A 144179-nucleotide genomic window follows, 5' to 3' on the forward strand; every position below is an offset into this window, starting at 1 on the left:
TGAACTTTGGTAAGAATTTTATTCAAGCTATACAAATGATATATCATAAGGAAACAGCTAAGATAATGATAAATAGAGAACTGACAGATCCCATTGAAATAAAAAGAGGCACGAGAAAAGACTGTCCGCTATCACCGCTACTTTTTGTCTTAACATTAGAAGTTCTAAATGGAAGGATTAGAGAAGAGGAAGAAATAAAGGGAATGGCTATTCAAAAAGAAGAATACATGTTGCAAGCATTTGCAGATGATTTAGTTTTTATTCTTGAGGAGCCACTTGAATCTGCACTTAAATTGATAGGAAAAATTGAGGCGTATGGAAAAGTCGCAGGCTTGAAAATAAATAAAGACAAAACAAAGATTTTGACAAAAAATATACCACTAAAACAAAAAGAAGAATTGGTGGAAATTTTGGAAATGCAAATAATAAATAAAGTTAAATATTTGGGGATCTCTCTAACAGCTAGATGCAGTACCCTTAAAGAAGATAATTATCTTAGATTGAAGCAACAAATTGCAACAGATCTGGTGAAAGGGAGAACCTTCAACTATCAATGATTGGGAGAATCTCAACAATTAAAATGAACATTCTACCTAGAATCCTATACTTGTTTCAGACTATCCCAATTAGGTTGGGAAAAGACTATTTTGAAGATTTAAATAAAATGGTGTTGAAATTCATATGGCAGGGGAAAAAAGCAAGAATAAAACGTAAATTGTTGCAAGATGCTAAATCAAGAGGAGGGTTGGGCCTACCTGACTGGGAGCTGTATTATCAGGCAGCTAGTCTGATGTGGGTCAAGGAATGGATAATGCTAAGAAATGCTAGGCTTTTAAACTTAGAGAGTCACGACTTGTTGTTGGGATGGCATGCATTTTTATGGTATAAGGGAACTAAAGCACATGGTTATTTTAGAAGGCATTATATAAGAGAGACTTTGTTATTAAATTGGGAGAAGGTTAAGATATTGCATTACTTAAAAATTCCAGTCTGGATATCAACCATTGAAGCTTTTTCATATTCAATAATATATAAAAAGGAAGACAACAAGATTGTACAAGTAACTATGATCATAACCAGAGTTTCTTCATAGGACAAATAGCTAATGACCTTACATTCTCTGGAAGAATTTGTATAGGAACCCTATGAGGAAGGGAATGTATTTCAGATTAAGTTCACTGGTATTCATGCCATTAAGGTCGGTGGGGGGGGGGCGAATCAAATAGCTGAACTCCTTCCACTCATGATAATAAGATATTACTTATCTGATTAAATCCATGATGTCATACAATCTCCTCTTCCTTAATGATAAGTTAATTGTGTGAAGGTGCCCATGGATCCATCCTTCCAACTTTCAATCCAATAAAAGATTCATTTGGGAATGTAATCCAATTAATGATGTCAATTCCGGCAAGTAGAGAGCCCTCCTGATCAAAGGAAATTTTTTCTCCAGCACTGTTATTAAATGATAATGTTTTTAGAAGATTAGAAAGCTGAAATGGGAAATAAAAAGGCAAAAGTGATTGAGGTTTTGCTGGATCCAGTTCTAGATTCAGAGGCAATGTAAAGGAAGATCACATGACATCAAAATTGTCATTTCAGCATCACATAGGATCCCTTTATTTGCTAAATTTTCTTTCATTATTATTTTTCTGATCAATTTTTAAATTGCTTTTCCTTGAGATTCATTAACTTTGGGTTTCAAACCAAAGCATCAGAATTTTCAGAAAACATCAAATAAGAGTGAAATACTATGGTGTTTAAATTCATGGTCACCATATAACTTTTTATGATTATTATGACTATTGCATTGCACAGATTTGTGTTTTTCGTTCTTTCTTAACTGCAATTTCAACAATTTTATGGAAATGAATTCATGATGGCAATGAAACATGAACCAACAAGAATACAATATTAATTACCTGTAAAACAAACTATAGGTTCTCAATGACTATACTGGCTGGGAGGAAATGATACTGCAACTCTGCCAAATTTAAAGTACCACTTATCATTCTTTTTTTATAATTTTTGTGTCATTAGCTGCCAGACCTGTTGATTTAGATGTTTCCTTCTCTCCCTTTCACCCATTGCCTTGTGTCTGGGTATTGATGCATAGATGACATGTAAGGTATTCCTATTCTTTGGATGGAACCCAGAGTTCTGGAATGGACAGTCAAATTCCGAGCCCAGAAATCTCTGATGAAACCATTCCATTCTGAATTCAAAGGGTTTCTGTTCTGGAGAAATTGCTGGAAACCCTGGATTTCATCAGAATGTAGTGTAAAGGAAAATGAACCATGGAATTTGAGTATTGACCTCTCAGTGGGTGCAATGATGTTTTTGAGCTCCATCCCAATGGTTAGAAGCCAAACATGGCCTTTAGTTTTTTTCTACAATTTGCCCCGATTTAAAACATAGCAACAATCTCAACAGCATCATGGAACTCATGTCTCCACTGAAAATCAACACTTTGGCTTTGCTCTTCATGAGTTCATAGTAAAAGTTTTCACCATGACACAAAATGAATGTATATATCTTTGCAGTACAGATACTTTTTTTTTTTTTTGCAAATTCTGGAAAGATGACATTCATAACAGTCTCTAAATGCATCCTATTGGCAATAAAGAATGTGATCCAATTCCATTTGAAATGCTACAATGAAGGGATTGGGGTGGGGAAGAGAAGGAGAAAAACTCTCAAAAATAGACCGCTGGAGGATTTAGAATGTGGAAGTAAAAAAAGTTGAAGCATTCCACTGTGCAGCCTGGAGGCCATGCTTGTGCTTATGATATGGAGGGCAATTGGGGGAGGGAGACAAGGAAGGAAAGACATTGGAAAAAATGTAGGTGGAGGTGCTGAAATGTGCAAACAGGGCAGGAGGGAGGGAAGGTTCACCCAATTCTGGCTTGGGACAAGTGGGGGAGAGAAGGAACTGGCTGCAACCCCCCAAAACACCTCCGGGTGCTGAAGGGGCCATGGGAAATGACAGACCGTGGATTACATGTATGGGCTTGTGCTCTGTGGTTGTATTACTGTGGACCAAAGGAACATAGAAAGACTATTCTGGATTGTATCAACAGATCCTGTACCAACCCAAACAACCCAAAGTACTAAATATTTCTTTATTAGATTTGTATTATGTCTTTCTTCCAGAAGTTCAAGGTAGATTCCATTATGCCCCAGCCGATTCAACCACCACTTCTCCATTTCGGTCAGGTACTTCTTTCTATTGTTCACCTTGACCTGGCTGAGCTCTTGCTGGCTTTTGCTGCTGCTCACTGTCTCTGCTTTTGGCTTGAAATGCTCTCTTTGCTTCTCCTCAACTCGCCTCACCTCTCCACAGTGTGTCTAAGTTGAGGGGTCACAAATGGGCAGATGCAGCATGGCGAGGGAGGGGGAAAGCTGTGGGGCTCATACCCTGGCTTCCAACAGCTCCCCTGAGATGCATACAGAGGGTTCTGGCACCCCCAGTCCACCCGGGGTTCCCCCTTTTGCATTCTGTTTTTGTGCCGTCAGGTGAAGCAGAGGAGCCACTCGGCTTCATCAAATTCATGCAATGGGTAAGTTGAATATTGGGAGGTGCCCAGCCAAGCAGAGCCCGGGTAGGCTGTGGAGCCTAGAGCCAGGATGACCCACAGGACTGGCTTCCCTCCACTGGAAGGCATGAAAATGGAACACAAAAGGGGTGTTGTTGTGGTTTCAGCTAGTTCCTCCTCCCGCCCTGTCCAGAGCCAGAATTGCTTGACCTTTCCTCCCTCCCTCCTGCCCTGCTTGCACAGTCCAGTGCCCTCACCTGCATTTTTTCCTATCTCCCACCCTTTCCTTCCCGTTGTTCTCTCCCCCACCCCACTGGCCCACCTGATTTATAAACACAGGCATGGCCTCTGAGCTGCAAAGTTGAATGCTTCAATTCCTTCTAGGAAACGTATGGCTTTTTCTAGCTCTGCACTCCACAGCCTGCCTAGGCCTTGCTGGCTAGGCACCTCTCATTGCCACCTCTCAACTTACCAATTTCAGGAATTTGATGATGCCGAGCAGCTCCTTGGCGGGTCCTAAATCCAAACTAAACCTGGACATTTCCCATTGCCACTGCCCTCTCCTACTGCCACCCTCTCCTGCTGCCACCACTTCCCTCTCCTGCCGCTGCCACCCTTTCTGTCATGCTGCCCCTGTCCCCACTGCGGCTGCAATGGTGGAAGGTTTCAGAGACACTCCCAGGGGGAATAGGCTAGCACAAATAGTTACCTGTGTGTAGGCAGGAGGAGGCATGTCTATGGATGCATGTGGCAAAGGCAAGGCAGGGCAAGCAACTACCGGTTTGACAAAACCAGTCCGAACCGAGAGCAGTCTATGTCTGACTGAGGGTGGAGCTGAAATTGATTGATCTTTGAAGTTGTACTGTTTGTACTTTTTTAAAAAAAACAATTTTTTTTATTGTTTTTACAGAAAATTCTAGGAAAGGGGATAATGGGTGAAATTACAAATTTTGACAGCTACATTAGGCAGGAAATGGCACTCCCCCCAATTCTCACAACTTTTACTTATTAATACATTATATAATTACTACTTAGCAATATTTTGACAGCATATTTTTACCTTACATCTTCAAGTAATTTCAATCTATTTTACATCAAACAGAAAAAATTCCCTGTGTTAGCAATTGCATTATTTTTCTAATTCACTTTTGTGATCTAAGTTTTCTCAGTGTTGTCTCTTCTCCCCCCACTGGCAAGGCTCCGGCACCTCCCGTATCTTGTGTATCCCATGTGATGTCATCAGTTTTATCTAGGAGCACTTTATTCCATGAAGGCCTCAGCCTCCATAGTTGTATTAATTCTAACTCTAGTGTCCTCCCAGAATATCAGCATACCTTCTGGGAGAAGCCATCTAAACCAAATCCCTTTCTGGTATAATTTCTTCGCTAAAAGTGATTTTTTTTCTTTTATCTCTAACTTTCTTTGGGATTTGTTTCAGGGTGACTATCTCTCTATCCTTGTATTTTAACACTTGCCCCCTTTGTGCACTCAGAATCTCATCTCTTGTAGTCTTTCTAAGAAATTTAATGTGAACCTCCCTTGGAACATTGTGTGTTCTAGCGTAAGCTGAATTTACTCTATAGGCCAGGTCAATATCCCATCCCATCTGTTGTCTGTCTTTTTTAATATATTCAGCCAATAGCTTTGTCATAATTTCCCTCAAATCTTCATCATCAGCCTCAATTACATTTTGAAATCTAAGAAAAAAAGACATCCTTTCAAACTCCATTTTTATCTGATGGTTCTCAAGTTCTTGGTTTCCTCTCTGGACCTCCCTCACCTCCCCCCTCATCCCGGCTCAGAGATGTCTGTGTCCATACAGTAAGAAGGCAGCTGACAAAGTGGATAGCCAAGAGAGATCACGAGGCACGCAGTTCAGACAGATAAAGACTTTTTCTATAGATCAAATCCAAACAATAAAGTCCATTGATCCAAGTCCAGGATATAGAATATCGATATTTCTGGGTGTCACAGAGACAAAGAGAAAATGCCAGAAATTTCTGTGGGTGGAGTCAAATTTCAAAGTACATGAAGACAACGGAAGTGTGCCATCTTGCCTTGCCAGCAACGGGATCAGAAGGGAACAAACCAAAAGTTTATAAAGTTTTCAAAAAAGTCAGATCATCACCTCATTTCCACAATTGCAGCAAAGTATTTTTCTGCTGTTTGCTATGAGTGTGATTTCATTCCAAAGCTCCCCCCTCCTCCTCCGGGGGCAGAGAGCAGTTTAAAGCCTCATTTCCAGGGGGGGGGAATCCCCCTCCCTCCAGTCACACATCCCAGGAGCAGATTGAGTGCTTTAAAAAGCTGGCAATCCTTTTTTTTGCAGTTAGAAGAGGGAACGGGGGGAATTTCACCTCACCACATTGCAGCTGCAGCCTTCCAATCGTCGATTTCATCCAGCTGCCTCGACGCGAAAGCGCGAAGGAGCATAGGAGCTCCTCATGCCTCCCCTTTTGCCTCCTGATGCGTAGAGCACCGCCACCAACACAGGGGACCCCCCGCTAGCCACCCCTTCAGCAGGGGCCCCTACGACACTCCCTGTGCCCCCCCGATCAGGGGGGAGTCCACCAAGAGTGCGCGGGGCGAGTGAAGCATGCCTGTCACGATCCACAGCTGGAACCGGAAGCCCTGTTTAACAAACTGAAAAGATTCTATGTTGGAACAAGAAAAAAATAAAACACAAACCTGTGGCCCAATAAACCAGATTATTTTTTCAGTTGAGTATATCTCAATTACAGCACAACTAGAAATGCTGACCTAGTAGAAAGCAATAAATAATAAATACTAAAGGATTTGAACACCACAATGTAGTTTCCAATAAATCTTTATTTATTTATTTTTATTTTCTAGCACTAAACAAACATAGTTGGTGGACATTGCAATGACTGGGTCAAATCTTTCTTGGACAACCTCAACAATAATAATACAAAGAGTATGAGAAATTCTTATCTTCTAACTTGAACAATATTTATCTCATTTCATATTCCGTTTATATTTCCCCATTAATTCATTTAAACATAAATAACATATCTTTGTGCCCGATGTTTATTATCCCTTCCTAGGTATTGTCCTTCAATATTATGAAAATCGTTCATTATTCCACCATAGTTTCAATGTTCCAAATGTGTGGAATTACTAATATCACCAATTATTAACAATATTCAATCCATCATGGGATTACAATATATTTTAACACACTATTAAAATTAATTACATTTACTTTACCTAATATTAGATTACCATCTACTAATCTGCATTTATTGGGATTATGGTATTTTCTCATTTGATTACTATAGTTTCTCATTATCCATCATCCCTTAATCTTTCTAGAATTCAATCATTTATTTATTTTTTGTTCAACCTTATATGTTTCACTCTTGAGTTCTTATATCTCTTTTAATTTTCTTTGTGTCTACTAATTTTCCCCTCCTGAGTGCCTTTTATCTCTTTTTGTTGCATTATTTAAACACCCATCTCATTTTGTTGTTTGTTTAGCAAGGTTTTTATCTTTTCTCTCTGTACTGTAGTAAACTGGGGGCCTTCTTGCTTCTCATTCCTATTTTCACTGTTTTCAAATTAATTATTATATAACTCTTAAAAAGGAAAAAGAAAGACCATTAAATGTTCTCAGGTTTTCCCAGTCTTCTTCTCACAATAGAGTCAAGATCAGGCCATTCTCCAGATGTTGCTGCTTCTATTTTGTATATTAATCTTTGTATATATAAGGTTAACTTCCTTTGAATATTTCTACAGTAGTGTGGCAATAGGTCTCTTTCACCCATAGATGACTCTGTTTTTTTTCAATCCCAATATTAAACAGTCTGTTTAAGACAGCTGGTTGTAAGTCTAAAAAATTTAAAAATGCAAATAAGCAAATAAAAAAATAATTTCTCCTTGAAGTCACTTTCAAAATATATGAGTTTTTGCCCCATTTTTCCTGTATTTTATACTTTCCTTTGGGGTTTTTCCACTTTTTCTCTTCTGGTTCTTTTTTTTTTAATCTGGATGTTTGGTATGCAGCTAATTTAATCTTAGGAATGTTCTTTTCGTATTCTTTTTGTTACTGCAAGCCATTAGGGTAAAAGTTCATAATTATCTCATCCAGTTTCAATGCTCTGTCCTTACACTGCTTCTGCACAATCTTGGTTCCCCGTTGTCTCGGCTTTCTGACTGCCAGCAATGGCGGTTGTGCCTGCTGCCATTCTGTTAAACTTGCTTAAGACCAAATGAGAAATTTGCAGATTTCTCATGGTCAGAAAAGTCCTCATCGTCCTGGCGGCAGTTACCAGCTGAATTTTGTGGGGCTCATTCAAGACTGCCATTTTCAAGCTGTAACTCTAAGCAACACAAACACACACACAGATAGGTTGAGAGAGAGAGAGAGAGAGAGAGAGAGAGAGAGAGAGAGAGAGAGAGAGAGAGAGAGAGAGAGAGAGAGAGAGAGAGAGAAAGAAAGAAAGAAAGAAAGAAAGAAAGAAAGAAAGAAAGAAAGAAAGAAACAACTTAATTCATGAATATACAAAGCTATGTCACTAAAATGTCATTCCAACCCTCTTCTGGTACTATTGAGGATTCTGCCACTGCAAAATTGACATCTTTAGGCTTTTTTGCTTATTAAATGCTCTCTTTTGTTCAGCTCAGGTCTCAACAGAATAATGTAGCATTTGGGAGCAAAGATGCACCCCAGCAATCCGGCACTGGAAGTTAAGATAGCGAAGATCTCCACAGTGACCATATATTTTCCTTTGGTACTCAGGTAAGTTGGAACAAAAGTCAGCCACACACTGCAAAACACCAACATGCTAAAAGTGATGAATTTGGCTTCATTAAAAGTGTCTGGCAACTTCCGGGCAAAGAAAGCGAGAGTGAAGCTGGCAATGGCCAGTAATCCCAGGTAGCTCAAAACAAGAAAGAACATGATGGGTGATGACTCATTACACTGAAGGACAACTTCTTCACTTATCGAAAGCATATCACTATCTGGGAAAGGGGGGAATGTTGCAAGCCACACAACACAGATGCTTACTTGAGGAAAAGTGCAAGAAACAAAAATGAAGCTCACCAGTCTTTTCCCTGTCAACTTCTTCATCTGGGATCCTGGCTTTGTGGCCATGAAAGCCAGAACTACAATAAGGGTTTTTGCCAACACACAAGAAATTGCCATGATGAAAATGACCCCAAAGGTAATTTGGCGGAGGAGACATGTTATTGTTAGTGGTCTGCCAAGGAAGAGCAATGAGCAAAGAAAACAGAGCAGAAGTGAGATGAGAAGAATGTAGGAAAGATCACGATTTTTTGCTTTCACTATATAACTATTGTGATGCTTCCTAAATGTCTTCAAAATCTGAACAGTAGTACCAGACAACAAGACTGTACAAGTAGCTATGCTCATAACCAGTGGTTCTTCATAGGACAAATAGCTAATGACCTTTGGAATGCATCCATTCTGTTGCTTGTTCGCATACTGATCTTGTGGGCATTTGAAACAATTGTCCATATCTGCAAAAGTTCACAAAATTAAAAGGGAAAAATTGTGTGAGTTTTTAATTCTTTCTGTTAGTTGTCTAGTAGCAGTGGAATGACATTTTTAAAAATATGGGCTAGTTGGAAAAGATGTAATGGTTCATTTGTTACTGAACATTCTCAGGACCTGTTGAAACTATAATTCATCACGTATTTGAGGTCTGACCTGATTCTACTGCGGGAGTCCCCGCTCTCGCAGGCATGGCCCTCCGCCCTTTCTAGGGCCCACCTTGATGACGGATTTATTAATCCAGAGAGGTGGAGGAAGCGGAGACTCAGGGGGTTTTTATGTAAATGTTTTTTAACTGTTTTAGGGGGTTCCTGGGTGGGGGGAAGGGTTAACCAGGCCAGGAATGGGGGTATGGCCAGGCGAAGAGGTGGGGCCGGGAGGGAAGTGAGCGGAGTGGGGGAGGGGAAGGAGAACGACATTCCTGTAGGGGGTGCTTTTATTCCAACGGTCGTAGGAAGGGGCGGATGTGATAACAGACGGAGATCCTGTAGTCGGTTGGGAGACGGTGGCCGCTGGACACGCCCGGTCATCTGTACCAACCCCCGCATTCTAGGTGGCCAGGACTTACAGAGCCAGGGCCTGAGGCTGATGGTGTGCAACGCAAGGTCCGTCGTCAATAAGGCCCCCCTCATCTACGATTTGATCTCGGAGGGGGAGCCGGACCTTGCAAGGATTACGGAGACCTGGTTGGGCCACGAGGGGGGCTTACCCCTCGTGGAAATGTGCCCACCAGGATACCGTGCATTCCATCAGCCCCGGGCCCGGGGTAGGGGTGGTGGGGTAGCAGAAATTATACGAGAAGGTCTGGAACCGCGAGAATTTACTGTGCCACAGATATCCGGATGTGAGTCTCTTGGTGTGAAATGGGGCCCAGGGAGTCAGTTGGGCCAGCTGATTGTATACTTGGCTCCTCGCTATACATCAGCAGCCCTGCCAGAGCTCCTCGAGATGATCGCAGGGATGGCGGTTGAGACCCCCAAGCTACTAGTTATGGGGGATTTCAACCTGCCGTCGGCGGGCGAATCATCCGAGGTGGCTCGGGAGTTCATGGCTTCCATGACAGCCATGGACCTGACCCAAATAATTCAGGGCCCCACAAATGAGGGAGGCCACATGCTGGACCTTATCTTTGTCTCTGGCCAGTGGAAGAGTGATCTGGGAATAGGGGGTTTAGTTATTGCACCCCTGTCATGGTCAGATCACTCGCTTCTCTGGCTCGACTTCCCAGGCGCTACCCCCCATCGCGGGGAGGCGGAACCAGAAGGTCCTAGATGGTTCCGCCCCAGGTGACTGATGGAACCTGATAGGTTCCAGACAGATTTTGGGCCACTTCCTGTAGCCCTGACCCGCTCCCGGATGGAGGACTTGGTGGCCGCATGGAACAATGCGGTGGCCGGGGCCTTGGACCGGGTTGCGCCTTTGTGGCCTCTCCGGTGGCAGCGAACCACCCTGGCCCCTTGGTTTACCGAGGAGCAAAGGACGATGAAACACAAGAGATGCCTAGAGAGCAGATGGAGATCCTCTCGCTCCGAATCTGACCGAACACAGGTAAGAGCCTACTTACGGGCCTGCCTTGTGGCATTAAGGGTGGCCAAGCGTCGATACTGTGCCACCCTTATTGCGTCCGCAGAAAACCGCCCTGCCGCCCTGTTCCGGGTGACCCGCTCCCTCCTTTCACAGAGGTAGCGGGAAGCCCCCTTGCAGGGTAGAGCAGAGGAATTTGGGGAATATCTGCAGGACAAAATTGCTCAGATCCAGAGTGAATGGGTCTCCCTCAGTGATCAAGGGGAGACGTCAGAGGCGAGCCTTGAGGGTCCATTCTGGGAGGAGTTTGACTCTGTTGCTGCCGAAGATATGGACAGGTTACATGGGCGACTGCGGGCCACCACATGTTTATTGGACCCGTGCCCCTCCTGGCTTATACTGGCAGCCTGGGAGGTCACACGAGGCTAGCTCCAGGGACTAGTGAATGCTTCATTGAGCGAGGGGTCCTTGCCGGCCGTCTTGAAAGAGGCGGTGGTGAGGCCCCTACTTAAGAAGCCTTCTCTGGACCCAGCAGAGTTAGCCAATTATCATCCTGTCTCCAACCTTCCCTTCCTAGCGAAGGTTGTAGAGAGTGTGGTGGTGCAACAGTTCCCTCGCCACCTGGAGGAAATTGATTATCTAGACCCGCGCCAGTCCGGTTTCCGGCCCGGCCACAGCACGGAGACGGCTTTGGTCGTGTTGGTGGATGATCTCTGGAGGGCGAAGGGTGGGGGCTGTTCCTCCATCCTAGTCCTGTTAGACCTCTCAGCGGCTTTTGATACCATCGACCATGGTATCCTATTGCGTCAGCTGGAGGGGCTGGGGGTGAGAGGCACCGTACTGCGGTGGTTCTCTTCCTACCTCTCCGGTCAGACGCAATGTGTGTTCGCAGGGGAGCAGAGGTCGTCCTTGAGGCCACTCACGTGTGGCGTTCCACAGGAGTCGGTCCTCTGACCTCTCCTGTTCAACACATACATGAAACCGCTGGGCGAGATCATTCGAGGGTTCGGGGTTGAGTATCATCTGTATGCCGATGATACTCAGTTATACATCTCTACCCCGAACCACCCCAACAAAGCCATCGAGGTGATGTCCCGGTGCCTGGAGGCCGTACGGGTCTGGATGGGTGACAACAGACTCAAGCTTAACCCTTCCAAGACGGAGTGGCTGTGGCTACCGGCGCCCCGCTTCAGCCAGTGTGTTCCATCTCTGGCCATTGGGGACAAACAACTGCCCCCCATGGACAGGGCGCACAATTTGGGCGTCCTCCTAGATACCCAGCTGTCACTGGATGACCACGTGACGGCCGTGGCTAGGGGGGCGTTCCACCAGGTTCGCCTGGTGCACCAATTGCCCCCCCTGCTGGAGCGGGACGCCCTGCGCACAGTCACCCATGTTCTGGTGACGTCTTGCCTGGACTACTGCAATGCTCTCTACATGGGGCTCCCCTTGAGATGCACCCGAAGGCTGCAGCTGGTCCAGAATGCAGCCGCAAGCAATTTTGGGGAGTTCTAGATACTCCCATGTAACACCGCTCTTGCGCGAACTGCACTGGCTACCTGTGGCTTTTCGGGTGCGTTTCAAGGTGTTGATTATCACCTTTAAAGCGCTCCATGGCTCAGGACCAAGTTATCTGCGGGATCACATCCTACCCCATATATCCCTGCGACCAATCCGCTCACACAGAGAGGGACTCCTCCAGGTACCATCCGCTAAGCAATGCCGGCGGGCAGTGCCCAGGAGTAGGGCCTTCTCTGTGATGGGCCCAACCCTCTGGAACGACCTCCCCCCCCAATATTAGAATCATTGCTGATCTCCGCTCCTTCCGTAAGAAACTCAAGACCCACCTGTTCCAATCATCTGGCCTGGCCCAATTACAATCACAATCATAATCATAACTTAATCCCCGACCTTCCTGGCCGGTATTTTATATTTCAAATTTTAAATTCTGGGGCATTTTAATTGGTTTCAATTACTAGCTAATTTCATGTTCATTGTACAGACTTTGTTTAATTTGTTTCTCTGTGATTTTGTACTTCCGTTGTTTATAGTGCACTTTATTCCTGTCTGTACACCGCCCTGAGTCCCCTTGGGGAGAGGGGGCGGTTTATAAATCGAATAAATGAAATGAATGAAATGAAATGAATGAATTACCTTAGAATAACAAAGAATAACAAAGAACTTTTTTATGTGACAAGTTGTATCTGGTTGCTCTGACTTAACATTAAAGCCTATAAGTTGTGGCATGCACTGCTGAGTCACTTTTTCTTTTTTAAAAAGAATCTATTCTAAAGTACACGGACAACAAAACAAATCATAATATTCATGAATAATATTGTGAATGATATCAAGTGGCCAAGCAGAATGAAAAGAATGAGTGTTGCATCCTGGTCAGTATGGTTCCAGTAGATGCAAACCTGAGATACAAACTGAAAGTGGATGAAAGTTTGCTGACCAAAGCTTCCCCATTTTGCTTCAATGTAGGTGGAGAAAACATCTTTGGAACTAATATTACCAATTAATATAAAACCTCCTCCAGTATTCGTAATTTAGAAATGGGACAAACATGTTAAACAACTCTTTGGCATTGTCATTTCTGCCATATTTGTCTTCACACCTTGTGGGCATCCTAGGTAGAGGAGTCACTGGGGGGGGGAATGAACAATAAACATATGCAGTGATGACACGGGAAAGGTGGAGGGGTGATGACAACTTGATGAAGGCCAGGGAATGATGGAACTACACTTTGTGCCAATACACAAAGGCCATGTAATCTGAGAATGGAAGGTGGATTGCCCCAAACATCTCACTAATTCTCAAAATGATTCTTTGTGGCTCTTTATTGGCTGAAGACAAACTGGTCTTGGTGAGAGGACTGGAATAAGGGACAAAGCATATAATATTTCATGTGGAAAACTTAATTCTAGCCTAACTTTTCTGCAATCAGCAACCCTTGGTATTACAGTGATGTGTGGTCAGGGGAGGCAGGGGAGGCAGAGCCTCACCACTGTCAATCATGAAAAGGAAAAAAATGTAAATGTGAAAAGGCGAGTGCTGAATTGAGGTTAGCTAGCTTCTGCCTCACCGTGAATGACTGACTGCCTGTTTAAAAAAGCCTCTAAAGCTCTGAGCTGTGCCGCGAGGGAAAGAAAGCACTTTAGTCAGTGGGGTGTCGGGGGAGAGGAGAGAATGCTCAGCCATTCTCTTCTCCTCTCCCCCACACCCCGCTGACTAAAGCACTTTCTTTCGCCCACCTGAGCTCTTCCGCGGGCGAAAGAAAGTGCTTTAGTCAGTGAGGTGTCAGGGGAGAGGATAGAATCTCTCCTCCTCTCCCCCGACACCCCACTGACTAAAGCGCTTTCTTTCGCCCACGGCACAGCTCAGGCAGGTGGACGCTCAGAGCCCCTGGAGCCCTTCCGCCAAGCAAGGTGCTCCCTCACAGCTCCTGTTGTCCTGTCTGGCCGGCGCCAGCCACCCAGGAAGCAGCTGAGCTGGGAAGTCCCGGCCGGCAGTTTGGCTTCCAGAGTGGGCGGTGCATATGCCGGTGGGCTCCTCTGGGCTCCTGCCTTCCCAAAGCGCGTCCCTGTTTTTGCGGAAAGCAAAAGAATGGAGAAGAAATGGGGAAGCTTCGAGTAGGAAATGAGGACATGGAAGAGAGTTTTGTCCTTTGCTGGTGAACATGGATCAGTCTTGCGTCCATCCTGGAGAGATCTCACCCTGGGCTGGCTTTCAGAGACGTAAAAGGCTCTTTCCTCAGGCGGGCATTTTTTCCAATGAAATAGATTGCGACAGGAAGATCATTTTATCACATTTGAACGTTTTGACTAAAACGGATTCTCTCATTCAAGGAGGGAACCCAAAGACCATCTTTCCGTCCCTTTTATCAAAGAAAATGCCATTGGACAGGGCAAAAATAACTCCTCCTTTGCCCTGGAAATCAGCTACATGGAATTAAACACTATAATCCAACTTCTGTTTGTGTGTGTGCATGCGTGTGTGTGTGTTTGTGTGTTTGAGAGGGGGAGGGGGGAGAGAGGGAGGAAGTAGGGGAAGGTAAAAGAAAAAGAAAAAGAAGGAAGAAAACTTATTTAAATAAGTTAAAAGCTGTTGCTTTAAATCAGAACTGAGCATGCCTGGCTGTGGAATTCTGGGAGTTGAAGTCCACAAGTCTAAAAAAATTGCTGCCTCACTAGCCATAAACCTCACCGCACGTCACTGCTTAGTAAAATCATGGAGTCAAGGGTCGTTCTTTCCTAAGTAACCTTACAGGAACAACTCTGACAGGTTTTACATCTCATTTCCTCAACAAACATGTAGGACCCTTTATAAACAGTGGTTATTCATATGATAAGAAAGGTAGAAAACAACTATAGAAAAACATGTTACAGCCATTTGTTGTAGTTGTTGTTTGATCTTTGATTTTAGCTACCATCTCACCTGTTTTGTTCGATATCCACCCTTTCGGACAGGGCACACAATTGTAACAACAAAATGGTTCTCCCTCCTTTGTTTCTTTCTGATAGCCAGGCTGACATTTGGCATTACACACAGAGATAGGTAGTGTCTGTTAGCAAGATAAGATGAAGAGAATCATCCTCAAAGATTTGGTCTCAAACATATTAATGCTTGAGTATAGAATAGTGACATTTTCAAGTTGTTAGTAGAATGAATCTTACCAAAACATTATTTCACATAAAATAACAAAATATTCCTTAACATTTAATAAATTGATTTAGCTGTGATTACTACAACTCAGGAAAAAGTGTCAATCTTGTGAGAGAAACATAATCTTTTTGCAGAACACCCAGTACAATAATATTAGCATTTCCAACTTGTGTTAGTATTGTATAATATATAATATTATTTATGGCCAATACTGTCCAAAGAAAAATTTAAGGAAACTTGATTAAATTTTAGAAGCCTTTTCTTGGGTTTCCTCAACAGGCTGCACCTTGAGGGAAATCCAGAGAACTATGATCAAGAACACAAGACATTATCTGGAAGAATTGATGTTGGAACCCTGCAAGGAAGAGAATGCTTTTCAAACTAAGTTCACTGATATTAATGGCATGAGGATCAGTGAAAAAAATAATTAAGTAGCTGAAGTCATTCCATGTGTGATAATAAGATGTTATTTACATGGTTAAATCCAGGATGCCATACAATATCCTCTTCCTTAATGATAAGTTGTTTGTGTGAAGGTGCCCATGGATCCACCCTTCCAAACTTCAGACCAATAAAGGATTCATTTGGGAATGTAATCCAATTAATGATGTCAATTCCTGCAAGTAGAGAGCCCTCCCGATCAAAGGAAATTTTATCTCCAGCACTGTTATTAAATGATAATGTTTTTAGCAGTTTAGAAAGCTGAAATGGGAAACAAAAAGGCAAAAATTATTGAGGTTTTGCTGGATCCAGTTCTAGATTCAGAGGCAATGTAAAGAAAGGTCACCTGACATCAAAATGGTCATTTTAGCAACAAATAGGATCCCTTTATTTGTTAAAATTTCTTTCATTATTATATTTTGATCAAATTTTAAATTGCTTTATCTTGAGATTCATTAACTTTGGGTTTGAAACCAAAACAACAGAATTTTCAGAAAACATCAAATAAGAGTGAAATACTATGGTTTTTAAATTCATGGTCAAACTCTAGTAGTCTTTATATCTTATATGACTATTACATTGCACAGATTGGGGTTCTTCATTCTTTGTTAACTGCAATTTCACTTCTTTTGTGGAAATGAATTCATGAAACACTAACCAACAAGAATACAATATTGATTGCATGTAATGTGAACTGTAGATTCTCTTTAGCTATACTAACTTGGACAAAAAGATGCTGCAACTCTGCCAAATCAAAAGTACCACATATCACTTTTTAAAAATAATTTTGGGTCGTTACCTGCCAGAGTTGCTGATTTAGATGTTTCCTTTTTTCCCTTTCATCCATTGCCTTGTGCCTGGATATTGATGCATAGATTACATGTAAGGCATGAGCTGCAGCATAAACAGCATTGTAGCTGCTATAGCTTTGGCCTGTGATTCTCATGGGAAAGACATGCTCAGGAAGATTCTCCAGTCTTTCCATCCCTGTGCAGACATCCCTATTCTTAGGATGGAACCCAGAATCCTGGAATGGACAGTCAAATGTCCGAGCCCAGAAATTTTTGATGAAACCATCCCCTTCTGAATTCAAAGGGTTTCTGTTCTGGAGAAATTGCTGGAATCCCTGGATTTCATCAGAATGTACTGTAAAGGAAAATGAACCATGGAATTCGAGTATTGGCCTCTCAGCGGGTGCAATGACGTTTTTCAGCTCCATCCCAATGGTTAGAAGCCAAACATGGCCTTTAGTTTTTTCTATAATTTGCCCAAATTTAAAAGATAGCAACCATCTCAAAAGCATCATGGAACTCAGGTCTCCACTGAAAATCAGCACCTTGGCTTTGCTTTTCATAACTTCATAGTAACATTTTTCTATACATTTCATGCGGTTTTCACCATGACACAAAACGAATGTATATACCTTTGCAGTACAGATACCATTTTTCGCAAATTCTGGAATGATGACATTCATAACAGTCTCTAAATGCATCCCGTTGGCAATAAAGAACGTGATCCAATTCCAGTTGAAATGCTGCAGTAATTTCCTAATCCCTCTATATTGATGAAGTAGATTTGGAGTCATCTGATAGTAGTAAAGAAGATGGTCATTTTCTGTCACCTCCATTCCAGAGCCATAGATGAACTGAAACGGCATTCAATAAGAAATACTGTTTTTCAAAAGGTTATGAAGGTACACTATTTCAATAAGGCATAGAAAGTGGGATTTATTCAGTAGTATAATTTTTCATTAATTTTTTTTGTATTTATTACAATCAGGGAACTTCAATAATAAATGAGCCCCTAAATGAAACCTAATGCCTTTAGGATATCTTTATCTTTGCACTAAAAAATTTTGTTGTCCAATTTCCAAATTTTAACAAATCAGTTTTTAAGTGGAAAAAATGAAATTCATCTCTATTTTTAAGTAAAATAGCAGATAGTGAAATACAATTTTGAGCAAAATATCTTTCTGTTAGAGTAGAGGTATCCTAGATAAAGAAATGCAAAGTAAAATAAAGCAAAGTGAAACATCTATTTCTAGGATTAAAAATCACTGCAATTTTCAATTTAAAGAAGTTATTATTGATTATTATGAATGCAGTTTAAAATCATTAAAATATATTTGAATCCACATGTTATTTCATCTCCATCTCTTCTGTTATTTCAATGTGACATAGATGTCCTGCAACTGGTAGTAAAATTAAATTAAAACTAAGCACTACCTTTTTGAACATTTTGAAATGCTGAGATTATGGCTTTGATAAGGCCATACAAAATATACAGATAGAACTGTAGTAGACTTTAAACTCTTAGGGATCACTTTGATTGCCCAATGAATACAACCATTTCCCTATAATTCTCTTCCATTCCACCCTCCTCTTCTTTCTTCTTCTTTCAATAGCAGCCATGATGAATATTTGTTGGCATATAGAAGCTCTCATGCATTATCTATCTGTGATAAATATCCTACCTGTGGAATCTTGTAGATGCCCAAAATATTGGGTTTCTGATAGGAGCGTTCAGAAGTCAGATCTTCAGTTACTGCCAAGAGAGTATCGTGGATGCCACATTTGTAGTTGGGCACAAGGTTATTTTTCGAAGAGATAAATTGTATTGCAGCATGATAGGTCCATTTGGAACTTAAATAGCTGTCATAAATATTGAATCCCAGTGTAATATTTAGTAACATGCTAGGGTTTTCATTGATTTCCTTTACAGCAAAGGCCAAAGCTAAGATTTGCTGGTAATTCTCTGTCACTATTCTGGAAAAAATCAATAAAAATGTTTTTAGCATTTGAGAGTTCATTATTGTATTTTCTGTTTTTTTATTAGTATTTTTCATTCTAACATTTTCTGGTTCATTAAAAAATTATTGGACATAGATTAAAAAGAAAATTGTTCTTCAATATGCAGTAGATTTGAGAATAACATTTCCAAATGTGTTGGCATTTGAACTTTCTGAGCTTGCTTGCTTTTTGTAGATATTTCATTACTCAGACTAGATGACATCATCAATGCTTTGGTAATGAAATGTCTGCCAGAAAACAAGCAAGTTCAGACGGTACCAAGGAACCCATATTTCAACTCTGAGCTACAAATATTCTCTTTTATTTCCTAATGTTTGACCAACTATCTCTCCTAGTAAGCATAGTGGGGTAGCCCATGTTTGTTTAAATGACATTTTTTCTTTATTACCACTCTTCAAATTATAAGGATAAAAGATGCAAAAGTATAATCTTGGGAACGTAAGTGAAACTTTGACAGACTGCCTTACTAAGCTTGTCTAAGGAAACTGTATTTGGCAAGTGATTTTTAACTTTGAGTTGAATAAATCACTTTTTAATGATGGTAGGCAGATGCTTTCATTCTTTATAATAAGAAAAAACTAAAAGAGAATTAAAACTATTTGGACAATAGCTATAAAGTTATGGAGATTTTAAATGAAAACAATGCAAGCAGCCAATTTCTTACAATATTGTCAAAATATATTTCATAAATGCATAATGTTCATTAACACACATCAAGGCATATCATCCCGTTGGAAATGTTGTGAATAGCAATAGAATCATGACAAGATCTATATCTAAATATGTTTGTTCACAAGTCCACAATTTAAAACCATTTCATAAAAAAATAATCATTTAATTTCAAAACAGACATTGCAAATATAATAAAACATTGTCATCAGTGGGGAAAATAGGAGGGGGCAGAGTATATATTCACTTCCTTCAGAAGGCAAATAAATAGACAGTAATCTCAAGCATATATATTCAGAGAGCCAGTTTGATGTGGTGTTTGCAGAACTTTGAAATAGGGAGACCATGATTTTAGTGTATTATTAGGCATGAATCAAGTAGTTGACTTTGAGCTAGTCATACTCTTTAGGTACTAGCAAGAATACAGTGGGAAGCAACTAGTGAAAATATTGCTAAGAAAATTTCAATGATTTATGTAGGCAGTCAACTGGACTCAAAGTTCCATTCCGGGAAAAAAAAAGTCACTGCTTGTATTAACTAACTGCTTCTCACAGAAGACAAGTATTCCAGACTGTTCCCCTTTGCCTGGCTGAATGGAATTATTGTGTAAGAAGTTTGTTTTACCAAGTATGAAATATAAATAGGGAAGAGTAAAAATAATGAAGGAATACCAACACCTCAGATAAGGCAGGTTCGAGTGGAAGTTGGTTGAAGTCCATTTTCTTGCCACTGACAATAGACAAGGAAATGATACCCCCATAGATGAAATCTCCTGACTGTGAATATCTGTGAACTCTTGGTGGGGAATGCCATACCCTACATTTAGCAACCTGAGTTTGGCTTACTAAGTGAGGAAAACGAAGCAACAGAAACATTAATGTCAATATTGTGAATTCAAATATGTCCTGCAAAGCTAGATTCCTATCTTCTCCCATTCTTGAATTATTGTGAGAGTCTCTTACATCAGTTTTAATATTATCTAGAGATGATTTTGCATGTAGAATTATTCTGGTCATTTTGGAATTGAAACTTTAATTCCTTGTGGCACAACTGAATAGCAGGTATCAGTAATAACAGTATAGAAGCCTGATATCTATTTTAACTATTCATAACATCCCAATTTCCCTTTTCTACTTTATTTATCTTTGATATATAATTAGTGGCGAGGAAAAGTACCATATTTGTGTCAATGTAGTATAGGGATTTTAGTATAAAATGATGGAGAACTTTTGCATGCCCAAGAATTCCAGTGTCACCAGCATCTTTTTAAATCATTAACCTGCCTCCCTAGTGAATACTCTCGCTACCTACTTGCCTGCTTCCTTGCTTCCTTACCTGCTGCCTTCTGCCTCATTGCCTCCTATAGTAAAATTAAACATATATTTCCTCCCAAACTGTTAATGATACTTGTCCATTTTACTAAAGAATTATGCACTTCCTGATTGAATGTTTGTAAACTGACCATATAAAAGAAGGAAAATGGACTAGGGATAGGCAATGGATTAAAAGAATTTGAAAAAAATAATTAGGGAGCACATTCCTTCTAAATCAGTGGTTCCCAAACTTTTTCAATCCACCACCCCCTTGGGGCTACAAACTGATCCTCAGTGCCCCCCACCCAGTGGTGGAATTCAACTTTTTTTACTACTGGCTATGTGGGCGTGGCTTGGTGGGAGTGGTCATGTAACGGCATGGTTTGTAACAGGAAAATTCAAAACTATAACAATTAATTGCACATTTATTCAAAATCCAATTTAAAAACTTTTTTTAGTTAAAGTTAATTCAACAAAATTGTTGAACATGATCCAGTGATACCAGGTTTTCAAAGTCTGATAGTCATTTATCAAGAACCTTAGAAACTAGTAATTTAGTAAACTCAGTAAAATTTAGTAACTACTTCACTGTTCAGCAAATTCTTAATGTGATGGATGGGCTTGATGAAGTGATACCAGTTTCCCAATGTCTGGTTTTAAGTCACTTAGCAGAGGGCAATGTTTCCCAACCTTGGAAACTTTAATACTAGATACTAATACTAAACATGTCTGGACTTCAACTCCCAGAACTCCCCAGCCAGGGAATACTGGCTGGGGAATTCTGGGAGTTGAAGTCCAGACATCTTCAAGTTGTCAAGGTTGAGAGACACTGCTCTAAAAGCATCAGAACTGTTTTCCTCTCCTCTTCTATTACGGTATCAGAGGAGCATTTTCAGTGGCATTAACTCCTGGCTCTAGTTTCCAGTAGTTTTGGATGATGGTTTGTCTTAAAAGACACTTAAAAAGAACAGCCCATTTTCTACCAGTTTGCCCATGGAGTTCATGCAAAACTTGCTTCGTCATCACCCATGTCAAAATTGCCTTTGGCCAATGCCCTGCTGCCCCCTTCCCACCCAAGGAACACCACCCACCACCCCCTGTTTGGTGTCGCTGGAGGATTTTAGTTGCCACACACACATATGGGGATCCCCGGTCCTGGGATTGCCCTTTGCATGCCTGAAGAAAAGAGGGCTCCCTGCCTGCGGAACGCAATACTGCCATTCTTGGTGCACAGTGCACGGCTCTGCAGAGGGTGCACCATCTGACTGGCTACCCCGAGGAATGTGTGGTATGCAAGAGGCCAGAAGCAACCATTCGATGGGATGGGGAGGGGGGAGGATGGGAGTGGCCCATGTCTGCAGCAGGCTCTGGGAGCATGCACGTTCCAAGGCATGGTGCTCGGTCTGGAGAGGGGAGAGGAAAAAAGCCTGAGCAGCGTGTGCATAGCCACCGCATGGGAGTGGCTTGGTGTTTTCCGATTTAGTTGTCTCGACTCCCTCCCCTCCTCTGTTCGGTTGCACGCTTTCTGTATACACTCTCCCCCCCTCTCTTTTGCTGGGTTGTGATTGAGGCCATTGATAGTTCGGATCGATTGTGCTGTTGCTTAAGTTGCTGTGGTGGACAGTAGGAGCGAAAAGCAGCAGTGGTAGTATTGAGTAGATCAACGAAGAAAGGGCATTTATGGCAGGCTGGCCAGCTGAAGCTGTAGGCTCAGTGCAGCTCTTTCCCTGCCACCTGCTGCCCCCCTTGCCTCTTAGCGCACCCCTAAGTCATCCCCCTTTGGGAACCACTGTTCTAAATCAACTACTCTATCAGTCAATGAAAATCAAATATGTTCCTCCAACATCATTATGATTTTTATGCTACTATGTAAAATGTAGTGATTTAAAGTGGAAGCTAAGTTATATTTTGAAAACATTCTGAATAAACATGACCATAACAAAGAAATCGTGTAGATGACAGAACAGTTTGTTTCATAAATCATTCCATTGGCAATAATTAATTTGATATGTTTTGAAAATATGAACTTGGACTATATGAAAGGGGAGATGATGTTTTTCTGGTTTAATGCTTGTGTCCCAGAATACAAACATTGTCTTGAATGATAATTGTTGGTGCTTGAGATGCATATAACAGAGGTGTAGAAATACTTTTTCATTTAAATCTCCAAAGTTAGGAGATGAAATATAGTGCGCAAATATTTTTAAAAGAAATTTTGGGGAATTGATTAAAAAACAAGATGACCGATAGTGTGCAAATATTGTCTATTTGAAGAGAGATCAAAGGAAATGGAAAGTTTGGCTTGATTAAGCAAACATGGAAAGCTAGTTAGACTTTTTGTTTAGGTATCAGATTAAAATCCAGGAAACTATACATTCTAATTCTTCTTTAGTCATAAAATCAGCACCATTCCCTTACCATATAAGGGCACAATATCTGATGAACCAATTTGGTATGATTATTGTAAAGACTCCATAACAAAAATTGTACAAATTAAACCATAGAGATTAATATAGGGCATGAAACTAAAAGAATTATTGTATTAGAAAAGTCACTTTGGTATAATTTCTAAGGCATAATATTAGAAACCAGGAGAATGTGAGATGTAATTCTTCCTTGGGCATGAAATCAACTGGTTGACCTTGGACCACTCTGTCTCATCTCTCACACTCTCATTCATTCCTAGAAGGAGCCAAAGACTTATTTACAATGATTCAAAGATACAAAAAATAAAAGAGAAAAACAAGAAAAACAATCAAGGGCATATATTATCAAATTGCAAACTGCATATTTACCTCTAACTTCTAGATGCCAATTTTTGGAACATTTTACTGTTGTAAATTACCATATTAATTTTGGGTATCCTTGGTACTCTCTCTACTTCATGGTTTCCTTGCAGGGTGTTCCATGTTTTGTTATCCAAGTAGGTAATTCAAAGATGCTGAAATTCAAGCCTGAGATAGAAATAATTTCTTCTATTAATACTATGGTGATTTTCAACATAATATAAAAAATGTTAACGGTAACTCCATCACTCCCCATTAATTCTTTGCTCCTGAAAACAGAATCAGCTAAAATAAACAGATGTAATGTATATCTAGAACAGGGGTGTCAAACTTGATTACATTGAGGACCACATCAGGGCTATGTCTGACCTGGGGGACAAGTTTGATCTGGGAGGGCATGGGGGCTGAGGTGGAATGGTGTGTGGCCAGGTGTGTGGCCATGGCTGTGGCCAGGTGTGTGGTCTGGCTGTGGGCATGGCAATGACACAGGTCTCATGTCAGGGGCACCTGAGGTGGCCTAGGGCTAAGACAGGACTTCCCTCAGACATCCCTCACTCTCATTATAATCTCCTTCCTTCCTTCCTTCCTTCCTTCCTTCCTTCCTTCCTTCCTTCCTTCCTTCCTTCCTTTCCCCCCTTCTTTCCTTCCCTTTTCATTCTCCCTTCTTCTTCCTTCCCTTCTTTCCTTATTTTTTCCTTCCTCGCTCTCTTCCCATCATACTTTCTTTTTCTTTGTCTTTCCTCTTTTCCTTTCTCCTTTCCTGTCCCTTTTTGCATACTCAAATGCAAAAGGGAAAACATTTTAGCCCTCTGGCAGCAAACACAGAACCAAGGCGGCCATGTGTGGCTCCCCCAAGCCCCATTTTTGGCCTGGATTGCCTCCTACAGCCCTCTGCCAGTGAGTCCAGGGAGGCAACACATGCCCCTCCGAGCTCTGTTTTTGCTGGCAGAGGGTTGCAGGAGGCCATCATGGCTGAAAACAGGGCCCAGGGGGCCAAGTTCAATTTTTGCTAGCAGAGGCACCATGGGTCACTCCTTTGCTGTTTCCAGCTTGGCCCTTTGGGCCAGATCTAAGCACCTTGCTATCTGGATCTGGCCCATGGGCCTTGAGTTTGACCCCTCTGATCTAGAACAATGCAAAAAAGCAAGGAGAACTGATAGAGATTCAGCAGCCCTTTAACCCATAAGAAGCACAGACACATTTTCACAGCCTTTTTGAAAAGCTGCAGATTTAGAATTGTACAGATCTTTCAGGGGAAACTCTTCTCTCTGTCAGCTGCTTTAGCAGAGGAGAATTCCTAGGTCCCACTGGATGACATTCTTAAATTGAAAAGAATTTATGCATGCTTATGCTGCCCAATGTTATATTCTGAATTAATCTCTTGGAAGAGTCATATAAATTGGATCAATCATTCTCTAAATCTTTATGTATTTGTCTTTTCTTTAAATTTCTCTTCCTTATATAATCTATTATTTGTCCTCTTGTAACAGCCTTCATTGTGTCCCAAAGATTCTGCATTGATGTATCTTCTTTTCTATTTTCTTAGAAGAAAAAGGCCAATTCTTTTTCCATTTTCTGTACAAAGTCTTTCTCTTTCAATATAGTATTATTTAATGTCCATCTGGCCCTTCTTTTGGCCCTTCCATTTGATTATAATTGGATTATGTTCCGTCCAGGTGCTTGCTTCAATCTCGATTTCTTCTACATTACAAATCAGTTCCGTTGAGGCCCATATCATATTGATTCTGGAAAATGATGAATGTCTATTTGAATAAAAAGTATACTGTTCTTCTGTAGGGTTTCTTTGTCTCCAAATATCTTTCAAATTTGTTTCCTCTATCATCCCGAAAAAGGATTTCGGAAGCAATTTTCTGTTTAACTTTGTTGTTTTGTGTGTTTTGTAGTCCATGTTCTGGTTTACAATGCCACTGAAGTCTCCCATCATACAAATATCAGCATAGTCCAAATCAACACTTTTTTGTGGAGGGTTTTTTTTTTTTTTTTTTGTAAAATTCATCTTGATTTTCACTGGGAGCATAAATTGCAATTAAAAGTATTTTTTTAGTATTATCCATAATTTCCACCATCAGATTTCTTCCCTCTTTGTCTGTATAAATCAATTTCACTGGGATATTATCGTTAATATAAAGGTCACTCCTCTTTTTTTACAGCCCGCCAATGTAGTGAACATTTTTCCAAGCTTTGGTTGTACTAATAAATATTCATATCTCTTTTGAATAAGTACTTCTGTGTACAAGTACTTCTTGTAAGCAAATTATATCAAATTTTAGCTTTTCTAATTTGTGAAATATTTTCCTTCTTTTATTTGCTGAATTAAATCTGTTTATATTGATTGTGACCATTTTTCTTTCTTCCATGTTTATACTTTATATACAAGGTTTATAGCTCTAGTTGATCTGAGTTCTCATTGTTTTCTGAGATTTACTCCACCCACCGCACCTTCTTTATCAATTCCACCTACAGCACCTTCTATTTTTTCAATCTCAACTATAGGTGCCTCCAGTAGTTGCACTGATGATTCTTTTTTCCAGTTTTCTCAACTGTTTCTCTGAAATGTTCCATATTGAAAGCTTCTGCCTTATCAATTGTATCTATTCTGTATCTTTGTCCTTGCCATAATAGGTCTTCTGGTATGAGCCATCTATAATTAACACCTTTTTTAATCAGAGCCTTTGTCAAAAATTGATACTCTCTTCTCTTCTCTTTCATTCTTCTCGGATTTTGTTTCAGAACTACAATCTCCTTACCTTTATATTCTAATTTTCTATCTCTTGTTTTCTGTAGTATTTGTAATTTAGTTGCTTTCTTAGTAAATCTTACATGGACTTTCCTTGGAAGAGCATTTCTCATTGCATATCTTGTATATACTCGGAACGCTTCATCTATACTATCCATCATCTTCTCTCTGGATATCTCTAATACATTTATCACAATTCCAGATATTATTTGTACGAGGTTCTCTCCTCTTTCTTCTTCTATGTTTTGAAATCTTAAAAAAATTCAGATCTATCCATCTCCCACACTAATATTCTACTACTCTCCCTTTCCACCTCGCTCAATCTGCTATCAAACTCCTCAACCTTCTTCTCTTCTTTTTGAACTTTTTCTTCAATTTTTTTTATTCTGTCCTCACATTTTATCATTCATTTTTGCATATCTTCCATTTTTCCTCCCATTTTAGCTACTTTTTGTTCTATGCTTTCATTTCATTTCTCTATTGTTTCAATTCTTCTTTCTATACTCTCAGTCTTTTTTACAATGGTATCTAATTTTTCATTCTTACAGTCATCTCCTGTTTGTAATTTCTATATCACTTGCATGATTGCATCTAAAGTTACTCCCTTCTCTTTTTCTTGTTGAAGCATCAACTGTATTGATCTTTGTCCTACTGTAGGTGATGAGGTAGGGGTTGTTGTTGTAGAACAGGTGTTACCTTTCTGCTCATCTTCTAAGTTTTTTTGTGTTTTAGTCCAATTAGTCTAATTAGTATCACAAGAATTTCAGCTATAATTCAGCTTATGGTAGATAGAATAAAAGGATGAATGAAAGGAGAAAAAAGAGAGAAAAGAGAAATAGTGATCTCTTACTTGAAAGAGAAAAATGGAAGAGAGAAAGGAAGGAAAGGAAGAAAAATAAAAATAAATTTAAAAATATTCAATCCAATTTACTCAAATTTAAAAGTAAACTATCTATTTATGGCAGTATCTTCAAAGTAGAAAAGAGAGCAGAGAAAAATCAAAAATCAATACTTCAAAAGCTTCTAAAAAAAAAGAATTCAAGGAACCTTACCTTTACCTTTATTTCGATTTTTATACCGCCCCCTCTCCCCAAAGGGACCAAGGAAGGAGCCAAGGAAGTAAAAAAAAATAACCACAGCCCCAGCAAAATAATATATGCACTGCCACAAAGTTGGGAAAAAATGAATTCAAAGTCTGTTCTTTTTTTTTTAAGATGAAAATCTTTCCAAGGTCACTCTGAGCTTTCCCTTAAAGCTTAAAGTAGGTTTCCAGATACTGAAAGTTCCACAGGAAACAGCTGTGTAAACAACTGTCCTGCCCCTATCAATTCTTAACCAGATAGCCTTCAAGAGAACAGCTTCTTTCTAAACAGTTCAAATAGTAACATTTAGAAATAATGTTTCAAGTCCAAATGTGGCCATGAGGGCAGACGTAGATCTTGTTGCCGGTTGGGAGACCGTGGTCATTGGACACGACCGGTCATGTGTCCCAACCCCCGCGCCCTAGGTGGCCAGGACTTACAGAGCTAGGGCCTGAGGCTGATGTTGTGCAATGCAAGGTCCGTTGTCAATAAGGCCCCCCTCATTTATGATTTAGTTTTGGAGGGGGAGCCGGACCTTGCAGGGATTATGGACACATGGTTGGGCCACGAGGGGGGTCTCCCCCTCATGGAAATGTGCCCAGCGGGGTACCATGCATTTCACCAGCCTCAGACCCTGGGTAGGGTTGGCGGGGTAGCAGTTATTGTAAAGGAAGGGCTGTAGCCGAGAGAGTTCACTGTGCCACAGATATCCGAGTGTGAATCTCTATGCATGAAGTGGGGCCCAGGGAAACAGTTGGGCTTGCTGATTGCATATTTGGCTCCTCGCTATGCATCAGCGGCCGTGCCAGAGCTCCTCGAGGTGATCGCCGAGATGGCGGTTGAGACCCCCAAGCTATTGATTATGGGGGATTTCAACCTGCCGTCGACAGGGGGATCATCCGATGTAGCTCGGGAGTTCATGGCTTCCATGACAGCCATGGACCTGACCCAAATAATTCAGGGCCCCACACATGAGGGAGGCCACACCCTGGACCTTATTTTCATCTCTGACCAGTGGAGGAGTGATCTGGGAGTAGGGGAACTAGCTATTTCACCCCTGTCATGGTCAGATCACTCACTTCTCCGGCTCGACTTCCTAAGCGCTACCCCCCATCGTGGGGAGGCGGAACCGGAATGTCCTAGATGGTTCCGCCCCAGGCGCCTGATAGAACCTGATAGGTTTCAGACGGAGCTTGGGCCACTTCCTGTAGTCCTGACCCGCTCCCGGATGGAGGACCTGGTGGCCGCATGGAACAGTGCGGCTGCCGGGGCATTAGACTGGGTTGCCCCTTTGCGGCCTCTCCTGCGGCAGCGATCCACCCAGGCCCCTTGGTTTTCCGAGGAGCTGAGGGTGATGAAGCGCCACAAGAGATGCCCAGAGAGCAGATGGAGATCTTCACGCTCTGAATCTGACCGAACACAGGTAAGAGCCTATTTACGGACCTACCTTGTGGTATTAAGAGTGGCCAAGCGTCGATATTGTGCCGCTCTTATTGAGTCCGCAGACAACCGCCCTGCCGCCCTATTTCGGGTGACCCGCTCCCTCCTTTCACAGAGGCCGCGGGAAGCCCCTTTGCAGGGTAGAGCAGAGGAATTTGGGGAATATCTGCAGGACAAAATTGCTCAGATCCGCAGCGAGTGGGTCCCCTGCAGTGGCCTAGGAGGGACACCAATGACGAGTCTTGAGGGACCATCTTGGGAGGAGTTTGACCCTGTTACTGCCAAAGATATGGACAGGTTGCATGGTCGACTGCGAGCCACCACATGTTTACTGGACCCGTGTCCCTCCTGGCTTGTACTGGCATCCTGGGAGGTCACACGAGGCTGGCTCCAGGAGTTAGTCAACGCCTCCTTGAGAGAGGGGTTCTTGCCAGCCGTCTTAAAAGAGGCGGTGGTGAGGCCCGTACTCAAGAAGCCTTCCCTGGATCCAGCTATATTAGCTAACTACCGTCCTGTCTCCAACCTTTGCTTTTTGGCAAAGGTTGTAGAGAGTGTGGTGGCACAACAGTTCCCATGCCACTTGGATGAAATTGATTATCTAGACCCACGCCTGTCCGGTTTCCGGCACGGTTACAGCACGGAGACGGCTTTGGTCATCTAGAGGGCCAGAGATGGGGGTTGCTCCTCCATCCTGGTCCGATTAGATCTCTCGGCTGCTTTTGATACCATCGACCATGGTATCCTATTGCGCCATCTAGAGGGGTTGGGGGTGAGGGGTACCGTTCTGTGGTGGTTCTCCTCCTACCTCTCTGGCCGAGAGCAATGTGTGCTGACGGGAGGGCAGAGGTCAACCCTGAGGCCGCTCACTTGTGGGGTGCCGCAGGGGTCAGTCCTCTCGCCTCTCCTGTTCAACACATATATGAAGCCGCTGAGTGAGATCATCTGCGGTCTTGGGGTTGAGTACCACCTGTACGCTGACGATACTCAACTGTACATATCTACCCTGAACCACCCCAACGAGGCCGTAGAAATGATGTCCCGGTGCCTCGAGGCCGTACGGGTCTGGATGGGCAGTAACAGACTCAAACGCAACCCCTCCAAAACGGAGTGGCTGTGGTTACCGGTTGAACCAGTAGGTTCCATCACTGGCCATCGGGGGCGAACAGCTGGCCCCCCTGGAGCGGGCGCGCAATTTGGGCATCCTCCTGGATGCCCAGCTGCCGATGGATGACCATGTGACGGCCGTGGCAAGGGGGGCGTTCCACCAGGTTCACTTGGTGCGCCAATTGCGCCCCCTATTGAACCGGGGCGCCCTGCGCAAAGTCACCCATGCACTGGCGACATCCCGACTGGACTATTGCAATGCTCTCTACATGGGGCTTCCCTTGAGATGCACCCGAAGGCTGCAGTTGGTCCAGAACGCGGCCGTGCGGGCAATTATGGGAGGTACCAGATACTCCCATGTAACACCTCTCCTGTGCGGGCTGCACTCGCTACCTGTGGTTTTTTGGGTGCGTTTCAAGGTGTTGACTATCATCTTTAAAGCGCTCCATGGCACAGGACCTAGCTACCTGCGGGATCGCATCCTGCCCCATACATCCCTGTGGCCGATTCGCTCTCACAGCGAGGGACTCCTCTGGGTGCCATCCACTAGGCAGTGCCTGTGGGCGACGCCCAGGAGTAGGGCCCTCTCTATGATGGGCCCGACCCTCTGGAATTACCTCCGCCCAGACATTAGAATAACGACCGATCTCCGCTCCTTCCGGAAAAAACTTAAGACCCACCTGTTTAACTTAGCTGGCCTGGCCTAACTGTAGCTTTTGTGTCCCTCTAGCCTGTATTTTAAATTTAAAATTTTAAATGTTTAGGGATAGATTTTTAGGTTGTTTTAATTTTTAACTATAACTATACAGCCTGTCATATAATTTGTTTTAATGGGTATTTATAATTATCTAAGTTTGTATATTGTTTTATTGTGGTCTGTACACCGCCCCGAGTCCCTTTGGGGAGAGGGGGCGGTCTATTAATTTAATAAATATATATAAACCAAGGCAGTGTTAATCGTATCCACCCTCAATGCTTATTTTTCCCGGCTCCATTTTTAACTTTTTTACCTTCAAAAAGCAAGAATTCAGAAATACAAAGAGAAAAGCCAAAAAAAAAAAAAAAAAAAAAAAAAAAACGAGCTTCAATGCAGTTAAAATTTAAATTCAGTATCCCCACAAAGTCCAGAATTAAAACAAAAAACAAAACACAAAACACAATAAGCCAATCCACATTAAGTTACAATTGAAAGTCCAGTCTGGTTTCCAAGAATAAAAAGGGAAAAAATACAACTGTAATTGGCCATCTTAGATCCTCCGTTTTCTTTCTAGTCAGCCTTTATTTTAACTTAAGTTTCCAACTTTAGGATGTTCTCTCTCCAATAGAAAAAAGATTTAAAAACTCTCACCAAAACAACATGCTTCTCTCCTGCGTTTGCTTGTGGGAGCTGTCAGCAGTTTCATCAGCCTTTTAGGTTGACTTGCGGTTGCTGGCAAAGGGGGCTTTTTCCGGGTCACCAGAGATTTTGCGGGTGTCGCTGGGACCGCAGGATCTCCCCCTACCTTTCACCGTCTCTATGGAACAGTTTAGGTCCAGATTGGACCGTCCAGATGACCCAAATTCAATGGCTGTCTGGAGAGCCTGGAAAATCATTGTGGCACCACAATGTGAAGCTCCACCCATCACTCCAATTCAATACTTGAAAAGAGTTACAGAGATCTCCACAAAAAAAGATGTTAAAATAAAATAAAAAATAAATTGGATCAATCAATAAATAATTCCTTGTCTCCGCAGAAGTCCATTTAGATCATTATGGGCATCACATAGAGCCATGGTGAATTCCATAGCCATGGGATTAGAGGGAGAAGCAAATGAATGGCTAGCAGCCCTCCATAGGAGGAGAGCCTCCCTGCTGTTAATGAATTCATGCAAGAGCTAGAAACCAGATTCGAGAACATGGAGGAGGATCAATATGTAGAGGATGAGTTTTAGAATTTAAAGCATTAAAGAACACATCCTTGAGTTCAGAAGAATCATGGGAAAGCTGCCACCCTGGCTGGAGCAACTCCTAGTCCAAACCTGTACTGTAACATCCCAACCCTGAATAACTCTTCATCATCCAAGCTGATGCCAGCAGTGTGGTGATAGGAGCCATTTTACTCCAAAGAAATTGCCAGGGAAAACTACAGCCTTGTGCCTATACCTCCTGCAAACTCAATGACATGGAAAGACAGTGGGCAGTGTGGGAAAAGAAGGCTTTTGTGGTAAGATGGGTGCTACTAAACTATCACCATCTTTTGGAAGGGGGGAGAAACTATCACCCAAACAAGTCTGTTGGGCTCAATACTTCAACCAATTCAAATGTGAGCAGGAGCAGGTAGTGTCAGGCATGGAATCCATAATTTGCATTTGGCTTTCGGGCCTGGCACATTTATTGTAGGAAACTGGGAATGGGGATTTTATGGAACAGGGTAGATATAGTCAAAATAACTTTCCTTTCTCAGAGAGTCAAGGACATCTTGCCCTGCACCTGGAGTGGCATGACTGGGAGACATCTCCAGTTGGTATGGTTCTTGATTGGACCATGTGATGGACATGTGGGTGCTGGTCATGGACTTTGTTTGGGTGAGGAGAACCTGGAAACTTTCAGATTTAGTTTTTCCCAGATGTGCCAATATGACATATCTAATAAAATGGAACTTTGAGGAAACTCAACTTCAGAGTCTTCTTTTGTTAGGAGTATTATGTGGAACCCTGACAGCTAGTAGATGCCATCATCCCCTTTACCCAACCACAGTCCAAATGTTCACCCACCAAAATGCTGCAACTGGCAAGACTGACATGCAAGTGATTTAACTGTGAAACTCAAACCGAACTGAAGCAGACACCTGGTTCCATGACAACCAACAAATGTTGACAAAATGGAGAACCTAGCATGGAAAGGAGTGAAACTCTCCATCCCTGAGTCCCTATGCACCTCAACCCTCTGGAGAAGCCATGATATCAATTGACAGGCCACTTTGTTTTCCTAAAAAACTTACACCTAGTGAGGAGACAATTCTGGTAGTCCAACATGAAAAAAGAGATAATGTAGACAGTTATGTAAAAAGCTGCACCATCAGTGCCACTATGAAAAAGAGGCCAGGAGAGATGGCAGGGCTGACATCACAGTGACACAACATGTCTCATAAGGCTCCATGGGATTATGCCAAAATCCAAACTACCAGGCCTAAATCACCTCAAAAGGGTGATGAATGAAGAGCGCACACCACTGATCTCAGGGAGCCTGCAATCTCCCTTATTGATCTGGTGAAGGCTTTCAAACTTGACAGGAAGATAAAGACAATCATTACATGCCAGACCAAACCTGAAACAGCTGACTGGAAAAAAAGCATGGAAAATTGAAGAATAGTGTGGTTTATTTGGGTGAGAGATGTTTAAACTTTTTAAACTTTCACAGGAGAAAGAGCACCCATGGAAAACATCTGGGTGAAAGTGGGACCTAAAAAAGAAGAGGTGGAGCTATTTTTATTCCACCTCCCAAGAAAAGCAGCAAGGAAAGCCTAAGAGCCATTTTTAGAACAGGTAATAAAATCAAATAACTTTTTTTAAAAAAAAAGTGGAAAAAAACTTTGCAACTAGGAAGCTGGACTGGGGGCAACCCTTGTACTGTAAGTAGAAAGACACAGTGATTTTCTATTTTTAAACAGTGCAGTTCTTGGGACTCAAGTTATAAAGCAAAATAGAAATGGAGAACAACAAAATGCTTTCCCTTTTCTTGGTTTTTGTTTTGAATTCTCTATCTGTGGATATAGAACAATTGATGGTTGAATTCTGGGCTTTGGTGAATCTATAAGGATTTTAATTTACCAATTTATCATTTATTTTATAATAAGAATAGATAAGGGTTTGAAGAACCTGAAAAATACAACAAGAAGGTTTGGACCAAAATTCTGCCAACCTTTGGATTACAATTTACATTTTTGTCTTTCCCTTGGATTACAATTAATAACTTTACCCTCCACTTTTTGTGGATTATTAATATCAATGTACTTCAAAATGAGGAAAACACCATCTGCACCATCTTGAGCAACAGAAGCAGCAACATCTAGTTCCATCAGGTCAGAGGACATTGGATGTCATGTTACAGCAAGAGAAAATGAGTATGATGCAGGCAGAGATGAAATCCAAGCCCTGCATGATGATTTGAAGGAAACAATGGGGAAAGAAGAGGATAAAATAGAGAATTTTCAACAAATGATATGAGAATTATTTTATCAATGGTTGGAGAATAAAAATGGAAGTTAGAAATAAAAGGAGGTCAGTGAAATATAGAAAATTGTCTAAAAGAGAGATGTAAACAAGATGATGATGATGATGATGATGATGATGATGATGATGATGACGACTATTAGGATTATTATGTTTAATATTACTATTATATTCTAATGGGAAGATATGTTAAGAGGGAGAGTGGATTTGCCGGGCGGCTGCTCGTAAATGTGTTTACCTCGTGGCTGCTTCGCCCCTGAGGCTGTGCCCGGCTCTTCGGGAGTCTGCTCTCAAGGGTGCAGCCACCCGGCAACCCCAAAACAATATGCCCTCCCTGATAATAAGCCCAAGGCCATATTTCGTGGGTCAAAATAAAATAAAACCCTGTCGTATTTTGGGGAAAACACGGTATTGTAAGATTAGATAATTAATATCAATGTAATGAATATTGTTATAAAGGTTGATTATTACTGCACAAAGATATCTGTGCCCAGTTGATACACTGTTTCATGGAAAATGGAATTACTACATTAAAAAAATAAAAGAAAAAGAAAGAAAGAAAAAAAAAGGGACCAGGAAGAGCTGCCAATGTTTCTGCAACAGATCCAGAACAATGAGACCATTGGAGGAAATTGCAATGGACTTTATACTTGAGCTGCCAAAGAGTAGAGGAACACAGTGATTTGGACTGTGATTGACTTATTCTCCAAGTAGGCACAATTTATACCCAGATTATACTCAGCCACTAGCTTGCAAAGTCTACCCTACTCACGAGGGAGGCCACACGCTGGACCTTGTCTTTGTCTCTGGCCAGTGGACGAGTGATCTGGGAATAGGGGATCTAGCCATTATTCCCCTGTCATGGTCGGATCACTCACTTCTCCGGCTTGACTTCCCTGGTGCTACCCCCCACCGCGAGGAGGCGGAACCGGAAGGCATTAGATGGTTCCGCCCCAAGCGCCTGATGGAACCAGATAGGTTCCAGACGGAGCTTGGGCCACCTCCTGTGGATCTGACCCGCCCTCGAGTAGAGGACCTGGTGGACGCATGGAATAGTGCGACTACCGGGGCCCTAGACCGGGTGGCGCCTTTGCGGCCTCTCCTGCGGCGACGAACCACCCTGGCCCCTTGGTTTACTGAGGAGCTAAGGGTGATGAAACGCCACAAGAGACGCATAGAGAGTCGTTGGAGATCCTCCCGTTCCGAATTTGACCGAGCACAGGCACGAGCCTATTTGAGGACGTACCTTGTGGCACTAAGAGCGGCCAAACGTCAATATTGTGCCGCTCTTATTGCGTCCGCAGATAACCGCCCTGCCGCCCTGTTTCGGGTGACTCGCTCCCTCTTGTTTGAGAGACTGCGGGAAGCCCCTTTACAGGGCAGAGCAGAGGAGTTTGGGAAATATCTACAGGACAAAGTCGCTCAAATCCGGATGGGATGGGCCCCTTTCAGTGGTCCAGTAGAGACGCCCGTGGCGAGTCTTGAGGGACCGCTTTGGGAGGAGTTTGACTCGGTTGCCATCGAGGATTTGGACAGGTTGCGTGGACGTCTGCGACCCACCACATGTTTATTGGACCCGTGTCCCTCCTGGCTTGTACTGGCATCCTGGGAGGTTACGCGCGACTGGCTCCTGGGCCTAGTGAACGCCTCGTTGGGTGAGGGATCTCTACCGGCCGCCTTGAAAGAGGCGGTGGTGAGGCCCCTGCTCAAGAAGCCTTCCCTGGACCCAACGGACCTAGCCAATTATCGTCCTGTCTCCAACATTCCTTTTTTAGCGAAGGTTGTAGAGAATGTGGTGGTACAGCAGTTCCCACGTCACCTGGAGGAAAATGATTATCTAGACCCGCGCCAGTCCGGCTTCCGACCCGGGCACAGCACGGAGACGGCCTTGGTCGCATTGGTTGATGATCTCTGGAGGGCCAGAGATAGGGGTTGTTCCTCTATCCTGGTCCTATTAGATCTCTCGGCGGCGTTCAATACCATCGACCATGGTATCCTGTTGCACCGGCTAGAGGGGTTGGGAGTCAGGGGCACCGTTTTACGGTGGTTTGGCTCCTACCTCTCTGACCGGACGCAACGTGTGTTGGCAGGGGAGCAGAGTTCGACCCGGAGGTCACTCACATGTGGAGTGCCACAGGGATCGGTGCTCTCGCCTCTCCTGTTCAACACATACATGAAACCGCTGGGCGAGATCATCCGTGGCTTTGGGGTGGGATATCATCTGTATGCTGATGATACTCAGCTATACATTTCCACCCCGAACCACCCCAATGAGGCCGTCGAAATGATGTCCCGGTGTTTGGAGGCCGTACGGGTCTGGATGGATGGCAACCGACTAAAACTCAACCCTTCCAAGATGGAGTGGCTGTGGCTTCCGGCCCCCCGGTTCAACCAGGTGCTTCCATCTCTGGCCATTGGGGGCGTGCAACTAGCCCCCATGGAACAGGTGCGCAATTTGGGCGTCCTCCTAGATGCCCGGCTGTCCATGGATGACCATGTAACAGCTGTGGCAAGGGGGGCGTTCCATCAGGTCCGCCTGATGCGCCAATTGCGCCCCTTATTGGACCGGGATGCCCTACGCACAGTCACCCATGCGCTAGTGACGTCTCGCCTGGACTACTGCAATGCTCTCTACATGGGGCTTCCCTTGAGATGCACTCGGAGACTACAGTTGGTCCAGAACGCGGCCGCGCGGGTGATTATGGGGAGGTCTAGATACTCCCCTGTAACACCTCTCCTGCGCGAGCTGCACTGGCTTCCTGTGGTCTACCGAGTGCGTTTCAAGGTCTTGATTATGATCTTTAAAGCGCTTCATGGCATAGGACCTAGTTACATGCAGGATCGCATCCTGCCGCACACATCCCTACGACCAATTCGCTCACACAGAGAGGGACTTCTCCGTGTGCCGTCCGCCAAACAGTGTCGGGGGGCGACATCCAGGAGCAGAGCCTTCTCTGTGATGGGCCCAGCCCTGTGGAATGACCTCCCCCGTGACATCAGGATTATTTCCGATCTCCGCTCCTTCCGTGTACAGTTGAAGACCCACCTCTTTCAATTATCCAGCCTGGCTCAACCATAATTTTTTCATATTCCTCCTGACTGTCTTTTTTAAATTTTACATTTTTATTGTATATTGGGTTTTTATTAAACGGGGCATGTTAATGGTTTTAATTTGTCTAAATGTTTTAATCTATTACCTCCTCCGTGCATGTATGTTTGTGTATATATGTATGTTTATATATGTCTTAGTGTACGCCGCCCCGAGTCCTGCCCGGAAAGGGAGCGGCTAATAAATCCAAATTTATTATTATTATTATTACCACTTGCATGGAGTACTGTACAGAATCATCTTGGACAGAGGAATCCAATTCATGGCTAAGTTCTGGAGGGAATTATTGTGGTCCATTTGGTCTTCCTGAGGCCTTATCTCAGCTTTTCATCTGAGCACCAATAGCAGGGCAGAGAGATTAAATGGCATGGTAGAACAGTACCTAAGGTGCTATGTGAACTACCAACAGTCCAATTGGGCGGACCTTCTGCCATTCACAGAGGTTGCTTACAATAATGCAGTTCATAGTAGTATGGGGTTAACCCCTTTCAAGGTACTAAGCAGTCTGGACTTCATTCCAATGCTGGAATATCCAAGGGAATCCCCCTCCTAAGTCAGTTTGACTTACTGGCTGTCAACGCTAAAAGTGGCATGGGAAAATTTCAAGAAAATGCTTGCTGGCTTTTGCTGCTGCTCATTGTCTCTGCATTTGGCTTGAAATGCTCTCTTTGCTTCTCCTCACCTCACCTCACCTCTCCACAGTGTGTCTAAGTTGAGGGGTCACAAATGGGCAGATGCAGCATGGCGAGGGAGGGGGAAAGCTGTGGGGCTCATACCCTGGCTTCCAACAGCTCCCCTGAGATGCATGCAGAGGGTTCTGGCACCCCCAGTCCACCCGGGGTTCCCCCTTTTGCATTCTGTTTTTGTGCCGTCAGGTGAAGCAGAGGAGCCACTCGGCTTCATCAAATTCATGCAATGGGTAAGTTGAATATTGGGAGGTGCCCAGCCAAGCAGAGCCCGGGTAGGCTGTGGAGCCTAGAGCCAGGATGACCCACAGGACTGGCTTCCCTCCACTGGAAGGCATGAAAATGGAACACAAAAGGGGTGTTGTTGTGGTTTCAGCTAGTTCCTCCTCCCGCCCTGTCCAGAGCCAGAATTGCTTGACCTTTCCTCCCTCCCTCCTGCCCTGCTTGCACAGTCCAGTGCCCTCACCTGCATTTTTTCCTATCTCCCACCCTTTCCTTCCCGTTGTTCTCTCCCCCACCCCACTGGCCCACCTGATTTATAAACACAGGCATGGCCTCTGGGCTGCAAAGTTGAATGCTTCAATTCCTTCTAGGAAACGTATGGCTTTTTCTAGCTCTGCACTCCACAGCCTGCCTAGGCCTTGCTGGCTAGGCACCTCTCATTGCCACCTCTCAACTTACCAATTGCAGGAATTTGATGATGCCGAGCAGCTCCTTGGCGGGTCCTAAATCCAAACTAAACCTGGACATTTCCCATTGCCACTGCCCTCTCCTACTGCCACCCTCTCCTGCTGCCACCACTTCCCTCTCCTGCCGCTGCTACCCTTTCCGTCATGCTGCCCCTGTCCCCACTGCGGCTGCAATGGTGGAAGGTTTCAGAGACACTCCCAGGGGGAATAGGCTAGCACAAATAGTTACCTGTGTGTAGGCAGGAGGAGGCAGGTCTATGGATGCATGTGGCAAAGGCAAGGCAGGGCAAGCAACTACCGGTTTGACCAAACCAGTCCGAACTGAGAGCAGTCCATGTCTGACTGAGGGTGGAGCTGAAATTGATTGATCTTTGAAGTTGTACTGTTTGTACTTTTTTAAAAAAAACAATTTTTTTTATTGTTTTTACAGAAAATTCTAGGAAAGGGGATAATGGGTGAAATTACAAATTTTGACAGCTACATTATGCAGGAAATGGCACTCCCCCCAATTCTCACAACTTTTACTTATTAATACATTATATAATTACTACTTAGCAATATTTTGACAGCACATTTTTACCTTATATCTTCAAGTAATTTCAATCTATTTTACATCAAACAGAAAAAATTCCCTGTGTTAGCAATTGCATTATTTTTCTAATTCACTTTTGTGATCTAAGTTTTCTCAGTGTTGCCTCTTCTCCCCCCACTGGCAAGGCTCCGGCACCTCCCGTATCTTGTGTATCCCATGTGATGTCATTGGTTTTATCTAGGAGCACTTTGTTTTATTCCATGAAGGCCTCAGCCTCCATAGTTGTATTAATTCTAACTCTAGTGTCCTCCCAGAATATAAGCATACCTTCTGGGAGAAGCCATCTAAACCAAATCCCTTTCTGGTATAATTTCTTCGCTAAAAGTGATTTTTTTTCTTTTATCTCTAACTTTCTTTGGGATTTGTTTCAGGGTGACTATCTCTCTATCCTTGTATTTTAACACTTGCCCCCTTTGAGAATCTCATCTCTTGTAGTCTTTCTAAGAAATTTAATGTGAACCTCCCTTGGAACATTGTGTGTTCTAGCATAAGCTGAATTTACTCTATAGGCCAGGTCAATATCCCATCCCATCTGTTGTCTGTCTTTTTTAATATATTCAGCCAATAGCTTTGTCATAATTTTCCTCAAATCTTCCTCATCAACCTCAATTACATTTTGAAATCTAAGAAAAAAAGACATCCTTTCAAACTCCATTTTTATCGATGGTTCTCAAGTTCTTGGTTTCCTCTCTGGACCTCCCTCACCTTCCCCCTCATCCCAGCCATCCCCTCCTCCAAAACTTCCAGTCTTTGTGTATTTTGAGCTGATCGGTTTTGATTTTCTCTGAGCTGTTCGTTCATTTCTTTCAGTTGGTTCTTCAGTTCCTCCTGCCCCTTTAAGATCCTTTGGAGCATCTGTTGAGTTAAGTCCTCCTTTGGGGCCTTGGGCTGCAACAGGGATGTTAATGTCTGTTGCCCACTTGGGCTGAATGTTGAAGATGTAGGAGCAGAACCAGCAAAGCCTGGGTTCCCAGGTGGTGGTCTTTTCGGTTCCATTTTAATAGAAAAAGCTCAGAGATATTTGTGTCCACACAGTAAGAAGGCAGCTGACAAAGTGGATAGCCAAGAGAGATCACGAGGCACGCAGTCCAGACAGATAAAGACTTTTTCTATAGATCAAATCCAAACAATAAAGTCCATTGATCCAAGTCCAGGATATAGTATAACAAGAGATATTTCTGGGTGTCACGGAGACAAAGAGAAAATGCCAGCAGTTTCTGTGGGTGGAGTCAAATTTCAAAGTACATGAAGACAACAGAAGTGTGCCATCTTGCCTTGCCACCACCGGGATCAGAAGGCAACAAACCAAAAGTTTTTAAAGTTTTCAAAAAAGTCAGATCGTCACCTCATTTCCACAATTGCAGCAAAGTATTTATCTGCTGTTTGCTATGAGTGTGATTTCATTCCAAAGCTCCCCCCTCCTCCTCCAGAGAGCAGTTTAAAGCCGCATTTCCAAGGGGGGGGGAATCCCCCTCCCTCCAGTCACACATCCCAGGAGCAGATTGAGTGCTTTAAAAAGCTGGCAATCCTTTTTTTTTGCAGTTAGAAGAGGGAACGGGGGGGAATTTCACCTCACCACATTGCAGCTGCAGCCTTCCAATTGTCGATTTCATCCAGCTGCCTCGACGCGAAAGCACGAAGGAGCATAGGAGCTCCTTTTGCCTCCTGATGCCTAGGGCAATGCAGGGAGCCCCCTGCAGCTGCCACTGACACAGAGGACCACCTGCTAGCCACCCCCTTGGCAGGGGCCCCTACAATGCTCCCTGTGCACCCCCGATCAGGGGGGAGCCCACCAATAGTGCGCGGGGTGAGCGAAGCACGCCCGTCGCGATCCACAGCCGGAACCGGAAGTCCTGTTTAACAAACTGAAAAGATTCTATGTTGCAACAAGAAAAAAATAAAACACAAACCTGTGGCCCAATAAACCAGATTATTTTTTCAGTTGAGTATATCTCAATTACAGCACAACTAGAAATGCTGACCTAGTAGAAAGCAATAAATAATAAATACTAAAGGATTTCAACACCACAATGTAGTTTCCAATAAATCTTTATTTATTTATTTTTATTTTCTAGCACTAAACAAACATAGTTTGTGGACATTGCAATGACTGGGTCAAATCTTTCTTGGACAACCTCAACAATAATAATACAAATAGTATGTGAAATTCTTATCTTCTAACTTGAACAATATTTATCTCATTTCATATTCCGTTTATATTTCCCCATTAATTCATTTAAACATAAATAACATATCTTTGTGCCCGATGTTTATTATCCCTTCCTAGGTATTGTCCTTCAATATTATGAAAATCGTTCATTATTCCACCATAGTTTCAATGTTCCAAATGTGTGGAATTACTAATATCACCAATTATTAACAATATTCAATCCATCATGGGATTACAATATATTTTAACACACTATTAAAATTAATTACATTTACTTTACCTAATATTAGATTACCATCTACTAATCTGCATTTATTGGGATTATGGTATTTTCTCATTTGATTACTATAGTTTCTCATTATCCATCATCCCTTAATCTTTCTAGAATTCAATCATTTATTGATTTTTTGTTCAATCTTATATCTTTCTCTCTTGAGTTCTTATATCTCTTTTAATTTTCTTTATGTCTACTAATCTTCCCCTCCTGAGTGCCTTTTATCTCTTTTTGTTGCATTATTTAAACACCCATCTCCTTTTGTTGTTTGTTTAGTAAGGTTTTTATCTTTTCTCTCTGTACTGTAGTAAACTGGGGGGGGGGGTGTTTCTTGCTTCTCATTCCTATTTTCACTGTTTTCAAATTAATTATTATATAACTCTTAAAAAGGAAAAAGAAAGACCATTAAATGTTCTCAGATTTTCCCAGTCTTCTTCTCACAATAGAGTCAAGATCAGGCCATTCTCCAGATGTTGCTGCTTCTATTTTGTATATTAATCTTTGTATATATAAGGTTAACTTCCTTTGAATATTTCTACAGTAGTGTGGCAATACGTCTCTTTCACCCATAGATGGCTCTCTTATTTTCAATCCCAATATTAAACAGTCTGTTTAAGACAGCTGGTTGTCTGTAAGTCTAAACAATTTAAAAATGCAAATAAGCAAATAAAAAATAATTTCTCCTTGAAGTCACTTTCAAAATATATGAGTTTTTGCCCCATTTTTCCTGTATTTTATAGTTTCCTTTGGGGTTTTTCCACTTTTTCTCTTCTGGTTCTTTTTTTTTTTTATCTGGATGTTTGGTATGCAGCTAATTTAATCTTAGGAATGTTCTTTTCGTATTCTTTTTGTTACTGCAAGCCATTAGGGTAAAAGTTCATAATTATCTCATCCAGTTTCAATGCTCTGTCCTTACATTGCTTCTGCACAATCTTGGTTCCCCGTTGTCTCGGCTTTCTGACTGCCAGCAATGGCGGTTGTGCCTGCTGCCATTCTCTTAAACTTGCTTAAGACCAAATGAGAAATTTGCAGATTTCTCATGGTCAGAAAAGTCCTCATCTTTCTTCACCTCCCCTGCTGGGAGGCTATGACCAAGAAGGGTTTCCTGGCGGCAGTAACCAGCTGAATTTTGTGGGGCTCATTCAAGACTGCCATTTTCAAGCTGTAACTCTAAGCCTTTATATCTTTATTTTTTAATCATTATTTATTTTTTCAGCTCATGTCTTTCATATATAGCAGGGCAAATGTATATGTACTGTGCCTCTGCTTTTTTTCCAGGGATGCTCCACTTTGTTAGACATCCAGTATATTTTAATAAAATATTGTTACATTTTGAAAGTGATTTGGTTGATTTAGATGTCAGATTATGGCCACTATATGTGGGTTCCAGAAAATGAGCAGTGCATATAAAATACAAAACTTATAAAATTGAAAGAAGGAAGGAAGGAGGGAGGGAAGGAAGGAAGGAAGGAAGGAAGGAAGGAAGGATAGAAGGAATAGGGAGAAAGAAAGATAGAGAAACACAAACACACACACAGAGGGAGAGAGATAGGCTGAGAGAGAGAAAGAGAGAGAGAGAGAAAGAAAGAAAGAAACAACTTAATTCATGAATATACAAAGCTATGTCACTAAAATGTTATTTCAACCCTCTTCTGCTACTATTGAGGATGCTGCCACTGCAAAATTGACATCTTTAGGCTTTTTTGCTGATTAAATGCTCTCTTTTGTTCAGCTCAGGTCTCAACAGAATAATATAGCATTTGGGAACAAAGATGCACCCCAGCAATCCCGCACTAGAGGTTAAGATGGAGAAGATCTCCACAGTGACCATATATTTTCCTTTGGTGCTCAGGTAAGTTGGAACAAAAGTCAGCCACACACTGCAAAACACCAACATGCTAAAAGTGATGAATTTGGCTTCATTAAAAGTGTCTGGCAACTTCCGGGCAAAGAAAGCGACAGTGAAGCTGGCAATGGCCAGTAATCCCAGGTAGCTCAAAACAAGATAGAACATGATGGGTGATGACTCATTACACTGAAGGACAACTTCTTCACTTATTGAAAGCATATCACTATCTGGAAAAGGGGGGGATGTTGCAAGCCACACAACACAGATGCTTATTTGAGGAAAAGTGCAAGAAACAACAATGAAGCTCGCCAGTCTTTTCCCTGTCCACATCTTCATCTGGGATCCTGGCTTTGTGGCCATGAAAGCCAGAACTACAATAAGGGTTTTTGCCAACACACAAGAAACTGCCATGGTGAAAATGATCCCAAAGGTAGTTTGGCGGAGGAGACATGTTATTGTTAGTGGTCTGCCAAGGAAGAGCAATGAGCAAAGGAAACAGAGCAGAAGTGAGATGAGAAGAATGTAGGAAAGATCATGATTGTTTGCTTTCACTATATAACTATTGTGATGCTTCCTAAATGTCTTCAAAATCTGAACAGTAGTACCAGACAACAAGACTGTACAAGTAGCTATGCTCATAACCAGTGGTTCTTCATAAGACAAATAGCTAATGACCTTTGGAATGCATCCATTCTGTTGCTTGTTCGCATACTGGTCTTGTGGGCATTTGAAACAATTGTCCATATCTGCAAAAGTTCACAAAATTAAAAGGGAAAAATTGTGTAAATTGTTAATTCTTTTTGTTAGTTGTCTAGTAGCAGTGGAATCTTTAATGACATTTTTAAAAATATAGGCAAATTGGAAAAGATGTAATGGTTCATTTGTTACTGAATGAATTACCTTAGAATAACAAAGAATAACAAAGAACTTTTTTTTGTGACAAGTTGGCTCTGGTTGCTCTGACTTAACATTAAAGCCTATAAGTTGTGGCACTACTGAGTCACTTTTTCTTTTTTGAAAAGAAACTATTCTAAAGTGCACGGACAACACAGCAAATCATAATATTCATGAATAATATTGTGAACGATATCAAGTGGCCAAGCAGAATGAAAAGAATGTGTGTTGCATCCTGGGCAGTATGGTTCCAGTAGATGCAAACCTGGGATACAAAGTGAAGGTGGATGAAAGTTTGCTCACCAAAGCTCCCCCATTTTGCTTCAATGTAGGTGGAGAAAACATCTCTGGAACTAATAGTACCAATTAATATAAATCCTCCTCCAGTATTCGTAATTTAGAAATGGGCCAAACATGTTAAACAACTCTTTGGCATTGTCATTTCTTCCATATTTGTCTTCACACCTTGTGGGCATCCTAGGTAGAGGAGTCACTGGGGTGGGGGGGGGAAATGATCAATAAACATATGCAGTGATGACACGGGAAAGGTGGAGGGGTGATGACAACTTGATGAAGGCCAGGGAATGATGGAACCACACTTTGTGCCAATACACAAAGGCCATGAAATCTGAGAATGGAAGGTGGATTGCCCCAAACATCTCACTAATTCTCAAAATGGTTCTTTGTGGCTCTTTATTGGCTGAAGACAAACTGGTCTTGGTGAGAGGACTGGAATAATGGACAAAGCATATAATCTTTCATGTGGAAAACTTAAGCTTCCGGGAGATGGCGGCTGACTTCTGAGCTCCAAAAATGCTCCGGAGCTCTTTGACAAAGGAGGGGTTGCTTTCGGCCCTTTTTCCACCTTTTGGGCCGGGATTGAGCCTCAACGACCACCCTGGCTTTCTTTGAGACCTAATTTGGTCCGTCAGGGGTGGCGAATAGCCAGAGGGAGATCAAGAAAGCACTGGCTGACATGGGGATTGCAGTTGGAAGCGGAGACCGATTATTGCGGCGGCAGCGGTGGCGATGGCGGTAACGGAGCTGAGCCACCGGAGGGCAGCGCGAGGACGGAGGGAGGCCCGTGACGCAGGATGCCGACGGAAGGCCTTTGAGAGGGCCGTAAGTCGGCTGGAACGGCGCCCGGACCAGGAAGGGAGGCAGGTTGAAGCCAGGACTAGCTGCTGGAAGCTGTGCTGTGTCCTGGAACCAGGCAGAAAGGGGAAGAGGGGCAGAACAGGGCTTCTGCATTAGGGGCAGAACAGGGCCTGTCCTGGAGACAGGCAGGAGCCCCCCCCACCTGGCAGACTAAGATCTATTGCCCCCCCCACCTGGCAGACTAAGATCTATTGTCCTATTGCAAACTACCAGCCATGGCTTGTGCCCAGGTGCCCCTGATGACTATAATCTGCCTGTTTAACATCTGGTATCCTGCTGACTTCCTGCTATTTATGACTTATGGCGTTTCACCTGCCGGGCTACTCCTACTACCTCTCCCCCTCTCCCCCTCGCCATCTGCTATTTTATAACAACTAGCTACTACAAACTATCTACCCTCTTCCGCCCACAATGGACCGCACCCAGGCCTCCATCTATTTATTTACCATCCATCTTCCAACCGATCACCTGGCCAACATAAGATCTTCCCACCTAGTTGTGATCGTGGACATTGCTTTCCTCCCATTAGATCCTGGCTTACTGACTGATTTTAACATCAACAGCACCCTGACTTTGTCATAGCTTTTTACCATTATGTACTCGAGGTCGGACTTGCTCCTGCTGTGGGAGTCCCCCCTCTCGCAGGCATGGCCCTTTGCCCCCTCCGGGGCCCACCTTGATGACGGGTTTGTGAACCCAGAGAGGTGGAGGAAGTGCAAACTTAGGGGGTTTTTAATGAAATGTTTTTTATCCTTTTTAGGGGGCTCCAGGGTGGGGGGGCGGGTTAATCAGGCCAGGAGAAGGACCAGTGCCAGGCGAACAGGTGAGTCCAGGAGGGAAGTGAGTGTAGTAGGGGGGGGGAGAATGGCACTTCAACAGAGGGTTGCCCAATTACAACGATCGTAGGGAGGGGTGGGTGCGAGGATAGAAGAAGATCTCGTAGTCGGTTGGGAGACCGTGGCTGTTGGACACACCCGGTCGGCTGTACCAACCCCCGCAGCCTAGGTGGCCAGGAACTACAGAGCCAGGGCCTGAGGCTGATGCTTTGCAATGCAAGGTCCGTGATCAACAAGGCCCCCCTCATTAATGAGTTGATCTCAGAGGGGAGGCTGGACCTTGCAGGGATAACGGAGACCTGGTTGGGCCACGAGGGTGGCTTACCCCTCGTGGAGATGTGCCCACCGGGTTTCCGTGCATTCCATCAGCCCCAGGCCCTGGATAAGGGTGGTGGGATGGCGGTAGTTATACGGGAGGATCTGGAGCCAAGAGAGTTCACTGAACCTCAGATATCCGGGTGTGAGTCCCTTGGTGTGAAATGGGGCCCAGGGAGGCAGTGGGGTCTGCTGATTGTATACTTGGCTCCTCACTATGCATCAGCTCCATGAGCTGATCTCAGAAACGGCAGTTGAGACCCCCAAACTTATGGTTATGGGGGATTTCAACCTGCTGTCGATGGGGAAAGCGTCCGAGGTAGCTCAGGAGTTCATGGCTTCCATGACAGCCATGGACCTGACCCAATTAATTCAGGGCCCCACACACGAGGGTGGTCACATGCTGGACCTTGTTTTTGTATCTGAAGAGTGGACGAGTGACCTGGGAATAGGGGATGTAGCTATTACCCCCTGTCATGGTCAGATCACTCATCTCTCCGGCTCGACTTCCCTGGCGCTACCCCCACCGTGGGGAGGCGGAACCAGACTTTCCAAGCTGCTACCGCCCCAGGCGCCTGATGGAACCGGATAGATTCCAGACGGAGCTTCGGCCACTTACTGTAGACCTGACCTGCTCTCGGTCAGAGGACCTAGTGACCGCCTCGAATAGGGCGGCTGCTGGGGCCTTGGACTGGTTTGAGCCTGTGCGGCCTCTCCTACGGCAACAAACCACCCTGGCTCCTTGGTTCACCAAGGACCTGAGGGTGATGAAACGCCATAGGAGACGCCTAGAGAGCAGGTGGAGGTCCTCGCGCTCCGAATCTGATCGAACACAGGTAAGAGCCTATTCACGGACTTACCTTGTGGCATTAAGAGCGGCCAAATGTAGATATTGCGCCGTTCTTATTGCATCTGCCGATAACCACCCTGCTGCCCTGTTTCGGGTAACCCGCTCCATCTTATCACAGAGGCCGCAGGAAGTGCCTTTACAGGGCAGAGCAGAGGAGTTTGGAGAATATCTGCAGGAAAAAATCGCTCAGATCCGGAGTGGATGGGCCCTTTCAGTGGACCAGAGGAGTCATCAACAGCGAGTCTTGAGAGACTATTCTGGGAGGAGTTTGATTCTGTTGCCCCCAAGGATTTGGACAGGTTGCGTGGACGGCTGCGACCCACTACATGTTTATTGGACCCGGGCCCCTCCTGGCTGGTACTGGCTTCCTGGGAAGTGACACGAGGCTGGCTCCTGGGCCTAGTGAATGCCTCATTGGGTGAGGGGTCTCTACCGGCTGCCTTGAAAGAGGCGGTGGTGAGGCCCTTACTCAAGAGGCCTTCCCTGGACCTGACGGAACTAGCTAATTATCATCCTGTCTCCAACCTTCCCTTTTTAGCGAAGGTTGTAGAGAATGTGGTTGCACAGCAGTTTCCGCAACACCTGGAAGAAACCGAATATCTAGACCCGCGCCAGTCCGGTTTCCGACCCTGTCACAGCACGGAGACGGCCTTGGTCGCATTGGTTAATGATCTCTGGAGGGCCAGGGATAGGGGTTGTTCCTCTATCCTGGTCCTATTAGATCTATCAGCGGCTTTTGATACCATCGACCATGGTATCCTACTGTGCCGGCTGGACGGGATGGGGTTGGGGGCACCGTTTTGCGGTGGTTCGGCTCCTACCTCTCCGACCGGACGCAGTGTGTGTTGGCAGGGGGGCAGAGGTCAACCCTAAGGTCACTCACTTGTGGGGTGCCGCAGGGGTCGGTCCTCTCGCCCCTTCTGTTCAACGCATATGTGAAGCCGCTGGGTGAGATCATCTGTGGTTTTGGGGTTGGATACCATCTGTACGCTGATGACACTCAGCTGTACATTTCCACCCCAAACCACCCCAACAAGGCTGTCGAAATGATGACCCGGTGCTTGGAAGCCATCCGGGTCTGGATGGGGGACAACAGACTCAAGCTTAACCTCTCCAAGACTGAGTGGCTGTGGCTACCGGCACCTCGGTTCAACCAGTTGATTTCAACACTGGCCATAGGGGGCGAACAACTACCCCCTGTGGAATGGGCGCGCAATTTGGGCGTCCTCCTAGATGCCCGGGTGTCGATGGATGACCATGTGGCAGCTGTGGCAAGGGGGGCGTTCCACCATGTTCGCCTGGTGCGCCAATAGCGCCCTCTACTCATGTGCTGGTGATGTCTCGTCTGGACTACTGCAATGCTCTCTACATGGGGCTCCCCTTGAGATGTACCCGAAGACTACAGCTAGTTCAGAATGCGGCCGCGCGGGCCATCATGGGGAGTACTAGGTACTCCCACATAACACCTTTCCTGCACGAGCTGCACTGGCTGCATGTGGTTTTTTGGGTGCGTTTCAAGGTGCTGATTACCATCTTCAAAGCGCTCCATAGCACAGGGCCTAGTTACCTGCGGGATCACATTCTGCCACATACATCCCTGCAACCAATTCGCTCACACAGGGAGGGACTCCTCCGGGTGCCGTCCACCAAGCAATGCCAATGGTCGGCACCTAGGAGTACAGCCTTTTCTGTGATGGGCCCAACCCTCTGGAATGACCTCCCCCCCGATATTAGAATTTCTACCGACTTCCGCTCCTTCCGACAAAAATTAAGACTCACCTGTTCCGACTAGCCGGCCTGGCCCACTTATAGTTCTACTCTTCTCCTGGCGGATATTTTATTTGGGATAGCTTTTAAGGTTAATGTTTTTAACTTTTTTAAATTTTCTAAAAATTTTAATCTAACTTAACTAAATTGTACAGGGAATTTCTAATACCTCCTCCTATGTTTAATTTATTTATTGTATACTTATAACATGTATATTTACTGTCTAACTATTTTAATGTGTCTGTACACCGCCCCGAGTCTCTTTTGAGAGAGGGACGGTCTAGAAATCCAATAAAGTTAAGTTAAGTCTAGCCTGACTTTTCTACAATCAGCAACCCTTAGTATTACAGTGACATGTGGTCAGGGGAGGCAGGGGAGGCAGATCCTCACCACTGTCAATCATGAAAAGGAAAAAAAATGTATATGGGAAAAGGCGAGTGCTGAAGTGAGGTTAGCTAGCTGCTGCCTCACTGTGAATGACTGCCTGTTTAAAAAAGCCTCTAAAGCTCTGAGCTCTGCCGCGAGAGAAAGAAAGCACTTTAGTCAGTGGGGTGTCGGGGGAGAGGAGAGAATGCTCAGGCATTCTCTTCTCCTCTCCCCCACACCCTGCTGACTAAAGCACTTTCTTTCGCCCGCCTGAGCTCTTCCGTGGGCGAAAGAAAGTGCTTTAGTCAGTGAGGTGTCAGGGGAGAGGACAGAATCTCTCCCCATCTCCCCTGACACCACACTGACTAAAGCGCTTTCTTTCGCCTATGGCACAGCTCAGGCAGGTGGATGCTCAGAGCCCCTGGAGCCCTTCCGCCAAGCAGGGTGCTCCCTCATAGGTCCTGTCGTTCTGTCTGGCCGGCGCCAGCCGCCCAGGAAGCAGCTGAGCTGGGAAGTCCCGGCCGGCAGTTTGGCTTCCAGAGCGGGTGGTGCGGGCGCCAGTGGGCTCCTCTGGGCTCCCGCCTTCCCAAAGTGCGTCCCTGTTTTTGCGGAAAGCAAAAGAATGGAGAAGAAATGGGGAAGCTTCAGGTGGGAAATGAGGCCATGGAACAGAGTTTTGCCCTTTGCTTGTGAACATGGATCGGTCTTGCATCCATCCTGGAGAGATCCCACACTGGGCTGGCTTTCAGAGACGTGAAAGGCTCTTTCCTCAGGCGGGCATCTTTTCCAATGAACTAGATTGAGACAGGAAGATCATTTAATCACATTTGAATGTTTTGACTAAAACGGATTCTCTCATTCAAGGAGGGAACCCAAGGACCATTTTTCCATCCCTTTTATCAAAGAAAATGCCATTGGACAGGGCAAAAATAACTCCTCCTTTGCCCTGGAAATCAGCTACGTGGAATTAAACACTATAATCCAACTTCTGTGTGTGTGTGTGTGTGTGTGTGTGTGTGTTTGAGAGGGGGGAGGGGGGGAGAGAGGGAGGAAGGAGGGGAAGGTAAAAGAAAAAGAAAAAGAAAGAAGAAAACTTATTTAAATAAGTTTAAAGCTGTTGCTTTAAATCAGAACTGAGCATGCCTGGCTGTGGAATTCTGGGAGTTGAAGTCCACAAGTCTAAAAAAATTGCTGCCTCACTAGCCATAAACCTCACCGCACGTCACTGCTTAGTAAAATAATGGAGTCAAGGGTCGTTCTTTCCTAAGTAACCTTACAGGAACAACTCTGACAGGTTTTACATCTCATTTCCTCAACAAACATGTAGGACCCTTTATAGACAGTGGTTATTCATATGATAAGAAAGGTAGAAAACAGCTATAGAAAAACATGTTGCAGCCATTTGTTGTAGTTGTTGTTTGATCTTTTATTTTAGCTACCATCTCACCTGCTTTGTTCGATATCCACCCTTTCGGACAAGGCACACAATTGTAACAACAAAATGGTTCTCCCTCCTTTGTTTCTTTCTGATAGCCAGGCTGACATTTGGCATTACACACAGAGAATCATCCTCAAAGATTTGGTCTCAAACATATTAATGCTTGAGTATAGAATAGTGACATTTTCAAGTTGTTAGTAGAATGAATCTTACTAAAACATTATTTCACATAAAATAACAAAATATTCCTTAACATTTAATATTTGATTTAGCTGTGATTACTAGGAAAAAGTGTCAATCTTGTGAGAGAAAGATAATCTTTTTTCAGAACACCCAGTACAATATTATTAGCATTTCCAACTTGTGTTAGTATTGTATAATATATAATATTATTTATGGCCAATATTGACCAAAGAAAAATTTAAGGAAACTTGATTAAATTTTAGAAGCCTTTTCTTGGGTTTCCTCAACAGGCTGCACCTTGAGGGAAATCCAGAGAACTATTATCAAGAACACAAGACATTATCTGGAAGAATTGATGTTGGAACCCTGCAAGGAAGAGAATGCTTTTCAAACTAAGTTCACTGATATTAATGGCATGAGGATCAGTGAAAAAAAAATCAAATAGCTGAAGTCATTCCATATGTGATAATAAGATGTTATTTACCTGGTTAAATCCAGGATGCCATACAATATCCTCTTCCTTAATGATAAGTTGTTTATGTGAAGGTGCCCATGGATCCACCCTTCCAACCTTCAGACCAATAAAAGATTCATTTGGGAATGTAATCCAATTAATGATGTCAATTCCTGCAAGGAGAGAGCCTTCCCGATCAAAGGAAATTTTTTCTCCAGCACTGTTATTAAATGATAATGTTTTTAGCAGATTAGAAAGCTGAAATGGGAAATAAAAAGGCAAAAGTTAATGAGGTTTTGCTGGGCCCAGTTCTGGAATTAGAGATAATGTAAAGGAAGGTCACCTGAAATCCAAATTGTCATTTCAGCGTCAAATAGGATTCCCTTATTTTTTAAACTTTCTTTCATCATTATTTTTCTGGTCACATTTTAAATTGTTTTATCTTGAAATTCGTTATCTTTTTGTAAGAAACCAAAACATCAGAATTTTCAGTAAACATCAAATAAGAGTGAAATACTATGGTTTTTAAATTCATGGTCATCATATAACTTTTAAACTCTAGTAGTCTTTATATCTTATATGACTATTGCATTCTTTGTTAACTGCAATTTCACCTCTTTTGTGGAAATGAATTCATGAAACACTAACCAACAAGAATACAATATTGATTACATGTAAAATGAACTGTAGATTCTCATTAACTATACTGGCTGGGACAAAAAGATGCTGCAACTCTGCCAAGTCAAAAGTACCACATATCATTCTTTTTTACAATTTTGGGTCGTTACCTGCCAGAGTTGCTGATTTAGATGTTTCCTTTTTTCCCTTTCATCCATTGCCTTGTGTCTGGATATTGATGCATAGATGACATGTAAGGCATGAGCTGCAGCATAAACAGCATTGTAGTTGCTATAGCTTTGGCCTGTGATTCTCATGGGAAAAACATGCTCAGGAAGATTCTCCAGTCTTTCCATCCCTGTGCAGGCATCCCTATTCTTAGGATGGAACCCAGAATCCTGGAATGGACAGTCAAATGTCCGAGCCCAGAAATTTCTGATAAAACCATCCCCTTCTGAATTGAAAGGGTTTCTGTCCTGGAGAAATTGCTGGAATCCCTGGATTTCATCAGAATGGACTGTAAAGGAAAATGAACCATGGAATTCGAGTATTGGCCTCTCAGCGGGTGCAATGACGTTTTTCAGCTCCATCCCAATGGTTAGAAGCCAAACATGACCTTTAGTTTTTTCCATAATTTGCCCAAATTTAAAAGATAGCAACCATCTCAAAAGCATCATGGAACTCAGGTCTCCACTGAAAATCAGCACCTTGGCTTTGCTTTTCATAACTTCATAGTAACATTTTTCTATACATTTCATGTGGTTTTCACCATGACACAAAACGAATGTATATACCTTTGCAGTACAGATACCATTTTTGGCAAATTCTGGAATGATGACATTCATAACAGTCTCTAAATGCATCCCATTGGCAATAAAGAATGTGATCCAATTCCAGTTGAAATGCTGCAGTAATTTCCTAATCCCTCTATACTGATGAAGTGGATTTGGAGTCATCTGATAGTAGTAAAGAAGATGGTCCTTTTCTGTCACCACCATTCCAGAGCCATAGATGAACTGAAACGACATTCAATAAGAAATAGTGTTTTTCAAAAGGTTATGAAGGTCCACTATTTCAATAAGGCATAGAAAGTGGGATTTATTCAGTTATATAATTTTTCATTGATTTTTTTTTGTATTTATTACAATCAGGGAACTTCAATAATAAATGAAACCAAATGACTTTAGGATATCTTTATCTTTTCACTAAAAAATCTTTTTTTGTTGTCCAATTTCCAAATTTTAACAAATCAGTTTTTAAGTGGAAAAAATGAAATTCATCTCGATTTTTAAGTAAAATAGAAGACAGTGAAATACAATTTTGAGCAAAATATCTTTCTGTTTGAGTCGAAGTATCTTAGATAAAGAAATGCAAAGTAAAATAAAGCAAAGTAAAACATCTATTTCTAGGATTAAAAATCACTGCAATTTTCAATTTAAAGAAGTTATTATTGATTATTATGAATGCAGTTTAAAATCATTAAAATATATTTGAATCCACATGTTATTTCATCTCCATCTCTTCTGATATTTCAATGTGACATAGATGTCCTGCAACTGGTAGTAAAATTAAATAAAAACTAAGCACTACCTTTTTCAACATTTTGAAATGCTGAGAATATGGCTTTGATAGGGCCATACAAAATATACAGATAGAACTGTAGTAGACTTTAAACTCTTAGGGATCACTTTGATTGCCCAATGATTACAACTATTTCCCTATCCTTCGCTTCCATTCCGCCCTCCTCTTCTTTCTTCTTCTTTCAATAGCAGCCATGATGAATATTTGTTGGCATGTAAAAGCTCTCATGCATTATATATCTGTGATAAATATCCTACCTGTGGAATCTTGTAGACGCCCAAAATATTGGGTTTGCGATAGGAGCGTTCAGAAGTCAGATCTTCAGTAACTGCCAAGAGAGTATCCTGGATACCACATTTGTAGTTGGGCACAAGGTTATTTTTTGAAGAGATAAATTGTATTGCAGCATGATAGGTCCATTTGGAACGTAAATAGCTGTCATAAATATTGAATCCCAGTGTAATATTTAGTAACATGCTAGGGTTTTCATTTATTTCCTTTACAGCAAAGGCCAAAGCTAAGATTTGCTGGTAATTCTCTGTCACTATTCTGGAAAAAAAATCATTAAATGTTTTTAGCATTTGAGAGTTCATTATTGTATTGTCTTTTTAAAATATTTTTCATTCTAACATTTTCTTGTTCATTGAAAATTGTTGGACATTGATTATTAAAGAAAATTGTTCTTAAATATGCAGTGTATTTAAGAATAGAATTTCCAAATGTGTTGGCATTTGAACTTTCTGAGCTTGCTTGTTTTTTTGTAGACATTTCATTACTCAGACTAGATGACATCATCAATGCTTTGGTAATGAAATGTCTGCCAGAAAACAAGCAAGTTCAGCCGGCACCAAGCAACCCACATTTCAACTTTGAGCTTCAAATATTCTCTTTTATTTCCTAATGTTTGACCAACTATCTCTCCTAGTAAGCGTAGTGGGGTAGCCCATGTTTGCTTAAATGACATTATTTCTTTATTACCACTCTTCAAATTATAAGGATAAAAGATGCAAAAGTAAAATCTTGGGAATGTAAGTGAAACTTTGACGGACTGCCTTACTAAGCTTGTCTAAGGAAACTGTATTTGGAGAATGATTTTTAACTTTGAGTTATTCAAATCACTTTTTAATGATGGTAGGCAGATGCTTTCATTCTTTATAATAAGAAAAAACTAAAAGAGAATTAAATCTATTTGGGAGATAGCTATAAAGTTATGGAGATTTTAAATGAAAACAATACAAGCAGCCAATTTCTTACAATATTGTCAAAATATATTTCATAAATGCATAATGTTCATTAACACACATCAAGGCATATCATCCCGTTGGAAATGTTGTGAATAGCAATAGAATCATGACAAGATCTATATCTAAATATGTTTGTTCACAAGTCCACAATTTAAAACCATTTCATACAAAATTAATCATTTAATTTCAAAACAGACATTGTAAATATAATAAAACATTGTCATCAGTGAGGAAAATAGGAGGGGGCAGAGTATATATTCACTTCCTTCAGAAGGCAAATAAATGGACAGTAATCTCAAGTATATATATTCAGAGAGCCAGTTTGATGTGGTGTTTGCAGAACTTTGAAATAGGGAGACCATGAATTTAGTGTATTATTAGGCATGAATCAAGTAGTTGACTTTGAGCTAGTCATACTCTTTAGGTACTGGCAAGAATACAGTGGGAAGCAACTAGTGAAAATCTTGCTAAGAAAATTTCAAGGATTTATGTAGGTAGTCAACTGGACTCAAAGTTCCATTCCGGAAAAAAAAAAGTCACTGCTTGTATTAACTAACTGCTTCTCACAGAAGACAAGTATTCCAGACTGTTCCCCTTTGCCTGGCTGAATGGAATTATTGTGTAAGAAGTTTGTTTTACCAAGTATGAAATATAATTAGGGAAGAGTAAAAATAATGAAGGAATACCAACACCTCAGATAAGGCAGGTTCGAGTGGAAGTTGGTTGAAGTCCATTTTCTTGCCACTGACAATAGACAAGGAAATTATACCTCCATAGATGAAATCTCCTGACTGTGAATATCTGTGAACTCTTGGTGGGGAATGCCATACCCTACATTTAGCAACCTGAGTTTGGCTTACTAAGTGAGGAAAACGAAGCAACAGAAACATTAATGTCAATATAGTGAATTCAAATATGTCCTGCAAAGCTAGATTCCTATCTTCTCCCATTCTTGAATTATTGTGAGAGTCTCTTACATCAGTTTTAATATTATCTAGAGATGATTTTGCATGTAGAATTATTCTGGTCATTTTGGAATTGAAACTTTAATTCCTTGTGGCACAACTGAATAGCAGGTATCAGTAATAACAGTATAGAAGCCTGATATCTATTTTAACTATTCATAACATCCCAATTTCCCTTTTCTACTTTATTTATCTTTGATATATAATTAGTGGCGAGGAAAAGTACCATATTTGTGTCAATGTAGTATAGGGATTTCAGTATAAAATGATGGAGAACTTTTGCATGCCCAAGAATTCCAGTGTCACCAGCATCTTTTTAAATCATTAACCTGCCTCCCTAGTGAATACTCTCGCTACCTACTTGCCTGCTTCTTTGCTTCCTTACCTGCTGCCTTCTGCCTCATTGCCTCCTATAGTAAAATTAAACATATATTTCCTCCCAAACTGTTAATGATACTTGTCCATTTTACTAAAGAATTATTGACTGCACTTCCTGATTGAATGTTTGTAAACTGACCATATAAAAGAAGGAAAATGGACTAGGGATAGGCAATGGATTGAAAGAATTTGAACAAAATAATTAGGGAGCACATTCCTTCTAAATCAGTGGTTCCCAAACTTTTTCAATCCACCACCCCCTTGGGGCTACAAACTGATCCTCAGTGCCCCCCACCCAGTGGTGGAATTCAACTTTTTTTACTACTGGCTATGTGGGCGTGGCTTGGTGGGAGTGGTCATGTAACGGCATGGTTTGTAACAGGAAAATTCAAAACTATAACAATTAATTGCACATTTATTCAAAATCCAATTTAAAAACTTTTTTTAGTTAAAGTTAATTCAACAAAATTGTTGAACATGATCCAGTGATACCAGGTTTTCAAAGTCTGATAGTCATTTATCAAGAACCTTAGAAACTAGTAACTTAGTAAACTCAGTAAAATTTAGTAACTACTTCACTGTTCAGCAAATTCTTAATGTGATGGATGGGCTTGATGAAGTGATACCAGTTTCCCAATGTCTGGTTTTAAGTCACTTAGCAGAGTGCAATGTTTCCCAACCTTGGAAACTTTAATACTAGATACTAATACTAAACATGTCTGGACTTCAACTCCCAGAACTCCCCAGCCAGGGAATACTGGCTGGGGAATTCTGGGAGTTGAAGTCCAGACATCTTCAAGTTGTCAAGGTTGAGAGACACTGCTCTAAAAGCATCAGAACTGTTTTCCTCTCCTCTTCTATTACGGTATCAGAGGAGCCTTTTCAGTGGCATTAACTCCTGGCTCTAGTTTCCAGTAGTTTTGGATGATGGTTTGTCTTAAAAGACACTTAAAAAGAGCAGCCCATTTTCTAACAGTTTGCCCATGGAGTTCATGCAAAACTTGCTTCGTCATCACCCATGTCAAAATTGCCTTTGGCCAATGCCCTGCTGCCCCCTTCCCACCCAAGGAACACCACCCACCACCCCCTGTTTGGTGTCGCTGGAGGATTTTAGTTGCCACACACACATATGGGGATCCCTGGTCCTGGGATTGCCCTTTGCATGCCTGAAGAAAAGAGGGCTCCCTGCCTGCGGAACGCAATACTGCCATTCTTGGTGCACAGTGCACGGATCGGCAGAGGGTGCACCATCTGACTGGCTACCCCGAGGAATGTGTGGTATGCAAGAGGCCAGAAGCAACCATTCGATGGGATGGGGAGGGGGGAGGATGGGAGTGGCCCATATCTGCAGCGAGCTCTGGGAGCATGCACGTTCCAAGGCATGGTGCTCGGTCTGGAGAGGGGAGAGGAAAAAAGCCTGAGCAGCGTGTGCATAGCCACCGCATGGGAGTGGCTTGGTGTTTTCCGATTTAGTTGTCTCGACTCCCTCCCCTCCTCTGTTCGGTTGCACGCTTTCTGTATACACTCTCCCCCCCTCTCTTTTGCTGGGTTGTGATTGAGGCCATTGATAGTTCGGATCGATTGTGCTGTTGCTTAAGTTGCTGTGGTGGACAGTAGCAGCGAAAAGCAGCAGTGGTAGTATTGAGTAGATCAACGAAGAAAGGGCATTTATGGCAGGCTGGCCAGCTGAAGCTGTAGGCTCAGCGCAGCTCTTTCCCTGCCACCTGCTGCCCCCCTTGCCTCTTAGCACCCCCCTAAGTCATCCCCCTTTGGGAACCACTGTTCTAAATCAACTTCTCTATCAGTCAATGAAAATGAAATATGTTCCTCCAACATCATTATGATTTTTATGCTACTATGTAAAATGTAGTGATTTAAAGTGGAAGCTAAGTTATATTTTGAAAACATTCTGAATAAACATGACCATAACAAAGAAATCTTGTAGATGACAGAGCAGTTTGTTTCATAAATCATTCCATTGGCAATAATTAATTAGATATGTTTTGAAAATGTGAACTTGGACTATATGAAAGGGGAGATGATGTTTTTCTGGTTTAATGCTTGTGTCCCAGAGTACAAACATTGTCTTGAATGATAATTGTTGGTGCTTGAGATGCATATAACAGAGGTGTAGAAATACTTTTTCATTTAAATCTCCAAAGTTAGGAGATGAAATATAGTGCGCAAATGTTTTTTAAAAGAAATTTTGGGGAATTGATAAAAAAACAAGATGACCGATAGTGTGCAAATATTGTCTCTTTGAAGAGAGATCAAAGGAAATGGAAAGTTTGGCTTGATTAAGCAAACATGGAAAGCTAGTTAGACTTTTTGGTTAGGCATCAGATTAAAATCCAGGAAACTATACATTCTAATTCTTCTTTAGTCATAAAATCAGCACCATTCCCTTACCATAAAAGGGCACCATATCTGATGAATCACTTTGGTATGATTATTGTAAAGACTCCATAACAAAAATAGTACATATTAAACCATAGAGATTAATATAGGGCATGAAACCAAAAGAATTATTCTATTAGAAAAGCCACTTTGGTATAATTTCTAAGGCATAACATTAGAAACTAGGAGAATGTGAGATCTAATTCTTCCTTGGGCATGAAACCAACTGGTTGACCTTGGACCACTCTGTCTCATTCTCTCACACTCTCACTCATTCCTAGAATGAGCCAAAGGCTTATTTGCAATGATTCAAAGATACAAAAAATAAAAGAGAAAAAAGAAGAAAAACAAGCAAGGGCATATATTATCAAATTGCAAACTGGATATTTACCTCTAACTTCTAGATGCCAATTTTTGGAACATTTTACTGTTGTAAATTACCATATTAATTTTGGGTATCCTTGGAACTCTCTCAACTTCATGGTTTCCTTGCAGGGTGTTCCGTGTTTTGTTATCCAAGTAGGTAATTCAAAGATGCTGAAATTCAAGCCTGAGATAGAAATAATTTCTTCTATTAATACTATGGTGATTTTCAGCATAATATAAAAAAATGTTAACGGTAACTCCATCACTCCCCATTAATTCTTTGCTCCTGAAAACAGAATCAGCTAAAATAAACACATGTAAGGTATATCTAGAACAGAGGTGTCAAACTTGATTTCATTGAGGACCACATCAGGGCTATGTCTGACCTGGGGGACAAGTTTGATCTGGGAGGGCAAGGGGGCTGAGGTGGAATGGTGTGTGGCCAGGTGTGTAGCCATGGTGGGTCTGGCTGTGGGCATGGCAATGACACAGGTCTCATGTCAGGGGCACCTGAGGTGGCCTAGGGCTAAGACAGGACTTCCCTCAGATATCCCTCACTCTCATTATAATCTCCTTCCTTCCTTCCTTCCTTTTTTCTTTCCCCCCTTCTTTTTCCTTCCCTTTTCATTCTCCTTTCTTCCTTCCCTTCTTTCCTTATTTTTTCCTTCCTCACTCTCTTCCCATCATACTTTCTTTTTCTTTGTCTTTCCTCATTCCCTTTCTTCTTTCCTGTCTTTTTTTTTGCATACTCAAATGCAAAAGGAAAAACATTTTAGCCCTCTGGCAGCAAACACAGAACCAAGGCAGCCATGTGTGGCTCCCCCAAGCCCCATTTTTGGCCTGGATTGCCTCCTACAGCCCTCTGCCAGTGAGTCCAGGGAGGCAACACATGCCCCTCCGAGCTCTGTTTTTGCTGGCAGAGGGTTGCAGGAGGCCATCATGGCTGAAAACAGGGCCCAGGGGGCCAAGTTCAATTTTTGCTAGCAGAGGCACCATGGGTCAGTCCTTTGCTGTTTCCAGCTTGGCCCTTTGGGCCAGATCTAAGCACCTTGCTATCTGGATCTGGCCCATGGGCCTTGGGTTTGACCCCTCTGATCTAGAACAATGTAAAAAAGCAAGGAGAACTGATAGAGATTTTAACCCATAAGAAGCACAGTCACATTTTCACAGCCTTTTTGAAAAGCTGCAGATTTAGAATTGTACAGATCTTTCAGGGGAAACTCTTCTCTCTTTCAGTTGCTTTAGCAGAGGAATATTCCTAGGTCCCACTGGATGACATTCTTAAATTGAAAAGAATTTATGCATGCTTATGCTGCCCAATGTTATATTCTGAATTAATCTCTTGGAAGAGTCATATAAATTGGATCAATCGTTCTCTAAATCTTTATGTATTTGTCTTTTCTTTAAGTTTCTCTTCCTTATATAATCTATTATTAGTCCTCTAGTAACAGCCTTCATTGTGTCCCAAAGATTCTGCTGTTGATGTATCTTCTTTTCTATTTTCTTAGAAGAAAAAGGCCAATTCTTTTTTCCATTTTCTGTACAAAGTCTTTTCTTTCAATATAGTTTTATTTAATGTCCATCTGGATCTTGTCCTTTGGCCCTTCCATTTGATTATAATTGGATTATGTTCTTTCCAGGTGCTTGTTTCAATCTCGATTTCTTCTACATTACAAATCAGTTCCGTTGAGGCCCATATCATATTGATTCTGGAAAATGAGAATGTCTATTTGAATAAAATGTATATTGTTCTTCTGTAGGGTTTCTTTGTCTCCAAATATCTTTCAAATTTGTTTCCTCTATCATCCTGAAAAAGGATTTCAGAAGCAATTTTCTATTTAACTTTGTTGTTTTGTGTGTTTTGTAGTCCATGTTCTGGTTTATCAGCATAGTCCAAATGAACACCTTTTTGTGGAGTTTTTTTTTTTTTTGTAAAATTCATCTTGTTTTTCACTGGGAGCATAAATTGCAATTAAAAGTATTTTTTTAGTATTATCCATAATTTCCACCATCAGAGTTCTTCCCTCTTCATCTGTATAAATCAATTTCGCTGGGATATTATCTTTAATAAAGAAGGTCACTCCTCTTTTTTTACAGCCCGCCAATGTAGTAAACATTTTTCCAAGCTTTGGTTGTACCAATAAATATTCATATCTCTTTTGAATAAGTAATTCTTGTAAGCAAATTATATCAAATTTTAGCTTTTCTAATTTGTGAAATATTTTCCTTCTTTTATTTGCTGAATTAAATCTGTTTATATTGATTGTGACCATTTTTCTTTCTTCCATGTTTATACTTTATATACAGGATTTATAGCTCTAGTTGATCTGAGTTCTTGTTGTTCTCTGAGATTTACTCCACCCACCGCACCTTCTTTATCAATTCCACCTACAGCACCTTCAATTTTTTCAATCTCAACTATAGGTGCCTCCAGTAGTTGCGCTGATGATTCTTCTTTTCCAGTTTTCTCAGCTGTTTCTCTGAAATGTTCTGTATAGAAAGCTTCTGCCTTATCAATTCTAATTTTCTATCTCTTGCTTTCTGTAGTATTTGTAATTTAGTTGTTTTCTTACTAAATCTTACATGGACTTCCCTTGGAAGAGCATTTCTCATCGCATATCTTGTATATACTCAGAATGCTTCATCTATACTATCCATCATCTTCTCTCTGGATATCTCTAATACATTTATCAAAATTCCATATATTATTTGTACTCTTTCTTCTTCTATGTTTTGAAATCTTAAAAAAATTCAGATCTATCCATCTCCCACCCTAATATTCTACTACTCTCCCTTTCCACCTCGCTCAATCTGCTATCAAACTCCTCAACCTTCTTCTCTTCTTGTTGAACTTTTTCTTCAATTTTTTTGGATTCTGTCCTCGTATTTCATCATTCATTTTTGCATATCTTCTATTGTTCCTCCCATTTTAGCTACTTTTTGTTCATTTCATTGCTCTATTGTTTCAATTCTTCTTTCTATACTCTCAGTCTTTTTACAATGGTATCTAATTTTTCATTCTTACAGTCATCTCCTGTTTGTAATTTCTATATCGCTTGAATGATTGCATCTAAAGTTACTCCCTTTTCTTTTTCTTGTTGAAGCATCAACTGTATTCATCTTTGTCCTCCTGTAGGTGATGAGGTAGGGGTTGTTGTTGTAGAACAGGTGTTACCTTTCTGCTCATCTTCTAAGTTTTTTGTGTGTGTTTTAGTCCAATTAGTCTAATTAGTATCAAAAGAATTTCAGCTATAATTCAGCTTATTGTAGATAGAATAAAAGGATGAATGAAAGGAGAAAAAAGAAAGAAAAGAGAAATAGTGATCTCTTACTTGAAAGAGAAAAATGAAAGAGAGAAAGGAAGGAGAGGGAATGGAAATAGAGGGAAAGGAAGAAAAATAAAAATAAATTTAAAAATATTCAATCCAATTTACTCAAATTTTAAAGCAAACTGTCTATTTATGGCAAGTATCTTCAAAGTAGAAAAGAGAGCAGAGAAAAATAAAAAATCAATACTTCAAAAGCTTCCAAAAAAAAAAAGAATTCAAGGAACCAAGGAAGGAGCCAAGGAAGGAAGAGAAAAAAAAATCACCACCTCCCCAGCAAAATAATATATGCACTGCCACAAAGTTAGGAAAAAAAGAATTCAAACTCTGTTCTTCTTTTTTTTAAAGATGAAAATCTTTCCAAGGTCACTCTGAGCTTTCCCTTAAAGCTTCTGTTTAGTCTGAAGTAGGTTTCCAGATACTGAAAGTTCCACAGGAAACAGCTGTGTAAACAACTGTCCTGCCCCTATCAATTCTTAACCAGATAGCCTTCAAGAGAACAGCTTCTTTCTAAACAGTTCAAATAGTAACATTTAGAAACAATGTTTCAAGTCCAAACCAAGGCAATGTTAATTGTATCTACCTTCAATGCTTATTTTTCCCCGGCTCCATTTTTAACTTTTTTACCTTCAGAAAACAAGAATTCAGAAATACAAAGAGAAAAGTAAAAAAAAAAGATCTTCAATGCAGTTAAAATTTAAATTCAGTATCCCCACAAAGTCCAGAATTAAAACAAAAAACAAAACAAAAAACACAATAAGCCAATCCACATTAAGTTACAATTGAAAGTCCAGTCTGGTTTCCAAGAATAAAAAGGGAAAAAAAAAACTGTAATTGGCCATCTTAGATCCACCGCTTTCTTTCTAGTCAGCCTTTATTTTAACTTAAGTTTCCAACTTTAGGGTGTTCTCTCCCCAATAGAAAAAAGATTGAAAACTATCACCAAAACAACATGCTTCTCTCCTGCGCTTGCGTGTGGGAGCTGTCAGCAGTTTCATCAGCTTTTTTGGCTGACTTGCGGTCGCTGGCAAGGGGGCTTTTTCCGGGTCACCAGAGACTTTGCGGGTGTCCCTGGGACCACAGGATCTCCCCCTACCTTTCACCATCTCTATGGGACAGTTTAGGTCCAGATTGGACCATCCAGATGACCCAAATTCAATGGCTCTCTGGAAAGCCGGGAAAATCGTTGTGGCACCACAATGTGAAGCTCCACCCATCACTCCAATTCAATACTTGAAAAGAGTTACAGAGATCTCCACAAAAAAAGATGTTAAAATAAAATAAAAAATAAATTGGATCAATAAATAAATAATTCCTTGTCTCCGCAGAAGTCCATTTAGATCATTATGGGCATCACATAGAGCCATGGTGAATTCCATAGCCATGGGATTAGAGGGAGAAGCAAATGAATGGCTAGCAGCCCTCCATAGGAGGAGAGCCTCCCTGCTGTTAATGAATTCATGCAAGAGCTAGAAACCAGATTCAAGAACATGGAGGAGGATCAATATGTAGAGGATGAGTTTTAGAATTTAAAGCATTAAAGAACACATCCTTGAGTTCAGAAGAATCATGGGAAAGCTACAAACCTGGCTGGAGCAGCTCCTAGTCCAAACCTGTACTGAAACATCCCAACCCTGAATAACCCATCATCATCCAAGCTGATGCCAGCAGTGTGGTGATAGGAGCCATTTTACTCCAAAGAAATTGCCAGGGAAAACTACAGCCTTGTGCCTATACCTCCTGCAAACTCAATGACATGGAAAGACAGTGGGCAGTGTGGGAAAAGAAGGCTTTTGTGGTAAGATGGGCACTACTAAACTATCACCATCTTTTGGAAGGGGGGAGAAACTATCTGTTAGATCTGGGCAACGAGAGAACAGACTGCGGACACGAAGTGACTTAACAGCTCTTTATTAGTAGTAGTAGTGATCCAGCTTGCTCTGTGGCCGGAGGGTTCCCCTTTTATAGTACTCGGGTACGCCTCTCGACCAATCAGAGCGATACCTGTTTCCCGCTGTAGCAGCGGACCAGAGAGGAGACTTCTTCCGATATATGCTAATATCTAACACCCCTCCCCTCCTAGACGAAACGTTGCGGTTAGTAACATAGTCTTTTAGGTATGTTGGAGTTTGCCTTACTCGGGAGGAGTGTCGCAGTTCGGGTTGGTTAGAAGTGGTTGCAGGATCGGATGCTTTTTCTGCTTCGCGTTCGGAGGTTTTCGTGCCTTCGTTGCTAGGGCGTTCCGGAGTCTGTTCGGCTATGTTGCTTGGGGGTTGCTCTGCTTCGTGCTCGATCTCTTGTTCAGACCTGGGCTCGCAGGTGTCGTAATTCTCTGCGATGGGGCTCTCGAATGGCTGGCTTTGTAATGGCAGATAGCTCTCGTCCTCTGTTCGTAGATCTGAGTGTGCCAGGCGACCCCGTAGTTGATCGATGTGCCTTTTCCAGTTCCGCCTATCTTCTAGTTCCAACAGATACGATCGTGGACCCGTGATGCCAATGACCTTTGCCGGCATCCACAATGTCCCCCCTGCATAGTTGTGGCCGTATACTGAATCCCCTATGCTAAAACTCCGAATTTTGCTTGTAGAGTCTGGGGGAGCTGTGGCAGAGTAATTTGGGTGAAGACGGTCCAGGTGAGACCGTAGACGGCGGCCCATGAGTAGTTCAGCGGGGCTCCTACCCGTCGTTGCGCTGGGGGTAATGTGTTGGATCAATAGGTAATGGTCAATGCGTGTTTGCCAATCACCTGGACCCATCCTAGCGAGGGCCTCTTTTTCGAATCGCACCATTCTCTCCGCCTGTCCATTTGATGCCGGATGGAATGGCGCGACGAGGGCATGCCGAATTCCCTGACCTGCTAGATATGTCTCAAACTGCATGGCCATAAACTGGGGCCCGTTATCAGAGACCAGGAGGTCGGGCAGGCCATGAGTGGCGAAAAGTCGCCGTAGAACCTTAATGACTGCCTCTGCCGTGGTTGAAGTCATTAGGACTACCTCTAGCCATTTCGAGTATGCATCCACAACTATCAGGAAGGTCTGACCTTGGAATGGCCCTGCGAAGTCGATGTGTATTCGCGACCAGGGTGCTTTAGGCTTCTCCCATTCTGTGGCGGGCGCTTCCGGGGGTGCTGGTCTCGATTCATGGCATGGGTCGCAAGTGGCCACCCATTCCTCTATTTCTTTGTCCATGTTTGGCCACCACACATAACTTCTTGCTAACGCCTTCATCCTAACAATCCCCGGATGACCCACATGTAAAGCATCTAATACATTCCTATGCAAAGCATACGGAATAAGAACTCGATCCCCCCACAATAAGCAACCTTGTAACACTGATAGTTCATCCCGTTTTGACCAAAACACTTTGAATTCCGGGCCCACGTTTCCCTTTGGCCACCCCCTCCAAACCCAAGTTTGAACTTGCTTTATTAAACTGTCTTTAGAAGAAAACCTTGCAACATCATAGGAAGAAACCGGTCCTGAGTCCAAACAATCAATGAGCAGCACCGGTAATTCGGGAGTGGGGTCTGGCAAAAGGTCCGGTAGTGGGCAACGGCTGAGTGCGTCTGCGTGTCTTAGAGTGGAGCCCAGTCGATGAATTAGTTTGTATGAGTACGCAGCCAGGAAAACTGTCCACCTGGTCATGCGAGGAGAAAGGGAGACTGGAGTGGGGCGGTTTCCCGCCAAAAGTCCCAACAGCGGTTTGTGATCTGTAATCAGTTCAAAATCGCAGCCGTAGAGGTATTCGTGGAAACGTTTTACTCCAGCTACAGCAGCTAGCGCTTCCCTGTCCATCTGGCTGTAATTCCTCTCGGCCGATGAAAGAGTCCTGGAGTAGAAGGCGATGGGTGCTTCTTTTCCGTCAGGCATCCGGTGGCTGAGGACTGCGCCGACTCCAAAAGGTGATGCGTCGCAGGTCAATACCAGCGGTAGTGTCTGGCTGTATTGGACTAACAATGAGTCAGTGGTGAGCAGGCGCTTTACTCCGGCAAAAGCTGCTGCTTTGGATCGTCCCCATTTCCATGGTGTGTTCCTCTGGAGTAGACGGTGTAGTGGCTCAGCAACGGTCGCCTTCTGTCTCAGAAAAATGCTGTAGAAGTTAAGTAGTCCGAGGAAGGCCTGCAACTCGGTCTGATTTCGTGGTGTGGGGGCGTCCTGGATCGCCTTAATTTTCTTTGAAGTGGGGTGTATTCCCTGACCTTCGATTCTATAACCCAGGAATTCTACGCTAGGCACATTAATTTGGCATTTTTCTTTTTTGAGGCGGAGACCCTTTTCTCTGATTCTGGCCAAAACAGTTCTGACTCTTTTATTTAATTGCTCCTCGTTTGCAGCGGACACCAAGATGTCGTCAAAATAGGGGATGACTCCCGGTATCCCTTGCAAAAGTCATTCCATGACGCTCTGGAACAATCCTGGAGCAATACTCACACCGAATTGTAGCCGGTTGCATCTGAATGCTCCTCTATGCGTCACTATAGTTTGGGCCTCCGCTGTGGCGCTATCTACGGGCAGCTGCTGGTAAGCTTGTGCCATGTCTAATTTAGCAAATACCTTTCCTGGCCCCAACGAGTGCAATAAGTGCTGTACTACAGGCACAGGATATGCGCTTTGTTGTAGCGCGACATTAATTGTGCATTTATAGTCCGCGCAGATGTGGACTGATCCGTCTGGTTTGACTGGGGTCACGATGGGCGTTTCCCAGCGCGCGTGATCCACCGGCTCAAGGATTCCTTGCTCCACTAACTTATCTATTTCCTTATCTATTTTTGGGCGGAGTGCAAAAGGCACTCGTCTCGGTTTAACCCGGATTGGCGCCACTTTGGGGTCTAAATTGAATGAAATTGGTTTACCCACATACTTACCAAGACCGGGGCTGAACACATCCTCGAACTCCTTAAAAATCTGCTCAGCGCTGCTGTTTTCCACGGCGTTGATTCCGGTGACTTCTAACCCCAAGGATTCAAACCAATCCAGTCCTAGGAGGTTTTGTAATGGTGCGTTGGCGATGGTCACAGGCAGATGGGCTACGATGTCCTTGAAACGGATCTGGAACATGCCTTGGCCTACGATGGGGACTCGGTTCCCCTGGTAGTCTCGTAGCAGGATGTCTGGAACGCATAGTTGGCTCTTTTTGAGGCTAGGGATAGCCTGTTTCATGGATGCCCATGAAATGATCGTCAGGGATGATCCTGTGTCAACTTCCAGCTCGCAAGGTGAGCCCTCCAAGAGGACTATGACTTTCAGCTTTTTAGGCCGCTTGGTGCGGACCTGGCTTATTGTTGTGAGATACGTTCGCAACTCCTCTCTCTGGGTCAACTCTATCTCAGCATCTGTATCCTGAAAATACTCTCGTTGAGCGTCTTGATAGAACGCTCTCTCAGCTCTTGGTGTGTAATCTCTCTGGGGATACGCTCGCTCAGCTCTTTGGGAATTTTCTCTCTGGGTAAACACTTGTGGATTTCTCTCTGGGCGCCCTTTTTGATTTCGCCAAGCCCCTGGATTGGGCTTCTGTTGGCGGTACATTGGTGGCTGCCGTGAGGCAGGGACTTCGCTCCGGCACGATGTGCCCAAGTTTGTTGCAGTGCGAACAAACAACGTGCCTGAACCTACAGGTAGACCTGGGGTGATTCCCTCCGCAGCTTGCGCAGGGCGGCAAACGGAATCCGGCTCTCCCCCCAGGCCTCAAGTGACTGCTCCGCATCAGGTGACTGTCCTCGAACTCGGGATCCTCGTAGTCGGGGCTTGCGTCCTCGTAGTGAACTCTGGTTTGCCTCGGAACTGGCTGGTTTTCGCTGAAACCGCGTTGTATGGTTACCAATGATTTCTCCGCTGACTCTGACGCTCTTGCTTCGTTTAAAGCTATCTGTAGGGTTAAATTTGGGTTTGCCAACAGCTTTTTTTTGTAGTGAAATGTCTCTTAACCCACAGATAAGCTGCGCTAAGATATGCTCGTCCAGATCCCTGAACTCACAGTGAGTTGCTGCTTTACGCAGGGCTGCAACATATTGATTGATTGATTCTCCCGCTTTCTGGTTCCTCGTGTTGAATTCCTTGCGGCAAACATGGCGGGAAGGTTTTGGCGCGTAATGAATCTGTAGAGCCTGTTGTAACGCCGTCCATGATACTGCCTGTATTGGAGTAGGCGCGGTGAGGTCTCTGGCCATGTTGAAGACTTCTTTTCTGCAGTAGCCGAGGAAGATGTTTTTCTTCCGGGCGTCGGTGATTCCCGTGTATTCGTTCGCTTCGAGAAAACACTCGAAACGAATCATGAAGGCTTCCCATTTGTCGTTCGCTGGGTCGAATGGAGCAGGGGGAGTGTGCATCGCCATCTTCTCTCGTTTGAATTTGCCGCGCTGCAGTGACCGAGATGGCTGTCGGAATTTCTGCCGAATTCCTGGGCTGGATCAAATCCGGAGATTCTGAAGTAGCGTTCTTCGTCCTATCTGCCTCTCGATCCCACCCTCGTCACCAATGTTAGATCTGGGCAACGAAAGAACAGACTGCGGACACGAAGTGACTTAACAGCTCTTTATTAGTAGTAGTAGTGATCCAGCTTGCTCTGTGGCTGGAGGGTTCCCCTTTTATAGTACTCGGGTACGCCTCTTGACCAATCAGAGCGATACCTGTTTCCCACTGTAGCAGCGGACCAGAGAGGAGACTTCCTCCAATATATGCTAATATCTAACACCATCACCCAAACTAGTCTGTTGGGCTCAATACTTCAACCAATTCAAATGTGAGCAGGAGGAGGTAGTGTCAGGCATGGAGTCCATAATTTGCATTTGGCTTTCGGGCCTGGCACATTGATTGTAGGAAACTGGGAATGGGGATTTGATGGAACAGGATAGATATAGTCAAAATAACTTTCCTTTCTCAGAGAGTCAAGGACATCTTGACTTGCACCTGGAGTGGCATGACTGGGAGGCATCTCCAGTTGGGATGGTGCTTGATTGGACAATGTGATGGACATGTGGGTGCTGGTCATGGACTTTGTTTGGGTGGGGAGAACCTGGAAACTTTCAGATTTAGTTTTTCCCAGATGTGCTAATATGACATATCTAATAAAATGGAACTTTGAGGAAACTCAACTTCAGAGTCTTCTTTTGTTAGGAGTATTATGTGGAACCCTGACAGGTAGTAGATGCACCATCAGTGCCACTATGAAAAAGAGGCCAGGAGAGATGGCAGGGCTGACATCACAATGACACAACATGTCTCATAGGGCTCCATGGGATCATGCCGAAATCCAAACTACCAGGCCTAAATCACCTCAAAAGGGTGATGAATGAAGAGAGCACACCACTGATCTCAGGGAGCCTGCAATCTCCCTTATTGATCTGGTGAAGGCTTTCAAACTTGACAGGAAGATAAAGACAATAATTGCATGCAAGACCAAAGCTGAAACAGCCGACTGGAAAAAAAAGCATTTTAGAACAGGTAATAAAATCAAATAACATTTTTTTAAAAAAAGTGGAAAAAAATCTTTGCAACTAGGAAGCTGGACTGGGGGCAACCCTTGTACTGTAAGTAGAAAGACACAGTGATTTTCTATTTTTAAACAGTGCAGCTCTTGGAACTCAAGTGATAAAGCAAAATAGAAGTGGAGAACAACAAAATGCTTTCCCTTTTTTTTAAAATTCTCTATCTGTGGATATAGAACAATTGATGGTTAAATTCTGGGGTTTGGTGAATCTATAAGAATTTTAATTTACCAATTTATCATTTATTTTATAATAAGAATAGATAAGGGTTTGAAGAACCTGAAAAATACAACAAGAAGGTTTGGACCAAAATTCTGCCAACCTTTGGATTACAATTTACATTTTTGTCTTTCCCTTGGATTACAATTAATAACTTTACCCTCTACTTTTTGTGGATTATTAATATCAATGTACTTCAAAATGAGGAAAACACCATCTGCACCATCTTCAGCATCAGAAGCAGCAACATCTAGTTCCATCAGGTCAGAGGACAATGGATGTCATGTTACAGCAAGAGAAAATGAGCATGATGCAAGCAGAGTTGAAATCCAAGCCCTGCATGATGATTTGAAGGAAAGAATGCAGAAAGAAGAGGATAAAATAGAGAATTTTCAACAAATGATATGGGAATTATTTTATCAATGGTTGGAGAATAAAAATGGAAGTTAGAAATAAAAGGAGGTTAGTGAAATATAGAAAATTGTCTAAAAGAGAGATGTAAACAATATGATGATGATGATGATGTTGATGATGATGATGATGATGATGATGATTATGACTATTAGGATTATTATGTTTAATATTACTATTATATTCTAATGGGAAGATATGTTAAGAGGGAGAGGGGATTTGCCGGACGGCTGCTCGTGAGCGTGGTTACCCCATGGCTGCTTCGCCCCTGAGGCTGTGCCCGGCTCTTCGGGAGTGTGTTCTCAAGGGAGCAGCCACCTGGCAACCCCAAAACAACAAGCGCTCCCTGATACTAAGCCCAAGGCCATATTTTGTGGGGCAAAAGAAAATAAGACCCTGTCGTATTTTTGGGGAAACACGGTATTGTAAGATTAGATAATTAATATCAATGTAATGAATACTGTTATAAAGGTTGATTATTACTACACAAAGATATATGTGCCCAGTTGACACACTGTTTCATGGAAAACGGAATTACTACATTAAAAAAATAAAATAAAAATAAAAAGAAAGAAAGAAAAGAAAAGGAGACCAGGAAGAGCTGCCAAGGTTTCTGCAACAGATGCCAGAACAATGAGACCATGGGAGGAAATTGCAATGGACTTTATACTTGAGCTGCCAAAGAGTAGAGGAACACAGTGATTTGGACTGTGATTGACTTATTCTCCAAGTAGGCACACTTCATACCCTACAGCAGATTATACTCAGCCACTAGCTTGCCAAACTCTTTCGAAAGCAAATTCTACCACTTGCAATGAGCACTGTACAGAATCATCTTGGACAGAGGAATTCAATTCATGGCTAAGTTCTGGAGGGAATTCTTGTGGTCTATTTGGTCTTCCTGAGGCCTTAGCTCAGCTTTTCATCTGAGCACCAATAGCAGGGCAGAGAGATTAAATGGCATGGTAGAACAGTACCTGAGGTGCTATGTGAACTACCAACAGTCCAATTGGGCGGACCTTCTGCCATTCACAGAGGTTCCTTACAATAATGCAGTTCATAGTAGTATGGGGTTTCATACTACTTCAGTAGTACCCCTTTCAAGGTACTAAGCAGTCTGGACTTCATTCCAGTGCTGGAATATCCAAGGGAATCCCCCTCCTAAGTCAGTTTGACTGACTGGCTGTCAACGCCAAAAGTGGCATGGGAAAATTTCAAGAAAATGCTAGCTAAAGTAGTACAGACCTATAAACAACAGGCCGACAAGCTCCAAGCCCCACAATGCCCATTCCAAGTGGGCAAGAAGGTCTATTTACCTACAAAATATTTAAGACTAAAGCTTCTCAGAAAGAAGCTGGAACCTATATTCATGGGGCCATTCCCCATAGTAAAGACTATCAAGCTGTTCATGGTGCAACTGAAACTGCCCTGACTGCTAGGGAGAATACACCCAGTATTCCACAGCAGCCTCTTAAAATATATGGTTGGGTTGACCCTGAGACCACCCCTCCATGAGTCCATGGACTCAGTGATCATAAGATTCACTTGCTCCCAAGTTGCCATAGGCAGGGGGATGGGAATTTTGCCTCACACCTGCACCAAGGAATTCATACCTAAGTCAAAACAAGACAACCTAGCCAGCCGAAGTCAAGGCATCTCCACAGAGACCCACAATGGCTGAAAGGGATGACTTCTAGACCCACAAAATTGCTTCATTAGGGAATGTGATAAGTGACACACTTTGGGGGTGGGGAGGGAGAAACAGGGGCAGAGTTGGCTTAACCTAGGTATTGCCAACTCAGAAACAACTGGATTTTTCTTGCTAAATGGTTTGAGACTCTTAATTTTATTAGGTCATTGGTCAGAACCCTGACAAAGACATTGAGATAAGAAATAATATGTTTTCAAAGAGTCATGAAAGTCTGTAATCTCAGTAAGTCAGAAAGAGTGGAATTTGTTCAGTGATACTATTTTACAAGACAATTTTCTGATTGATTTTTTTAATATTTATTACAATTTTGAGAGTTGGCAATAAATGATCCCTTTACTGAAACCCTTTGTAGTTATAAAATTTTGTCTTCCCGTTTACATCCTTTTTTATTTTCCAATTTCTTGGTTTCTTTTTTATTCTTTCTAAATTTGTTTTATTGACATATAAAATATAAAGAGAAATAATAGGAAATTAAAGGAAGGAAAAAGAAGGGAAAAAGAAAATGTGAGACACAAGGTGTAAAAGAAACTCTTTTTAGCAAAGTAGAAGATAACAATATTGCAGTCTCAACTTTTTACTTTTACACATTAATATATACTAGCCATTTCTATAATTAAAAAAAAATCTATCTAATGAGCAAGCAAAGTCAACTTTTCATTTTTTTTTCTCCATCACAAACACATAATCCAGAAATAATTTCCAAATTTAAAAAAAACATAATATATTCTCCTCTTTGAATAAAGCAATCAGTTTAACCATTCCTAATTTTTCTACCTTGCTGGGGAAATAATATATATTTCTTTTTGCACTTAATAATCTTTATATACTATTACAATTAAAAAACCACATAACAGCTTTCTTTCAATTACATAGATTAGACCAATAAAATTCCAACTAATTCCAATTAACGTATTAAATTTAAATAACTCCATCCAAGTTACCATCATAGAATATTTTTTCTCTTCTTGATTACATTCCTTTTAAATATCTAATTTTTTCTTTAAGCTAATAAATCTTTTTCTTTAACTTTCTCTTAACACAGATACTTTCAAATACACTTTCAGTAATATTTTACAAGTTTTAGGAATTACATAAGCATTATATATAAAAGAAAATGTATTTTGAAATCTACTTTACATTAAAACTTTCTTTTAATTACAAATATCAGACCAATAAAAATCATTCTAATTTCAATTGCTCATTAAACTTAAATCACTCCTTCCAGCTTAACTTCATGGAATAAAATATTTTTCTTCTCTGGAATGTATATCAAGTAGTTATAAATGTCTCTTTTTCTCAAGGATTTCTCAGCCTTGTTAGTTCATGAAGGAAAATTCCAAACTTGTCCTTTTGAAAGTTGCAGATTTTCTTGGAACTTTTCTTTCAATTGTATTGGGAGGTTTATACTTAAACCATCATAATCAAAATTGGTGTCAAGTTTATATTCCAAAATTGCAATTGACTCCTTTACATTAGCAGCTACTTGTGAAATTGCCTCAGTTTGGTAATTTTCTACACATAATTGCATCTCTGAAATACTCTGAGTAGTTTTTTTAACACCCTTTGAATACAGCTAGTCTATAAACTGGTTTACTTTATTTTAAAAAATTCAAATACATCTCCAATAATTTGATCCTCCATCTTTTTAACTCCCTCTTTAATCAAAGAGCAGCTTTTATTGTAAGTCACTTAAAATTGCTGGCCAATCACCCACAACAAACCAGACCAAGGTACAAATGATTTAAAAATAGTAACTAGAACCATAACTTTCTACCCTTATATTTCTCCATCAATGTTTTCTTTTTAAATATATACTTCACACTTGCCTTCAGCAGCTTTCTTCCTTGTTGACAATAAAACAATCCTCAAAATGGCTCAGACCTTCTAAAAGGAAAAACAGGCTTGGCGAAAGAGAGCAGCTTACAGCTTAATAAAGATTAACAGTCCTTAACAATGATTAAGAAATGAAAGGCACATCTTCCTGTCCATTTGAAAAATAAATTCCAAAACAGCTGCATTTTCAACAACAAAGTGATCCTGTCCTCCAGCTGTTTTAAAGCAGCCTGGCTCACAAGCTGCTTTAAAGCACAGCTCCTGAAGTTACTTACAGACTGTTGCTGTATGGAGGATCTTTGGGGATGATTCTATAACTCTCCCTGACTCTTGAAAGTTATATAAACTAAAGGAATGTTGGTCCTTCTGTTGGCAAGCTGAAAACAGTCGAGAAAAAAGCCGTTCGGGGAGTCCCAGGGATTGTTCCCTGGGCTTGACATCAGTTGGCCATGTTCATCGGAAGTCCCAATTTCTTAGTTTCGAGTTTATTTTAAATAACTTGTGTGCTCAAATACAGTTGAATAATTTTAAAATTAAATTTAGTGAATCGTGTTTAAGTGAAAATGTATGCATTCCTAGAGGGTGCATGATGACTCAGTGGTTAAGGCATTGAGCTTATCAGCCCGGGTTTGCAACCAGAGTGCCATGCACTGGAGTAAACTCGCATTAACTCCTGCCTGCCTAGTACTTTGAAAGCATGCAAATACTAGTTGATAGATAGATACCTCTTTGGTGGAAAGACAACCATGTTCTGTGCATCTTGATGTAGTCATGCAAACCACATGAACATGGAAGTTTCTTCAGACAATACTGGCTGACTTGGCTAAAAAACAGAGATGAGCACTGTGTCCTACAGGTGGATGATTGGAAAGGGAAACACTTTGCCTTTCTCATTACATTTATTCCTATTTTGCAGTAATGTATCACTCATGGAAATATGGTCCTATGCTCAAATATATAGCATGGAAGTATTCTACATGTAGCAAAACAAAATAAAACAGTGTATTATTGGTATTAAAAATTGCTACAAATCACTAGCAGCAATTAATTTTAATTTTAACAACAACACTATTTATTTTAAAGTGGTTATTACTGATTATGAGAATGTATTTTAAAATCAGTCAAATGCATTCCAGCAAATAAATTATTTGATCAGTTGTGAACTTTGTTCAGAAATTTAATACCAGGACCTTCTTAATTAACAAAGATGAAATATTAATTTTGAAACTACTATTGTTCATTGAATTTCATTTGATCTCACTAGTAAATCTTGCTTCTCCTTGTTCAAACAATGAAATCACATAGCAATGTTTTCTAAAGCCAAGTTTGACTACTATTTTATTTTTATTAAGTAGGTGATATTAAACATGGCATAACCATGTACAGTGATTAGAATGCTACAGTAGAATCCAAGATCTAATGTTTAATTATATAGGAAAATGATAGAAATTCCAGGACTGGTTGTTACTTTGTAAACATAGCTATCACAACCAGATTTTACAGTGATTATATCAAAATAAAAATTAGGTACCCTAAAGGAGAAAGATTACAATTAGAACTAGGGAAATTTAATAAAAACAGTAAAGGGTGAAATTTTAAAAAAGAAGAACTTTGATCATGAAAATCTATAACTAAATCACTTAAGTATTTTTTTTCACTTCTGGAAAGAGCCATGATTCAACTTCTACAAAAGTGACATCTTCATGTTTTTTTGCTGATTAAATGCTCTCTTTTGTTCAGCTCAGGTCTCAACAGAATAATATAGCATTTGGGAACAAAGATGCAACCCAGCAATCCGGCACTGGAAGTTAAGATGGAGAAGATCTCCACAGTGACCATATATTTTCCTTTGGTGCTCAGGTAAGTTGGAACAAAAGTCAGCCACACACTGCAAAACACCAACATGCTAAAAGTGATGAATTTGGCTTCATTAAAAGTGTCTGGCAACTTCCGGGCAAAGAAAGCGACAGTGAAGCTGGCAATGGCCAGTAATCCCAGGTAGCTCAAAACAAGATAGAACATGATGGGTGATGACTCATTACACTGAAGGACAACTTCTTCACTTATTGAAATCATATCACTATCTGGGAAAGGAGGGAATGTTGCAAGCCACAAAACACAGATGCCTACTTGAGGAAAAGTGCAAGAAACAACAATGAAGCTCGCCAGTCTTTTCCCTGTCCACTTCTTCATCTTGGATCCTGGCTTTGTGGCCATGAAAGCCAAAACTACAATAAGGGTTTTTGCCAAGACACAAGAAACTGCCATGGTGAAAATGACCCCAAAGGTAGTTTGGCGGAGGAGACATGTTATTGTTAGTGGTCTGCCAAGGAAGAGCAATGAGCAAAGAAAACAGAGCAGAAGTGAGATGAGAAGAATGTAAGAAAGGTCTCGATTATTTGCTTTCACAATGTGAGTGTTGTGATGCTTCCAAAATGTCTTTAAGATCAGGACTGTGATAGCAGACAGGAAGATTGTGAAACTTGCTATGCTGATACCTAATGGTTCTTCATAATACAAGCAGCTTAAAATCTTTGGAATACATATGTTTTGTTCCTGGTTTGCATATTGATTTTCTTGGCATTTGAAACAATTGTCCATATCTGGAAATGTTTAGAAAATTAATAAGAAAAAAGTAACATTTTTAAAGTGCCATTTAAATATACGTTCTATGGGTGTAGTAGTTGTGGCAGAACCTGTAATGAGATTTTGAATCCCCTAATTGGCAATAAAAGAATAAGTTAGCATTTCTGGGCATTAAGATTGAAATAAGTGTGTAAATGGAACACTGTTAAACTGAGTGAAGGTTTCCCTATTATATTTTGCTTGAGATGGGGCCCAAAGTCTAGGTTGGGAACACAACCTGGGACCATTACTATAGAATTACTCAGATTAATAGTTTTCTTTAATCTCCATCAAGAGGAGATTTAAATTGATTAAGCAAAAATGTTTCCCATTACTTCCCATTGCATTGTTTCTGTACTCTCATAAATACTACACATAGAATCAGGATGTGGTCATTCATATCATAATAGGAAAAATCTTCATGTTGCATTGAATTGTTTTTTAGTTTAGTTTTTTTTTATAGTTTACATTCCACCTTACCTGTTTTGTTAGCAATACACCCATTTGGACAAGGCACACAATTGTAACAACAAAATGGTTCTCCTTCCTTTGTTTCCTTGTGATAACCAGGCTGACAATTGGCATTACACAAAGAGATAGGTATTGTCTGTTGGCAGTATAAGGTAAAAAAGATAATCCACAAAGATATTGATTTATTTATAGCATTTATATCTTCTTGTAATCATTAATGCTTGGAATATGACATACAGTGAAGGTTTTTAAATTTCTAAATATAATAGTTATTACTATTACAAGCCAAGGTTGCGCATTGCTTAGAATGCAGTACTGCAAACTACTTCAGCTGACTGCTAGCTGCAGTTTTGCAGTTTAAATCTCACCAGACTCAAGGTTGACTTAGCCTTCCATCTGACAATCAAATGGTCATCTGATAAACTTGGGGGCATCAAAGTTGCACTCATTTATTATATTGTCCCCTAAAGATCACATAAATCCATAATGGCAAACCTCTGAGGACATGTGAGCCATTGTACTAGGTCAGCTGCAGCGCCCACGTGCATGCTGGCCAGTGATTTTCAGCCTTCAAAAAGCCTTTGGAGGGCCGGGGAAGCTGTTTTTGCCCTCTTCAGGCTTCAGGAAACCTTCCAAAGCCTGGGAATGGCAAAAACCGGGCCTAGCAGGCTTACTAGAAGTTTGGAAATGGGCCTCCAGGGCTCTGAGGGAGGACGTTTTCACCCTCCCCAAGCTTCAGAGGGTGAAAAACAGGCCTACTGTGACTACCGGGCTTACCAGGCCTACCGGAAGTTTGGAAATGGGGCATTTCCTGCTTTAGGAGGGTGGGGGATCGTGCGTGGGGGGGTCATGCACAGGGAAGGGCAGTGGGGGGGGTCATGTGTGCATGTATGGGGGTGGGGCAGCAGTGGTCATGCGCACATGCATGGGGGATTGAATTATGGGTGTGGGCACAAACGTGCATGCTTTAAGCACCCAAGCCAAAAAATGGTTAGCCATCACTAATTTAAATTGTTGCTACTGGTTTGGCAGTCAGGTTGGCAGTGGGAGTTCTACAGGCTTATGGATTTAGAAACTTTTAATTTACCTTTCCTAAGAGTGGGTCTGAGATAGCTGTAGACTCCATGGCTGTCATGAGAGCCATGGTAGTTCCTAGGTTGTCCAAGATCTAACACATAATAGCTGACATACAATTGATCTAGTTTTAATGTTGAAGCAGAGGCAAGATATTCTGGATTCAGAAGAGATATTGAATTCTCCCCTGTCAGACCATTCCCTACTGAATTTACTGGCACCCCCAAAGTTAGGCTGGATCTACTAGTTTAATCCACACAAGTTGTTTGATGGACCCACTTGATTTCTAGAGAGACCCTTGGTTTGTTATCGTTTGATGGCTGCCTGTAATGGGTAGGTAGTTGAGACTGACACATTAGAAGCTTCTGGATGATAGAATTCTACATGATTAACAGAACAGCTGAGCAAGATAAAGCAGTTGAAGAGATGCACTACTCACTTCAATCCCATCCACTAGAAAACAACTGCCTGGAGGGAGCATGTCATCAGTTCTGGGCAGTGGTTAATTTTCTTTAAAGAAAAGTGTGGTTCTGCCAGCATTTAGGAAAGATTGTGAACAAAACAGTTGCATTGTAGCCTGAAAGATTGCAAAGTTCCACTGTTCATTTTAATCAGGACTGAGGCCAGGGTTTAGGATGATCATATTTTTTTAATGATCTCTGGCAATAGAGGGATGATGTAAATGCATCCATCCCAGCTCTTCTTAATATTTCAACAGTTTTTGACACTGACAATCACAATATCCATCTGGAGCAGATTCTGGAGTTGGAGTTGGAGACTTGTGTTTTTCTGTTTCCCATCCTTCCTCCATATCAATTCCAATCAATCTTAATGAGGCTACTGGGTGAGGTATCTGTACTGCATTGGTTTGCAGTGAGGTATCATTAGTATGCTAATAATATCCAGCTGAATATCTCTACCTCAAGCTTCCTGAGTGGATATCCTGCTCAAATGCCTAGAGGCTATTCGATCCAGGATAGGGCACAGCAGGCTTCAGCTCTACCCAAATAAAATTGAGTGGCTTTGGCTATTTTGGTCAACTGGCATCAAGGTTGTTCCATTTTTACTTCGGAGATACACTGGTATTGCACTACCCCAGACAGGCTTGCTACACAATCTAGGACACAATCTAGGATACACTTAGATTCTATAGCTTTATCTGAACCACTCTTAAAAAATCAGGATGTTTACATAAGGGCTTAAAGAATTAGCTCTATGTCCAGTCCTTGAGCTCTGTGTGCATTGAGGAAACCATTTAATGGTTAAGTTACCAATTATAATATGTGATTTCCCCCTCTTTAGATTTATTTTATAACATCCAGAGTCATTTCATGACATGGGGAACAATACAAATTGAATGAAGAATGGCTGGATGAACAATTTAAACTGGAATAACATGAAGAAGCAATTGCATTTCAAGCTATACTCATTGAAGATAATGATATAAATATAATCAAGGAATCACATAGCAATTTTTTTCCAACAAATAATAATAAAATGTATTTTATCTACTTGGTTATATCCTCGGTGCCATGTTATTTTCTCTTCCTTAATGATAAGTTGTTTGTGTGGAGGTGCCCATGGATCCATCCTTCCAACTTTCACTCCAGTGAAAGATTGGTTTGGGAATGTGACCCAATTTATGATGTCAAATCTTGCAAGCAGAGAGCCCTCCTGGTCAAAGGAAATTTTGTCTCCAGCACTGTTGTTAAATGATAATGATTGTAGGAAATAAGATAGCTGTATTGTAAAGAGACAGAAAAAAAGTGATTGAGATTCCACTGACTTCAATTTTGCCCTTTTCTCCTTGTGTCTTTTGTGTTTGCTATATCTTTTTCCAAATTCTAGAAAGATATGCTTTAAAAATAACATGATTTAGGTTTACCCCTCCTACATTCAGAGTTTTTCCTTTAAATATTACTTAAGAAAATCACATCATAATTGCACATCACAAGATAGATTTTCTTCTTTGTTAATTGAAATATTAGTCATCTTATGGAAATACATGCATGGCAGGAGTTCAATCAATTTTATTTCAGAATTAATGATAACAAAAACACTATAATAAAATTAAAATATTTGGTCATAAACGAGCATAGAACAAATAGCTAATATATAACAATTATATCTAAAATAGAAAAAAAATGCAAAGTCACATGGATGGAATAAAATAAGGAACAATAAAATTATTAACCTAAAATTACAGAACAGGACTAAAATGCAAAACAATCTTATATAACTACAATTAATTTTACAATGAACAATATAAATCTACAGATAACTAGGACAAGTAACTATAAAAGACACAACACTTACTTAGATTAACTCTTATGACTTTCTTGGGATTCAGTCCAACCAAATACAAAATAGAAAGAGCAAAAATATAAAAATAGAATGTTTTTTTTCTGTATTTAAAAGAAGAAGTTTGGAAATAGTGAGGGAAGTGGGTAGAAAAGAAGGGGGGAGAGAAAATATATTGAGAGATGGAAGCCTGGTTAAAGCTCAGCATCATCAAAGTTTCAAGAGTTATTTAAGTTCAAAAATAGCTTTGACACAGATCTGGCCACATAGTGTGAGATTTCTGCCTTCTGATTAGCTAGCAAGAAACAAAGCTAATTAGTGTCCAACATGTCCAAGATGTTTGTTATACCTAAGGACATAGATTTATATGAAAGAGTGGAATGAAGCAACCCAAGACACGCAAGGACATAACTGCAGATTTTTAATAATTTTATGGGTTCAAAGAATTAATGCATATTGAAATCTGGCTAAAACCAACAGCAAAATTATTTAAAGCATTAACTCTATTTAAATTAATTACCGTACCCGCCAGAGCTGCTGATTAATTTTCTCTCTTTCATCCATTGACTTATGTCTAGAAACTGATAGACATATGGCGTGTAAGGCATGAGCCACAGCATTAACAGCATGGTAAATGCTATAGCTTTGGCTAGAGGTCCTCATTGGAAAGATATGCTTAGGGAGGTTCTCTAGCTTTTCCATCCCTGTGCAGGCATCCCCATTCTTATGATGGAACCTAGAGTCCTTGAATGGACAGTCAAATGTCCGAGCCCAGAAATCTCTGATGAAACCATCCCCTTTTGAATTCAAAGGGTTTCTGTCCTGGATAAATTGCTGGAATCCCTGGATTTCATTGGACTGAGCTGTAAAGGAAAAAGCACCATGGAATTCTAATATATGCCAATCAGTATGTCCAGTGAGGCTCTTTAACTCCATCCCAGCAGTCAGAACCCAAACATGGCCTTTAGGTTTTTTTGATGAGATCTTGATCATGCGTTGAACTACAGAAGATAACAACCATCTTAAGAAGATTGCGGATGTCATGTCTCCACTGAAAACCAGTACATTGGCTTTGCTGTTCATGACTTGATAATAAAATTTTGCTGCACATTTTCTGAAGTTTACATCAGAACATAAGATAAATGTAAATACCTCTGCAGTACAGATACCATTTTTTGAAAATTCTGGAATGATGACATTTGTGACACCTTCTAAATGCATCCCATTGGCAATAAAGAATGCAATCCAATTCCAGTTGAAATGCTGGAGTAATTTCATAATTCCTCTGTACTGAAAAAGTACATTTGGAATCATCTGATAATAGTAAAGCAGATTGTTTTTTTCTGTTACCACCATTCCAGAGCCATAAATGAACTGAAAAGACATAGAGATAAAAACAGTTTTTCAAAAATAATGGAATTTTACTACTTAAACAATCCAGATCTTTTTCTGATTGAATGCTTTTCAGTTATTCCAATCATTGCAGTTTAATAGTATATGATATCTTAGTTTCCAATTTCTAAATTTTAGTGAATTGTTTTAAGTAAAAACAATGAAATAATTCCTGTTTTCACTCAGAAAAAGATAGTCTTGAGCTAATATAGTATTTCAATCCATAACATATGGAGTATCTTTAATATAAAACAAAGCTGGTGGCTATAGTGTGATGGAGACATATGATATACAGTATGTGGATAGCAGTGACGTGCGGTGAGGTTTATGACTGGTGAGGCACTGACACAGTGCTGGGTTTCAAATATTTTTAGACTTGTGGACTTCAACTCCCAGAATTCCACAGCCAGGCATGCTCAGTTCCCATTTAAAGCGACAGCATTTGTTTTTCTCCTTTGCTCCTTCTTTCTTTTTCTTTTTCTTCTCCTTCCCCTCCTTCCTCCCTCTCTCCCTTCCTCCCCCTCTCTCAAACACACACACACACACACACACACACACACACACACACACACAGAAGTTGGATTGGACTATCTCTCCTACCCCTTCCCTCTCTCACTCACTCTCAAACAAACCCCCCCACACACAAAAGTTGGATTGGATATCTTTTCCAGTGGCTTGAAAGCAGCTCCTCTGCCATCCCCCCCCCCCATTCCCCTGCTGCCTTTCCCAAACACCTCCACCATTGCAAATGCAGCTTGCTGTCTGGGTGGGAAATGCCTGGAACACAATAAAGCCCACCCACCACCTCCTGCTGGCAGGCTGGGGTGAGAGGAGAGGCAGAGAAGCCGGAGGGGAGCCGAGCCGAGCCTTCCAAAAGAAAGAGGCTGGGGGGAAGTGTGTGTACTACAGCATGGCTCTTTGCCTGGCTTCCTGCCTCCTCCTGTGGTCTCCTCAGTGCTCGCTTGTGCTCTCCCTCCCCAAGTGTAGTTTGATTGCAGGTGGAGCCACGTTGCCTTTTCAAACTTGTAATCAGTGAAGCTGGGCTAGATTTTTATATAGTTTTATCCAGCTGTGTGTGTGAGAGAGAGAAATGAATGGGGGCCTGGGGAGGAAGTCACTACACTTGGGGAGGGAGAGCACCAGTGAGGTTAAGCAGAGTCATCCACGGTGAGGCAGCAACTAGCTCAGCTTTTTCCTTTTACTTTTTTTTTCATGATGAGAGTGGTGAGGCTGTGCCTGGTGGATAGAGTGGTGGATAGAGTTTCTCTTTCTCCTCTAATTGTGATTGAGTTCAGAATCTCTGTAGATGACTTGGGGCTTCACCTTTTACTGCATTCATTTATCTTCTTTCTTCTATCTTTTCTTCTTCTTCTTCTTCTTCTTCTTCTTCTTCTTCTTCTTCTTCTTCTTCTTCTTCTTCTTCTTCTTCTTCTTCTTCCTCTTCCTCTTCCTCTTCCTCTTCCTCTTCCTCTTCTTCTTCTTCTTCTTCTTCTTCTTCTTCTTCTTCTCATCCTAATACTCATCTTCATCCTCCTCTAATTATTGGAAATGTATTCTAAAGTTTATTCTTCTTCATAATTGTTAGTAGTAACAATGATTATTTCTTAGCATTAAATCTTTAACACGGTTTCTATCTTATTCTCTACATATATGCATCCTACCTGTGGAATTTTGTAGATGCCCAAAATATTGGGTTTCCGATGGGAACGTTCAGAGGTCAGATCCTCAGTAACTGCTAATAGAGTACCTTGGATGCCACACTTGTAGTTGGGTACAAGATCATTATTTGAGGAGAGAAATTGTAATGCAGCATGATAGGTCCACTTGGAAGTCATATAGTTGTCAAAAATATTGAATCCCAATGTAATGTTGGGTAGCATTCTAGGGTTTTCATTGATTTCCTTTACAACAAAGGCCAAAGCTAAGATGTGTTGATAATTCTCTGTAACTACACTGCAAAAAGATTTCACAATATATTCATGGGTCAGCATATGACAGACTTTGTCTTTATCATTGTAGCATCAGCATTATAGTATTTTAGAGTAAGCTTTTTCTTGTTCATTAAAATACTGTAAGATTTTGATAAAGAAGGCACTCTTTCTTCTTTTGTGTAATACTTGAAACTGAACTTTTCCTGATATGAGACCAGCTTTATCTGACATTAAGAGCAGTGTGACTAATTTAATTAAATGGAGAAACAGACACCTTTTAAAGATCAGATTACAAATGAAGTGAGGAAAAGAGAACTTTCTATGCATTCTTGTGGAATGGAAGTGAGAATATAAATGACTGCCTTAGTGAGCTTTCTTACAGTAATGACATATTTCGGGGATTACATGTAAGTCAAATATTATACCTTCTAGTGATGTTGGTCAGTTAATGTAACCAATTACTACTAAAGTCTGTGAGAAAAGGGTGCAGTGAAGGGACAGTTATGTCTCAGTAATATGTTAGGACATTCTCTAATCCTTAATGTTAATTTGAATTGACAGTTTACAGATATCACAATCATAATAGCAACAATAACATTCCAAATCAGATTTACAAAGATTACTCCTTGAAAATTTTTATATAGTGGTATTTTATTTTTTTAAAAAAAAATTTTTTAAAAAAATCTTGCTTGAGTTGTCAAAGCTGCCTTCCAAAGAAACAGGTCACAGCTTGAATGCAGAATCTTTTTTGTAAAGCATATTTTTATCCCCAGCAGCTCCCCTTTTCCAGATTGCAGGGAAGCGGAATGCTGTATAGTCAGAACTAGATATATTTCCTATATGTCGGATCCTACTAAATATAAAATATAAGCAGGGAACAAGAAAAATGAGAATACCAACATTTCAGATAGGTCAGGTTCAGGAGGAAATTGGTTGAAGACAATTTGCCTGGTATTGAAGATGGTCAATAATGCAATACCTCCGTACAGGAAATCTCCTGATTGTGAATACCTGTGAACTCTTGGTGGGAATTGCCATACCCTACATTTAGCAAAATGAGTTTGGCTCACTGTGAAAGGAAACAGAAGAAGCAGCAATATTAGTATCAACATACTAAATTCAAATCCGCCTTGCAAAGTTGCATTCCTTTTTCTTTTCTCCATTTCTTGAATTATCATGAGAATATCTGATTACTACATTTTATAGTTTTATTATAGGTCACTACAACCTCAGGCAGAATTTTGCAATTATAATTATTCTGGTCCCTTTAGATTGAAAATCTTGTGTTCCTGTGATATGGCTAAATAGCAGGTATCAGTAATAATGTTCATATTAACCACAGCAACTCCCAAAGAATGGGAGTTGTTCCCATTCTTTTTCCTTTTTGGCCATAAAAGTCCTTAATTCTATTATTTTACAATAGAATACAATAGAATACAATAGAATACAATAGAATAGAATACAAAACAATACAAAACCATACAAAACAATACAAAACAATACAATGCAATAGTAGAGATGGAAGGGACCTTGGAGGTCTTCTAGTCCAACCCCCTGCCTAGGCAGGAAACCCTATACATTCCAAACAAATGGCTATCCAACATCTTCTTAAAGACTTCCAGTGTTGGGGCATTCACAACTTCTGGAGGCAAGCTGTTCCACTGATTAATTGTTCTAACTGTCAGGAAGTTTCTCCTCAGTTCTAAGTTGCTTCTCTCCTTGATTAGTTTCCACCCATTGCTTCTTGTTCTGTCCTCAGGTGCCTTGGAGAATAGCTTGACTCCCTCTTCTTTGTGGCAACCCCTGAGATATTGGATCACTGCTATCATGTCTCCCCTAGTCCTTCTTTCTCTTAAGCTAGACATACCTAGTTCCTGCAACTGTTCTTCATATGTTTTAGTCTCCAGTCCCCTAATCATCTTTGTTGCTCTTCTCTGCACTCTTTCTAGAGTCTCCACATCTTTTTAACATCGTGGCGACCAGAACTGAATGCGGTATTCCAAGTGTGGCCTTAGCAAGGCATTATAAAGTGGTATTAACACTTCACGTGATCTTGATTCTATCCCTCTGTTGATGCAGCCTAGAACTGTGTTGGCTTTTTTGGCAGCTGTTGCACACTGCTGGCTCATATTTAAATGGTTGTCCACTGGAACTCCAAGATCCCTCTCACAGTTACTACTATTGAGCACGGTACCACCTATACTGTACCTGTGCATTCCGTTTTTGATGCCTAAATGTAGAACCTTACTCTTTTCACCATTGAATTTCATTTTATTAGATAGTGCCCAATGTTCAAGTTTGTCAAGATCCTTCTGTATCTTAAGCCTATCTTCTGGAGTGTTGGCTATTCCTGCCAGCTTGGTGTCATCTGCAAATTTAATGAGTTCCCCATTTATTCCCTCATCCAAATCATTGATGAAGATGTTGAAGAGTACTGGGCCTAAAACAGAGCCTTGGGGTACTCCACTGCATACTTCCCTCCATGTAGATGCAGTTCCATTGAGGACTACACGTTGAGTGCGGTTGGTCAGCCAGTTACGAATCCATCTGGTGGTGATGCTGTCTAACCCACATTCTTCTACTTTATCTAGCAGTAGGTTATGGTCTACCTTATCAAAAGCCTTACTGAAGTCCAAGTAAACTATATCAACGGCATTCCTCTGGTCCACTAATTTTGTCACATTATCAAAGAATGCAATAAGATTAGTCTGGCATGATCTGTTTTTGACAAATCCATGTTGACTTTTGGCTATTACTTTCTTTGCTTCTAGGTGTTCGCAAATTCATTGCTTGATTATTTTTTCCAGAATCTTTCCTGGTATTGAGGTCAGGCTGATAGGTCTGTAGTTTCCTGGATCTATTTTTTTCCCTTTTTTGAAGATGGGAACCACATCAGCTCTTTTCCAGTCCTCTGGTAGTTCCCCGGTGTTCCAGGATCTCTGAAAGATATAATTCAGTGGTTCTGAGATCTCGTCTACCAGTTCCTTCAGAACCCTGGGGTGTAATCCACCAGGTCCTGGTGATTTGAACTCATCTAAGGTAGACAGGTGCTCACTTACCATTTTCTTCCCTATTTCAATTTGTGTTCCTAATCTGATTTTTGTGGTGCTGCTTTTGACAGGTTGGACTGTTTTATCCCTTTGTGTAAAGACAGATGCAAAACATGAGTTAAATAGTTCTGCTTTCTCCCTGTTGCTTGTCACCTTCTTGCCACTTTCTCCTATCAATGGACCAATTGTTTCCTTAACTTTTTTCTTGTTTTTAACATGTTGGAAGAAGCCTTTTTTGTTAATTTTTACTTTTGTGGCAAGCCTTTCTTCATTGTGAGCCTTAGCTTTCCTCAGTTCATCTTTACAGGCTCGGGCTATTTGCTGATATTCTGCCTTAGTTATGTCCCCCTCCTTCCACTTTTTATACTTACCTTTTTTGTCTTTCAGTTTGTCAGATAGTTCTTTATGCAGCCATGCTGGTTTCTTTTTGGAGCTGATATTTTTCTTCTTCATTGGTATTGTGCTAGACTGGGCTTTTGTAATCTCATTTTTCAAAATTTCCCAAGCTTCTTGAGTTGTTTTCCCCTTGAGGATTCTCATCCATGGAATTTTTCCCAAGCTCTCTCTAAGTTTATTGAAATTAGCTTTCTTAAAGTCCAAGACTCTAGTTTGGCTTTGTTCTACTACTTTTGTTCTACTATTTGCTTTATTTGTTATTCATATCTAATTAGTGTAAAAAAGAAGGAAGAACAAGGGATGCAATATATCAATACATGAGTGGATATTGTTTGTGGGTTCCTAAGGCCTATAGAGAGTCAGTTGATTAAATTTCTGGAAGTGCCTTTCCTTCCTTCCTTCCTTCCTTCCTTCCTTCCTTCCTTCCTCCCTCCCTCCCTCCCTCCCTCCCTCCCTCCCTCCCTTCTAAGTCAAGTCATACAGAGATATTATAGATAGGATAATAATAAAGATTTTAAATTAAATTACGTGGGCAGGCAATATTAATGCCAATACCTGTAACCCATCTTCTGATACAAAATTTTCAGCTCATTGTTCTGGTTCTCAAATATTTCTCTAGCCTGACTTCCCCCTTCACTGCATCTGACTCCTTCAAGACATCATTTGGACCAGTACTGTTTCCCAGGCACTGCAACGTTACCAAGCAGCCACACTCCCTGGAACAGTAAAGTATTCTTTTACAGCACACATGTCCAAAGTCTAGCCCAGGGGCCAATTGCAGCCTGTTTTCAAATTTTGAGTGGCTCGCAGCCTCTTTTTCCTGCCAGCTCAGCCCGGCAGGCATTTTTTCCTTCACCACACAGTGGTTCCTGCAGCTGTCCCCTGCTGCCCATCCACAGCTGGCTGAGCACTACCTTCAAGGCTGGTGGTTATATTTCACAAGAAGATAGTAGCAGACTTGAGTCAGCAGTCTCATCACATGACCCTTGTGACACAAGGCTTGTGTGCCCATTTTTAAAATGACAACTGTAACTAAAAAAAGGAAAGTTGAGAGTGGGGGCTGCTGCTTCCAGGACAAGTGGAAATTTGAGTATTTTTTTCACTGAAATATGAAACAACTGTGTCTGCCTAATTTGCAAGAGACTGTGGCTCTTTTCGTTTTAAAGAATTTTATTGATTTTTAAAATTTATGGGAAAAGGGTAGGTGGATATACAAAATTTTTTTGGCAACTCCATCGTGCTAGAGGTAGAAATCTCTCCAATTCTCACAACTTTTACAGAAAGGAAAAAAAACAATTGATAAAAGATAAGCAGAAACAACATCTTATTATACATTGTATCAACCATGTGTTCAATCATCTCTTTTGCCACTTTCTAATATATCAACAATTACAATGATATTCCAGATATATTTATTTTTGTGTCCTGAGTCTTTCCAATATTGTTCCCTCCCCCCTGTCCCCAGGGGGAACTGCAGCCCCTCCCTCCTTCATGTCTTGTGTATTGTCGCCTTTTTCACTACCTCTTATATTTTTGTCCTCTAGGAGGGCACTATGTTTTTTAATGAAGGCCTCTGCCTCCACAACTGTGTTAATTCTAATTCTGTTTCCCTCCCTGAAGATCAACATTTCTTCTGGCAATAACCATCTAAACCAAATTCCTTTATTATATAATTTCTTTGATAAGGAGGAAAACACCATCCTCTTATCTCTCTCTCTCTTTTTTGGAATTTGCTTAAGAATGGCAATTTCTTTATCTTTATATTTTAGTGGTCCCCCACTTTGAGCCCCTAGAATCTCATCCCTCGTGGTCTTCCTAAGAAATTTGACATGTACTTTCCTTGGAACATTATTTGTTCTGGCATATGCTAAATTAATCCTGTAAACCAGATCCATATCCCACCACAACTGATCTTTATCTCTTTTAATATATTCTGCTAAAATTGTACTCATGATATCCTTAAGATCTTCATCTTCTGTCTCTGGTAGGTTCTGGAATCTGAGAAAGAAGGACATTCTTTCAAGTTCTATCTTTGCCATAAAATTTTCCAATTCTATATTCCCCTTCTGGACTGCCTTAACCTCCTCCCCCAGCCTGAGCACACCCTCCTCCTGCACACCAATTCTCTGTTTATTTTCTGTTATTTGTTGCTGTACACTTTTGTGCTCTTCTCTAAAATCTGCCACCTCCTTTTTCAACTCATTTTGTCCCTGCATAAGAGCCTGGAACATTTGAGTAACTCTCTCCAATCCTTTCTTGTTGTGAAAATGATGAAATTTTTGTCTGTTGAGTCATTGGCCTGGATGTAGAAGAAGTAGGTGCCGAAGTTGCTTTGCCTGAAGGTGCTTTTCTGGGCCCCAATGTCTGAGTTCAGAGATGAGTATAAATCTTTTGCAAAAGAAATTGCGTCTGTGAAGCACACAGCCGAGTGAATCTGAGAAGGCAAATCCAAAAGTGAAAGTTAATCCTCAGTCACAGTTCCAAACCAAAAAGTCACACACACATTAAAAAAAAATCAAATAATCCAAATGCAGAAAAACCACGTAACAGGAGAAGCTCCAGAAGTCCTTCAGGGTGGGTAATATAAATCCAGACTTTCTTCAAAGGTAGTTACAAAAGGCAGACTTCTTTTATAAGTGCGAAGAAGAAGACGGAAGCAGGCCATCTTAGCTCCCCCTTTCACAGGGAGCCAGGAGCAGAACATCAAAAATTTCCATAACGTTTTCAAAACAACTCAGCAATCACCTCTTGAAATTGTGATATAAATCTTTTCACATAGTTAGTTCAAGTGACTAATTCAACTTTTTGCTCTCTCTCTCCATTCCGAGATTGAGAGATAGTCTAAATGCTGCTTTGCCTGAGAGGGGTAGAAAAAAAAAAGAAACCTCCCTCCAATATTCCAACTTCAAACAGATTGAATCCACAACTTACAAAAAGTTACTGCTCATCAATTAAAAGCGATTAAGGAGATTGGAGAGAACTTCTCACCTCCAGCACTTCAGCTGCTGCATGTAATTAGTTATTTCCTTCTGGAATCAATTCAGCGAAGCTGCTGTTATGCACCCCCTATGCTCCCCGGCTCCTGAGGCGAAACTGGAACCCCCCCCATGGCTGCCGCCTATCCGTGAGGTTCCAGCAAGCTGCCCTACGGCAGTTAGTCCCTCCAAGACTGCCTGTGCTCCTAAAAGGAGCCCACCGGAGAAGCGAACAGCGGACCAACGTCCATCGCCTTCGGAAGCTGGAAGCGATCTCGAGACTGTGACTATTTTCAAGGAATTTAATATCAAGAGGCATTACCAGATGAAACATGCTAACTACAACAAGCTAACTGGGAACTAACATGCTGAAAAATTGAAGGAACTGGAAGCTGCTTTAACAGCACAGCAGCACTTTTTCACAAGAGCTCAAGAGTCAAATGAAAGTGTCACAATGGCGAGCTATGAGGTCGCAATGCTGATTGCCAAGCAATGCAAACTTTTTACTGAGGGTGAATTTATTAGACTATGTGATGAAAATTATGGAGAAAATGTGAGACTTCCGGTTCCGGCTGCGGATCACGACGGGCATGCTTTGCTCGCACCGAGCGCTCTTGGTGGGTTCCCCCCTGATTGGGGGGTCACAGGGAGCCTTGTAGGGGCCCCTGCTGAGGAGGCGGATTAACAGGGGACCCCCTGTGTCGGCGGCAGCCGGGGGGGCTCCCTGCATCACCCTAGGCACCGGGAGGCAAAAGGGGTGGCGCTTCTGCATCTTCACGTTGAGGCAGCTGGGTGAGATTAATGATTTGAAGGCTGCAGCCACAATGCAGTTATTTGGAAATTCCCCCCGTTCCCTTTCCTGACTGAAGGAAAAAAAAGGATTGTTGGCTTTTTAAAACTTCAATCCGCTCCTGGGAAGTGTGACTGGAGGGAGGGGGATTTCGCCCCCCCCTTGGATAAGCAGCTCTAAACTGCTCTCTGCCCCCAGAGGAGGAGGAGGGGGTGAGCTTTGGAATGAAGTCACGCTCATAGCAACCAGTAGATTTATCTTACTGCAATTGCGATATGAGGTGATGATCTGACTTTTTCAAAACTTTGAAAACTTTTGGTCTGTTGCCTTCTGATCCCGGTGCTGGCGAGGCAAGATGGCACACTTTTGTGGTCTTCATGTACTTTGAAATTTGACTTCACCCACAGAAACTGCTGGCATTTTGTCTTTGTCTCCATGACACTCAGAGATATCTCTTGTTATATTTCATCCTGGACTTGGAACAATGGATTTTGCTGCCTGGATTTAGGCTTTAGATAAGGTCTTTATTTGCCTGGACTGCCTGCCTCGTGATCTCTCTCGGCTATCCACTTTTACAATTGCTTTTTCCCTGTATTGACACAGACATTTCTGAGCTCTTCTTACCACAATGGCACCAAAAAAACCACCACCAGGGAAACCAGGCTTTGCTGGCTCTGCCCCAACATCCTCAACGTCCAGCCCCAGTGGACAACAGACCTTAACATCTTTGCTCCAGCTAAGCCCCTTGAGGTGGACCTAACTCAATAGATGTTTCAAATGATCTTAAAGGGGCAGGAGGAACTAAAGAGTCAACTAAGAGAAATGAATGAACAACTCAGAGAAAACCAGAACCGAACGGCCCAAAATACACAAAGATTGGAACTTTTGGAGGAGGGGACAGCTGAGATGAGGAGGGAGGTTGGGGGGGGGGGTGTGTTCCAGAAAGCAAACCAAGAACTTGAGAACCATCAATAAAGATGGAGTTTGAAAGGATGTCTTCTTTTCTTAGATTTCAAAATGTAATTGAAGCTGATGATGAAGATTTGAGGGACATCATAACAAATTTATTGGCTGAATATATCAAAAAAGACAGACAACAGATGGGGTGGGATATTGACCTGGTCTATAGAGTAAATTCAGCATACACCAGAATACACAATGTTCCAAGGGAGGTCACATCAAATTTCTCAGAAAGACTACAAGAGATGAGATTCTGAGTGCACAAAGGGGGCAAGTATTAAAATACAAGGATAGAAAAATAGCCATCTTGAAACAAATCCCAAAGAAAGTTAGAGATAAAAGAAAAAATATTCACTTCTAGCGAAGAAATTATATCAGAAAGGGGTGTGGTTTCGATGGATTATGCCAGAAGGTATGCTAATATTCTGGGAGGACACTAGAGTTAGAATCAACACAACTATGGAGGCTGAGGCAAAGTCCTCCTGGATAAATCTGATGACACTACATGGGATACACAGGACACGGGAGGTGCTGGAGCCTTGCTGGTGGGGGGAAAAGAGGCAAACACTGAGAAAACTTAGATCACAAAAATGAGTTAGAAAATCTGTTTGATATAAAATGATTGAAATTATTTGAAGACAAAAGGTTAAAATATGCTGACAAATTATTACTAAGTAGTAACAACTTAATGTATTAACAAATGAAAGTTATGAGAATGGGGGGAGGGCCATTTCCTGCATAATGTGGCTGTCAAAATTTGTAACTCTATCCACCATCCCTTTTCCCGATTATTTTTTGTAAAGCCAATAAAAATCTTCTTGTTTTTTTTTTTTTTAAAGAAAATTATGGAGAAAATTTATCTTGAGAAGAAGCAAGAGTTTGCCAATATTTGCCTGGCTGGTAACACTGTGGTACAGGGAATTGAAGATGTTTCATCTGATATTAAGAGGCAGTAAGAGGCAAAAGGAGTGGAGTTTGACATTTTTTCGTTAGCCTGTGACGAAAGCATGGATGCATCCAGTGGTGGGTTTCAAAATTTTTTAGAACCTCTTCTGTAGGTGTGGCCTGCTTTGTGGGAGTGGCTTTGCTGGCCATGTGACTGGGTGGGAGTGGTTTGCTGGCCATGTGACTGGGTGGGAGTGGTTTGCTGGCCATGTGACTGGGTGGGAGTGGCTTGCTGGCCATGTGACCAGGTAGGAGTGGCTTGCTGGCCAAGTGACCGAGTGGGAGTGGCTTGGCAGTCATGTGACCGGATGAGAGTGGCTTGCCAGCCATGTGACTGAGTGAGAGTGGCTTGGCAGTCATGTACTGAACTACCTGTTCTTTGTTTTGTGTACACAAACATAAAGTACAATCAGTGTAACTGTTAACTCTTTATACTGTAAATAATCTCTGAAAATGTAAAAAAGAGAAAACATGGGACTCCCCAGTCTGTCCCAACCACATTTCAGCTTCTGCAACTTCCCTCCACCCTCAAAATTCAGGGCCAATAAATTATATTCCAATCCTACACAACAGAAACAATCCCCCTCCAACCCCCTCACTGTTTTCATTTCTTTGAAGGATTTTTCAGCACCTGTCCCTGCATAAAGAGGCTCAAGGAAAGATAATCAATTTCTTTTTGAATTTGGAAGTACTTAGAAGTAGCAAAAGTTCCCACTGCTTTCCAGTGTCTCAAACGCTCATCATAAAGGTGAGAGTCCATCCTTCTGCTTCTCAGTGCAGAAATCCCTAATATGTTCCAGTAGATTTCAAAAGCATCACTTGAAAGCAGAAACAGCCAAGAGTAGTCACTGCTATATAAGGTTTCTGTACTGCTGTGAGCTATACAATTTAAAGTTTCTGCACACTGCTATCAAGCAATTTCAGCAGGAATATACCTCTGAGTAAACAGGTATTTTGCTTATGGCATTTGTACTTTACCACAACAAGCAAGCACTCACCTTCTAAATAAGTTGGACAGTCATAATATTAAAACTTGATAAGTGTTCTTAACAAGAAATTCACAATGGTAGCATCACACATACATTCAAAAAATACTTATGATATTTGCACACAACCACCCGTTCTTGTCTTCTTAACTGATGGGAGACTGAAACCCAATAAATATATCCCCAATAAAAAAGAATAGTATGTCGGAGTACTGAAAAACTCAGCCAAATGGGAAAATCCATTTGGACTTCCTGCTAAGAAGTAACAACTTATATATAGTATGCACAATTCTTTTAGTTAAATTATTGCTGAACAATTTATAATAGTTCCATCACAATATTATTCTATTTGCCACTACTACCCTACTTCCTAGATGTTCACTATTCTCTCCCCCCCCCCAAGATTTAGAGATGGCCTTGGTCGCGTTGGTGGATGATCTCTGGAGGGCCAGAGATAGGGGTTGTTCCTCTATCCTGGTCCTATTAGACCTCTCTGCGGCTTTTGATACCATCGACCATGGTATCCTGTTGCACCGACTGGAGGGGTTAGGGATCTGGGGCACCGTTCTGTGGTGGTTCGGCTCCTACCTTTCCAGCCAGACGCAACGTGTGTTGGCAGGGGAGCAGAGGTCGACCCTAAGCCCCCTTACTTGTGGGGTGCCACAGGGGTCGGTCCTCTCACCACTCCTGTTCAACACATACATGAAGCCGCTGGGTGAGATCATTCGTGGCTTCGGGGTGGGATATCATCTGTACGCTGATGATACTCAGCTGTACATTTCCACCCTGAACAACCCCAACGAGGCTATCGAAGTGATGTCCCAGTGTGTGGAAGCCGTACGGGTCTGGATGGATGACAACCGACTCAAGCTCAACCCCTCCAAGACGGAGTGGCTATGGGTTCCGCCCCCCCGGTTCAACCAGCTAATCCCATCTCTGGCCATCGGGGGCGTACAACTTGCCCCCGTGGAGCGGGCACGCAATTTGGGCGTCCTCCTGGATGCCCGGCTGTCCATGGATGACCATGTAACAGCCGTGGCAAGGGGGGCGTTCCACCAGGTTCGCCTGGTGCGCCAATTGCGCCCCCTATTGGACCGGGATGCCTTACGCACAGTCACCCATGTGCTGGTGACGTCTCGCCTGGACTACTGTAACGTGCTCTACATGGGGCTTCCCTTGAAATGCACTTGGAGACTACAGTTGGTCCAGAATGCGCCCGCGCGGGTAATTATGGGGAGTACAAGGTACTCCCATGTGACACCTCTCCTGCGCGAGCTGCACTGGCTTCCTGTGGTCTATTGGGTGCGTTTCAAGGTCCTGATAACGATCTTTAAAGCGCTCCATGGCTCAGGACCTAGTTACTTGCGGGTTCGTATCCTGCCCCATACATCCCTGCGACCCATCCGCTCGCACAGAGAGGGACTTCTCCAGGTGCTGTCCACCAGACAGTGCCGAGGGGCGGCGCCTAGGAGCAGAGCCTTCTCTGTGGCGGGCCCAGCCCTGTGGAATGACCTCCCTCCGGATATTAGGACTACCTCTGACCTCCGCTCCTTCCGTGTAAAGCTCAAGACCCACCTATTCCAAGTAGCTGGCCTGGCTCAACCATAATTTCATATCGCTCCTGACGGGTTTTTAATTTTGTAATTTTATTTAGGGGATTTTAAATTGTGATTTTAATTGTTTCCACTCATCTGTCTACCTCCTCCACGTACACGTATACGTCTTTATTCTTGTGTATGTTTTGTCCATATTTGTATTTTATGTGTTTTTATTGTACGCCGCCCCGAGTCCTTCAGGAGAGGGTGCGGCTAACAAATAAAATTTTATTATTTATTATTATTATTATTATTGGTCACGGACCTTGCATTGCAAAGCATCAGCCGCAGGCCCTGGCTCTGTAGTTCCTGGCCACCTAAACTGCGGGGGTTGGTACAAATGACCGGGCGTAACCAGCAGCCACGGTCTCCCAACTGACCTTGTGATCTTCTCATGTCCTCGCATCCCCCCCTCCCCGCGACCGTTGTAATAAAACAACCCTCTGTTGAAATTGCCTTTTCCCTCCCCCCCACCGTCACACTCACTTCCCTCCTGGACTCACCTGTTCGTCTGGCACTGGCTCCCCTCCCGGTCTGATTAACCCGCCCCCCACCCTGGAACCCCCTAAAAAAGATACAAAACATTTAGTTAAAAATCCCCTTAGCTTCCGTTTCTTTCACCTCTCGGGGTTCACAAACCCGTCATCAAGGCAGGCCCTTGAGAGAGCCAAGGGCCATGCCTGCGAGAGAGGGGCCTCCCGCAGGCGGAGCAGGTCTGAGCTCAGGTAAATTGTTAAAAAAAACGGTAGAGTCAAGGTGCTGCTGATGGTAATAGCAACGGGTTCTCTGTCTGAAGCAACTCTCTCTGGGCCCGTGCTGTCCCTTTTTGGAGTTTGCATACTTGCCTGTGCTTGCCCTTTAGGCTTTGGCTTTAAGTAATAAACACCACCAATCAGCATGGTTTCAGCAACAATATCTCCATCTTTAACTATGTAACTTGCTTTTTCGAGGTGGTGAACCTGGAACTTTAAATCTCTAGACAAGTGACTTTGACTAAGCAAATTACTGGTTGCTGAAGGTATGTAATAAACATCAGGGATGTATGTATCGAGCTCTTCAATGTAAACAGTTCCTTTTCCCATGACCTTGCAAGTGTGGTTGGTGAAGGAGTACAGTTCTCGATACTCGGGCTCTGGCTCGCCCATCTCTGTGAAAAGTTCCTTTCTGTGGGTAACGTGCACAGCTGCTCCACTATCTAAAGTCCACAAAAGACGTCTGTCGTACTTTGGATCAGGTTGTGGAATGTTGGTTATGGCCAACGTTGTGAGTGGAGCTTGTGGAACACGCCTTGGACCACGACGACCTTGTCTTCCTCTGCCTCTACCTCTGCCTCTGGAGTCTGTTCCTCTGGGCTGGTATGTGACGGGAGCTGGAACTCGTTGGGGACAATCCCGGGTGTCATGTCCCACATGGTTACAGGTGTAGCATTTTGGCATCCTTGGAGCGTAGCCTCTTCCTCGGAAGGGATGTCTAGCTGGAGCCTTTGATGCTGGGGGTCGTTGCAGATGTGGCGTAGCTAATTTGATAGCTTCCTCCTCCACTAAAAGTCTGCAAACGTGGTTAACCATGCGTTGGGCAATAGGCACGTAGTTAATCTTTCAATGGCATCTTTCCATTCATAATTCAATGAGTTAATGATGATGCTAATCATTTGGATATCATCGATTACATGGCCACTTTCTCTCAATTCACTTCTCATTCTTTTCAGTTTGATCAAATGTCCACCAATTCGTTCACCAGGTTTCAACTTCGAACCATGGAACTCAGACATGAGCAAACATGAAGATTCAATTGAAATGGGCCTGTAGCAATCTTCCAAAATAGCCCAAATTTGTTGGGCTGTTGCATCAGGTGGAAAGGTAACCTGGAGTTCAGTTTCCATGGACATGAGCAAAGTGGTGCTTACTCTGGTTTCTATGTCTCTCATTGCAGGAGTCCATGGTTGGGCAGGAGGATTAAAAACCATACAGTGTGTGCCTTCTCTGAGAAGCAAGAGTGCAATTTCACTGTCCCAGGCTTTATAATTCTCTCCTGACTCCTTTAATTTTGACTCACCAGTCAAAGGAGTGACTGAAAATGCCTGCTGAGGGATATGCATTTGAAAAACTTGCTGTGCAGGTTGAAAAGCTGGTTGTTGAACCAGGGGGTGCTGTAATTGCACCATTGGCCTTTGTGTGGCAACATTAAATTGACTTCCTTGCATTCGCCTTTGGCTTTGCCTTGTTCCATCTAGGGAGGATCCAACACCACCAGGGGGCGCTGAAGACTTAACCTTTGGAGGCAAAGCTTGGGCATCTAGAAGACTTATAGATAAATCTTTCCAGTTCTGGTGCAATTCTGTTAACTTCTGCTCTAATAAATTTTCTCCACCAGCATATGGCAGTGCAGCTTCACTTCTTGGCTGCATCATGCCTTTATACATGGCAGTAGAACAAAGGAGATCACGTGACCTCGGTGACGTGTACATATCTCTCTGTTCTGATTCACCTAAAACAAGTTCCTCTAGAGGGTGTGTCTTAGGTTGTTTAGAAGAAGACAAGATGGCGTCCTCAGACATTTTCGGAGTGGGGAAACCCCTCCTACCTCTTTCCCATCTTTCATAATATTCTCTAGCTTCTCTGGCTTGTTTTTCAAAACACTCTATCTGGTCACGATAGCTTTTCATATATTCCCCAGTGCCTGAGAAGGATTCATAAGTTTTACTTTCTGTGTGGGGGTGTTTTTCCTCTGCCGGCAGTTGCCGCGAGGGCTTTGGCCAGACATCAATTGTTTCATAATCTCCAAGAGTTTGGGAGTGAAGTTGCTCTGGTAACGTGGAACGTCTTGGCTCTGTCCCCAATATGTTATAATCTCTTGGAGGTATTTGGGAGCTTTCATAATGAGAAGGGAGATTTACTGACCTCAGTCCGTAGATTTCACCTCCTGCAGCTCCTTCCCCCACAGCAGGGTCTTCATCCAGTCCAGTTACTGGAGTTTGGGAAGTTGGAAGGCAGCATGAGAAGTCTTGTATTTCTGTATCAGAAGAAATGGATCCTTCTGAGCGTGTTCCATATTTTTTCTTTTTCTTCCTTGGCATGGCTAGTTAGCCTGGCCGCCTTATCTCTTAAAGATAGTTTGAAGGAAAACAGCTATAAATTATAACCATCCTCTGCTACCATTAATTGTCAGGGGAAGATTTAACCCTGAACTAAATGAGGCTTAGATTGCGATGTTTCCAAACAGCATTATCTTTAAGGTGCAAAGAAAAGAAATAAAGAAATTCCGGAAAACATATTCTAATTAAAAATAAGCTTTAATACAAAAATAAGAAATGGAAATAAAACAAAAACTATCTAATTGTTACATTTTAGAAGAAGCAATTCTGTCTACCAGTTTCCTGGTAGACGGACAAAGATCAAAAGGGAAGAGAAGTCTCTCGAATGTGTGAAGTAATAAATAAGATAAGCATGCGCAGTACATCATTGTCAGATAAGACCTTATGACCTGGGCAGTAACTCTTTCAGTTTAACTATTTAGTTTCAATTTGTCAGTTCAGGCTAGCAAACAATTCAACGCAGTGACATGGAATACCTTACCAGATTTAGTTGTCTCAAGTACAATTTTTCACAATTTCAGTCACAAATTGACTTCTATGGACCTTACTTCATACTTAAGAGGTCAGTAGAGGGGTGTGCATAAGGGCACTAACACGCCTATTATCCCTAACATTGTATTTTTATTCTCTTATTCTTGTTCTCATTTTTGTTTGACAAATTCTAATAAACAAACAAACAAACAAACAAACAAATAAAGTCTAAAACAGAAAGAGCAACTTTGATAATAATCACTCTTTTGAATAACTTGCACAACCAATCAGTGAGAATGAAATATGTTATCATCACATCATTACCTTTTTTTAAAACCTTGCATACAAGATTATGGTTGCATTTCATTCTAAAGCTGTATCTGATTCTTACCAGTGCTGATAAGTTAACAAATAAAGCATCACATGTGACTGAGAATCCTATTATGAGATCCAGCATCATGCAACCAGGTGAGCACCCATCTACGCCTAGGTCCTGCTCACTAAACAGTTGAAAATATTCAAATGCAACTAGATAAATATATGCCACTTTGTTGGGAAGAATACATCACTCTGTGACATCATGCTGGCTACATGACCACAGAAATACAGACAGCACTGACTATCATTGTTGAAATGGAAACAAGCAACAACTAGCAGAATAAAATCCAAAGTGACTCCTTTCCGATATAGTATTTTGCTGGAGTGGCATTGTACTTAAAAAGTCCAAGTATATTCTTTCTTTTTGAACATTACATACAGTCTATCTTCCTTTAAGATCTCAATATAGAGTGATACACATTATATATGCTGTGTCTCCATATATGAGAAGCGTTCTAGTGTTAATTTCTTTCATTAGATTTTTGATGCAATTTTAGACATCTGAGATGAACACCACCTGGGGAAATGAATAATGTGTAATTTATTTAGTGACAGTTCATGCTGCATATTCTGATATCTCGACATGTAAAATACTTCTGCTGCTCTGGTGCTTATTTATTTTATTTTCCCAGGCTTGATTGCTATATTTAAATGTGTCTGTATTTGTCACCTAATAAAATGTAGTGATTAAAGTGCCAGATTACTAGCATAATTACTCAGGTTCTTGTTCTTTCTTAGCCACAAAAGCAAAGAAGGAGAAGTATTTCTATACAATGTTTCACACTATAGATATTTTTTTCTTTTTTAATACAATAAAAAGTGACTTTATTAACCATTCTAAATGTATTCAACTGACATAATAAAGAAGTTTTAAATTGCATCATCGTGTATTAAATCCATATTAATAATTTGTAAACAAAGCATCTAAACTTACTCTCCAGAGGGCTTATTAAAAATATAGAAGTGCTGTCACTTTCCCAGAGAGAATTCTTTCCACTTTCAAAATTTTCAGTCATTACATGGAGACAGATATCCAGTAAGATTTTCTCAGAGGTAATTTGAATTAATTGAAAAAGTAGGCTTAATTGGAACAGTAGATAAATTCTTCTGGGATTTAGTGTATAAAAGTGTTAACATTTCAGAGTAATGCTATTTATGCTGTAGACTAGCACAACTTAATTGATGCCTATTTAATAAACAGTATTCCTTTGTAATAATAAGAAGTTTTGTCAGTTAAAGTAGGGCAGAATTTGAAATGGCTGTTGTGAAAAGGGCAAAATTTTAGCAAAATTCTGTGCTTTTGCTCAATTACACAATAATACAAAATTGTATCTTTGCTCCTAATAGAATGGCTATATTCCCAATCTTCAATCAATTTTGGTATAAATTATTGCTTTTATTTGTGTTAAGAAAAAATTGTGAGAAACATACCTAGAACTAAATAAGTACCCAAGGACCCAAAATTCTTGCAAATTTAAGTTTTCAATATTAAAGTTTATATATTCCTCCTATCACCCACCAATGCTTAAATTTAATTAAATATGATTATTCTAATTAGGTTCAACAAATGTGGGCTGCAAAAATCTGAATGACTACCATTAGATGGGAATAAAGACATACAGAAAAAAAAAGCTTAATTTATTTTTATTTTTGCAACACACATCTGATAGTCCTGATATTAATACCAAACACAACGCAAATGAAGTGATTAACAAAGGTGATGATCCATGATTATCATACATATTACATCAGGAAAAAAGTTATATACAATTAATATGTATTGATCCAATTAATATCTACTTATTGAAAGTATTGCCATTGCCATGAAACATGTACTGCTTTCCTTTTTTCCTTTATTTCTTATTTGTTGCTTCCATACCTACTCCCTTGGCAAGTTAAACTGTATATATACCCTTGTCCTCAAACAGTGGCATTCACAACAAATTGTGACATCAAAATAACATCCGGTGCTCAATTACTTTATTATACCCATCTCATTATGCCCCTGTAGTATTTATGTGATAATACTGCCAAAAATGGTTTGCCTCTTTGTGCCCTCCTGTGGATATACATAATATTAATAATATTAACTGTAATTTGTGACTTTGGTTTGTACTGCATCAAGCTATTATTTTCATCTTTTATCCTTTTTTAAAATCTTTCTCTGTTAAAACAGAGGCATCTTCAAGAGCTTATTTTTTATGACTATCAGGTACAGAGGAAGATTAGTGAATTGTGTCAAATTTGATGCTGAAACCCCAGATCAGTGATGGCGAACCAATGGCACGCGTTACACAGGTGGCACGTGGAGCATTTGTCAGGGCACACAAGGCACTGCCCTGTAGAGCAGGCCAGTGCACATGCGTGCGCTGGCCAGCTGAGTTCACCATTTTTGAAAGCCATTTTTTCACCCTCCCCAGGCTGCAGAGGCTTTATATGAGCCTCGGGAGGGCGAAAAGAGCCTCCTCACCTCCGGAAGCCCTCCGGAGGCTCCAGGGACCATCCCGAGGCTTCCCTGATGCCTTCAGAACACTTAAAATGACCCTCCGAGCAAACCGGAAATGACTTCAGGTTTGCTTGGAGGGTCGTTTTAAGTGTTCCGAAGGCTTCAGGGACCAACCGGGCGGTCCCTGAAGCCTTCGGAGCACTCAAAACGGCCAACTGATCAAACTGGAAGTCACTTCCGGTTTGCTCGGTGGGTTGTTTTGAGCGCTCCGAAGGCATCAGAGAAGCCTCTGGATGGTCCCTGAAGCCTTAAGAAGGCTTAAAACGACCCTCCAAGCAAACTGGAAGTGACTTCCAGTTTGATCGGAAGGTCATTTTAAATGCTCCGAAGACATCTGGTAAGCCCCCAAACTGTCCCTGAAGCCTCCGGAGGGTCGGGGAAGCTCTTTTCGCCCTCCCCAGGCTCCTATAAAGCCTCTGGAGCCTGAGGAGGATGAAAAAAACATGTAAAAATGGGGGTCGTGCCTACTGTGCACGCATGCACACTGGGGGGTCGCGCATTGCATTATGGGTGTGGCATGCCTGCACACGACCCCCCTGCGCTCCCCCCACTCATGAGCCAAAAATGTTTCGCCATCGCTGCCCCAGATGCTTGGAAGGGTAAATCCTGGATTATCTTTAACCACCTTCAGATGGCCACAAACATAAATACTAGCCCTCTAAAAGAACATAATGGCAATCACCTTTAAAAAAAAACCAAAAAGCCAAATACAGACATTTCCCCCCACAAAATGTCCCAGAAATGATCTATGAAGGAAGGAAAGAAGGCACTAGGAGTTGTGAAAGTGAGGCAGGAGGGATAAGATCAATACTTTCCAGGGTTAAAAAAGCCCCTCCCCACTATATACAAGGGTGTTAGCTTCAAATCAGCAATAGACATTTTATATGTACTTTAATTAAAATGTAATCTACTTCTTCTTAGTATTACTAGAACATGGTGGCAAAAGGCTATGTAAGGAAAGGGCACAGGAAGCCAGATGTGGGTGTAAGATGGTACAAAGATGACCCTGCAAAAATAGCTTAGAACATTAAGGAACTTCTCTTTTCTTAACTTCTTGTTTTGTATTGTTCCTATGTAAGTTTCCTTTTGACATGTCATTTTATCTCGTGTATTAGGAACTCCTTATTCAAGCTGATATATGGAAATGCCTTGTGAACAGTTAGTTTGAAGAAAAGTATAAAAGTAATGCCTTGGGCAGAACCCAGGCAGTTCAGATTTTGGTGTGTGAACATGCTGATCTCGATGCATCAATAAAACTTGTATCTCCTTCACCTTCGTGGTCTCACATCACGTTTTTAATGCACATTGTGGCGAAAGACTCAATCTGCTGCAACAAAAGAATCAATGAAATATATCAGGACATTCCAATTTGTAACTCCTTCCCTAGGTTGTTGGGGAACTTAAGTGTATAGCCATTCATGTGTTGCTTTGTGTATCTACTGTATATTATATTAGCATGCATATGTATGTTTCTCTCTGTGTTTGTTTGTTTTTTAAAGAATTTTATTGGTTTTTAAACATTTATAGGGAAGGGTAGGTGGATATACAAAACCTTTTGGCAGTTACATCATGCTGAAAGTAGAAATATCTCCAAATCTCACAACTTTTACAGAAAGGAAAACAAAAGATAAAAGATAAGCAGAAACAGCACTTACCACTTTCTAATATATCAACAATTACAATAATATTTCAAATACATTTATTTTTGTGACCTGAGTCTTTTCAATTTTGCTTCTTCCCCCCATCCTCTGGCGGAGCCACAGACCCCCCCTCATATTTTATGCATTATCACCTTTTTCACTACCTCTTATGGTTTCGTCCTCTAGTAGAGCACTGTGTTTTTTCATGAAGGCCTCTGCCTCCACAACTGTATTGATTATAATTCTGTTTCCCTCCCAGAAGATCAACATTCCTTCTGGCAATAACCATCTAAACCAAACTCCTTTGTTATATAAATTCTTTGATAAGGAGGAATACTTCCTCCTCTTATCTCTTATTTTTTTCGGAATATGTTTAAGAATGGCAATTCTTTTATCTTTATATTTTAGTGGTCCCTCCCTTTGGGCTCCCAAAACCTCATCCCCCGTGAACTTCCTAAGAAATTTAACGTGGACTTCCCTTGGAACATTATGTGTTCTGGCATATTCTGAATTGATTCTATAAACCAGGTCCATATCCCACCACAACTGTTATTTATCTCTCTTAATGTATTCTGCTAAGATTGTACACATAGTATCCTTAAGATCTTCATCTTCTGTCTCGGGTAGGTTCTGGAATCTGAGAAAAAGGGGCATTCTTTCAAGTTCCATCTTTACCATGAAGTTTTCCAATTCTCTGTTCCCCTTCTCTCTGTGTTTGTTGATGTGTTTGTGATCAAATTGGATAATACAGCACATTCTCAAGGTTCAAAAGATTAGAAATTTTATTATATATGGAAGAAGGAGATAGCAGTAGCAATAGCATTTAGACTTATATACTGTCCCATAGTACTTTTACAATGGGCAGTTTACAATGTAAGCAGATTGTCCCCAACAATCTGAGTCCTCATTTTACCAACCTTGGAAGAATGGAAGGCCAAATCAATATTGAGCCCTATCAGAATCATATTTTAGGCTGTAGGCAGAATTTTCGGCAATACTGCATTCTAACCATTGTGCCACCAGGGATTATGGAGATGAAATACTTTTCAACTATTTTTGTTTGTTTTGTGAAGGATTCATTTAAATCATCTTAGAAGAATTCTCATCTGCTTGTTTGCTGGAATTTCCTTTATTTTCTACTAAAAAAAACCCCTCATTATCTTTGTGACATTGATGCTGTTATACAGCTTGGCACAAATGATCTGTCCCAAAAAGATGTACTTTCTTTGAAGAATGATTTCCAGAGCTTGGGGTATGAACTTAGTAGTATAGGTTGAAGGCTTATCTTTTCAGAGGTTTTACCAGCATATAAGGAACAAAAAGGGAAGGGCCAGCATGTAGCAGAGTTTAATGTGTGGCTAAAGGAGTGGTGTAAAAGGAAAGGCTTTGGTTTTATTAGTCATGATGCCTGCAGCTGGTCTAATGAAAAACTGTACAAAAGAGTTGGTTTGCACCCATCCAAGAAAGGGACTGAGTTACTTGGCATTAAATTCACAGATTTTCTGGATACATATTTAGACTGAACAGTGGTGACAGAGAATTAATTGGTACAGAACATTTCTGTCCCCAGCAATCTAAAACTCAGGGTATTCAGTGCATGTAACATAGATGTTTCTGTGGGTAAGATTATCAGCCCTGCTGTCAAGCAAAACCAAGCATTTAATAGTGAGTGCCATACCATGTGCATGAATCATACAAGTGGCAAGAAAATAGATCCATACATCCCTACGACCAATTCGCTCGCATCTCCAGGTGCCGTCCACCAAACAGTGTCGGGGGGCGACACCTAGGAGCAGAGCCTTCTCTGTGATGGGCCCAGCCCTGTGGAATGACCTCCCCCCTGATATCAGGACTACCTCTGACCTCCGCCCCTTCCGTGTAAAGCTCAAGACCCACCTCTTCCAATTAGCTGGCCTGGCTCAACCATAGTTTTACCTGATCGCTCCTGACGGGTTTTTTAAATCTTGTAATTTAATTGAGGGTGTTTTAAATTGTCAATTTTAAATTCTATTTTATATATTTGATACCTCCTCCATGTATATGTATATGTGTACGTACCTTTATGTGTTTATTTTTATCTGTATATGTATTGTTCATTTGTATATTTTATGTGTTTTTATTGTACGCCGCCCTGAGTCCTTCGGGAGAGGGTGCGGCTAACAAATAAAAATTTATTATTATTTATTATTATAGGGGCAGTCCGCATAATATAGGTTATATAGACAGTAAAGACAGGATCAATCAAAATGGAGTCAAATGTCTATATGCACAGAGTATGAGGAATGAACAGGGTGAATTAGAAATTCAAGCAAATGAGGGCAGATGCGATTTAATTTAATTTAATTTAATTTAATTTAATGCTTCTAGACCGCCCCCTCTCCCGAAAGGGACTCGGGGCGGTGTACAGTTCATACAAAATATATCAGATACAATAAAATTAAGTATGTACAATTGACAGTTGACATGGAGGAGGTAAGAATGACATTAAAAGAACTGTACAAAGCAGATTAAAATAAGTTCAAACCCCTAAAAACAAATACAATGAATTAAAAAACCCCTAAAATAACCAGATATAGTGCGTTTGCCAGGAGGGACAGTTGAATTATGCCAGGCCTGCTAATCGGAACAGGTGGGTCTTCAGTTTTTGCCGGAAGGAGCGGAGGTCAGAAGTGGTTCTAATGTCGGGGGGGAGGTCATTCCAGAGGGTTGGGCCCATCACAGAGAAGGCCCTACTCCTCGGTGTCGCCCGCCGGCATTGTCCAGTGGATGGCACCAGGAGAAGTCCCTCCCTGTGTGAGCGTATTGGCCGCAGGGATGTATGTGGGAGGATGCGATCCCGCAAGTAACTAGGTCCCGTGCCATGGAGCGCTTTAAAGATGGTAATCAGCACCTTGAAACGCACCCGGAAAACCACAGGTAGCCAATGCAGCTCGCGCAGGAGAGGTGTTACGTGGGAGTACCTCGTACTCCCCATCACAGCCCGCGCGGCTGCATTCTGAACTAACTGCAGTCTCCGGGCGCGTCCCAAGGGCAGCCCCATGTAGAGAGCGTTGCAGTAATCCAGGCGGGACGTCACCAGCGCATGAGTGACCGTGCGTAGGGCATCCCGGTCCAGTAGGGGGCGCAATTGGCGCACCAGGCGAACCTGGTGGAACGCCCCCCTTGCCACGGCCGCCACATGGTCATCCATTGACAGCCGGGCATCAAGGAGGACGCCCAAATTGCGCGCCCGTTCCACAGGGGGCAACTGCTCGCCCCCTATGGCCAGCGATGGAATCAGCTGGCTGAATCGAGGTGCCGGTAGCCACAGCCACTCAGTCTTGGAGGGGTTGAGTTTAAGTCTGTTGTCCTCCATCCAGACCCCGACGGCCTCCAAACACCGGGACATTACTTCGACAGCCTCGTTGGGGTGGTTTGGAGTTGAAATATACAGCTGAGTATCATCAGCGTAGAGGTGATACTCAACCCCAAAACCACGGATGATCTCACCCAGCGGCTTTACATATGTGTTGAACAGGAGAGGCGAGAGGACCGACCCCTGTGGCACCCCACAAGTGAGTGGCCTCGGGGTCGACCTCTGTCCCCCTGTCAACACACATTGCCTCCGGTCGGAGAGGTAGGAGCCGAACCACCGCAAAACGGTACCTCCGACTCCCATCCCCTCCAACCGGCGCAATAGGATACCATGGTCGATGGTATCAAAAGCCGCCGAGAGGTCTAATAGGACCAGGATAGAGGAGCAACCTCTATCTCTGGCCCTCCAGAGATCATCAACCAACGCGACCAAGGCTGTCTCTGTGCTGTGCCCAGGTCGGAAGCCGGACTGGCGTGAGTCTAGATACTCGGATTCGTCAAGGTGTCGTGGAAACTGCTGGGCCACCACATTCTCAACAACCTTCGCTAGAAACGGAAGGTTGGAGACTGGACGATAGTTAGCTAGCTCCATTGGGTCGAGTGAGGGCCTCTTAAGTAAGGGCCTCACCACCGCCTCTTTCAAGGCGGTTGGTAAGGATCCCTCACCCAATGAGGCATTCACCAGGCCCAGAAGCCAGCCTCGCGTCACCTCCCAAGATGCCAGTACCAACCAGGAGGGACACGGGTCCATTAAACATGTGGTGGGTCGCAGCCGTCCACGCAACCTATCTAAATCCTCGGGGGCAACAGAATCAAACTCCTCCCAGGATGGTCTCACAAGACTCGCTGTTGGCGGCTCGTCTGGTCCACTGAGTGGGGCCCATCCGCTCCGGATCTGAGCGACTTTGTCCTGGCGATAATGGCGATATCGTTGCCATTACAGAAACTTGGTGTAATGAAACCAACCCAAAATGGAACATACAGCTAGAAGAAACCCTATACCATTTCAGACAGATGGCTATGCAACATCTTCTTAAAGACTTCCAGTGTTGGTACATTCACAACTTCTGGAGGCAAGCTGTTCCACTGATTGATTATTCTGTCAGGAAGTTTCTCCTTAGTTCTAAGTTGCTTCTCTCCTTGATTGGTTTCCACCCATTGCTTCTTGTTCTACCCTCAAGTGCCTTGGAGAATAGTTTGATTCCCTCTTATTTGTGGCAACCCCTGAGTTATTGGAACACTGCTATCATGTCTCCCCTAGTCCTTCTTTCTCTTAAGATAGACATACCCAGTTCCTGCAACCATTCTTCATATGTTTTAGTCTCCAGTCCCCTAATCATCTTTGATGCTCTTCTCTGCACTCTTTCTAGAATCTCCACATCTTTTTTACATTGTGGCGACCAGATCTGAATTCAGTATTCCAAGTGTGGCCTTACCAAGGCATTTTAAAGTGGTATTAACACTTCAGATGATCTTGATTCTATCCCTCTATTTATGCAGCCTAGAACTGTGTTGGCTTTTTTGGCATCTGCCGCACACTGCTGGCTCATATTTAAATGGTTGTCCACTAGGACTCCAAGATCCCTTTTACAGTTACTACTACTGAGCAAGGTATCATCTATACTGTACCTGTGCATTCTGTTTTTGTTGCCTAAATGTAGAACCTTACTCTTTTCACCATTGAATTTCATTTTATTAGTTAGTGCCCAATGTTCAAGTTTGTCAAGATCCTTCTGTATCTTAAGCCTATCTTCTGGAGTGTTGGCTATTCCTGCCAGCTTGGTGTCATCTGCAAATTTGATGAGTTCCCCATTTATTCCCTCATCCAAATCATTGGTGAAGACGTTGAAGAGTACTGGGCCTCAAACAGAGCCTTGGGGTACTCCACTGCATACCTCCCTCCATGTAGATGCAGTTCCATTGAGGACTACACATTGAGTGCAGTTGGTCAGCCAGTTACGAATCCATCTGGTGGTGATGCTGTCTAACCCACATTCTTCTACTTTATCTAGTAGTAGGTTATGGTCTACCTTATCAAAAGCCTTACTGAAGTCCAAGTAAACTATATCAACGGCATTCCTCTGGTCCACTAATTTTGTCACATTATCAAAGAATGCAATAAGATTAGTCTGGCATGATCTGTTTATGACAAATAAATGTTGGCTTTTGGCTATTACTTTGTTTTCTTCTAGGTGTTTGCTAATTCATTGCTTGATTATTTCTTCCAGAATCTTTCCTGGTATTGAGGTCAGGCTGATAGGTCTGTAGTTTCCCGGATCTATTTTTTTTCCTTTTTTGAAGATGGGAACCACATCAGATCTTTTCCAGTCCTCTGGTAGTTCCCCGGTGTTCCAGGATCTCTGAAAGATATAATTCAGTGGTTCTGAGATCTTGTCTGCTAGTTCCTTCAGAGCCCTGGGGTGTAATCTATCTGGTCCTGGTGATTTGAACTTGTCTTGGGTAGACAGGTGCTCACTTACCATTTTCTTCCCTATTTCAATTTGTGTTCCTAATCTGATTTTTGTGGTGCTGCTTTTGATAGGTTGGACTGTTTTATCCCTTTGTGTAAAGACAGATGCAAAACATGAGTTAAAAAGTTCTGCTTTCTCCCTGTTGCTTGTCACCTTCTTGCCACTTTCTCCTAGCAATGGACCAATTGTTTCCTTAACTTTTTTTCTTGTTTTTAACATGTTGGAAGAAGCTTTTTTTTGTTAATTTTTACTTTTGTGGCAAGCCTTTCTTCATTGTGAGCCTTAGGTTTCCTCACTTCATCTTTACAGGCTTGGGCTATTTGCTGATATTCTGCCTTAGTTATGTCTCCCTCCTTCCACTTTTTATACTTACCTTTTTTGTCTTTCAGTTTGTCAGATATTTCTTTATGCAGCCATGCTGGTTTCTTTTGGGAGCTGTTGTTTTTCTTCTTCATTGGTATTGTGCTAGACTGGGCTTTTGTAATCTCATTTTTCAAAATTTCCCAAGCTTCTTGAGTTGTTTTCCCCTTGAATTTTTCTCAAGCTCTCTCTAAGTTTATTCAAATAAATACCTTTCTTAAAATCCAAGACTCTAGTTTGACTTTGTTCTACTACTTGTGATTGGATAATGTTGAATAACAATATTGCATGGTCACTTGCTTCCAGGGTTCCTGTGGCTTCAACACCTTCTATCATTTCCTCTCTGTTAGTGAGAATTAAGTCCAATATGGCTGATCCCCTTGTTTCTTTCTCTACTTTTTGGAAAACAAAGTTGTTTGCTAGGTTTGTTAAGAACCTGTTGGATCTTCCACTTGGTGCAGAGTTTGTTTCCCAGTTGATGTCAGGGTAGTTAAAATCTCCCATTATTATCGTGGTGTGCTTCCTACATACCTTAGCTAGCTGACTAACAAAAAGTTCATCTACTTCCGCTGCTTGGTTGGGTGGCCTGTAGTATAGACCTATGGCAATGTCATTTCCCCCACAACCTTTAATATTGACCCAAATGCATTCAAGATAGTTCTCATCATTGTTGTTCTCTATTTCTGTAGAGACGTAGTTATTTCTTATATATAGTGCAACTCCACCTCCTCTTTTATTTGGTCCATTACTTTTAAATAATTTAAATCCTTCTAGCTGTATGTTCCATGTGTCGGTTTCATCCCACCAAGTTTCGTATCTGCCCTCTTTTACTTGAATTTCTAATTTGCCCTGTTTATTCCTCATTCTCTGTGCTTTGGTGTATAGACATTTGAGTCCATTTTGATTGACCTTGTGTTTACTGTCTACATAACGTGTGTTATGCCTGACTGCACCTATTCTCTTGCCACTTGTGTGATTCATGCACATGGTATGGCAATCACTATTAAATGCTTGGTTTTGCTTTACGGAAGGAGTGATAATCTTACCCACACACACATCTATGTTACATGCACTTATAATCCTGTGAATTTTAGTTTGCTGGGGACAGAAATGTTCTGTATCTATTAATTCTCTGTCCCCACTCTTCAGTTTAAATGTTTATCAAGAAAATCTGTGAATTTAATGCGAAAAAGAAGAAAATTATACAAGACTACTACATCAAGTTGTATGAACAAGAGAATATAAAAGAGGAAGAAGTGAAACAATACTTATGAAATGCCAAACTCCCCCAAATATCAAACGATACTAGAACTATATTAGAAGATAAAATAATAATGATGGAGTTAACTGAAGCCCTTAAAAGACAAAATAATGGGAAGGCCCCAGGACTGGATGGCCTTCCTGTGGACACTAGAGGAATCCTTGACCCTTCCCCTCCTAGAAGTTATGAACGAAGTAATGACTGAAAGCAAAATACCTAACTCATGGCTGGAAGCATACATTACATTGCTACCTAAAGAGGAGGCACACCATACGCAAATTAAGAACTATAGACCTATATCCTTGTTAAACTTGGACTATAAGTTATTTGCTTCTATACTGGCAGAGAGGCTGAAAAATATTTAAATGTGTTTATCCACCCAGACCAAAATGGTTTTTTTTACCAAAGAGCAAATTAGAGATAATATAAGAACAATTTTGGATACCTTGGAATATTATGAGGCCCACCTGGAAAAGCAAATGGCTTTGATGTTCCTTGATGCACAGAAAGCCTTTGATAATGTGAATTTTTATTTATTTATTTATTTCTTAGATTTTTAGACCGCCCCTCTCCCAGAAAGGGACTCGGATATTTATGATACAACAAATGGAACAAATGAACTTTGGTAAGAATTTTATTCAAGCTATACAAATGATATATCATAAGGAAACAGCTAAGATAAAGATAGAGAACTGACAGATCCCATTGAAATAAAAAGAGGCACGAGATAAGACTGTCTGCTATCACCGCTACTTTTTGTCTTAACATTAGAAGTTCCAAATAGAAGGATTAGAGAAGAGGAAGAAATAAAGGGAATAGCTATTCAAAAAGAAGAATACAAGTTGCAAGCATTTGCAGATGATTTAGTTTTTATTCTTGAGGAGCCACTTGAATCTGCACCTAAATTGATAGGAAAAATTGAGGAGCATGGAAAGGTCGCAGGCTTGAAAATAAATAAAGACAAAACAAAGATTTTGACAAAAAATATACCACTAAAACAAAAAGAAGAATTGGTGGAAATTTTGGAAATGCAAATCACAAATAAAGTTAAATATTTGGGGATCTCTCTAACAGCTAGATGCAGTACCCTTAAAGAAGATAATTATCTTAGATTGAAGCAACAAATTGCAACAGATCTGGTGAAAGGGAGAACCTTCAACTATCAATGATTGGGAGAATCTCAACAATTAAAATGAACATTCTACCTAGAATCCTATACTTGTTTCAGACTATCCCAATTAGGTTGGGAAAAGACTATTTTGAAGATTTAAATAAAATGGTTTTGAAATTCATATGGCAGGGGAAAAAAGCAAGAATAAAACGTAAATTGTTGCAAGATGCCAAATCAAGGGGAGGGTTGGGCCTACCTGACTGGGAGCTGTATTATCAGGCAGCTAGTCTGATGTGGGTCAAGGAATGGATAATGCTAAGAAATGCTAGGCTTTTAAACTTAGAGAGTCACGACTTGTTGTTGGGATGGCATGCATTTTTATGGTATAAGGGAACTAAAGCACATGGTTATTTTAGAAGGCATTATATAAGAGAGGCTTTATTATTAAATTGGGAGAAGGTTAAGAGATTGCATTACTTAAAAAATCCAGTTTGGATATCAACCATTGAAGCTTTTTCATATTCAATAATATATAAAAAGGAACAAACAGTTAGATACACTGAATTGTTAAATAAGAGGGTGAACTCAAATCTATACAAGAATTGAAGCAGGAAGGTATTAAAGTTAATTGGTGTTCATATGTGCAAATACATTCTAGATACAATGAAGATAGAAAAAAGGAGGGTTTTTTGTTGATACAATGTATAATAAGATGCTGTTTTTGCTTATCTTTTATTTTTTGTTTTCCTTTCTGTAAAAGTTGTGAGATTTGGAGAGATTTCTACTTTCAGCATGATGTAGCATGATGAACATGATGGGGGATGACTCATTACACTGAAGGACAACTTCTTCACTCATTGAAAGCATATCACTATCTGGGAAAGGGGGGAATGTTGCAAGCCACACAACACAGATGCCTACTTGAGGAAAAGTGCAAGAAACAACAATGACACTCGCTAATCTTTTCCCTGTCCACTTCTTCATCTGGGATCCTGGTTTGTGGCCATGAAAGCCAAAATTACAATAAAGGTTTTTGACAACACACAAGAAACAGCCATGATGAAAATGACCCCAAAAGTAGTTTGGCGGTGGCGACATATTGTTGTTACTGGTTTGCCAAGGAAGAGCAATGAGCAAAGAAAACAGAGCAGAAGTGAGATGAGAAGAAGGTAAGAAAGGTCATGATTGTTTGCTTTCACTATGTGAATATTATGATGTTTCCAAAATATCTTCAAAATCTAAACAGTAACAGCAGACAACAAGATTGTACAAATAACTATGATCATAACCAGAGGTTCTTCATAGGACAAATAGCTAATGACCTTACATTCTCTGGAAGAATTTGTATAGGAACCCTATGAGGAAGGGAATGTATTTCAGATTAAGTTCACTGGTATTCATGCCATTAAGGTCGGTGGGGGGGGGGGGAATCAAGTAGCTGAACTCCTTCCACTCATGATAATAAGATATTATTTATCTGGTTAAATCCATGATGTCATACAATCTCCTCTTCCTCAATGATAAGTTGCTTGTGTGAAGGTGCCCATGGATCCCACCTTCCATCTTTCAATCCAATAAAAGATTCATTTCGGAATGTAATCCAATTAATGATGTCAATTCCTGCAAGTAGAGAGCCCTCCTGATCAAAGGAAAAATTTTCTCTAGCACTGTTACTAAATGATAATGTTTTTAGAAGATTAGAAAGCTGAAAAGGGAAATAAAAAGGCAAAAGTGATTGTTTTACTGGATCCAGTTCTAGATTCAGAGGCAATGTAAAGGAAGGTCACCTGACATCAAAATTGTCATTTCAGCATCACATAGGATCCCTTTATTTGCAAAATTTTCTTTCATTATTATTTTTCTGATCAAATTTTAAATTGCTTTTCCTTGAGATTCATTAACTTTGGGTTTGAAACCAAAACATCAGCATTTTCAGAAAACATCAAATAAGAGCGAAATACTATGGTGTTTAAATTCATGGTCATCATATAACTTTTATGATTATTATGACTATTGCATTGCACAGATTTGTGTTCTTCATTCTTTCTTAACTGCAATTTCAACAATTTTATGGAAATGAATTCATGATGGCAATGAAGCATTAACCAACAAGAATACAATATTAATTACCTGTAAAACGAACTATAGGTTCTCAATGAATATACTGGCTGGGAGGAAAAGATACTGCAACTCTGCCAAATTCAAAGTACCACATATCATTCTTTTATTTATAATTTTTGTGTCATTACCTGCCTGACCTGTTGATTTAGATGTTTCCTTCTCTCCCTTTCATCCATTGCCTTGTGTCTGGATATTGATGCATAGATGACATGTAAGGCCTATTCTTCGGATGGAACCCAGAGTTCTGGAATGGACAGTCACATGTCCAAGCCCAGAATGATGAAACCATCCCCTTCTGAATTCAAAGGGTTTCTGTTCTGGAGAAATTGCTGGAAACCCTGGATTTCATCAGAATGGACTGTAAAGGAAAATGAACCATGGAATTTGAGTATTGACTTCTCAGTGGGTGCAAAGCCAAACATGGCCTTTAGTTTTTTTTCTACAATTTGCCCCAATTTAAAAGATAGCAACAATCTCAACAGCATCATGGAACTCATGTCTCCACTGAAAATCAACACCTTGGCTTTGCTCTTCATGAGTTCATAGTAAAAATTTTCTATACATTTCATGGGGTTTTCACCATGACACAAAATGAATGTATATACATTTGCGGTACAGATACTTTTTTTTTTTGCAAATTCTGGAAAGATGACATTCATAACAGTCTCTAAATGCATCCTATTGGCAATAAAGACTGTGATCCAATTCCATTTGAAATGCTCCAACGAAGGGATTGGGGTGGGGAAGAGAAGGAGAAAAACTCTCAAAAAGAGATCACTGGAGGATTTAGAATGTGGAAGCAAAAAATATTGAAGCATTCCACTTTGCAGCCTGGAGGCCATGCTTGTGCTTATGATATGGAGGGCAATTGGGGGAGGGAGAAAAGGAAGGAAAGACATTGGAAAAAATGTAGGTGGAGGTGCTGAAATGTGCAAACAGGGCAGGAGGGAGGGAAGGTTCACCCAATTCTGGCTTGGGACAAGTGGGGGAGAGAAGGAACTGGCTGCAACCCCCCAAAACACCTCCAGGTGCTGGAGGGGCCATGGGAAATGACAGACCATGGATTACATGTATGTGCTTGTGCTCTGTGGTTGAATTACTGTGGACCAAAGGAACATAGAAAGACATTTCTGGATTGTATCAACAGATCCTGTACCAACCCAAACAACCCAAAGTACTAAATATTTCTTTATTAGATTTGTATTAGGTCTTTCTTCCAGAAGTTCAAGGTAGACTCCACTATGCCCCAGCCAATTCAACCACCACTTCTCCATTTCGGTCAGGTATGTCTTTCTATTGTTCACCTTGACCTGGCTCAGTTCTTGCTGGCTTTTGCTGCTGCTCATTGTCTCTGCTTTTGGCTTGAAATGCTCTCTTTGCTTCTCCTCACCTCGCCTCACCTCTCCACAGCGTATCTAAGTTGAGGAGTCACAAATGGGCAGATGCAGCATGGCGAGGGAGGGGGAAAGCTGTGGGGCTCATACCCTGGCTTCCAACAGCTCCCCTGAGATGCATGCAGAGGGTTCTGGCACCCCCAGTCCTCCCCGGGTTCCCCCTTTCGCATTCTGTTTTTGTGCCTTCAGGTGAAGCAGAGGAGCCACTCAGCTTCATCAAATTCATGCAATGGGTAAGTTGAATATTGGGAGGTGCCCAGCCAAGCAGAGCCCGGGCAGGCTGTGGAGCCCAGAGCCAGGATGACCCACAGGACTGGCTTCCCTCCACCGGAAGGCATGAAAATGGAACACAAAAGGGGTGTTGTTTCATCTAGTTCCTCCTCCCGCCCTGTCCCGAGCCAGAATTGGTTGACCTTTCCTTCTTCCCTCCTGCCCTGCTTGCACAGTCCAGTGCCCTCACCTGCATTTTTTCCTATCTCCCACCCTTTCCTTCCCATTGTTCTCTCCCCCACCCCACTGGCCCACCTGATTTATAAACACAGGCATGGCCTCTGGGCTGCAAAGTTGAATGCTTCAATTCCTTCTAGGAAACGTATGGCTTTTTCTAGCTCTGCACTCCACAGCCTGCCTAGGCCTTGCTGGCTAGGCACCTCCCATTGCCACCTCTCAACTTACCAATTGCAGGAATTTGATGATGCCGAGCAGCTCCTTGGCAGGTCCTAAATCCAAACTAAACCTGGACATTTCCCATTGCCACTGCCCTCTCCTACTGCCACCCTCTCCTGCTGCCACCACTTCCCTCTCCTGCTGCTGCCACCCTTTCCGTCATGCTGCCCCTGTCCCCACTGCGGCTGCAATGGTGGATGGTTTCAGAGACACTGCCAGGGGGAATAGGCTAGCACAAATAGTTACCTGTGTGTAAGTTCTATGGATGCATGTGGCAAAGGCAAGGAAGGGCGAGCAACTACCGGTTTGACCAAACCAGTCCGAACTGAGAGCAGTCCATGTCTGACTGAGGGTGGAGCTGAAATTGATTGATCTTTGAAGTTGTACTGTTTGTACTTTAAAAAAAAAAATATTGTTTTTACAGAAAATTCTAGGAATGGGGACAATGGGTGAAATTACAAATTTTGACAGCTACATTATGCAGGAAATGGCACTCCCCCCAATTCTAATAACTTTTACTTATTAATACATTATATAATTACTACTTATCAATATTTTGACAGCATATTTTTACCTTATATCTTCAAGTAATTTCAATCTATTTTACATCAAACAGAAAAAATTCCCTGTGTTAGCAATTGCATTATTTTTCTAATTCACTTTTGTGATCTAAGTTTTCTCAGTGTTGCCTCTTCTCCCCCCACTGGCAAGGCTCCGGCACCTCCCGTTTCTTGTGTATCCCATGTGATGTCATCGGTTTTATCTAGGAGCACTTTGTTTTTTTCCATGAAAGCCTCAGCCTCCATAGTTGTATTAATTCTAACTCTAGTGTCCTCCCCGAATATCAGCATACCTTCTGGGAGAAGCCATCTAAACCAAATCCCTTTCTGGTATAATTTCTTCGCTAAAAGTGAATTTTTTTTCTTTTATCTCTAACTTTCTTTGGAATTTGTTTCAGGATGACTATCTCTTTATCCTTGTATTTAACACTTGCCCCCTTTGTGCACTCAGAATCTCATCTTTTGTAGTCTTTCTAAGAAATTTAATGTGAAACTCCCTTGGAACATTGTGTGTTCCAGCATAAGCTGAATTTACTCTATAGGCCAAGTCAATATCCCATCCCATCTGTTGTCTGTCTTTTTTAATATATTCAGCCAATAGCTTTGTCATAATTTCCCTCAAATCTTCATCATCAGCCTCAATTACATTTTGAAATCTAAGAAAAAAAGACATCCTTTCAAACTCCATTTTTATCTGATGGTTCTAAAGTTCTCGGTTTCCTCTCTGGACCTCCCTTAACTCCCCCCTCATCCCGGCCATCCCCTCCTCCAAAACCTCCAGGTTTTGCGTATTTTGAGCCGTTCGGTTTTGATTTTCTCTGAGCTGTTCGTTCATTTGTTTCAGTTGGTTCTTCAGTTCCTCCTGCCCCTTTAAGATCTTTTGCAGCATCTGTTGAGTTAAGTCCTCCTCCGTGGCCTTGTGCTGCAATGGGGATGTTAATGTCTGTTGCCCACAGGGGCTGGACATTGAAGATGTAGGAGCAGAACCAGCAAAGCCTGGTTTCCCAGGTGGTGGTCTTTTCGGTGCCATTTTAATAGAAAAAGCTCAGAGATATTTATGTCCATACAGTAAGAAGGCAGCTGACAAAGTGGATAGCCAAGAGAGATCACGAGGCACGCAGTCCAGACAGATAAAGACTTTTTCTATAGATCAAATCCAAACAATAAAGTCCATTGATCCAAGTCCAGGATATAGTATATCAAGTGATATCTCTGGGTGTCACGGAGACAAAGAGAAAATGCCAGCAGTTTCTGTGGGTGGAGTCAAATTTCAAAGTACATGAAGACAACGGAAGTGTGCCATCTTGCCTTGCCAGCACCGGGATCAGAAGGCAACAAACCAAAAGTTTTTAAACTTTTCAAAAAAGTCAGATCATCACCTCATTTCCACAATTGCAGCAAAGTATTTATCTGCTGTTTGCTATGAGTGTGATTTCATTCCAAAGCTCCCCCCTCCTCCTCCGATCAGGGGGGAGCACATCAAGAGTATGCGGGGCGAGCGAAGCATGCCCGCCGCGATCAACAGCTGGAACCGGAAGTTCTGTTTAACAAACTGAAAAAATTCTATGATGCAACAAGAAAAAAATAAAACACAAACCTGTGGCCCAATAAACCAGATAACTTTTTTCAGTTGAGTATATCTCAATTACAGCACAACTAGAAATGCTGACCTAGTAGAAAGCAATAAATAATAAATACTAAAGGATTTGAACACCACAATGTAGTTTCCAATAAATCTTTATTCATTTATTTTTATTTTCTAGCACTAAACAAACATAGTTTGTGGACATTGCAATGACTGGGTCAAATCTTTTTGGGACAACCTCAACAATAATAATACAAATAGTATGTGAAATTCTTATCTTCTAACTTGAACAATATTTATCTCATTTCATATTCCGTTTATATTTCCCCATTAATTCATTTAAACATAAATAACATATCTTTGTGCCCGATATTTATTATCCCTTCCTAGGTATTGTCCTTCAATATTATGAAAATCGCTCATTATTCCACCATAGTTTCAATGTTCCAAATGTGTGGAATTACTAATATCACAATTATTAACAATATTCAATCCATCATGGGATTACAATATATTTTAACACACTATTAAAATTAATTACATTTACTTTACCTAATATTAGATTACCATCTACTAATCTGCATTTATTGGGATTATGGTATTTTCTCATTTGATTACTATAGTTTCTCATTATCCATCATCCCTCAATCTTTCTAGAATTCAATCATTTATTGATTTTTTGTTCAACCTTATATCTTTCTCTCTTGAGTTCTTATATCTCTTTTTAATTTTCTTTGTATTTATTAACCTTTCCCTCCTGAGTGCCTTTTATCTCTTTTTGTTGCATTATTTCAACACCCACCTCCTTTTGTTGTTTGTTTAGCAAGGTTTTTATCTTTTCTCTCTGTACTGTAGTAAACTGGAGGGCTTCTTGCTTCTCATTCCTATTTTCACTGTTTTCAAATTAATTATTATATAACTCTTAAAAAGGAAAAAGAAAGACCATTAAATGTTCTCAGATTTTCCCAGTCTTCTTCTCACAATAGAGTCAAGATCAGGCCATTCTCCAGATGTTGCTGCTTCTATTTTGTATATTAATCTTTGTATATATAAGGTTAACTTCCTTTGAATATTTCTACAGTAGTGTGGCAATACGTCTCTTTCACCCATAGATGGCTCTCTTATTTTCAATCCCAATATTAAACAGTGTGTTTAAGACAGCTGGTTGTCTGTAAATCTAAAAAACTTAAAAATGCAAATAAGCAAATAAAAAATAATTTCTCCTTGAAGTCACGTTCAAAATAAATGAGTTTTTGCCCCATTTTTCCTGTATTTTATAGTTTCCTTTGGGGTTTTTCCACTTTTTCTCTTCTGGTTCTTTTTTTTTTTATCTGGATGTTTGGTATGCAGCTAATTTAATCTTAGGAATGTTCTTTTCATATTCTTTTTGTTACTGCAAGCCATTAGGGTAAAAGTTCATAATTATCTCATCCAGTTTCAATGCTCTGTCCTTACACTGCTTCTGTACAATCTTGGTTCCCCATTGTCTCGGCTTTCTGACTGCCAGCAATGGCGGTTGTGCCTGCTGCCATTCTGGTAAACTTGCTTAAGACCAAATGAGAAATTTGCAGATTTCTTATGGTCAGCAAAGTCTTTCACCTTCCTTCACCTCCCCTGCTGGGAGGCTATGACCATGAAGGGTTTCCTGGCGGCAGTTACCAGCTGAATTTTGTGGGGCTCATTCAAGACTGTCATTTTCAAGCTGTAACTCTAAGCTTTTATATCTTTATTTTTTAATTACTATTTATTTTTTCAGCTCATGTCTTTCATATAATAACAGGCCAAATGTATATGTAGTGTGCCTCTGCTTTTTTTCCAGGGATGCTCCACTTTGCTAGACATCCAGTATATTTTAATAAAATTATGTTACATTTTGAAAGGGATTTGGTTGATTTAGATGTCAGATTATGGCCACTATATGTGGGTTCCAGAAAATGAGCAGTGCATATAAAATACAAAACTTATAAAATTGAAAGAAGGAAGGAAGGAAGGAAGGAAGGAAGGAAGGAAGGAAGGAAGGATAGAAGGAATAGGGAGAAAGAAAGATAGAGAAACACAAACACACACACAGAGGGAGAGTGATAGGTTGAGAGAGAGTGAGAGAGAGGGAGAGAGAGAGAGAGAGAGAGAGAGAAAGAAAGAAAGAAAGAAAGAAAGAAAGAAAGAAAGAAAGAAAGAAAGAAAGAAGGAAAGAAAGAACTTAATTCACGAATATACAAAGCTATGTCACTAAAATGTCATTCCAACCCTCTTCTGGTACTATTGATGATGCTGCCACTGCAAAATTGACATCTTTAGACTTTTTTGCTGATTAAATGCTCTCTTTTGTTCAGCTCAGGTCTCAACAGAATAATGTAGCATTTGGGAGCAAAGATGCACCCCAGCAATCCGGCACTGGAAGTTAAGATAGCGAAGATCTCCACAGTGACCATATATTTTCCTTTGGTGCTCAGGTAAGTTGGAACAAAAGTCAGCCACACACTGCAAAACACCAACATGCTAAAAGTGATGAATTTGGCTTCATTAAAAGTGTCTGGCAACTTCCGGGCAAAGAAAGCGACAGTGAAGCTGGCAATGGCCAGTAATCCCAGGTAGCTCAAAACAAGATAGAACATGATGGGTGATGACTCATTACACTGAAGGACAACTTCTTCATTTATCGAAAGCATATCACTATCTGGGAAAGGGGGGAATGTTGCAAGCCACACAACACAGATGCTTACTTGAGGAAAAGTGCAAGAAACAACAATGAAGCTCACCAGTCTTTTCCCTGTCAACTTCTTCATCTGGGATCCTGGCTTTGTGGCTATGAAAGCCAGAACTACAATAAGGGTTTTTGCCAACACACAAGAAATTGCCATGGTGAAAATGACCCCAAAGGTAGTTTGGCGGAGGAGACATGTTATTGTTAGTGGTCTGCCAAGGAAGAGCAATGAGCAAAGAAAACAGAGCAGAAGTGAGATGAGAAGAATGTAGGAAAGATCACGATTGTTTGCTTTCACGATATAACTATTGTGATGCTTCCTAAATGTCTTCAAAATCTGAACAGTAGTACCAGACAACAAGACTGTACAGGTAGCTATGCTCATAACCAGTGGTTCTTCATAGGACAAATAGCTAATGACCTTTGGAATGCATCCATTCTGTTGCTTGTTCGCATACTGATCTTGTGGGCATTTGAAACAATTGTCCATATCTGCAAAAGTTCACAAAATTAAAAGGGAAAAATGTGTGAGTTTTTAATTCTTTCTGTTAGTTGTCTAGTAGCAGTGGAATCTTTAATGACATTTTTAAAAATATAGGCAAATTGGAAAAGATGTAATGGTTTGTTTGTTACTGAATGAATTACCTTGGAATAAAAAAGAATAACAAATAACTTTTTTATGTGAGAAGTTGGCGCTGGTTGCTTTGACTTAACATTAAAGCCTATAAGTTGTGGCATACACTGCTGAGTCACTTTTTCTTTTTTTAAAAGAATCTATTCTAAAGTACACGGACAACAAAACAAATCATAATATTCATGAATAATATTGTGAACGATATCAAGTGGCCAAGCAGAATGAAAAGAATGAGTGTTGCATCCTGGGCAGTATGGTTCCAGTAGATGCAAACCTGAGATACAAACTGAAAGTGGATGAAAGTTTGCTGACCAAAGCTCCCCCATTTTGCTTCAATGTAGGTGGAGAAAACATCTCTGGAACTAATATTACCAATTAATATAAATCCTCCTCCAGTATTCATAATTTAGAAAAGGGCCAAACATGTTAAACAACTCTTTGGCATTGTCATTTCTGCCATATTTGTCTTCACACCTTGTGGGCATCCTGGGTAGAGGAGTCACTGGGGGGGGGGGATGAACAATAAACATATGCAGTGATGACACGGGAAATGTGGAGGGGTGATGACAACTTGATGAAGGCTAGAGAATGATGGAACCACACTTTGTGCCAATACACAAAGGCCATGTAATCTGAGAATGGAAGGTGGATTGCCCCAAACATCTCACTAATTCTCAAAATGATTCTTTGTGGCTCTTTATTGGCTGAAGACAAACTGGTCTTGGTGAGAGGACTGGAATAAGGGACAAAGCATATAATCTTTCATGTGGAAAACTTAATTCTAGCCTGACTTTTCTGCAATCAGCAACCCTTAGTAACAGTGACGTGGGGTCAGGGGAGGCAGGAGAGGCAGAGCCTCACCACTGTCAATCATGAAAAGGAAAAAAAATGTAAATGGGAAAAGGCGAGTGCTGAAGTGAGGTTAGCTAGCTGCTGCCTCACCGTGAATGACTGCCTGTTTTAAAAAGCCTCTAAAGCTCTGAGCTCTGCCGCGAGGGAAAGAAAGCGCTTTAGTCAGTGGGGTGCCGGGGGAGAGGAGAGAATGCTCAGGCATTCTCTCCTGCTCTCCCCCACACCCCGCTGACTAAAGCGCTTTCTTTCGCCCGCCTGAGCTCTTCGGCAGGCGAAAGAAAGCGCTTTAGTCAGTGAGGTGTCTGGGGAGAGGAGGAGAGATTCGACACCTCACTGACTAAAGCACTTTCTTTCGCCCACCTGAGCTGTGTCTCAGGCGAAAGAAAGCGCTTTAGTCAGTGGGGTGTCAGGGGAGAGGATAGAATCTCTCCTCCTCTCCCCCGACACCCCACTGACTAAAGCACTTTCTTTCGCCCACGGCACAGCTCAGACAGGTGGACACTCAGAGCCCCTGGAGCCCTTCTGCCAAGCAGGGTGCTCCCTCACAGCTCCTGTCATCCCGTCTGGCCGGCGCCACCCGCCCAGGAAGTAGCTGAGCTGGGAAGTCCCGGCCAGCAGTTTGGCTTCCAGAGCGGGCGGTGCGGGCGCCGGTGGGCTCCTCTGGGCTCCGCCTTCCCAAAGCGTGTCCCTGTTTTTGCAGAAAGCAAAAGAATGGAGAAGAAATGGGGAAGCTTCGGGTGGGAAATGAGGCCATGGAAGAGAGTTTTGCCCTTTGCTGGTGAACATGGATCGGTCTTGCGCCCATCCTGGAGAGATCCCACACTGGGCTGGCTTTCAGAGACGTGAAAGGCTCTTTCCTCAGGCGGGCATCTTTTCCAATGAAATAGATCGAGACAGTAAGATGATTTTATCACATTTGAACATTTTGACTAAAACGGATTCTCTCATTCAAGGAGGGAACCCAAGGACCATTTTTCCATCCCTTTTATCAAAGAAAATGCCATTGGACAGGGCAAAAATAAAACACTATAATCCAACTTCTGTGTGTGTGTGTGTGTGTGTGTGTTTGTTTGTTTGTTTGTGTGTTTGAGAGGGGGGAGGGGGGAGATAGGGAGGAAGGAGGGGAAGGTAAAAGAAAAAGAAGGAAGAAAACTTATTTAAATAAGTTTAAAGCTGTTGCTTTAAATCGGAACTGAGCATGCCTGGCTGTGGAATTCTGGGAGTTGAAGTCCACAAATCTAAAAAAATTGCTGCCTCACTAGCCATAAACCTCACCGCATGTCACTGCTTAGTAAAATAATGGAGTAAACGGTCGTTCTTTCCTAAGTAACCTTACAGGAACAAGTCTGACAAGTTTTACATCTTATTTCCTCAACAAACATGTAGGACCCTTTATAGACAGTGGTTATTCATATGATAAGAAAGGTAGAAAACAACTATAGAAAAACATGTTACAGCCATTTGTTGTAGTTGTTGTTTGATCTTTTATTTTAGCTACCATCTCACCTGTTTTGTTTGATATCCACCCTTTCGGACAGGGCACACAATTGTAACAACAAAATGGTTCTCCCTCCTTTGCTTCTTTCTGATAGCCAGGCTGACATTTGGCATTACACACAGAGATAGGTAGTGTCTGTTTGGCAAGATAAGATGAAGAGAATCATCCTCAAAGATTTGGTCTCAAAAATATTAATGCTTGAGTATAGAATAGTGACATTTTCAAGTTGTTAGTAGAATGAATCTTACTAAAACATTATTTCACATAAAATAACAAAATATTCCTTAACATTTAATAATTGATTTAGCTGTGATTACTACAACTTCGGAAAAAGTGTCAATCTTGTGAGAGAAAGATAATCTTTTTTCAGAACATCCAGTATAATATTATTAGCATTTCCAACTTGTGTTAGTATTGTATAGTATATAATATTATTTATGGCCAATACTGACCAAAGAAAAATTTAAGGAAACTTGATTAAATTTTAGAAGCTTTTCTTGGGTTTCCTCAACAGGCTGCACCTTGAGGGAAATCCAGAGAACTATGATCAAGAACACAAGACATTATCTGGAAGAATTGATGTTAGAGCCCTGCAAGGAAGAGAATGTATTTCAAACTAAGTTCACTGATATTAATGGCATGAGGATCAGTGAAAAGAAAATCAAATAGCTGAAGTCATTCCATATGTGATAATAAGATGTTATTTACATGGTTAAATCCAGGATGCCATACAATATCCTCTTCCTTAATGATAAGTTGTTTGTGTGAAGGTGCCCATGGATCCACCCTTCCAACCTTCAGACCAATAAAAGATTCATTTGGGAATGTAATCCAATTAATGATGTCAATTCCTGCATAGAGAGAACCCTCCTGATCAAAGGAAATTTTTTCTCCAGCACTGTTATTAAATGATAATGTTTTTAGCAGATTAGAAAGCTGAAATGGGAAATAAAAAGGCAAAAGTTAATGAGGTTTTGCTGGGCCTAGTTCTGGAATTAGAGATAATGTAAAGGAACGTCACCTGAAATCAAAACTGTCATTTCAGCGTCAAATAGGATTCCCTTATTTTTTAAACTTTCTTTCATCATTATTTTTTCTGGTCACATTTTAAATTGTTTTATCTTGAAATTCGTTATCTTTTAGTAAGAAACCAAAATATCAGAATTTTCAGTAAACATCAAATAAGAGTGAAATACTATGGTTTTTAAATTCATGGTCATCATATAACTTTTAAACTCTAGTAGTCTTTATATCTTATATGATTATTGCATTGCACAGATTGGTGTTCTTCATTCTTTGTTAAATGCAATTTCAACTCTTTTGTGGAAATGAATTCATGAAACACTAACCAACAAGAATACAATATTGATTACATGAAAAATGAACTGTAGATTCTCATTAACTATACTGGCTGGGACAAAAAGATGCTGCAACTCTGCCAAATCAAAAGTACCACATATCATTCTTTTTTATAATTTTGGGTCATTACCTGCCAGAGTTGCTGATTTAGATGTTTCCTTTTTTTCCTTTCATCCCTTGCTTTGTATCTGGATATTGATGCATAGATGACATGTAAGGCATGAGCTGCAGCATAAACAGCATTGTAGTTGCTATAGCTTTGGCCTGTGATTCTCATGGGAAAGACATGCTCAGGAAGGTTCTCCAGTCTCTCCATCCCTGTGCAGACATCCCTATTCTTAGGATGGAACCCAGAATCCTGGAATGGACAGTCAAATGTCCGAGCCCAGAAATTTCTGATAAAACCATCCCCTTCTGAATTCAAAGGGTTTCTGTTCTGGAGAAATTGCTGGAATCCCTGGATTTCATCAGAATGGACTATAAAGGAAAATGAACCATGGAATTCGAGTATTGGCCTCTCAGCGGGTGCAATGACGTTTTTCAGCTCCATCCCAATGGTTAGAAGCCAAACATGACCTTTAGTTTTTTCCATAATTTGCCCAAATTTAAAAGATAGCAACCATCTCAAAAGCATCATGGAACTCAGGTCTCCACTGAAAATCAGCACCTTGGCTTTGCTTTTCATAACTTCATAGTAACATTTTTCTATACATTTCATGCGGTTTTCACCATGACACAAAACGAATGTATATACCTTTGCAGTACAGATACCATTTTTTGCAAATTCTGGAATGATGACATTCATAACAGTCTCTAAATGCATCCCATTGGCAATAAAGAACGTGATCCAATTCCAGTTGAAATGCTGCAGTAATTTCCTAACCCCTCTATACTGATGAAGTAGATTTGGAGTCATCTGATAGTAGTAAAGAAGATGGTCCTTTTCTGTTACCACCATTCCAGAGCCATAGATGAACTGAAACGACATTCAATAAGAAATACTGTTTTTCAAAAGGTTATGAAGGTACACTATTTCAATAAGGCATAGAAAGTGGGATTTATTCAGTTATATAATTTTTCATTGATTTTTTTTTGTATTTATTACAATCAGGGAACTTCAATAATAAATGAGCCCCTAAATGAAACCTAATGCCTTTAGGATATCTTTATCTTTCCACTAAAAAATTTTGTTGTCCAATTTCCAAATTTTAACAAATCAGTTTTTAAGTGGAAAAAATGAAATTCATCTCTATTTTTAAGTAAAATAGCAGATAGTGAAATACAATTTTGAGCAAAATATCTTTCTGTTAGAGTAGAGGTATCCTAGATAAAGAAATGCAAAGTAAAATAAAGCAAAGTAAAACATCTATTTCTGGGATTAAAAATCACTGCAATTTTCAATTTAAAGAAGTTATTATTGATTATTATAAATGCAGTTTAAAATCATTAAAATATATTTGAATCCACATAGCATTTCATCTACATCTCTTCTGCTATTTCAATGTGACATAGATGTCCTGCAACTGGTAGTAAAATTAAATAAAAACTAAGCACTACCTTTTTGAACATTTTGAAATGCTGAGAATATGGCTTTGATAGGGCCATACAAAATATACAGATAGAACTGTAGTAGACTTTAAACTCTTAGGGATCACTTTGATTGCCCAGTGAATACAACCATTTCCCTATCCTTCTCTTCCATTCCACCCTCCTCTTCTTTCTTCTTCTTTCAATAGCAGCCATGATGAATATTTGTTGGCATATAAAAGCTCTCATGCATTATCTATCTGTGATAAATATCCTACCTGTGGAATCTTGTAGATGCCCAAAATATTGGGTTTCTGATAGGAGCGTTCAGAAGTCAGATCTTCAGTTACTGCCAAGAGAGTATCCTGGATGCCACATTTGTAGTTGGGCACAAGGTTATTTTTTGAAGAGATAAATTGTATTGCAGCATGATAGGTCCATTTGGAACGTAAATAGCTGTCATAAATATTGAATCCCAGTGTAATATTTAGTAACATGCTAGGGTTTTCATTTATTTCCTTTACAGCAAAGGCCAAAGCTAAGATTTGCTGGTAATTCTCTGTCACTATTCTGGAAAAAAATATCATTAAATGTTTTTAGCATTTGAGAGTTCATTATTGTATTTTCTGTTTTTTTATTAGTATTTTTCATTATAACATTTTCTGGTTCATTAAAAAATTATTGGACATAGATTAAAAAGAAAATTGTTCTTCAATATGCAGTAGATTTGAGAATAACATTTCCAAATGTGTTGGCATTTGAACTTTCTGAGCTTGCTTGCTTTTTGTAGATATTTCATTACTCGGACTAGATAACATCATCAATGCTTTGGTAATGAAATGTCTGCCAGAAAACAAGCAAGTTCAGACGGTACCGAGGAACCCATATTTCAACTCTGAGCTACAAATATTCTCTTTTATTTCCTAATGTTTGACCAACTATCTCTCCTAGTAAGCGTAGTGGGATAGCCCATGTTTGTTTAAATGACATTTTTTCTTTATTACCACTCTTCAAATTATAAGGATAAAAGATGCAAAAGTATAATCTTGGGAACGTAAGTGAAACTTTGACAGACTGCCTTGCCAAGCTTGTCTAAGGAAACTGTATTTGGCGAGTGATTTTTAACTTTGAGTTGAATAAATCACTTTTTAGTGAGGGTAGGCAGATGCTTTCATTCTTTATAATAAGAAAAAACTAAAAGAGAATTAAAACTATTTGGGAGATTGCTATAAAGTTATGGAGATTTTAAATGAAAACAATACAAGCAGCCAATTTCTTACATTGTCAAAATATATTTCATAAATGCATAATGTTCATTAACACACATCAAGGCATATCATCCCGTTGGAAATGTTGTGAATAGCAATAGAATCATGACAAGATCTATATCTAAATATGTTTGTTCACAAGTCCACAATTTAAAACCATTTCATAAAAAATTAATCATTTAATTTCAAAACAGACATTGTAAATATAATAAAACATTGTCATCAGTGGGGAAAATAGGAGGGGGCAGAGTATATATTCACTTCCTTCAGAAGGTAAATAAATAGACAGTAATCTCAAGCATATATATTCAGAGAGCCAGTTTGATGTGGTGTTTGCAGAACTTTGAAATAGGGAGACCATGATTTTAGTGTATTATTAGGCATGAATCAAGTAGTTGACTTTGAGTTAGTCATACTCTTTAGGTACTAGCAAGAATACAGTGGGAAGCAACTAGTGAAAATCTTGCTAAGAAAATTTCAAGGATTTATGTAGGCAGTCAACTGGACTCAAAGTTCCCTTCCGGAAAAAAAAAAGTCACTGCTTGTATTAACTAACTGCTTCTCACAGAAGACAAGTATTCCAGACTGTTCCCCTTTGCCTGGCTGAATGGAATTATTGTGTAAGAAGTTTGTTTTACCAAGTATGAAATATAAATAGGGAAGAGTAAAAATAATGAAGAAATACCAACACCTCAGATAAGGCAGGTTCGAGTGGAAGTTGGTTGAAGTCCATTTTCTTGCCACTGACAATAGACAAGGAAATGATACCTCCATAGATGAAATCTCCTGACTGTGAATATCTGTGAACTCTTGGTGGGGAATGCCATACCCTACATTTAGCAACCTGAGTTTGGCTTACTAAGTGAGGAAAACGAAGCAACAGAAACATTAATGTCAATATTGTGAATTCAAATATGTCCTGCAAAGCTAGATTCCTATCTTCTCCCATTCTTGAATTATTGTGAGAGTCTCTTACAGCAGTTTTAATATTATCTAGAGATGATTTTGCACGTAGAATTATTCTGGTCATTTTGGAATTGAAACTTTAATTCCCTGTGGCATAACTGAATAGCAGGTATCAGTAATAACAGTATAGAAGCCTGATATCTATTTTAACTATTCATAACATCCCAATTTCCCTTTTCTACTTTATTTATCTTTGATATATAATTAGTGGCGAGGAAAAGTACCATATTTGTGTCAATGTAGTATAGGGATTTCAGTATAAAATGATGGAGAACTTTTGCATGCCCAAGAATTCCAGTGTCACCAGCATCTTTTTAAATCATTAACCTGCCTCCATAGTGAATACTCTCGCTACCTACTTGCCTGCTTCCTTGCTTCCTTACCTGCTGCCTTCTGCCTCATTGCCTCCTATATTAAAATTAAACATATATTTCCTCCCAAACTGTTAATGATACTTGTCCATTTCACTAAAGAATTATTGACTGCACTTCGAGATTGAATGTTTGTAAACTGACCATATAAAAGAAGGAAAATGGACTAGGGATAGGCAATGGATTGAAAGAATTTGAAAAAATAATTAGGGAGCACATTCCTTCTAAATCAGTGGTTCCCAAACTTTTTCAGTCCACCGCCCCCTTGGGGCTACAAACTGATCCTCAGTGCCCCCCACCCAGTGGTGGAATTCAACTTTTTTTACTACTGGTTATGTGGGTGTGGCTTGGTGGGAGTGGTCATGTAACGGCATGGTTTGTAACAGGAAAATTCAAAACTATAACAATTAATTGCACATTTATTCAAAATCCAATTGAAAAACTTTTTTTTAGTTAAAGTTAATTCAAAAAAATTGTTGAACATGATCCAGTGATACCAGGTTTTCAAAGTCTGATAGTCATTTATCAAGAACCTTAGAAACTAGTAATTTAGTAAACTCAGTAAAATTTAGTAACTACTTCACTGTTCAGTAAATTCTTAATGTGATGGATGGGCTTGATGAAGTGATACCAGTTTCCCAATGTCTGGTTTTAAGTCACTTAGCAGAGGGCAATGTTTCCCAACCTTGGCAACTTTAGTATTAGATACTAATACTAAACATGTCTGGACTTCAACTCCCAGAATTCCCCAGCCAGGGAATACTGGCTGGGGAATTCTGGGAGTTGAAGTCCAGACATCTTCAAGTTGTCAAGGTTGAGAGACACTGCTCTAAAAGCATCAGAACTGTTTTCCTCTCCTCTTCTATTACGGTATCAGAGGAGCATTTTCAGTGGCATTAACTCCTGGCTCTAGTTTCCAGTAGTTTTGGATGATGGTTTGTCTTAAAAGACACTTAAAAAGAGCAGCCCATTTTCTACCAGTTTGCCCATGGAGTTCATGCAAAACTTGCTTCGTCATCACCCATGTCAAAATTGCCTTTGGCCAATGCCCTGCTGCCCCCTTCCCACCCAAGGAACACCACCCACCACCCCCTGTTTGGTGTCGCTGGAGGATTTTAGTTGCCACACACACATATGGGGATCCCCGGTCCTGGGATTGCCCTTTGCATGCCTGCAGAAAAGAGGGCTCCCTGCCTGCGGAACGCAATACTGCCATTCTTGGTGCACAGTGCACGGCTCGGCAGAGGGTGCGCCATCTCACTGGCTACCCCGAGGAATGTGTGGTATGCAAGAGGCCAGAAGCAACCATTTGATGGGATGGGGAGGGGGAGGATGGGAGTGGCCCATGTCTGCAGCAGGCTCTGGGAGCATGCACGTTCCAAGGCATGGTGCTCGGTCTGGAGAGAGGGGAGGAAAAAAGCCTGAGCGGCGTGTGCATAGCCACCGCATGGGAGTGGCTTGGTGTTTTCCAATTTAGTTGTCTCGACTCCCTCCCCTCCTCTGTTTGGTTGCACGCTTTCTGTATACACTCTCCCCCCTCTCTTTTGCTGGGTGGTGGTTGAGGCCGTTGATAGTTCGGATCGATTGTGCTGTTGCTTAAGTTGCCCTAGTGGACAGTAGCAGCGAAAAGCAGCAGTGGTAGTATTGAGTAGATCAACGAAGAAAGGGCATTTATGGCAGGCTGGCCAGCTGAAGCTGTAGGCTCAGCGCAGCTCTTTCCCTGCCACCTGCTGCCCCCCTTGCCTCTTAGCGCCCCCCTAAGTCATCCCCCTTTGGAAACCTCTGTTCTAAATCAACTTCTCTATCAGTCAATGAAAATGAAATATGTTCCTCCAACATCATTATGATTTTTATGCTACTATGTAAAATGTAGTGATTTAAAGTGGAAGCTAAGTAATATTTTGAAAACATTCTGAATAAACATGACCATAACAAAGAAATCTTGTAGATGACAGAGCAGTTTGTTTCATAAATCATTCCATTGGCAATAATTAATTAGATATGTTTTGAAAATGTGAACTTGGACTATATGAAAGGGGAGATGATGTTTTTCTGGTTTAATGCTTGTGTCCCAGAGTACAAACATTGTCTTGAATGATAATTGTTGGTGCTTGAGATGCATATAACAGAGGTGTAGAAATACTTTTTCATTTAAATCTCCAGTTAGGAGATGAAATATAGTGCGCAAATGTTTTTTAAAAGAAATTTTGGGGAATTGATAAAAAAACAAGATGACCGATAGTGTGCAAATATTGTCTCTTTGAAGAGAGATCAAAGGAAATGGAAAGTTTGGCTTGATTAAGCAAACATGGAAAGCTAGTTAGACTTTTTGGTTAGGCATCAGATTAAAATCCAGGAAACTATACATTCTAATTCTTCTTTAGTCATAAAATCAGCACCATTCCCTTACCATAAAAGGGCACCATATCTGATGAATCACTTTGGTATGATTATTGTAAAGACTCCATAACAAAAATAGTACATATTAAACCATAGAGATTAATATAGGGCATGAAACCAAAAGAATTATTCTATTAGAAAAGCCACTTTGGTATAATTTCTAAGGCATAACATTAGAAACTAGGAGAATGTGAGATCTAATTCTTCCTTGGGCATGAAACCAACTGGTTGACCTTGGACCACTCTGTCTCATTCTCTCACACTCTCACTCATTCCTAGAATGAGCCAAAGGCTTATTTGCAATGATTCAAAGATACAAAAAATAAAAGAGAAAAAAGAAGAAAAACAAGCAAGGGCATATATTATCAAATTGCAAACTGGATATTTACCTCTAACTTCTAGATGCCAATTTTTGGAACATTTTACTGTTGTAAATTACCATATTAATTTTGGGTATCCTTGGAACTCTCTCAACTTCATGGTTTCCTTGCAGGGTGTTCCGTGTTTTGTTATCCAAGTAGGTAATTCAAAGATGCTGAAATTCAAGCCTGAGATAGAAATAATTTCTTCTATTAATACTATGGTGATTTTCAGCATAATATAAAAAAATGTTAAGGGTAACTCCATCACTCCCCATTAATTCTTTTTTCCTGAAAACAGAATCAGCTAAAATAAACACATGTAATGTATATCTAGAACAGAGGTGTCAAACTTGATTTCATTGAGGACCACATCAGGGCTATGTCTGACCTGGGGGACAAGTTTGATCTGGGAGGGCAAGGGGGCTGAGGTGGAATGGTGTGTGGCCAGGTGTGTAGCCATGGTGGGTCTGGCTGTGGGCATGGCAATGACACAGGTCTCATGTCAGGGGCACCTGAGGTGGCCTAGGGCTAAGACAGGACTTCCCTCAGATATCCCTCACTCAAATTATAATCTCCTTCCTTCCTTCCTTCCTTTTTTCTTTCCCCCCTTCTTTTTCCTTCCCTTTTCATTCTCCTTTCTTCTTCCTTCCCTTCTTTCCTTATTTTTTCCTTCCTCACTCTCTTCCCATCATACTTTCTTTTTCTTTGTCTTTCCTCATTCCCTTTCTTCTTTCCTGTCCCTTTTTGCATACTCAAATGCAAAAGGGAAAACATTTTAGCCCTCTGGCAGCAAACACAGAACCAAGGCGGCCATGTGTGGCTCCCCCAAACCCCATTTTTGGCCTGGATTGCCTCCTACAGCCCTCTGCCAGTGAGTCCAGGGAGGCAACACATGTCCCTCCGAGCTCTGTTTTTGCTGGCAGAGGGTTGCAGGAGGCCATCATGGCTGAAAACAGGGCCCAGGGGGCCAAGTTCAATTTTTGCTAGCAGAGGCACCATGGGTCAGTCCTTTGCTGTTTCCAGCTTGGCCCTTTGGGCCAGATCTAAGCATCTTGCTATCTGGATCTGGCCCATGGGCCTTGAGTTTGACCCCTCTGATCTAGAACAATGTAAAAAAGCAAGGAGAACTGATAGAGATTTTAACCCATAAGAAGCACAGTCACATTTTCACAGCCTTTTTGAAAAGCTGCAGATTTAGAATTGTACAGATCTTTCAGGGGAAACTCTTCTCTCTTTCAGTTGCTTTAGCAGAGGAATATTCCTAGGTCCCACTGGATGACATTCTTAAATTGAAAAGAATTTATGCATGCTTATGCTGCCCAATGTTATATTCTGAATTAATCTCTAGGAAGAGTCATATAAATTGGATCAATCGTTCTCTAAATCTTTATGTATTTGTCTTTTCTATAAGTTTCTCTTCCTTATATAATCTATTATTAGTCCTCAAGTAACAGCCTTCATTGTGTCCCAAAGATTCTGCTGTTGATGTATCTTCTTTTCTATTTTCTTAGAAGAAAAAGGCCAATTCTTTTTTCCATTTTCTGTACAAAGTCTTTTCTTTCAATATAGTATTATTTAATGTCCATCTGGATCTTGTCCTTTGGCCCTTCCATTTGATTATAATTGGATTATGTTCTGTCCAGGTGCTTGTTTCAATCTCGATTTCTTCTACATTACAAATCAGTTCCGTTGAGGCCCATATCATATCGATTCTGGAAAATGAGAATGTCTATTTGAATAAAAAGTATATTGTTCTTCTGTAGGGTTTCTTTGTCTCCAAATATCTTTCAAATTTGTTTCCTCTATCATCGTGTAAATGGATTTCAGAAGCAATTTTCTATTTAACTTTGTTGTTTTGTGTGTTTTGTAGTCCATGTTCTGGTTTACAATGCCATTGAAGTCTCCAATCATACAAATATCAGTATAGTCCAAATGAACACCTTTTTGTGGAGTTTTTTTTTTTTCATCTTGTAAACTTCATCTTGTTTTTCACTGGGAACATAAATTTCAATTAAAAGTATTTTTTTAGTATTATCCATAATTTCCACCATCAGAGTTCTTCCCTCTTCATCTGTATAAATCAATTTCGCTGGGATATTATCTTTAATATAGAAGGTCACTCCTCTTTTTTTACAGCCCGCCAATGTAGTAAACATTTTTCCAAGCTTTGGTTGTTCTAATAAATATTCATATCTCTTTTGAATAAGTAATTCTTGTAAGCAAATTATATCAAATTTTAGCTTTTCTAATTTGTGAAATATTTTCCTTCTTTTATTTGCTGAATTAAATCTGTTTATATTGATTGTGACCATTTTTCTCTCTTCCATGTTTATTCTTTATGTACAGGATTTATAGCTCTAGTTGATCTGAGTTCTCGTTGTTCTCTGAGATTTACTCCACCCACCGCACCTTCTTTATCAATTCCACCTACAGCACCTTCTATTTTTTCAATCTCAACTATAGGTGCCTCCAGTAGTTGCGCTGATGATTCTTCTTTTCCAGTTTTCTCAGCTGTTTCTCTGAAATGTTCTGTATAGAAAGCTTCTGCCTTATCAATTCTAATTTTCTATCTCTTGCTTTCTGTAGTATTTGTAATTTAGTTGTTTTCTTACTAAATCTTACATGGACTTCCCTTGGAAGAGCATTTCTCATCGCATATCTTGTATATACTCAGAATGCTTCATCTATACTATCCATCATCTTCTCTCCATATAAATTCCATATATTATTTGTACTAGGTTCTCTCCTCTTTCTTCTTCTATGTTTTGAAATCTTAAAAAAATTCAGATCTATCCATCTCCCACCCTAATATTCTACTACTCTCCCTTTCCACCTCGCTCAATCTGCTATCAAACTCCTCAACCTTCTTTTCTTCTTGTTGAACTTTTTCTTCAATTTTTTTGGATTCTGTCCTCATATTTCATCATTCATTTTTGCATATCTTCTATTGTTCCTCCCATTTTAGCTACTTTTTGTTCTATGCTTTCATTTCGTTGCTCTATTGTTTCAATTCTTCTTTCTATACTCTCAGTCTTTTTACAATGCTATCTAATTTTTCATTCTTACAGTCATCTCCTGTTTGTAATTTCTATATCGCTTGCATGATTGCATCTAAAGTTACTCCCTTTTCTTTTTCTTGTTGAAGCATCAACTGTATTCATCTTTGTCCTCCTGTAGGTGATGAGGTAGGGGTTGTTGTTGTAGAACAGGTGTTACCTTTCTGCTCATCTTCTAAGTTTTTTTTGTGTTTTAGTCCAATTAGTCTAATTAGTATCAAAAGAATTTCAGCTATAATTCAGCTTATTGTAGATAGAATAAAAGGATGAATGAAAGGAGAAAAAAGAAAGAAAAGAGAAATAGTGATCTCTTACTTGAAAGAGAAAAATGAAAGAGAGAAAGGAAGGAGAGGGAAAAGAAGGAGAGGGAAAGGAAGAAAAATAAAAATAAATTTAAAAATATTCAATCCAATTTACTCAAATTTTAAAGCAAACTGTCTATTTATGGCCAGTATCTTCAAAGTAGAAAAGAGAGCAGAGAAAAATCAAAAATCAATACTTCAAAAGCTTCCAAAAAAAAAAAAAGAATTCAAGGAACCAAGGAAGGAGCCAAGGAAGGAAGAGGAAAAAAAATCACCACCTCCCCAGCAAAATAATATATGCACTGCCACAAAGTTAGGAAAAAAAGAATTCAAAGTCTGTTCTTCTTTTTTTTAAAGATGAAAATCTTTCCAAGGTCACTCTGAGCTTTCCCTTAAAGCTTCTGTTTAGTCTGAAGTAGGGTTCCAGATACTGAAAGTTCCACAGGAAACAGCTGTGTAAACAACTGTCCTGCCCCTATCAATTCTTACCCAGATAGCCTTCAAGAGAACAGCTTCTTTCTAAACAGTTCAAATAGTAACATTTAGAAACAATGTTTCAAGCCCAAACCAAGGCAGTGTTAATTGTATCTACCTTCAATGCTTATTTTTCCCCGGCTCCATTTTTAACTTTTTTACCTTTTTTTAAAAATTCTTTTAGGGGTTTAGAGGTTGGGGGTGCGTGGGTCAGATCAGGTGCGATGACAGAGCCAGGTCACCAGGTGGGGTCTTGAGCAGAAGGAGCAGAGAGGAGGAGGGGGGGAGGATATCATTCCTTGATTCCAACAGTCGTAGGGAGGGGCAGATGCGAGGACAGATTAACAACTCGTAGTCGGTTGGGAGACCGTGGGTGCTGGTTACACCCGGTCGCTTGTACCAACCCCCGCGTTCTAGGTGGTCAGGATCTGCAGGCCCAGGGCCTGAGGCTGTTGTTATGCAATGCGAGGTCCGTTGTCAATAAGGCCCCCCTCATTCATGATCTAATTTTGGAGGGGGAGCCGGAGCTCGCGGGAATAACGGAAACCTGGTTGGGCCATGAGGGAGGGTTACCCCTCGTGGAAATGTGCCCACCAGGTTACCAAGCATTTCACCAGCCCCAGCCCCGGGCCCGGGGAAGGGGCGGTGGGGTAGCAGTGATGATCCGGGAGGACTTGGAGCCGAGGGAGTCCACTGTGCCACAGATGTCCGGATGTGAATCCCTTGTTGTGAAATGGGGCCCTGGGAGGCAGTTGGGCCTGCTGATAGTATACCTGGCTCCCCGCCATACATCAGCGACCCTGCCTGAGCTCCTCGAGCTGATCTCATCGGTGGCGGTTGAGACCCCCAAACTTTTAGTGATGGGGGATTTTAACCTGCCGTCGATGGGAGAAGCATCAGAGGGGGTTCGGGAGTTCATGGCTTCCATGATAGCCATGGACCTGACTCAAATGATTCAGGGCCCGACACACGAGGGAGGTCACACCTTGGACCTTGTTTTTGTCTCTCGCCAGTGGTTGAGTGATCTGGGAGGAGTGAATTTAACCATTACTCCTCTGTCATGGTCAGATCACTCACTCCTCCGACTTGACTTCCCTGGTGCTACCCCTTGCTGCGGGGAGGCGGAACCAGAAAACACTAGATAGTTCCGCCCCAGGCGCTTGATGGAACCAGACAGGTTCCAGATGGAGCTTGGGCCACCTCCTGCAGCCCTGACCCGCCCTCGGGTAGAGGACCTGGTGGCCGCATGGAATGATGCGACTACCGGGGCCTTGAACCGGGTGGCGCCTTTGCGGCCTCTCCGGCGGCAACGATCCACCCTGGCTCCTTGGTTCACCGAGGAGCTAAGGGTGATGAAGCGCCACAAGAGATGCCTAGAGAGTCGTTGGAGATCCTCCCGATATGAATTTGACCGAGCACAGGTACGAGCCCATTTAAGGACGTACCTAGTGGCATTGAGAACGGCCAAACGTCAATATTGTGCCGCTCTCATTGCATCCGCAGAGAACCGCCCTGCCGCCCTGTTTCGGGTGTCCCGCTCCCTTCTGTTTCAGAGGCCGCGGGAGGCCCCTTTACAGGGTAGGGCAGAGGAGTTTGGGAAATATCTGCAGGATAAAGTCGCTCAAATCCGGAAGGATTGGGTCCCCTTCAGTGGCCCAGTCGAGACGCCAGTGGCGAGTCTTGAGAAACCTTTTTGGGAGGAGTTTGACTTGGTTGTCATCGAGGATTTGGACAGATTGCGTGGACGACTGCGACCTACCACATGTTTGCTGGACCCGTGTCCCTCCTGGCTTGTACTGGCATCCTGGGAGGTTACACGCGACTGGCTCCTGGGCCTAGTGAATGCTTCGTTGGGTGAGGGGTCTCTCCCGGCCGCCTTGAAAGAGGCGGTGGTGAGACCCTTGCTCAAGAAGCCTTCCCTGGACCCTACGGAGCTGGCCAATTATCGTCCTGTCTCCAACCTTCCCTTTTTGGCGAAGGTTGTAGAGAGTGTGGTGGCTTCTCAGTTCCCATGACATCTGGAGGAGAATGATTATCTAGACCCGCGCCAGTCCGGCTTTCGCCCTGGGCACAGCACAGAGACGGCCTTGGTCGCGTTGGTAGATGATCTCTGGAGGGCCAGAGATAGGGGTTGTTCCTCTATCCTGGTCCTATTAGACCTCTCGGCGGCTTTTGATACCATCGACCATGGTATCCTGTTGCACCGACTGGAGGGGCTAGGGGTCCGTGGCACCGTTTTGCGGTGGTTCGGCTCCTACCTCTCCAGCCGGACGCAACGTGTGTTGGCAGGGGAGCAGAGGTCGACCCTAAGCCCCCTTACTTGTGGGGTGCCTCAGGGGTCGGTCCTCTCGCCACTCCTGTTCAACACATACATGAAGCCGCTGGGTGAGATCATCCGTGGTTTCAGGGTGGGATATCATCTGTACGCTGATGATACGCAGCTGTACATTTCCACCCCGAACCACCCCAACGAGGCCGTCGAAGTGATGTCCCAGTGTGTGGAAGCCGTACGGGTCTGGATGGATGACAACCGACTCAGGCTCAACCCTTCCAAGACGGAGTGGCTGTGGGTTCCGGCTCCCCGGTTCAACCAGATAATTCCATCTCTGGCCATTGGGGGCATTCAACTCGCCCCCGTGGAGCGGGCGCGCAATTTGGGCGTCCTCCTGGATGCCAGGCTGTCCATGGATGATCATGTGACAGCCGTGGCCAGGGGGGCGTTCCACCAGGTTCGCCTGGTGCGCCAATTGCGCCCCCTATTGGACCGGGACGCCCTACGCACAGTCACCCATGCGCTGGTGACGTCTCGCCTGGACTACTGTAACGCTCTCTACATGGGGCTTCCCTTGAAATGCACTCGGAGACTGCAGTTGGTCCAGAATGCGGCCGTGCAGGTGATTATGGGGAGTACTAAGTACTCCCATGTGACACCTCTCCTGCGCGAGCTGCACTGGCTTCCTGTGGTCTATCGAGTGCGTTTCAAGGCCTTGATTACGATCTTTAAAGCGCTCCATGGCTCAGGACCTAGTTACCTGCGGGATCGTATTCTGCCCCATACATCCCTACGACCCATCCGCTCACACAGAGAGGGACTTCTCCAGGTGCTGTCCACCAGACAGTGCCATGGGGTGGCGCCTAGGAGCAGAGCCTTCTCTGTGGTGGGCCCAGCCCTGTGGAATGACCTCCCCCCGGATATTAGGACCACTACTGACCTCCGCTCCTTCCGTGTCAACCTCAAGACCCACCTTTTCCAAATAGCTGGCCTGGCTCAACCATAACTTCGTAACGCTCCTGATGGGTTTTTTAATTTAGTAATTTTATTTAAGGGGGTTTTAAATTGTGTTTTAATTGTCTTTCACTTATAAGTCAACTCTCCTCCATGCACATATGTATATGTCTCTGTTCTTTTTGTATATATGTTTGTCTTATGTGTATTTTTATCTGTTTTGATTGTACGCCGCCCCGAGTCCTTCGGGAGAGGGTTGCGGCTAATCAAATAAAATTATTATTATTATTATTATTATTATTATTATTATTATTATTATTATTATTATTATTATTATTATTATTATTATTATTATTATTATTATTATTATTATTATTATGAATTCAGAAATACAAAGAGAAAAGTAAAAAAAAAGATCTTCAATGCAGTTAAAATTTAAATTCAGTATCCCCACAAAGTCCAGAATTAAAACAAAAAACAAAACAAAAAACACAATAAGCCAATCCACATTAAGTTACAATTGAAAGTCCAGTCTGGTTTCCAAGAATAAAAAAAGAAAAAAGAAAAAAAAACTGTAATTGGCCATCTTAGATCCACCGCTTTCTTTCTAGTCAGCCTTTATTTTAACTTAAGTTTCCAACTTTAGGGTGTTCTCTCCCCAATAGAAAAAAGATTGAAAACTATCACCAAAACAACATGCTTCTCTCCTGCGCTTGCGTGTGGGAGCTGTCAGCAGTTTCATCAGCCTTTTCGGCTGACTTGTGGTTGCTGGCAAAGGGGGCTTTTTCCGGGTCACCAGAGACTTTGCGGGTGTCCCTGGGACCACAGGATCTCCCCCTACCTTTCACCATCTCTATGGGACAGTTTAGGTCCAGATTGGACCATCCAGATGACCCAAATTCAATGGCTCTCTGGAAAGCCGGGAAAATCGTTGTGGCACCACAATGTGAAGCTCCACCCATCACTCCAATTCAATACTTGAAAAGAGTTACAGAGATCTCCACAAAAAAAGATGTTAAAATAAAATAAAAAATAAATTGGATCAATAAATAAATAATTCCTTGTCTCCGCAGAAGTCCATTTAGATCATTATGGGCATCACATAGAGCCATGGTGAATTCCATAGCCATGGGATTAGAGGGAGAAGCAAATGAATGGCTAGCAGCCCTCCATAGGAGGAGAGCCTCCCTGCTGTTAATGAATTCATGCAAGAGCTAGAAACCAGATTCAAGAACATGGAGGAGGATCAATATGTAGAGGATGAGTTTTAGAATTTAAAGCATTAAAGAACACATCCTTGAGTTCAGAAGAATCATGGGAAAGCTACCAACCTGGCTGGAGCAGCTCCTAGTCCAAACCTGTACTGAAACATCCCAACCCTGAATAACCCATCATCATCCAAGCTGATGCCAGCAGTGTGGTGATAGGAGCCATTTTACTCCAAAGAAATTGCCAGGGAAAACTACAGCCTTGTGCCTATACCTCCTGCAAACTCAATGACATGGAAAGACAGTGGGCAGTGTGGGAAAAGAAGGCTTTTGTGGTAAGATGGGCACTACTAAACTATCACCATCTTTTGGAAGGGGGGAGAAACTATCACCCAAACAAGTCTGTTGGGCTCAATACTTCAACCAATTCAAATGTGAGCAGGAGGAGGTAGTGTCAGGCATGGAGTCCATAATTTGCATTTGGCTTTCGGGCTTGGCACATTGATTGTAGGAAACTGGGAATGGGGATTTGATGGAACAGGATAGATATAGTCAAAATAACTTTCCTTTCTCAGAGAGTCAAGGACATCTTGCCTTGCACCTGGAGTGGCATGACTGGGAGGCATCTCCAGTTGGGATGGTGCTTGATTGGACCATGTGATGGACATGTGGGTGCTGGTCATGGACTTTGTTTGGGTGGGGAGAACCTGGAAACTTTCAGATTTAGTTTTTCCCAGATGTGCTAATATGACATATCTAATAAAATGGAACTTTGAGGAAACTCAACTTCAGAGTCTTCTTTTGTTAGGAGTATTATGTGGAACCCTGACAGGTAGTAGATGCACCATCAGTGCCACTATGAAAAAGAGGCCAGGAGAGATGGCAGGGCTGACATCACAATGACACAACATGTCTCATAGGGCTCCATGGGATCATGCCGAAATCCAAACTACCAGGCCTAAATCACCTCAAAAGGGTGATGAATGAAGAGAGCACACCACTGATCTCAGGAAGCCTGCAATCTCCCTTATTGATCTGGTGAAGGCTTTCAAACTTGACAGGAAGATAAAGACAATAATTGCATGCAAGACCAAAGCTGAAACAGCCGACTGGAAAAAAAAGCATTTTAGAACAGGTAATAAAATCAAATAACATTTTTTTTTAAAAAGTGGAAAAAAAACTTTGCAACTAGGAAGCTGGACTGGGGGCAACCCTTGTACTGTAAGTAGAAAGACACAGTGATTTTCTATTTTTAAACAGTGCAGCTCTTGGAACTCAAGTGATAAAGCAAAATAGAAGTGGAGAACAACAAAATGCTTTCCCTTTTTTTTAATTCTCTATCTGTGGATATAGAACAATTGATGGTTAAATTCTGGGGTTTGGTGAATCTATAAGAATTTTAATTTACCAATTTATCATTTATTTTATAATAAGAATAGATAAGGGTTTGAAGAACCTGAAAAATACAACAAGAAGGTTTGGACCAAAATTCTGCCAACCTTTGGATTACAATTTACATTTTTGTCTTTCCCTTGGATTACAATTAATAACTTTACCCTCTACTTTTTGTGGATTATTAATATCAATGTACTTCAAAATGAGGAAAACACCATCTGCACCATCTTCAGCATCAGAAGCAGCAACATCTAGTTCCATCAGGTCAGAGGACAATGGATGTCATGTTACAGCAAGAGAAAATGAGCATGATGCAAGCAGAGTTGAAATCCAAGCCCTGCATTATGATTTGAAGGAAAGAATGCAGAAAGAAGAGGATAAAATAGAGAATTTTCTACAAATGATATGGGAATTATTTTATCAATGGTTGGAGAATAAAAATGGAAGTTAGAAATAAAAGGAGGTTAGTGAAATATAGAAAATTGTCTAAAAGAGAGATGTAAACAATATGATGATGATGATGATGTTGATGATGATGATTATGATTATGATTATGACTATTAGGATTATTATGTTTAATATTACTATTATATTCTAATGGGAAGATATGTTAAGAGGGAGAGGGGATTTGCCGGACGGCTGCTCGTGAGCGTGGTTACCCCATGGCTGCTTCGCCCCTGAGGCTGTGCCCGGCTCTTCGGGAGTGTGTTCTCAAGGGAGCAGCCACCTGGCAACCCCAAAACAACAAGCGCTCCCTGATACTAAGCCCAAGGCCATATTTTGTGGGGCAAAAGAAAATAAGACCCTGTCGTATTTTTGGGAAACACGGTATTGTAAGATTAGAGAATTAATATCAATGTAATGAATACTGTTATAAAGGTTGATTATTACTACACAAAGATATATGTGCCCAGTTGACACACTGTTTCATGGAAAACGGAATTACTACATTAAAAAAATAAAAGAAAAATAAAAAGAAAGAAAGAAAAGAAAAGGAGACCAGGAAGAGCTGCCAAGGTTTCTGCAACAGATGCCAGAACAATGAGACCATGGGAGGAAATTGCAATGGACTTTATACTTGAGCTGCCAAAGAGTAGAGGAACACAGTGATTTGGACTGTGATTGACTTATTCTCCAAGTAGGCACACTTCATACCCTACAGCAGATTATACTCAGCCACTAGCTTGCCAAACTCTTTCGAAAGCAAATTCTACCACTTGCAATGAGCACTGTACAGAATCATCTTGGACAGAGGAATTCAATTCATGGCTAAGTTCTGGAGGGAATTCTTGTGGTCTATTTGGTCTTCCTGAGGCCTTAGCTCAGCTTTTCATCTGAGCACCAATAGCAGGGCAGAGAGATTAAATGGCATGGTAGAACAGTACCTGAGGTGCTATGTGAACTACCAACAGTCCAATTGGGCGGACCTTCTGCCATTCACAGAGGTTCCTTACAATAATGCAGTTCATAGTAGTATGGGGTTTCATACTACTTCAGTAGTACCCCTTTCAAGGTACTAAGCAGTCTGGACTTCATTCCAGTGCTGGAATATCCAAGGGAATCCCCCTCCTAAGTCAGTTTGACTGACTGGCTGTCAACGCCAAAAGTGGCATGGGAAAATTTCAAGAAAATGCTAGCTAAAGTAGTACAGACCTATAAACAACAGGCCGACAAGCTCCAAGCCCCACAATGCCCATTCCAAGTGGGCAAGAAGGTCTATTTACCTACAAAATATTTAAGACTAAAGCTTCTCAGAAAGAAGCTGGAACCTATATTCATGGGGCCATTCCCCATAGTAAAGACTATCAAGCTGTTCATGGTGCAACTGAAACTGCCCTGACTGCTAGGGAGAATACACCCAGTATTCCACAGCAGCCTCTTAAAATATATGGTTGGGTTGACCCTGAGACCACCCCTCCATGAGTCCATGGACTCAGTGATCATAAGATTCACTTGCTCCCAAGTTGCCATAGGCAGGGGGATGGGAATTTTGCCTCACACCTGCACCAAGGAATTCATACCTAAGTCAAAACAAGACAACCTAGCCAGCCGAAGTCAAGGCATCTCCACAGA

Source organism: Natrix helvetica (assembly GCF_964273705.1).
Source record: "Natrix helvetica genome assembly, chromosome: Z".
Taxonomy (NCBI): domain Eukaryota; kingdom Metazoa; phylum Chordata; class Lepidosauria; order Squamata; family Natricidae; genus Natrix; species Natrix helvetica.